The following is a 144,179-nucleotide window of genomic DNA, read 5'->3' as shown; positions in this document are numbered from 1 at the left end:
TTCCAGGGAACGATCAAAGCGTAGACTGTTTGAGAAATTAATCCTGTGGAGGAAAGTGAGCGTGGTGCCTGTTGTATTCAATCCCGATGCAATTTCTGTGTTTCATCAACACTCTGATAGTCCACAGATTACAGAATGCCTCCAGATGTGCATCGGAAACTACTACTGGTCTTAAAGGGAACGATCAAAGCGTAGACTGTTAGAGATATTACTCCCATGGAGGAAAGTGTGCATGGTGACTGTTGTATTCAATCCCGATGCAATTTCTGTGTTTCATCAACACTCTGATAGTCCACAGATAACAGATTGCCTCCAGAAGTGCATCGAAAAATACTACTGGTCTTCCTGGGAACGATCAAAACTTAGACTGTTTGAGACATTATTCTCATGGAGGAAAGTGTGCATGGTGACCGTTGTATTCAATCCCGATGCAATTTCTGTGTTTCATCAACACTTTGAAGGTCCACAGATTACAGAATGCCTCCAGATGTGCATCGGAAACTACTACTGGTCTTCCTGGGTACGATCAAAGCGTAGACTGTACCAGACATTGCTCCCATTGAGGAAAGTGCGGATTGTGACAGTTGTATTCACGCCCGATGCCATTTCTGTGTTTCATCAACACTTTGAAGGTCCGCAGATTACAGAATGCCTCCAGATGTGCATCGGAAACTCCTACTGGTCTTCCAGGGTACAATCAAAGCGTAGACTGTTTTAGTCATTACTCCCATGAAGGAATGTGCGGATGGTGACTGTTGTATTCAATCCCGATGCAATTCCTATGTTTCATCAACACTCTGATAGTCCACAATTTACAGATTGCCTCCAGATGTGCATCGGAAACTACTACTGGTATTCCTGGGAACGATTAGAGCGTAGACTGTATGAGACATTACTCAAATGGAGGTAAGTGAGCATGGTGACTGTTGTATTCAATCCCGATGCAATTTCTGTGTTTCATCAACACTCTGATAGCTCACAGGTTACAGAATGCCACCAGATGTGCATCGGAAACAACTACTGGTCTTCCAGGGAACGATTAAAGCGAGGACTGTTTCAGACATTACTCCCATGGCGGAAATTGCGGATGGTGACTGTTGTATTCAATCCCGATGCAATTTCTGTGTTTCATCAACACTCTGATAGTCCGCAGATTACAGAATGATACCAGATGTGCATCGGAAACTACTACTGGTCTTCCAGGGAACGATCAAAGCGTAGACTGCTTGAGACATTACTCCCATGGAGGGAAGTGCGCATGGTGACAGTTGTATTCAATCCCGATGCAATTTCTGTGTTTCATCAACACTCTGATAGTCCACAGATTACAGAATGATACCAGATGTGCATCGGAAACTACTACTGGTCTTCCTGGGAACGATCAAAGCTTAGACTGTTTGAGACATTATTCAGATGGAGGAATGTGTGCATGGTGACCGTTGTATTCAATCCCGATGCAATTTCTGTGTTTCATCAACACTTTGAAGGTCCACAGATTACAGAATGCCTCCAGATGTGCATGGGAAACTACTACTGGTCTTCCAGGGAACGATCAAAGGGTAGACTGTTTCAGTCGTTACTCCCATGGAGGAATGTGCGGATGGTGACTGTTGTATTCAATCCCGATGCAATTTCTGTGTTTCATCAACACTCTGATAGTCCACAGATTACAGATTGTCTCCAGATGTGCATCGGAAACTACTACTGGTCTTCCTGGGACCGATCAACGCGTAGACCGTTTGAGACATTCCTCCCATGGAGGAAAGTGCGGATAGTGACTGTTGTATTCAATCCCGATGCAATTTCTGTGTTTCATCAACACTCTGATAGTCCACAGATTACAGAATACCACCAGATGTACATCGGGAACTACTACTGGTCTTCCAGGGAATGATCAAAGCGTAGACTGTTTGACACAATACTCCCGTTTAGGAAAGTGCGCATGGTGACTATTGTATTCAATCCCGATGCAATTTCTGTGTTTAATCAACACTCTGACTGTCCACATATTACAGAATGCCACCAGATGTGCGTCGGAAACTACTGCTGGTCTTCCAGGAAACGATTAAAGCGAGGACTGTTTCAGACATTACTCCCATGGCGGAAAGTGTGGATGGTGACTGTTGTATTCAATCCCGATGCAATTTCTGTGTTTCATTAACACTTTGATAGTCCACAGATAACAGAATGCCACCAGATGTGCATCGGAAACTACTACTGGTCTTCCAGGGAACGATCAAAGCGTAGACTGTTTGAGAAATTAATCCTGTGGAGGAAAGTGAGCATGGTGCCTGTTGTATTCAATCCCGATGCAATTTCTGTGTTTCATCAACACTCTGATAGTCCACAGATTACAGAATGCCTCCAGATGTGCATCGGAAACTACTACTGGTCTTAAAGGGAACGATCAAAGCGTAGACTGTTAGAGACATTACTCCCATGGAGGAAAGTGTGCATGGTGACTGTTGTATTCAATCCCGATGCAATTTCTGTGTTTCATCAACACTCTGATAGTCCACAGATAACAGATTGCCTCCAGAAGTGCATCGAAAAATACTACTGGTCTTCCTGGGAACGATCAAACCTTAGACTGTTTGAGACATTATTCCCATGGAGGAAAGTGTACATGGTGACCGTTGTATTCAATCCCGATGCAATTTCTGTGTTTCATCAACACTTTGAAGGTCCACAGATTACAGAATGCCTCCAGATGTGCATCGGAAACTACTACTGGTCTTCCAGGGACCGATCAAAGCGTAGATTGTTTGAGACATTACTCCCATGGAGGAAAGTGTGCATGGTGACTGTTGTATTCAATCCCGATGCAATTTCTGTGTTTCATCAACACTTTGAAGGTCAACAGATTACAGAATGCCTCCAGATGTGCATCGGAAACTACTACTGGTCTTCCAGGGAACGATCAAAGCGTAGACTGTTTGTGACATTACTCCCGTGGTGGAAAGTGCGGATGGTGACTGTTGTATTCAATCCCAATGCAATTTCTGCGTTTCATCAACACTCCGATAGTCCACAGATTACAGATTGCCTCCAGATATGCATCGGAAACTACTACTGGTCTTCCTGGGAACGATCAAAGCATAGACTGTTTGAGACATTATTCCCATGTAGGAAACCGCGCATGGTGACTGTTGTATTCATTCCCGATGCAATGTCTGTGTTTCATCAACACTCTGATACTCCACAGATTACAGAATGCCTCCAGATGTGCATCGGAAACTACTACTGGTCTTCCTGGGTACGATCAAAGCGTAGACTGTACCAGACATTGCTCCCATTGAGGAAAGTGCGGATTGAGACAGTTGTATTCACTCCCGATGCAATTTCTGTGTTTCATCAACACTTTGAAGGTCCGCAGATTACAGAATGCCTCCAGATGTGCATCGGAAACTCCTACTGGTCTTCCAGGGTACAATCAAAGCGTAGACTGTTTTAGTCATTACTCCCATGAAGGAATGTGCGGATGGTGACTGTTGTATTCAATCCCGATGCAATTTCTATGTTTCATCAACACTCTGATAGTCCACAATTTACAGATTGCCTCCAGATGTGCATCGGAAACTACTACTGGTATTCCTGGGAACGATTAGAGCGTAGACTGTATGAGACATTACTCAAATGGAGGAATGTGCGCATGGTGACTGTTGTATTCAATCCCGATGCAATTTCTGTGTTTCATCAACACTCTGATAGCTCACAGGTTACAGAATGCCACCAGAAGTGCATCGGAAACAACTACTGGTCTTCCAGGGAACGATTAAAGCGAGGACTGTTTCAGACATTACTCCCATGGCGGAAATTGCGGATGGTGACTGTTGTATTCAATCCCGATGCAATTTCTGTGTTTCATCAACACTCTGATAGTCCGCAGATTACAGAATGATACCAGATGTGCATCGGAAACTACTACTGGTCTTCCAGGGAACGATCAAAGCGTAGACTGCTTGAGACATTACTCCCATGGAGGGAAGTGCGCATGGTGACAGTTGTATTCAATCCCGATGCAATTTCTGTGTTTCATCAACACTCTGATAGTCCACAGATTACAGAATGCCACCAGATGTGCATCCGAAACTACTACTGGTCTTTCAGGGAACGACCAAAGCGTAGACTCTTTGAAACATTACTCCTGTGGAGCAAAGAGCACATGGTGCCTGTTGTATTCAATCACGATGCAATTTCTGTGTTTCATCAACACTCTGATAGTCCACAGAATACAGAATGCCACCAGATGTGCATCGGAAACTAGTACTGGTCTTCCAGGGAAGGATCAAAGCGAAGACTGTTTGTGACATTACTCCCGTGGAGAAAAGTGCGCATGGTGACTGTTGTATTCAATCCCGATGCAATTTCTATGTTTCATCAACACTCTGATAGTCCAAAGATTATAGAATGCTACCAGATGTGCATCGGAAACTACTACTGGTCTTCCAGGGAACGATCAAAGCGTAGACTGTTTGTGACATTACTCCCGTGGAGGAAAGTGTGCATGGTGACTGTTGTATTCAATCCCGATGCAATTTCTGTGTTTCCTCAACACTTTAAAGGTCAACACATTACAGAATGCCTCCCGATGTGCATCTGAAACTACTACTGGTCTTCCAGGGAACGATCAAAGCGTAGACTGATTGAGACATTACTCCCGTGGTGGAATGTGCGGATGGTGACTGTTGTATTCAATCCCAATGCAATTTCTGTGTTTCATCAACACTCTGATAGTCCACAGATTACAGATTGCCTCCAGATATGCATCGGAAACTATTACTGGTCTTCCTGGGAACGGTCAAAGCATAGACTGTTTGAGACATTACTCCCATGTAGGAAAGTGCGCATGGTGACTGTTGTATTCAATCCCGATGCAATTTCTGTGTTTCATCAACACCCTGATGTTCCACAGATTACAGAATGCCTCCAGATGTGCATCGGAAACTACTACTGGTCATCCAGGGAACGATCAAAGCGTAGACTGTTTGAGACATTACTCCCGTGGAGGATAGTGTGCATGGTGACTGTTGTATTCAATCCCAATGCAATTTCTGTGTTTCATCAAAACTCAGATAGTCCACAGATTACAGAATGCCCCCAGATGTGCATCGCAAACTACTACTGGTCTTCCAGGGAACGATCAAAGCGTAGACTGTTTCAGACGTTACTCCATGGAGGAAATTGCGGATGGTGACTGTTGTATTCAATCCCGATGCAATTTCTGTGTTCATCAACTCTCTGATAGTCCACAGATTACAGAATGCCTCCAGATGTGCATCGGTAACTACTACTGGTCTTCCAGGGAACGATCAAAGCGTAGACTGTTAGAGACATTACTCCCTTGGAGGAAAGTGTGCATGGTGACTGTTGAATTCAATCCCGATGCAATTTCTGTTTCTCATCAACACTCTAATAGTCCACAGATTACAGATTGCCTCCAGAAGTGCATCTAGAACTACTACTGGTCTTCCAGGGAACGATCAAAGCGTAGACTGTTTGTGACATTACACCCGTGGTGGAAAGTGCGGATGGTGACTGTTGTATTCAATCCCAATGCAATTTCTGTGTTTCATCAACACTCTGATAGTCCACAGATTACAGATTGCCTCCAGATATGCATCGGAAACTACTACTGGTCTTCCTGGGAACGATTAAAGCATAGACTGTTTGAGACATTACTCCCATGTAGGAAACCGCGCATGGTGACTGTTGTATTCAATCCCGATGCAATTTCTGTGTTTCATCAACACTCTGATACTCCACAGATTACAGAATGCCTCCAGATGTGGATCGGAAACTACTACTAGTCATACTGGGTTCGATCAAAGCGTAGACTGTACCAGACATTGCTCCCATTGAGGAAAGTGCGGATTGTGACAGTTGTATTCACTCCTGATGAAATTTCTGTGTTTCATCAACACTTTGAAGGTCCGCAGATTATACAATGCCTCCAGATGTGCATCGGAAACTACTACTGGTCTTCCAGGGTTCAATCAAAGCGTAGACTGTTTCAGTCATTACTCCCATGAAGGAATGTGCGGATGGTGACTGTTGTATTCAATCCCGATGCAATTTCTATGTTTCATCAACACTCTGATAGTCCACAATTTACAGATTGCCTCCAGATGTGCATCGGAAACTACTACTTGTTTTCCTGGGAACGATTAGAGCGTAGACAGTATGAGACATTACTCAAATGGAGGAAAGTGCGGATGGTGACTGTTGTAATCAAACCCGATGGAATTTCTGTGTTTCATCAACACTTTGAAGGTCCACAGATTACAGAATGCCACCAGATGTGCATCGGAAACTACTACCTGTCTTCCAGTGAGCGATCAAAGTGTAGACTGCTTGAGACTTTACTCCCATGGAGGAAAGTGCGGATGGTGACTGTTGTATTCAATATCGATGTAATTTCTGTGTTTTATCATCACTCTGATAGTCCACAGATTACAGAATGCCACCAGATGTACATCGGGAACTACTACTGGTCTTCCAGGGAACGATCAAAGCGTAGAGTATTTGGGACATTACTCCCGTGGAGGAAAGTGCGCATGGTGACTGTTGTATTCAATCCCGATGCAATTTCTGTGTTTCATCAACACTCTGATAGCTCACAGGTTACAGAATGCCACCAGATGTGCATCGGAAACAACTACTGGTCTTCCAGGGAACGATTAAAGCGAGGACTGTTTCAGACATTACTCCCATGGCGGAAATTGCGGATGGTGACTGTTGTATTCAATCCTGATGCAATTTCTGTGTTTCATCAACACTCTGATAGTCCGCAGATTAAAGAATGATACCAGATGTGCATCGGAAACTACTACTGGTCTTCCAGGGAACGATCAAAGCGTAGACTGTTTGAGACATTACTCCCATGGAGGGAAGTGCGCATGGTGACTGTTGTATTCAATCCCGATGCCATTTCTGTGTTTCATCAACACTCTGATACTCCACAGATTACAGAATGCCTCCAGATGTGGATCGGAAACTACTACTGGTCATACTGGGTACGATCAAAGCGTAGACTTGACCAGACATTGCTCCCATTGAGGAAAGTGCGGATTGTGACAGTTGTATTCACTCCCGATGAAATTTCTGTGTTTCATCAACACTTTGAAGGTCCGCAGATTATAGAATGCCTCCAGATGTGCATCGGAAACTACTACTGGTCTTCCAGGGTGCAATCAAAGGGTAGACTGTTTCAGTCATTTCTCCCATGAAGGAATGTGCGGATGGTGACTGTTGTATTCAATCCCGATGCAATTTCTATGTTTCATCAACACTCTGATAGTCCACAATTTACAGATTGCCTCCAGATGTGCATCGGAAACTACTACTGGTATTCCTGGGAACGATTAGAGCGTAGACAGTATGAGACATTACTCAAATGGAGGAAAGTGCGCATGGTGACTGTTGTAATCAAACCCGATGGAATTTCTGTGTTTCATCAACTCTTTGAAGGTCCACAGATTACAGAATGCCTCCAGATGTGCATCGGAAACTACTACCTGTCTTCCAGTGAGCGATCAAAGTGTAGACTGCTTGAGACTTTACTCCCATGGAGGAAAGTGCGGATGGTGACTGTTGTATTTAATCTCGATGTAATTTCTGTGTTTTTTCATCACTCTGATAGTCCACAGATTACAGAATGCCACCAGATGTACATCGGGAACTACTACTGGTCTTCCAGGGAACGATCAAAGCGTAGAGTATTTGGGACATTACTCCCGTGGAGGAAAGTGCGCATGGTGACTGTTGTATTCAATCCCGATGCAATTTCTGTGTTTCCTCAACACTTTAAAGGTCAACACATTACAGAATGCCTCCCGATGTGCATCTGAAACTACTACTGGTCTTCCAGGGAACGATCAAAGTGTAGACTGATTGAGACATTACTCCCGTTGTGGAATATGCGGATAGTGACTGTTGTATTCAATCCCAATGCAATTTCTGTGTTTCATCAACTCTCTGATAGTCCGTAGATTACAGATTGCCTCCAGATATGCATCGGAAACTATTACTGGTCTTCCTGGGAACGGTCAAAGCATAGACTGTTTGAGACATTACTCCCATGTAGGAAAGTGCGCATGGTGACTGTTGTATTCAATCCCGATGCAATTTCTGTGTTTCATCAACACCCTGATGCTCCACAGATTACAGAATGCCTCCAGATGTGCATCGGAAACTACTACTGGTCATCCAGGGAACGATCAAAGCGTAGACTGTTTGAGACATTACTCCTGTGGAGTATAGTGTGCATGGTGACTGTTGTATTCAATCCCAATGCAATTTCTGTGTTTCATCAAAACTCAGATAGTCCACAGATTACAGAATGCCCCCAGATGTGCATCGCAAACTACTACTGGTCTTCCAGGGAACGATCAAATCGTAGACTGTTTGAGACATTACTCCCATGGAGGAAAGTGCGCATCTTGTCTGTTGTATTCAAACCCGATGCCATTTCTGTGTTTCATCAACAATCTGATAGTCCACAGATTACAGAATGCCCCCAGATGTGCATCGGAAACTACTACTGATCTTCCTGGGAACGATCAAAGCGTAGACTTTTTCAGACGTTACTCCATGGAGGAAATTGCGGATGGTGACTGTTGTATTCAATCCCGAAGCAATTTCTGTGTTTCATCAACACTCTGATAGTCCACAGAATACAGATTGTCTCCAGATGTGCATCGAAAACTACTACTGGTCTTCCCGGGAACGATCAAAGCGTAGACTGTACCAGACATTACTCCCATTGAGGAAAGTGCGGATTGTGACAGTTGTATTCACTCCCGATGCAATTTCTGTGTTTCATCAACACTTTGAAGGTTCCCAGGTTACAGATTGCCTCCAGATGTGCATCGGAAACTACTACTGGTCTTCCAGGGAACGATCAAAGCGAAGACTGTTTTAGACATTATTCCCATGGAGAAAAGTGCGGATTGTGACTGTTGTATTCAATCCCGATGCAATTTCAGTGTTTCATCAACACATGATAGTCCACAGATTACTGAATGCCACCATTTGTGCATCGGAAGCTACTACTGGTCTTCCAGGGAACGATCAAAGCGATGACAGTTTGAGACATTACTCCCATGGAGAAATGTAAGCATGGTGCCAGTTGTATTCAATCCCGAAGCAATCTCTGTTTTTTATCAACACCCGGATAGACCACAGATTACCGAATACCTCCAGATGTGCATCGGAAATTACTACTGGTCTTCCAGGGAACGATGAAAGCGTAGACTGTTTGAGACATTACTACTATGTTGGAAAGTGCGCATGGTGACTGTTGTATTCAATCCCGATGCAATTTCTGTGTTTCATCAACACTTTGAAGAACCACAGATTACAGAATGCCTCCAGATGTGAATCGATACTACTACTGGTCTTCCAGGGAACGATCAAAATGTAGACTGTTTGAGACATTACTCCCATGGAGGAAATTGCGCATGGTGACTGTTGTATTCAATCCCGATGCAATTTCAGTGTTTCAACAACATTCTGATAGTCCACAGATTACAGAATGCCACCGGATGTGCATCGGAAACTACTACTGGTCTTCCAGGGAACTATCAAAGCGTAGGCTGTTTGAGACATTACTCCCATGGAGGAAGGTGCACATGGTGACTGTTGTATTGAATCCCGATGCAATTGCTGTGTTTCATCAACACTCTGATAGTCCACAGATTACAGAATGCCTCCAGATGTGCATCGGAAACTACTACAGGTCTTAAAGGGAACGATCAAATCGTAGACTGTTAGACACATTACTCCCATGGAGGAAAGTGTGCATGGTGACTGTTGTATTCAACCCCGATGCAATTTCTGTGTTTAATCAACACTTTAAAGGTCAAAACATTACAGAATGCCTCCCGATGTGCATCTGAAACTACTACTATTCTTCCAGGGAACGATCAAAGTGTAGACTGTTTGAGACATTAATCCCGTGGTGGAATGTGCGAATGGTGACTGTTGTATTCAATCCCAATGCAATTTCTGTGTTTCATCAACACTCTGATAGTCCATAGATTACAGATTGCCTCCAGATATGCATCGGAAACTATTACTGGTCTTCCTGGGAACGGTCAAAGCATAGACTGTTTGAGACATTACTCCCATGTAGGAAAGTGCGCATGGTGACTGTTGTATTCAATCCCGATGCAATTTCTGTGTTTCATCAACACCCTGATGCTCCACAGATTACAGAATGCCTCCAGATGTGCATCGGAAACTACTACTGGTCATCCAGGGAACGATCAAAGCGTAGACTGTTTGAGACATTACTCCCGTGGAGGACAGTGTGCATGGTGACTGTTGTATTCAATCCCAATGCAATTTCTGTGTTTCATCAAATCTCAGATAGTCCACAGATTAAAGAATGCCCCCAGATGTGCATCGCAAACTACTACTGGTCTTCCAGGGAACGATCAAATCGTAGACTGTTTGAGACATTACTCCCATGGAGGAAAGTGCGCATCTTGTCTGTTGTATTCAAACCCGATGCCATTTCTGTGTTTCATCAACAATCTGATAGTCCACAGATTACAGAATGAGCCCAGATGTGCATCGAAAACTACTACTGGTCTCCCCAGGAACGATCAAAGCGTAGACTGTACCAGACATTACTCCCATTGAGGAAAGTGCGGATTGTGACAGTTGTATTCACTCCCGATGCAATTTCTGTGTTTCATCAACACTTTGAAGGTTCCCAGATTACAGAATGCCTCCAGATGTGCATCGGAAACTACTACTGGTCTTCCAGGGAACGATCAAAGCGAAGACTGTTTTAGACATTATTCCCATGGAGAAAAGTGCGGATTGTGACTGTTGTATTCAATCCCGATGCAATTTCTGTGTTTCATCAACACTTGATAGTCCACAGATTACAGAATGCCACCATATGTGCATCGGAAGCTACTACTGGTCTTCCAGGGAACGATCAAAGCGATGACAGTTTGAGACATTACTCACATGGAGAAATGTAAGCATGGTGTCAGTTGTATTCAATCCCGATGCAATTTCTGTTTTTTATCAACACCCGGATAGACCACAGATTACCGAATACCTCCAGATGTGCATCGGAAATTACTACTGGTCTTCCAGGGAACGATGAAAGCGTAGGCTGTTTGAGACATTACTACTATGTAGGAAAGTGCGCATGGTGACTGTTGTATTCAATCCCGATGCAATTTCTGTGTTTCAACAACACTCTCATAGTCCACAGATTACAGAATGCCTCCAGATGTGCATCGGAAACTACTACTGGTCTTCCAGGGAACGATAAAAGAGTACACTGTTTGATACATTACTCCCATGGAGGAAAGTGCCCATGGTGACTGTTGTATTTAATCCCGATGCAATTTCTGTGTTTCATCAACACTTTGAAGAACCACAGATTACAGAATGCCTCCTGATGTGAATCGATACTACTACTGGTCTTCCCGGGAACGATCAAAATGTAGACTGTTTGAGACATTACTCCCATGGAGGAAATTGCGCATGGTGACTGTTGTATTCAATCCCGATGCAATTTCAGTGTTTCAACAACATTCTGATAGTCCACAGATTACAGAATGCCACCGGATGTGCATCGGAAACTACTACTGGTCTTCCAGGGAACTATCAAATCGTAGACTGTTTGAGACAGTACTCCCATGGAGGAAGGTGCACATGGTGACTGTTGTATTGAATCCCGATTCAATTGCTGTGTTTCATCAACACTCTGATAGTCCACAGATTACAGAATGCCTCCAGATGTGCATCGGAAACTACTACAGGTCTTTAAGGGAACGATCAAATCGTAGACTGTTAGACAACTTACTCCCATGGAGGAAAGTGTGCATGGTGACTGTTGTATTCAATCCCGATGCAATTTCTCTGTTTCATCAACACTCTGATAGTCCACAGATAACAGATTGCCTCCAGAAGTGCATCGAAAACTACTACAGGTCTTCCTGGGAACGATCAAAGCTTAGACTGTTTGAGACATTATTCCCATGGAGGAAAGTGTGCATGGTGACTGTTGTATTCAATCCCGATGCAATTTCTGTGTTTCATCAACACTCTGATAGTCCACAGATTACAGAATGCCACCAGATATACATCGGTAACTACTACTGGTCTTTCAGGGAATGATCAAAGCGTAGACTGTTTGACACACTACTCCCATTTAGGAAAGTGCGCATGGTGACTATTGTATTCAATCCCGATGCAATTTCTGTGTTGCATCAACACTCTGACAGTCCACATATTACAGAATGAAACCAGATGTGCATCGGAAACTACTACTGGTCTTCCAGGGAACGATCAAAGCGTAAACTGTTTGAGACGTTACTCCCTTGGAGGAAAGTGCGCATGGTGAATGTTGTATTCAATCCCGAAGCAATTTCTCTGTTTCATCAACACTCTGATAGCCCACAGATTACAGAATGCCACCAGATGTGCATCGGAAACTACTACTGGTCTTCCAGGAAACGATTAAAGCGAGGACTGTTTCTGATATTACTCCCATGGCGGAAAGTGTGGATGGTGACTGTTGTATTCAATCCCGATGCAATTTCTGTGTTTCATCAACACTCTGATAGTCCAAAGATAACTGAATGCCCCCAGATGTGCATCGGAAACTACTACTAGTCTTCCAGGGAACGATCAAATCGTAGCCTGTTTGAGACATTACTCCCATGGAGGAAAGTGCGCATCGTGTCTGTTGTATTGAAACCCGATGCCATTTCTGTGTTTCATCAACAATCTGATAGTCCACACATTACAGAATGCCCCCAGATGTGCATCGGAAACTACTACTGGTCTTACAGGGAACGATCAAAGCATAGACTGTTTGAGAATTACTCCCATGGAGGAAAGTGCGCATGTTGACTGTTGTATTCAATCCCGATGCAATTTCTGTGTTTCATAAACACTTTGAAGGTCCACAGATTACAGAATGCCTCCAGATGTGCATCGGAAGCTACTACTGGTCTTCCAGGGAACGATCAAAGGGTAGACTGTTTCAGACGTTACTCCCATGGAGGAATGTGCGGATGGTAACTGTTGTATTGAATCCCGATGGAATTTCTGTGTTTCATCAACACTCTGATAGTCCACAGCTTACAGAATGCCTCCAGATGTGCATCGGAAACTACTACTTTTCTTCCAGGAACGATCAAAGCGTAGACTGTTTGAGACATTATTTCCATGGAGGAAAGTGCGCATGGTGACTGTTGTATTCAATCCCGAGGCAATTTCTGTGTTTCATCAACACTTTGAAGGTCCACAGATTACAGAATTCCTCAAGATGTTCACTGGAAACTACTATTGGTGTTCCAGGGAACAGTCAAAGCGTAGACTGAGATACAACTCCCATGGAGAAATGTACGCATGGTGCCTGTTGTATTCAATCCCGATGCAATTTCTGTCTTTTATCAACACCCGGATGGACCACAGATTACAGACTACCTAAAGATGTGCATCGAAATCTACTACTGGTCTTCCAGGGAACGATCAAAGCGTAGACTGTTTGAGACATTACTCCCATGGAGGGACGTGCGCATGGTGACTGTAGTATTCAATCCCGATGTAATATCTGTGTTTCATCAACACTCTGATAGTCCACAGATTTCAGAATGCCTCCAGATGTGATTCGGAAACTACTACTGGTCTAACAGGGAACGATCTTATCGATGACAGTGTGAGACATTACTCCCAGGGAGAAATGTACGCATGGTGCCTGTTGTATTCAATCCCGATGCAATTTCTGTCTTTTATCAACACCCGGAGAGACCACAGATTACAGAATACCTCCAGATGTGCATCGGAAACTACTACTGGTCTTCCAGGGAACGATCAAAGCCTACACTGTTTGAGACATTACTCCCATGGAGAAAAGTGCGCATGGTGACTGTTGTATTCACTCCCGATGCAATTTCTGTGTTTCGTCAAACTTTGAAGGTCACAGATTACAGAATGCATCCAGATGTGCATCGGAAACTACTACTGGTCTTCCAGGGTACAATCAAAGCGTAGACTGTTTCAGACATTACTCCCATGAAGGAATGTGCGGATGGTGACTGTTGTATTCAATCCCGATGCAATATCTCTGTTTCATCAACACTCTGATAGCCCACAGATTACAGAATGCCACCAGATGTGCATCGGAAACTACTACTGGTCTTCCAGGAAACGATTAAAGCGAGGACTGTTTCAGATATTACTCCCATGGCGGAAAGTGTGGATGGTGACTGTTGTATTCAATCCCGATGCAATTTCTGTGTTTCATCAACACTCTGATAGTCCACAGATAACAGATTGCCTCCAGAAGTGCATCGAAAACTACTACTGGTCTTCCTGGGAATGATCAAAGCGTAGACTGTACCAGACATTACTCCCATGGAGGAAATTGCGGATGGTGACTGTTGTATTCAATCCCGATGCAATTTCTGTGTTTCATCAACACTCCTATAGTCCACAGAACACAGATTGTCTCCAGATGTGCATCGGAAACTACTACTGGACTTCTTGGGTACGATCAAAGCGTAGACTGTACCAGACATTACTCCCATTGAGGAAACTGCGGATTGTGACAGTTGTATTCACTCCCGATGCAATTTCTGTGTTTCATCAACACTCTGAAGGTCCACAGATTACAGAATGCCTCCAGATGTGCATCGGAAGCTACTACTGGTCTTCCAGGGAACGATCAAAGCGTAGACTGTTTTAGACATTATTCCCATGGAGAAAAGTGCGGATTGTGACTGTTGTATTTAATCCCGATGCAATTTCTGTGTTTCATCAACTCTCTGATAGTCCACAGATTACAGAATGCCACCAGATGTGCAATGGAAACTACTACTGGTCTTCCAGGGAACGATAAAAGAGTAGACTGTTTGAGACATTACTCCCATGGAGGAAAGTGCACATGGTGACTGTTGTATTCAATCCCGATGCAATTTCTGTGTTTCATCAACACTTTGAAGAACCACAGATTACAGAATGCCTCCAGATGTGAATCTAAACTACTACTGGTCTTCCAGGGAACGATCAAAGCGTAGACTGTTTGAGACATTACTCCCATGAGGGTAAGTGTGCATGGTGACTGTTGCATTCAATCCCGATGCAATTTCAGTGTTTCAACAACATTCTGATAGTCCACAGATAACAGAATGCCTAAAGATGTGCATTGGAAACTACTGCTGGTCTTCCAGCGAACGATCAAAGCGTAGACTGTTTGAGACATTACTCCCATGGAGGAAGGCGCACATGGTGAATGTTGTATTGAATCCCGATGCAATTGCTGTTTTTCATCAACACTCTGATAGTCCACAGATTACAGAATGCCTATAGATGTGCATCGGAATCTACTACTGGTCATAAAGGGAACGATCAAAGCGTAGACTGTTAGACACATTACTCCCATGGAGGAAAGTGTGCATGGTGACTGTTGTATTCAATCCCGATGCTATTTCTGTGTTTCATCAACACTCTGATAGTCCACAGATAACAGATTGCCTCCAGAAGTGCATCGAAAACCACTACTTGTCTTCCTGGGAACGATCAAAGCGTAGACTGTTTGAGACATTAATCCTGTGGAGGAAAGTGAGCATGGTGCCTGTTGTATTCAATCCCGATGCAATTTCTGTGTTTCATCAACACTCTGATAGTCCACAGAATATAGAATGCCACCAGATGTGCATCGGAAACTACTACTGGTCTTCCAGGGAACGATCAAAGGGTAGACTGTTTCAGACGTTACTCCCATGGAGGAATGTGCGGATGGTAACTGTTGTATTGAATCCCGATGGAATTTCTGTGTTTCATCAACACTCTGATAGTCCACAGCTACAGAACGCCTCCAGACGTGCATCGGAAACTACTACTTTTCTTCCAGGAACGATCAAAGCGTAGACTGTTTGAGTCATTATTTCCATGGAGGAAAGTGCGCATGGTGACTGTTGTATTCAATCCCGAGGCAATTTCTGTGTTTCATCAACACTTTGAAGGTCCACAGATCACAGAATTCCTCAAGATGTTCACTTGAAACTACTATTGGTGTTCCAGGGAACGGTCAAAGCGTAGACTGAGATACAACTCCCATGGAGGACAGTGCGCATGGTTACTGTTGTATTCAATCCTGATGCAATTTCTGTGTTTCAACAACACTCTGATAGTCCACAGATTACAGAATGCCACCAGATGTGCATCGGAAACTACTATTGGTCTAACAGGGAACGATCTTAGCGATGACAGTTTGAGACATTACTCCCATGGAGAAATGTACGCATGGTGCCTGTTGTATTCAATCCCGATGCAATTTCTGTCTTTTATCAACACCCGGATAGACCACAGATTACAGAGTACCTAAAGATGTGCATCGAAAACTACTACTGGTCTTCCAGGGAACGATCAAAGCGTAGACTGTTTGAGACAATACTCCCATGGAGGGAAGAGCGCATGGTGACTGTTGTATTCAATCCCGATGCAATTTCTGTGTTCATCAACTCTCTGATAGTCCACAGATTACAGAATGCCTCCAGATGTGCATCGGTAACTACTACTGGTCTTCCAGTGAACGATCAAAGCGTAGACTGTTAGAGACATTACTCCCTTGGAGGAAAGTGTGCATGGTGACTGTTGAATTCAATCCCGATGCAATTTCAGTTTTTCATCAACACTCTGATAGTCCACAGATTATTGATTGCCTCCAGAAGTGCATCGGAAACTACTACTGGTCTTCCAGGGAACGATCAAAACTTAGACTGTTTGAAACATTATTCCCATGGAGGAAAGTGTGCATGGTGACTGTTGTATTGAGTCCCGATGAAATATCTGTGTTTCATCAACACTTTGAAGCTCCACAGATTACAGAATGCCTCCAGATGTGCATCGGAAACTACTACTGGTCTTCCAGGGAACGATCAAAGGGTAGACTGTTTCAGACGTTACTCCCATGGAGGAATGTGCAGATGGTGGCTGTTGTATTCAATCCCGATGCAATTTTTTGTGTTTCGTCAACACTCTGATAGTCCACGGCTTACAGAATGCCTCCAGATGTGCGTCGGAAACTTCTACTGTTCTTCCAGGGAACGATCAAAGCGTAGACTGTTTGAGACATTACTCCCATGGAGGAATGTGCGCATGTTGACTGTTGTATTCAATCCCGATGCAATTTCTGTGTTTATCAACTCTCTGATAGTCCACGGATTACAGAATGCCTCCACATGTGCATCGGAAACTACTAATGGTCTTCAGGGAACGATCAAAGCGATGACAGTTTGAGACATTACTCCCATGGAGAAATGTACGCTTGGTGCCTGTTGTATTCAATCCCGGTGCAATTTCTGTCTTTTATCAACACCCGAATAGACCACAGATTACAGATTACCTCAAGATGTGCATCGGAAACTACTACTGGTCTTCCAGAGAACGATCAAAGTGTAGACTGTTTGAGACATTACTCCCATGGAGGTAAGTGGTCATGGTGACTGTAGTATTCAATCCCGATGTAATTTCTGTGTTTCATCAACACTCTGATACTCCACAGATTTCAGAATGAGTCCAGATGTGATTCGGAAACTACTACTGGTCTAACAGGCAACGATCTTAGCGATGACAGTGTGAGACATTACTCCCAGGGAGAAATCTACGCATGGTGCCTGTTGTATTCAATCCCGATGCAATTTCTGTCTTTTATCAACACCCGGAGAGACCACAGATTACAGAATACCTCCAGATGTGCATCGGAAACTACTACTGGTCTTCCAGGGAACGATCAAAGCGTACACTGTTTGAGACATTACTCCCATGGAGAAAAGTGCGCTTGGTGACTGTTGTATTCAATCCCGATGCAATTTCTGTGTTCATCAACTCTCTGATAGTCCTAAGATTACAGAATGCCTCCAGATGTGCATCGGAAACTACTACTGGTATTCCTGGGACCGATCAAGTCGTAAACTGTTTCAGACATTACTCCCATGGAGGTATGTGCGCATGGTGACTGTTGTATTCACTCCCGATGCAATTTCTGTGTTTCGTCAAACTTTGAAGGTCACAGATTACAGAATGCCTCCAGATGTGCATCGGGAACTACTACTGGTCTTCCAGGGTACAATCAAAGCGTAGACTGTTTCAGACATTAGTCCCATGAAGGAATGTGCGGATGGTGACTGTTGTATTAAATCCCGATGCAATTTCTATGTTTCATCAACACTCTGATAGTCCACAATTTACAGATTGCCTCCAGATGTGCATCGGAAACTACTACTGGTATTCCTGGGAACGATTAGAGCGTAGACTGTATGAGACATTACTCAAATGGAGGAAAGTGCGCATGGTGACTGTTGTAATCAAACCCGATGCAATTTCTGTGTTTCATCAACACTTTGAAGGTCCACAGATTAAAGAATGCCTCCAGATGTGCATCGGAAATTACTACTTGTCTTCCAGGGAGCGATCAAAGTGAAGACTGCTTGAGACATTACTCCCATTTAGGAAAGTGCGGATGGTGACTGTTATATTCAATCTCGATGCAATTTCTGTGTTTTATCATCACTCTGATAGTCCACAGATTACAGAATGCCACCAGATGTACATCGGGAACTACTGCTGGTATTCCTGGGACCGATCAAGGCGTAGATTGTTTCAGACATTACTCCCATGGAGGAAAGTGGTCATGGTGACTGTTGTATTCAATCCGGATGTAATTTCTGAGTTCATCAACACTCTGATAGTCCACAGATTACAGAATGCCTCCAGATGTGCATCGGAAACTACTACTGGTCTAACAGGGAACGATCTTAGCGATGACAGTTTGAGACATTACTCCCATGGAGAAATGTACGCATGGTGCCTGTTGAATTCAATCCCGATGCAATTTCTGTCTTTTATCAACACCCGGATAGACCACAGATTACAGAGTACCTAAAGATGTGCATCGAAAACTAGTACCGGTCTTCCAGGGAACGATCAAAGCGTAGACTGTTTGAGACATTACTCCCATGGAGGGAAGTGCGCATGGTGACTGTTGTATTCAATCCCGATGCAATTTCTGTGTTCATCAACTCTCTGATAGTCCACAGATAACAGAATGCCTCCAGATGTGCATCGGTAACTACTACTGGTCTTCCAGGGAACGATCAAAGTGTAGACTGTTAGAGACATTACTCCCTTGGAGGAAAGTGTGCATGGTGACTGTTGAATTCAATCCCGATGCAATTTCAGTTTTTCATCAACACTCTGATAGTGCACAGATTACAGATTGCCTCCAGAAGTGCATCGAAAACTACTACTGGTCTTCCAGGGAACGATCAAAACTTAGACTGTTTGAAACATTATTCCCATGGAGGAAAGTGTGCATGGTGACTGTTGTATTCAATCCCTATGAAATATCTGTGTTTCATCAACACTTTGAAGGTCCACAGATTTCAGAATGACTCCAGATGTGCATCGGAAACTACTACTGGTCTTCCAGGGAACGATCAAAGGGTAGACTGTTTCACACGTTACTCCCATGGAGGAATGTGCGGATGGTGACTGTTGTATTCAATCCCGATGCAATTTTTTGTGTTTCGTCAACACTCTGATAGTCCACAGCTTACAGAATGCCTCCAGATGTGCATCGGAAACTACTACTGTTCTTCCAGGGAACGATCAAATCGTAGACTGTTTGAGACATTACTCCCATGGAGGAATGTGCGCATGTTGACTGTTGTATTCAATCCCGATGCAATTTCTGTGTTTATCAACTCTCTGATAGTCCACAGATTACAGAATGCCTCCACATGTGCACCGGAAACTACTAATGGTCTTCAGGGAACGATCAAAGCGATGACAGTTTGAGACATTACTCCCATGGTGAAATGTACGCTTGGTGCCTGTTGTATTCAATCCCGGTGCAATTTCTGTCTTTTATCAACACCCGGATAGACCACAGATTACAGAATACCTCAAGATGTGCATCGGAAACTACTACTGGTCTTCCAGAGAACGATCAAAGCGTAGACAGTTTTAGACATTACTCCCATGGAGGAAAGTGGTCATGGTGACTGTAGTATTCAATCCCGATGTAATTTCTGTGTTTCATCAACACTCTGATAGTCCACAGATTTCAGAATGCCTCCAGATGTGCATCGGAAACTACTACTGGTCTAACAGGGAACGATCTTAGCGATGACAGTTTGAGACATTACTCCCAGGGAGAAATGTACGCATGGTGCCTGTTGTATTCAATCCCGATGCAATTTCTGTCTTTTATCAACACCCGGAGAGACCACAGATTACAGAATACCTCCAGATGTGCATCGGAAACTACTACTGGTCTTCCAGGGAACGATCAAAGCGTAGACTGTTTCAGACATTACTCCCATGGCGGAAATTGCGGATGGTGACTGTTGTATTCAATGCCGATGCAATTTCTGTGTTTCATCCACACTCTGATGGTCAACAGATTACAGATTGTCCCCAGATGTGCATCGGAAACTACTACTGGTATTCCTGGGACCGATCAAGGCGTAGACTGTTTCAGACATTACTCCCATGGAGGAAAGTGCGCATGCTGACTGTTGTATTCCCTCCCGATGCAATTTCTGTGTTTCGTCAAACTTTGAAGGTCACAGATTACAGAATGCCTCCAGATGTGCATCGGAAACTACTACTGGTCTTCCAGGGTACAATCAAAGCGTAGACTGTTTCAGACATTACTCCCATTAAGGATTGTGCGGATGGTGACTGTTGTATTAAATCCCGATGCAATTTCTATGTTTCATCAACACTCTGATAGTCCACAATTTACAGATTGCCTCCAGATGTGCATCGGAAACTACTACTGGTATTCCTGGGAGCGATTAGAGCGTAGACTGTATGAGACATTACTTAAATGGAGGAAAGTGCGCATGGTGACTGTTGTAATCAAACCCGATGCAATTTCTGTGTTTCATCAACACTTTGAAGGTCCACAGATTAAAGAATGCCTCCAGATGTGCATCGGAAACTACTACTTGCCTTCCAGGGAGCGATCAAAGTGAAGACTGCTTGAGACATTACTCCCATGGAGGAAAGTGCGGATGGTGACTGTTGTATTCAATCTCGATGCAATTTCTGTGTTTTATCATCACTCTGATAGACCACAGATTGCAGAATGCCACCAGATGTACATCGGGAACTACTACTGGTCTTCCAGGGAACGATCAAAGCGTAGACTGTTTGAGACATTACTCCCGTGGAGGAAAGTGCGCATGGTGACTGTTGTATTCAATCCCGATGCAATTTCTGTGTTTCATCAACACTTTGAAGGTCCACAGATTACAGAATGCCTCCAGATGTGCATCGGAAACTACTACTGGTCTTCCAGGGAACGATCAAAGCGTAGACTGTTTGAGTCATTACTCCCGTGGTGGAAACTGCGGATGGTGACTGTTGTATTCAATCCCAATGCAATTTCTGTGTTTCATCAACACTCTGATAGTCCACAGATTACAGATTTCCTCCAGATATGCATCGAAAACTACTACTGGTCTTCCTATGAACGGTCAAAGCATAGACTGTTTGAGACATTACTCCCATGTAGGAAAGTGCGCATGGTGACTGTTGTATTCAATCCAGATGCAATTTCTGTGTTTCATCAACTCTCTGATAGTCCACATATTACAGAATGCCACCAGATGTGCATCGGAAACTACTACTGGTCTTCTAGGGAACGATCAAAGCGTAGACTGTTTGAGACATTACTCCCGTTGAGAAAAGTGCGCATGGTGACTGTTGTATTCAATCCCGATGCAATTTCTGTGTTTCATCAACACTCTGATAGCCCACAGATTACAGAATGCCACCAGATGTGCATCGGAAACTACTACTGGTCTTCCAGGAAACGATTAAAGCGAGGACTGTTTCAGACATTACTCCCATGGCGGAAATTGTGGATGGTGACTGTTGTATTCAATCCCGATGCAATTTCTGTGTTTCATCAACACTCAGATAGTCCACAGATAACAGAATGCCACCTGATGTGCATCGGAAACTACTACTGGTCTTCCAGGGATCGATCAAAGCATAGACTGTTTGAGACATTACTCCCGTGGAGCAAAGTGCGCATGGTGACTGTTGTATTCATTCCCGATGCAATTTCTGTGTTTCATCAACACTCTGATAGTCCACAGATTACAGAATGCCTCCAGATGTGCATCGGAAACTACTACTGGTCTTCCATGGAACGATCAAAGCGTAGACTGTTTCAGACGTTACTCCCATGGAGGAAATTGCGGATGGTGACTGTTGTATTCAATCCCGATGCAATTTCTGTGTTTCATCAACACTCTGATAGTCCACAGAATACAGATTGTCTCCAGATGTGCATCGGAAACTACTACTGGTCTTCTTGGGTACGACCAAAGCGTAGACTGTACCAGACATTACTCCAATTGAGGAAAGTGCGGATTGTGACAGTTGTATTCACTCCCGATGCAATTTCTGTGTTTCATCAACACTTTGAAGGTCCACAGATTACGGAATGCCTCCAGATGTGCATCGGAAACTACTACTGGTCTTCCAGGGAACGATCAAAGCGTAGACTGTTTTAGACATTATTCCCATGGAGAAAAGTGCGGATTGTGACTGTTGTATTTAATCCCGATGCAATTTCTGTGTTTCATCAACTCTCTGATAGTCCACAGATTACAGAATGCCTCCAGATGTGCATCGGAAACTACTACTGGTGTTAAAGCGAACTATCAAAGCGTAGACTGTTAGAGACATTACTCCCATGGAAGAAAGTGTGCATGGTGACTGTTGTATTCAATCCCGATGCAATTTCTGTGTTTCATCAACACTCTGATAGTCCACAGATAACAGATTGCCTCCAGAAGTGCATCGAAAACTACTCTTGGCCTTCCTGGGAACGATCAAAGCGTTGACTGTTTGAGACATTACTCCCATGGAGGAATGTGCGGATGGTGACTGTTGTATTCAATCCCGATGCAATTTCTGTGTTTCATCAACACTCTGATAGTCCACAGATTACAGATTGTCTCCAGATGTGCATCGGAATGTACTACTGGTCTTCCTGGGACCGATCAACGCGTAGACCGTTTGAGACATTCCTCCCATGGAGGAAAGTGCGGATGGTGACTGTTGTATTCAATCCCGATGCAATTTCTGTGTTTCATCAACACTCTGATAGTCCACAGAATACAGATTGTCTCCAGATGTGCATCGGAAACTACTACTGGTCTTCTTGGGTACGATCAAAGCGTAGACTGTACCAGACATTACTCCCATTGAGGAATGTGCGGATTGTGACAGTTGTATTCACTCCCGATGCAATTTCTGTGTTTCATCAACACTTTGAAGGTCCACAGATTACAGAATGCCTCCAGATGTGCATCGGAAACTACTACTGGTCTTCCAGGGAACGATCAAAGCGTAGACTGTTTTAGACATTATTCCCATGGAGAAAAGTGCGGATTGTGACTGTTGTATTTAATCCCGATGCAATTTCTGTGTTTCATCAACTCTCTGATTGTCCACAGATTACAGAATGCCACCAGATGTGCAATGGAAACTACTACTGGTCTTCCAGGGAACGATAAAAGTGTAGACTGTTTGAGACATTACTCCCATGGAGGAAAGTGCCCATGGTGACTATTGTATTCAATCCCGATGCAATTTCTGTGTTTCATCAACACTTTGAAGGTCCACAGATTACAGAATGCCTCCAGATGTGCATCGGAAACTACTACTGGTCTTCCAGGGAACGATCAAAGCGTAGACTGTTTTAGACATTATTCCCATGGAGAAAAGTGCGGATTGTGACTGTTGTATTTAATCCCGATGCAATTTCTGTGTTTCATCAACTCTCTGATAGTCCACAGATTACAGAATGCCACCAGATGTGCAATGGAAACTGCTACTGGTCTTCCAGGGAACGATAAAAGTGTAGACTGTTTGAGACATTACTCCCATGGAGGAAAGTGCCCATGGTGACTATTGTATTCAATCCCGATGCAATTTCTGTGTTTCATCAACACTTTGAAGAACCACAGATTACAGAATGCCTCCAGATGTGAATCGAAACTACTACTGGTCTTCCAGGGAACGATCAAAGCGTAGACTGTTTGAGACATTACTCCCATGGAGGAAAGTGCGCATGATGACTGTTGTATTAAATCCCGATGCAATTTCAGTGTTTCAACAACATTCTGATAGACCACAGTTAACAGAATGCCTAAAGATGTACATTGGAAACTACTGCTGGTCTTCCAGCGAACGATCAAAGCGTAGACTGTTTGAGACATTACTCCCATGGAGGAAGGCGCACATGGTGACTGTTGTATTGAATCCCTATGCAATTTCTGTGTTTCATCAACACTCTGATAGTCCACAGAATACAGATTGTCTCCAGATGTGCATCGGAAACTACTACTGGTCTTCTTGGCTACGATCAAAGCGTAGACTGTACCAGACATTACTCCCATTGAGGAAAGTGCGGATTGTGACAGTTGTATTCACTCCCGATGCAATTTCTGTGTTTCAGCAGGAACTGCTCATGAGTGTAGAACATCTGATGCTCTTGTTAATACTCGTACTTCTGTATTTATTGGTAGGATTGTTCGGTTATCTACATCTAGTAGTCGGAATCCATCATTTTCTAGGTCTTGTTCTGGTGTTATATAAGTGTCAAATTCTACGTCTATGAAGTCTGAATATTCATATCTTCAATATCATTGTCGTCCAATGGTTTTAATTGTAATTATTGCATCTACTGAATCATCAAGTAAATATAATAGTCATAATGATGGAAGGGCAATAAAAATTAATGTAATTGCTGGTAAAGCTGTTCAGATTGTTTCAATTAAATGTCCATGAAGTATATTATGGTTAGTATAGGCAATAAATAATATATAACTTAGGGCATAACCTACAATTACTGTAATTAATAATAACACGACCATAGTATGATCATGAAAGAATGATAATTGCTCCATTAATGGTGAAGCTCCATCTTAAAAAGATAAATTTGATCATGTTGCCATTAATAAATATTTTCTAATAAAAGGTCAAACCTTTATTTGTAGAGCTTAAATCTACTGCACTAATCTGCCATATTAGAATCTAGAGATTAATGGTAATTCTGAGTAACTATGTTCTGCAGGAGGGTTATTTTGTAGTCATTCTGTTGATCTTCTTATGTTAGCTCTAAATATAATTGCTCGGTTTGTAATCATTCTTTCTCATATAATTACAATGAATATAATGATTCCTACAATAGAAATTGTAGACCCAATTCTTGATACTACGTTTCATGATGTATATGCGTCTGGGTAGTCAGAGTATCGTCGAGGTATTCCTGCTAATCCTAGGAAGTGTTGAGGAAAGAATGTTAAATTTACTCCAATGAATATAATTGTAAATTGGATTTTTAATCATGTATTATTTATAGTTAATCCTGTAAATAGTGGATATCATTGAATGACACCTCCTATAATTGCAAATACTGCTCCTATAGATAATACATAATGAAAGTGGGCTACTACATAATATGTATCATGTAATACAATATCAAGTGATGAGTTTGCTAATACTAATCCTGTTAATCCACCAATTGTAAATAGGAAAATAAATCCTAGAGCTCATAATAATGGTGGATTGAACTTGAATTTAGTTCCATATAATGTAGCTAATCATCTAAATACCTTAATTCCTGTAGGTACAGCAATAATTATTGCTGCTGATGTAAAATATGCTCGTGTGTCAACATCCATTCCTACTGTAAATATATGATGTGCTCATACAATAAATCCTATTAGTCCAATTGATAGTATAGCATAAATTATACCTAATGTTCCAAATGATTCAATTTTTCCTCTTTCTTGACATACAATATGTGAAATAATTCCGAACCCCGGTAGAATTAAAATATAAACTTCTGGGTGTCCAAAGAATCAAAATAGATGTTGATATAGAATTGGGTCACCCCCTCCTGCAGGGTCAAAGAATGATGTATTTAAATTTCGATCTGTTAATAATATAGTAATAGCTCCTGCTAAAACTGGAAGTGAAAGAAGGAGAAGTAATGCTGTAATAGCTACAGATCATACAAATAAAGGTGTTTGATCTAAAGTTATACTTTCTGATCGTATATTAATTGCTGTTGTAATGAAATTCACTGCACCAAGAATAGATGATACACCTGCTAAGTGCAGTGAAAAAATAGCTAGATCTACAGATGCACCCCCGTGTGCAATAGCTCCTGCTAGAGGAGGGTAAACTGTTCATCCTGTACCAGCACCATTATCTACTATAGAAGATGTAAGAAGAAGGGTTAGTGAAGGTGGTAGTAATCAAAAACTTATATTATTTATTCGTGGAAATGCTATATCTGGTGCACCAATTATTAGTGGAACAAGTCAATTACCAAATCCACCAATTATAATAGGTATTACTATAAAGAAAATTATTACGAATGCGTGAGCTGTAATAATAACATTATAAATCTGGTCATCCCCAATTAGAGATCCGGGTTGGCCAAGTTCAGCACGAATAAGTATTCTTATTGATGTTCCTACTATTCCTGCTCATGCTCCAAATATGAAGTATAAAGTACCAATGTCCTTATGGTTTGTTGAGAATAATCATTTTTGTGGTAAGATGGCTGAATTTTAGGTGGTAGACTGTAAATCTACTTATGAGATGTTTTCTCTCTTATCATATTTAGGTCTTATATTCAATTATGATTCTAGACTGCAATTCTAGAGGTGTAAAATTTTACTAAGGCCTAAAAGATTATTCTTTTAATTATAACTTTGAAGGTTATTAGTTTGATTAACTTAAGTCCTTAGTATAATGAAATTAAGGTTGATGTTGAAATCAATCCTATTGTTGAAATTATTACTGTTATAGGAAGAATGATTCTTGATTTTTGGGACTTTATCTTTATAGATCACGAATTTTCTGTGTATGATATAATTAGAGCTGAGAATCTAATATGTATATAGTAGTAGAGTGTAATTGTAGTTAATACAACTATAATAGTTATAATAGTTGTTATATTGTTTTCTATTAATGATTGTATTACAATTCATTTTGGTAAGAATCCAAGGAATGGTGGTAGTCCACCTAAAGATAATAAAGATAAGAATATTATGAATTTAATTTCGGTTTTTATATTTCTGGCTGAATAAATTTGATTAAATAATAAAACTATAATTAATCTTAATAGTGAGTAAATAATGAAGTATAGTTCTCAGATGTTTTCTCTGACTGTTAATGATCTAATTATTCAACCTAGATGTCTGATTGATGAATATGCTAAAAGTTGTCGTAAGGATGTTTGATTTAAACCTCCTATTGCCCCAATAATAATTCTTAAGATAATAATTGTTCAAATAAAAGTTCTTAATTGAATACAATAAGATAAGACCATTATTGGGGCGATTTTTTGTCATGTTATTAATGTTAAACAATTATTTCATCTTGATGCTCCTATAACTTCTGGAAATCAGAAATGGAAAGGTGCAGCTCCAATCTTTAATAATAGTCTAGATCTAATTATTATTGATGGGATAAATTCTGTTTCCCATCCCATGGGATATGTTATTTGAATCAGCAAAATTGAAAATAATAATATTGTCGATGCTATTGCTTGGACAATAAAATATTTAATTGATGATTCATTTATTATTATATTTTTATTTCTTGTTAGGAGCGGAATAAATGAAAGTAAGTTGATCTCAAGTCCTATTCAAACCCCAAATCAGGAATTTGATGAAATGGACAGGATCGTTCCTATCATTAATGTTGATAGGAAGAGAAGTTTTGTAGAGTTGTTGGTCATTAAAAAGGAGAGGATTGATACCTCTATAAATGGGGTATGAACCCATTAGCTTGTTTAGCTTACCTTTTTACATTAAGGTGTATGATGCACGTTAGTTTTTGATACTAAAGGAGGTAGTTTAATTCTATCTTATGTAATTTTAATGAAGGTAATTTTATTTACTTTATTTACCCTATCAAGGTAACCCTTTAATCAGGCACTTCATTTATTTAATATATAAATCGAAAGTTTTTTTTGAAATTCTTTTATGTATTATTTTGTTTAATTAGGATTAATTTATCCTGCTCATTTTATTTTTATATATATATATATATATACATATATAATAAACAATTTATATTAATATATTACATTTAATTGAGTTTAAAGTATTATAAGTTCATCTTACCATTATCAATTGACTATTTTAATGCAATTATTTACCTAGGATTATAGCTACTTATGTTTTTAGCTTAAAATAGGTTATTATAATATAATATATATAATAATATGTAATTTAATTTTTAATATTATTATAATTGGATATAATAAATAAAATTATTAATTTAAATATAAAATATTATAATTAATATAAATAATTATATTAATTATAATAATATAATTATGTAAATTATCTCTAATTAGATTATTTAACTAATATATATGAAAGTTAACTTAATATAAAAAAAGAATTCATATTAATAACATATTATATTAAATTACATAATTGTATAAAATATATTTATTATATTATTTAATCTTTCTTTATTTATTAGTGAAAAGAAAGATTAAATAAGAAAGAATATAATACATTTATTGCTATACATGTTCCATATTAATCTTTAATTATATATAATAGAGAAGTTGTTGTGGTCATACATAGGGGCGTTTCTTTTTTTTTTGTTAATGTTTGTGGTTTTTTCTTTTTTTTTCTTTAAATATTTGAATCTTTTATTTTTTCCTGAATTAATAGATTTAAAATTTTCTTATTTTTTATTTTTAAAAGTTTTATTCTTGCTTGTTTATTCACTTTTTCTTTGTATTATATGTAAGTTTTGTTAGACTAAATGTTCTTTTTGCAGTAATTTGATTTAATTATCAAGTGATTTTGGATTTAGCAATTGATTTAGTATCGGCATAATTCGTGCCAGCAGCCGCGGTTATACGATTGATACAAGTGAATATTATTGGTTAAAACAGTTGTTTATATTATTAGGGTTGAAATATAAATTTGTAAGGTGAAATGTTAAAATTTATTTGTGGCCCTTTTTATGAATCTGTGAAATTTAAATAATAAACTAGGATTAGATACCCTATTATTTTAAATGTTAATTATATTTACCAGGGTACTATTAGTTAAGGTCTTTAAACCCAAAGAATTTGGCGGTATCTCATTCCATTCAGAGGAACCTACCCCATGATAGATAATACACGATTTACTCTACTTAATTTATTTGTTTGTATATCTCCGTTATCAGAGAATCTCTTTAGAGTTATAATTCTCAAGATTTATAATTATAAAATATTTCAGGTCAAGGTGCAGCTTATAGTTAAGAGGAGGTGGGTTACAATAGATTTTTGTTTATAACGGATTTGATAGTGAAATGCTGTTAATGAAGGTGGATTTGATAGTAATTTAATTTATTTAATTTAACTGACATTGGCTCTGAGATGTGTACACATCGCCCGTCGCTCTCATTATTGATTATTCTATTTTATTTTAAAGTAGCTTCAATTTAGATGAGATAAGTCGTAACATAGTAGATGTACTGGAAAGTGTATCTAGGAAGAGTTTCAAGATATAACTTATTAGTAAAGTGTTTCATTTACACTGAAAATTTTTCTGTGCAAATCAGGATATCTTGATTATTTATTTTATTATTTTTATTTTTTGTTTATTTAATTATTTAATATAAATAATTTTATTGTATTTTTGTCTTAGTATATTTTATAGAATTGATTTTTTAAATTATAGTTTATTGGTAATGTAAGTGTTTTATGAAATATTATTTTAAATTTTTTAAGTAGATTTTATTTATTGTACCTTTTGTATCAGGGTTTATCAAAATTTTAGTATTTATTTTACTTGTCTCTATTTGGGTTGATTTATAAATAATTTATAGTTAATGTATCATAATTATTATTAAATTATTTATAGAAATGAGATGTTAATCGTTTCCCAAGATATCTAGTTTCTTAAGAAAAAATTTAATTTTTTAAAGTTATTTGTTTTTATTTAATTTTTTAAGTAAAAATATTAACTTATTTATTCTTTAAGGGATAAGCTTTGAAGTTAATAACCTATAATTTATTTTATAGAAATATAATAGTAAGCTTTAAACCAGCTATCTTTAAGATTACGTTTTAGTTCATTATTTTTTATTTTGATTTTATAAATATTTTAGGTTTTTTATTAAGATTATTAATTTAATTTTAAAATTTTTGTAATAATGATAGAATTAGTATATTTATTTGTATGAAATTTTTACCTTGTGAACTTATTATAAGGAACTAGGCAAAATTGATTTCCGAGTGTTTATCAAAAACATGTCCTCTTGTTTATATTTTGAGGTCTGGCCTGCTCACTGAGCGTATTTTTAAAGAGCCGCGGTATTTTGACCGTGCAAAGGTAGCATAATCATTAGTCTCTTAATTAGTGGCTGGAATGAATGGCTTGACGAGAAATCAACTGTCTCTTAATAAATTTTTGAATTTAACTTTTGAGTCAAAAGGCTTAAATTCTTCTTTAGGACGAGAAGACCCTATAGAGCTTGACATTTTACTTTTATATAGTTTTTTGTTTCTATATTTTTCTATATTTAATGATGATGTTTTGTTGGGGTGACATGAAGAATAGATAAACTCTTCATTATTATATCATTTATTTATGTTTGTTATTTTGATCCATAATTTATGATCATAAGATTAAGTTACCTTAGGGATAACAGCGTAATTGTTTTTGAGAGCTCATATCGACAAAGCAGATTGCGACCTCGATGTTGGATTAAGAAAAATTTTGGGTGCAGGAGCCCAATGATTAGGTCTGTTCGACCTTTAAATTCTTACATGATCTGAGTTCAGACCGGCGTGAGCCAGGTCGGTTTCTATCCTAAGATTGTTAATCCATATTAGTACGAAAGGACCATATGGTTAAAATATTTTTTGTTATATTGATTAATATTAATTTATTTACTATTTTGACAGATTAATGTGTTGAATTTAGAATTCATTTATGTAGATTTTTTCTACAAATAGTATTGATACTTTATGATTTATTTATATTTATTTTGAATTTTCTTTTATTGGTTATTTGTGTTTTAATTAGTGTTGCCTTTTTAACTTTATTAGAGCGTAAGGTTTTAGGTTATATTCAGATTCGAAAGGGTCCAAATAAGGTAGGTTTTGTTGGAATTCCTCAGCCATTTAGAGATGCTATTAAGTTAATTTGTAAGGAGCAGCCAATTCCTATTATATCTAATTACCTACTTTATTATTTTTCCCCTGTTTTTAATTTAATGATTTCTTTAGCCGTTTGAGTAATTTTTCCTTATTTAACTTATATGTGTTCTTTTTCTTATGGATTTTTATTTTTTTTATGTTGTACTAGATTAGGTGTTTATACTGTTATAATTGCTGGTTGATCTTCTAATTCAAATTATTCATTATTAGGTTCTCTTCGTTCTGTTGCTCAAACAATTTCTTATGAAGTTAGTTTAGCTTTAATTTTATTGTCTTTAATTATTTTAATTGGTAGTTTTAATATGTTTGATTTTATAAACTATCAGCTTTATTGTTGATTTATTATTATTTCTTTTCCTTTAGCTTTAGCTTGTTTTGCTTCTTGCTTAGCTGAAACTAATCGTACTCCTTTTGATTTTGCTGAAGGGGAATCTGAGTTAGTTTCAGGATTTAATATTGAGTATGGTGCGGGTGGTTTTACTTTAATTTTTTTAGCTGAATATACTAGAATTGTCTTCATAAGAATGTTATTGGCTTTAATTTTTTTGGGCGGTGATTTTTATTCTTTTATATTTTTTATTAAGCTTGCTATTATATCTTTTGGTTTTATTTGGGTTCGTGGAACATTACCACGGTTCCGTTATGATAAATTAATGTACTTAGCTTGAAAAAGTTTTTTACCTTTATCTTTGAATTTTTTTATTTTCTTTGTTGGTTTAAAGATTTTATTTATCTCATTTGTTTAGTGAAATTTTTTGAGAAAAGTTAATAGAAGAGTTAAACTTCTAATTTTATGTTTTCAAAACATATGCTTTTCCTAAGCTAATTAACTTTATTCCTTAATTAATTTATCTCATGCGTTTGCGACATGGACATTAATTAAGAAATATGTGAAGTAAATAATTGTTAAGATATGACCTGTTATAATATAAGGTTCTTCAACAGGTCGTTTACCAATTCACGTTAGTAAGCATACAACAACTACTATAATTCAGAATAAAATTTGATTAATAGGGTAAAATTGAATGCCTCGGAATGGTGTTTTATTATAAAATGGTAAAATTATTAAGATTCTAATTGATAAAAATAATGCAATAACACCTCCTAACTTATTAGGGATAGATCGTAGAATTGCATATGCAAATAGGAAATATCATTCTGGTTGAATGTGAACTGGTGTTACTAATGTGTTGGCAGGTACAAAGTTATCTGGATCTCCTAATAGGTAAGGATTAATTAAACATAGTATAATTAATAATGATGTTATTATTACAAATGTAATAGAATCCTTAAAGGTAAAGTATGGATGGAATGGAATTTTTTCAATATCTCCATTTAGTCCACGGGGATTATTAGATCCTGTTTGGTGAAGAAAAAATAAATGAATTGCTGCTATAGCAGCAATAATAAATGGTAATACAAAATGGAATGTGAAGAATCGATTTAATGTTGCATTATCAACAGCGAATCCTCCTCATACTCATTGGACTAAATCTGTTCCTAAGTATGGGATTGCTGATAATAAATTAGTAATTACTGTTGTACCTCAAAAAGATATTTGGCCTCAGGGTAAGACATATCCTATAAATGCAGTTGCTATAACTAAAAATAAAATCACTGTACCAATTATTCAGGTATGTATATATATATAAGATCCATAGTAAATTCCCCGTCCTACATGTAAGTAAATACAAATAAAAAATATAGATGCTCCATTTGCGTGTAAGGTTCGGATAATTCAACCATTATTTACGTCTCGGCAGATGTGTACTACACTACTGAATGCTATTTCAATATGTGATGTATAATGTATAGCTAAAAATAGTCCAGTTACGATTTGAATTACCAAACATAACCCTAATAGGGATCCAAAATTTCATCAAAATGAAATATTTGTTGGGGCAGGTAAGTCAATTAAAGAGTTATTAATAATTTTAATTAAAGGATGTCTTAATCGTAAGGGTTTATTCATTAGTAATTATCTTATTTTACGAATAGGTCCCTGATTAATATTGGTGATTTTAACAACTGCTAGTAGTGCTAAAAATAAATAAATTATTATTATTATTGTAATAATGAATGTTGGTCTATTATATAATTTTTCTAAAGATATTGTTATTTCTTGATAATTGATTGAATTATCAATATTTATAGTTTCGGTGTTTTTGAAAAAGTCTATAAATATAGATATATCTAGAATAATTAATATTAATATGATAAATACTCACATTATTAATGTAATAATTATAGTGATTGATTTAGGCTGAAATATTTCGTTTGATGCAATTCTTGTGATGTAAATAAATAATACTAGTAGACCACCAAGAAATGTTAAAAATTAAATATATGATAATCAATATCTTTCTATTATTGTTCCTGTTATTAATCCAACTAGGAAGGTTTGAAGGATAATAAAAAGCATTATTGATATTGGGTGTCTTAATTTAATAAAATTAATATTTATTACATTTGATAATGATATAATTATTATTTTGATCATTTCAGGGGTTAGTTTATTTAAAATACCGGTTTTGGGGACCGATGATGGAAGCTTTTCCACCTCTGAAGTTTTAAAAGTGGGGGCTGGACTTATTTCCGGTTTACAAGACCGGCGTTTTTTTTAAACTATTAAAACTAATGTTTATATTCTCTATTTTTACTTCTTTATTGATTTATTTTGCTGGTGTTTATGTTTTTTCTTCTAAACGTAAACATTTATTAATGGTTCTTTTGAGATTAGAATATATTGTTCTTTCTTTATTTATGTTAGTTATTGTTTTTCTTATTGAGTTTGATTATGATTATTTTTTTCCTGTTATTTTTTTAGTTTTTTCTGTTTGTGAGGGTGCTTTAGGTCTTTCTATTTTAGTTTCAATAATTCGTTCTCATGGTAATGATTTTTTAATTCTTTTGGTTTATCTTTATGTTAAAGTATTTATTTATAACCATTTTTTTGATCCCTCTTTGTTTATTAAATAATTGTTGATGGTTGGTTCATTCTTTAATGTTTCTGTCGGGTTTTGTTTTTATAATTTGTGTTTATTCATATGCTGATTTGAATATAATTAGATATTATTTTGGTATTGATTATTTTTCTTTTAGTTTAATTTTACTTAGTTTTTGGATTTGTTCTTTAATAATCACTGCTAGAGGTTTAGTTTATTTAAGTTCATATCATTCTAATTTTTTTGTTTTTATGGTTTTGATTTTAATAATTATGCTTTATTGTTCATTTGCTAGATTAAGTCTTCTTTCTTTTTATATTTTTTTTGAGGCTAGATTAGTTCCTACTTTACTTTTAATTTTGGGTTGGGGTTATCAACCTGAGCGTTTGCAGGCTGGTGTTTATTTAATTTTTTGTACTTTGGTTGCTAGATTACCTTTATTATTAGTTTTATTATTAGTTTTATGATTTTTCTAATACTTTATATTTTCCTTTATTGGTTGATTTTGGTTCTTATTATTTTATGTTTTATGTATTTATAATTTTGGCTTTTTTAGTTAAGATACCTATGTTTTTGGTTCATTTATGACTTCCTAAGGCTCATGTAGAGGCCCCTATTTCAGGTAGAATAATTCTTGCTGGTGTTTTATTAAAGTTAGGTGGTTATGGTATTTTTCGTGTTATAAAGGTTATTTCTTATTTGGGTTTAAAGTTTAATTATTTTTGATTGTCTTTAGGTTTATCTGGGGGTGTTATTGTAAGATTTATTTGTTTTCGTCAGGTTGATTTAAAGTCTTTAATTGCATATTCTTCTGTTGCTCATATAAGAATGGTTATTGGTGGATTGATGACTATGAATTGATGAGGTTGTGTAGGTTCTCTTTCTCTAATGGTTGGTCATGGTTTATGTTCTTCTGGTTTATTTTGTTTATCTAATATTATTTATGAACGTTTAGGTAGACGAAGATTATTAATTAACAAGGGTATAATTAATTTGATGCCAAGAATGGCTTTATGATGATTTCTTTTAAGATCATCAAATATGGCTGCTCCTCCTTCTTTAAATTTGGTAGGTGAAATTAGATTATTAAATAGAATTATATCTTGATCTTGTTTTAGATTCTTTGCTTTGATTTTTTTATCTTTTTTTAGATCTGTTTATACTTTGTATATATATTCTTATTCTCAGCATGGGAATTATTATTCTGGTGTTTATACTTGTTCTCTTGGTTATTTTCGTGAATATCATCTTTTACTTTTACATTGATTGCCTTTAAATATTCTCTGTTTAAAGGGTGAATATTTCTTTGTTTAGTTTGCTTAAGTATTTTAATTAAAAATATTGTTTTGTGGAATCAATGATATGAAGTTTTTCATCTTAGGCCGTGAATTTATTTTCTATTTGTTCTTTGAGTTTTTTTTCTTTGTTTATTTCGAGAACTATAATTTTTATTTTAGGTATTTATTATTTAATAATTGATTATAGAGTTTTTGTTGAGTGAGAGCTTTTCAATTTAAATGGTTCTATAGTTGTTATAACTTTAATTTTGGATTGAATATCTCTTATTTTTATATCTTTTGTTAAATATATTTCTTCTTTGGTTATTTATTATAGAGAGGATTATATATCTGGTGAAAAGAATATAAATCGTTTTATTATTATTGTTTTAATATTTATTCTTTCTATAGGTTTTTTAATTATTAGTCCTAATTTAATTAGAATTTTATTAGGTTGAGATGGTTTAGGTTTAGTTTCTTATTGTTTAGTTATTTATTATCAAAATGTAAAATCTTATAGTGCTGGTATATTAACTGCACTTTCTAATCGTATTGGTGATGTTGCTATTTTAATTTCTATTGCATGAATGTTAAATTTTGGTGGTTGAAATTATATTTATTATTATGATTTTATTTCTAATTCTTTTGAAATAAAGCTCATTACTATATTAATTGTTTTAGCAGCTATAACTAAGAGAGCTCAGATTCCTTTCTCTTCATGACTTCCTGCTGCTATAGCAGCTCCTACTCCTGTTTCTGCTTTAGTTCATTCTTCTACTCTTGTTACTGCTGGTGTTTATTTATTAATTCGTTTTAGACCAATATTGGATACTTATAATTGTGGTTGATTTTTACTTTTAATTGGTTGTATAACTATATTTATGGCTGGATTGGGCGCTAATTTTGAGTTTGATTTAAAGAAGATTATTGCTCTTTCTACTTTAAGACAACTTGGTTTAATAATAAGAATTTTGGCTATAGGTTATCCAAAGCTTGCATTTTTTCATTTATTGGCTCATGCTTTATTTAAGGCATTATTATTTATATGTGCAGGTTCAATAATTCATAATTTGAAGGATTCTCAGGATATTCGTTTTATAGGATCAATTGTTAATTTCATACCTTTAACTTCAGTTTGTTTTAATGTTTCTAGTTTATCTTTGTGTGGAATACCTTTTTTAGCGGCATTTTATTCAAAGGATTTAATTCTTGAGATGGTTTGTTTAAGATGAATTAATTGTTTAATTTTTTTTCTTTATTTTTTTTCTACTGGTTTAACTGCTTCTTATTCTTTTCGTTTGTTTTATTATTCAATATCTGGTGATAATAATTTTTATTCTAGATTTTCTTTTGATGATAAGGGTTATTATATTTCATTTGGAATAATTGGTCTATTGTTTGTTGCTGTTTTTGGTGGTAGTCTTTTATCTTGATTAATTTTTCCTATTCCTCATGTGATTGCTTTACCTAATTATTTAAAGTTTTTAACTATTACAGAAGTTATTTTAGGTGCTTATTTAGGTTATCTTATTTCTAATTTTGATTTTTCTCATAATTTATTTTCTTTAAGTATACTTTCTTTTGTTAGATTTGCTGGTTCTATATGATTTATACCTTTTCTTTCAACTAAGTTTATTAGATATATTCCTTTAAAAATAGGTTATTATTCATCTAAGTCATTTGATTATGGTTGAGGTGAATTACTTGGTGGTCAAGGTTTATATAGATTATTTATTTATTTAATTGGTTATATTCAAGGTTGATATGATTCTAATTTCAAGATTTATCTTTTAACTTTTATTTTTTGAATATTTATTTTGGTAATATTGTTTTTCGTTTACTTAAATAGCTTATAATTAGAGCGTGACACTGAAGATGTTAAGGAAGTATTTTTACTTTTAAGTATTTATAAATATAGATATATTATTTTTACAGTGAAAATGTAATGTTTTATTTAAACTATATAAATTTTAGAAATGTTAACGGAGTTTAACCGCTAATATAAAAAGTTAGCAGCTTTCATATTGGCTTTACATTTCCTTAATTGGAACTATTATAGTTCAATTATATTATTAACAGTAATATGCCTCTTTTTGGCTTCAATTAATAAGAATAAGGGTAGTACATACCAATCTTCCAGGTCGAAACTGACTGCAATATTTCGCTTCTTATTCTATTTAAGGTTGATTGATAATATCAATACTTTTTGAATGCAACCCAAATGTTATATTTAACTACAACCCTTTATTCTGCTCATTGTAATGCTCCTTGGTTTCATTCATGGTATAGTCCTCCTAATAGAACTAGAATAAAAAATATTGTTGATACTGTTCAGATTATAATGTCTGAAGTTTTAAAAATAATTACAATTGGTAGAATTAGTGCAATTTCTACATCAAAAATTAAAAAGATTACTGCGATTAGGAAGAATCGTATTGAGAATGGTATTCGTGCTGATCTTTTTGGATCAAACCCACATTCAAATGGTGATCTTTTTTCTCGATAATTAATTAATTTTTTTGATAGTGTTGTTGCCAGGATTATAACAATTATTGGAATAATAAATCTAATGAAAACTCTTGTTGATAGAATTAGAATTGTTTTTCTTGATTTATATCAAGCTTTCTGATTGGAAGTCAAATGTACTATTTATACTAGAAAAACAATTATCTACCTCATCAATAAATAGAGATATATAAGAATAATCATACTACGTCTACGAAGTGTCAGTATCATGCTGCTGCTTCAAATCCAAAGTGATGTCTTGGTGAAAATTGATTTATTGAGTGTCGAAGTAGACATGTTGATAAAAAGATTGTTCCAATAATTACGTGTAAACCATGGAATCCTGTTGCAACGAAGAATGTTGATCCATAAACTGCATCTGCAATGGTAAAAGGTGCTTCTCAATATTCATATGCTTGAAGTATTGTAAAGTATAGTCCTAATAACACTGTGAAGAATAATCCTTGTAGTGCTTGAGTATGATTAGATTCCATTAAACTATGATGTGCTCATGTTACTGTTACTCCTGATGCTAAAAGAATAGCTGTATTAAGTAATGGAATTTGTATAGGGTTAAAGGGTTGAATTCCTATTGGAGGTCATAGTATTCCTAGTTCAATTGTTGGTGCTAATCTTCTTCTAAAGAATGCTCAAAAAAAAGAAACGAAAAATAATACCTCTGATGCAATAAATAAAATTATTCCTCATCGTAATCCAATTGATACAAATCCTGTATGTAATCCTTGATATGTTCCTTCTCGTACTACATCTCGTCATCATTGAATTATAGTTAGTAGGGTAATTCCAAATCCAATTATGAATAAGTTAATATTAAATAGGTGGAATCATTTTGCTAGTCCTGATACTAGGACTATTGCTCCAATTGCTCCTGTTAATGGTCAAGGTCTATAGCCTACTAAGTGGAATGGGTGGTTTGAGTGAGTTGTTAACATAGGTTTAATATACTTCTCTAGAATATAGAGTTCTTAGAATTGAGAAAACATAGGCTTGAATTATTGCTACTGCTGATTCTAGAATTAATAGAAGTATTTGTCCAATAATTAGTAATGAGATTAAGTTTATTGCTATAGATGGTCCTGTGTTTCCTAATAAGGTTAATAATAAGTGTCCTGCAATTATATTTGCTGCCAACCGTACTGGTAATGTACCTGGTCGAATAACATTACTAATTGTTTCAATTAGTACTATAAATGATATTAATGCAGGCGGTGTACCTTGTGGTACAAGGTGTGTAAATATATGATTAGTATGGTTAATTCATCCAAATAATATAAATCTTAGCCATATAGGTAGGGCAATTGCAAATGTTAATGCTAAACGTCTTGTTCTAGTAAAAATATAAGGGAATAATCCTATGAAATTGTTAAATAATATTATAATAAAAATTGAGATGAAAATGAATGTTGTTCCATTAAATGATTTTGGTCCAAGAAGTGTTTTAAATTCATTATGTAAGGTTAAATTTAGTTTATTTCAGATAATGTTAATTCGTGATGGTGTAAGTCAAAATAGTGATGGGATTAATAATAGTCCTAGAAATGTTCTAGTTCAATTTAATGATAAATTAAAGATGTTAGTTGATGGGTCAAATGTTGAGAATAGATTTGTTATCATTTTCAATTTAAGTTTTTTATTTCAATTGTTCCTTTTTCTGCTCTTTTAATAAGGTTAGGTTTAAATGAGAAGAAGTTTATTTGATTAAACAAGATTAATGTAGCTGAAAATATAATGAATAGTGAGAATCATATAAGAGGGGATATTTGAGGGATTTGGATATAATTTCCCCATCAGAAGTAGTCGTTAATTTACTATTATTTGGTTTAAGAGACCATTACTTACTTTCAGTCATCTGATGAATTTCAAGGTGTACTAATTTTTTTAGTTACTTTAGATTGACACTCTAATGTTATTTATTTTAACTAACTCCTTAAATTATCTTAGATAATCACTTAATAAATAAATTTACTGAAGTTCTTTCAATTACAATTGGTATAAATCTGTGGTTTGCTCCACAGATTTCTGAGCATTGTCCAAAGAATAATACAGGTCGATTTATTGTGAATGTTCCTTGATTTAACCGACCTGGCGTTGCATCAATTTTAACCCCTAATGCAGGAACTGCTCATGAGTGTAGAACATCTGATGCTCTTGTTAATACTCGTACTTCTGTATTTATTGGTAGGATTGTTGGGTTATCTACATCTAGTAGTCGGAATCCATCATTTTCTAGGTCTTGTTCTGGTGTTATATAAGTGTCAAATTCTACGTCTATGAAGTCTGAATATTCATATCTTCAATATCATTGTCGTCCAATGGTTTTAATTGTAATTATTGCATCTACTGAATCATCAAGTAAATATAATAGTCGTAATGATGGAAGGGCAATAAAAATTAATGTAATTGCTGGTAAAGCTGTTCAGATTGTTTCAATTAAATGTCCATGAAGTATATTACGGTTAGTATAGGCACATCATAGTTTAATGGAATCTAATCATACTCAAGCACTACAAGGATTATTCTTCACAGTGTTATTAGGACTATACTTTACAATACTTCAAGCATATGAATATTGAGAAGCACCTTTTACCATTGCAGATGCAGTTTATGGATCAACATTCTTTGTTGCAACAGGATTCCATGGTTTACACGTAATTATTGGAACAATCTTTTTATCAACATGTCTACTTCGACACTCAATAAATCAATTTTCACCAAGACATCACTTTGGATTTGAAGCAGCAGCATGATACTGACACTTCGTAGACGTAGTATGATTATTCTTATATATCTCTATTTATTGATGAGGTAGATAATTGTTTTTCTAGTATAAATAGTACATTTGACTTCCAATCAGAAAGCTTGATATAAATCAAGAAAAACAATTCTAATTCTATCAACAAGAGTTTTCATTAGATTTATTATTCCAATAATTGTTATAATCCTGGCAACAACACTATCAAAAAAATTAATTAATGATCGAGAAAAAAGATCACCATTTGAATGTGGGTTTGATCCAAAAAGATCAGCACGAATACCATTCTCAATACGATTCTTCCTAATCGCAGTAATCTTTTTAATTTTTGATGTAGAAATTGCACCAATTCTACCAATTGTAATTATTTTTAAAACTTCAGACATTATAATCTGAACAGTATCAACAATATTTTTTATTCTAGTTCTATTAGGAGGACTATACCATGAATGAAACCAAGGAGCATTACAATGAGCAGAATAAAGGGTTGTAGTTAAATATAACATTTGGGTTGCATTCAAAAAGTATTGATATTATCAATCAACCTTAAATAGAATAAGAAGCGAAATATTGCAGTCAGTTTCGACCTGGAAGATTGGTATGTACTACCCTTATTCTTATTAATTGAAGCCAAAAAGAGGCGTATTACTGTTAATAATATAATTGAACTATAATAGTTCCAATTAAGGAAATGTAAAGCCAATATGAAAGCTGCTAACTTTTTATATTAGCGGTTAAACTCCGTTAACATTTCTAAAATTTATATAGTTTAAATAAAACATTACATTTTCACTGTAAAAATAATATATCTATATTTATAAATACTTAAAAGTAAAAATACTTCCTTAACATCTTCAGTGTCACGCTCTAATTATAAGCTATTTAAGTAAACGAAAAACAATATTACCAAAATAAATATTCAAAAAACAAAAGTTAAAAGATAAATCTTGAAATTAGAATCATATCAACCTTGAATATAACCAATTAAATAAATAAATAATCTATATAAACCTTGACCACCAAGTAATTCACCTCAACCATAATCAAATGACTTAGATGAATAATAACCTATTTTTAAAGGAATATATCTAATAAACTTAGTTGAAAGAAAAGGTATAAATCATATAGAACCAGCAAATCTAACAAAAGAAAGTATACTTAAAGAAAATAAATTATGAGAAAAATCAGAATTAGAAATAAGATAACCTAAATAAGCACCTAAAATAACAACTGTAATAGTTAAAAACTTTAAATAATTAGGTAAAGCAATCACATGAGGAATAGGAAAAATTAATCAAGATAAAAGACTACCACCAAAAACAGCAACAAACAATAGACCAATTATTCCAAATGAAATATAATAACCCTTATCATCAAAAGAAAATCTAGAATAAAAATTATTATCACCAGATATTGAATAATAAAACAAACGAAAAGAATAAGAAGCAGTTAAACCAGTAGAAAAAAAAATAAAGAAAAAAAATTAAACAATTAATTCATCTTAAACAAACCATCTCAAGAATTAAATCCTTTGAATAAAATCCCGCTAAAAAAGGTATTCCACACAAAGACAAACTAGAAACATTAAAACAAACTGAAGTTAAAGGTATGAAATTAACAATTGATCCTATAAAACGAATATCCTGAGAATCCTTCAAATTATGAATTATTGAACCTGCACATATAAATAATAATGCCTTAAATAAAGCATGAGCCAATAAATGAAAAAATGCAAGCTTTGGATAACCTATAGCCAAAATTCTTATTATTAAACCAAGTTGTCTTAAAGTAGAAAGAGCAATAATCTTCTTTAAATCAAACTCAAAATTAGCGCCCAATCCAGCCATAAATATAGTTATACAACCAATGAAAAGTGAAAATCAACCACAATTATAAGTATCCAATATTGGTCTAAAACGAATTAATAAATAAACACCAGCAGTAACAAGAGTAGAAGAATGAACTAAAGCAGAAACAGGAGTAGGAGCTGCTATAGCAGCAGGAAGTCATGAAGAGAAAGGAATCTGAGCTCTCTTAGTTATAGCTGCTAAAACAATTAATATAGTAATGAGCTTTATTTCAAAAGAATTAGAAATAAAATCATAATAATAAATATAATTTCAACCACCAAAATTTAACATTCATGCAATAGAAATTAAAATAGCAACATCACCAATACGATTAGAAAGTGCAGTTAATATACCAGCACTATAAGATTTTACATTTTGATAATAAATAACTAAACAATAAGAAACTAAACCTAAACCATCTCAACCTAATAAAATTCTAATTAAATTAGGACTAATAATTAAAAAACCTATAGAAAGAATAAATATTAAAACAATAATAATAAAACGATTTATATTCTTTTCACCAGATATATAATCCTCTCTATAATAAATAACCAAAGAAGAAATATATTTAACAAAAGATATAAAAATAAGAGATATTCAATCCAAAATTAAAGTTATAACAACTATAGAACCATTTAAATTGAAAAGCTCTCACTCAACAAAAACTCTATAATCAATTATTAAATAATAAATACCTAAAATAAAAATTATAGTTCTCGAAATAAACAAAGAAAAAAAACTCAAAGAACAAATAGAAAATAAATTCACGGCCTAAGATGAAAAACTTCATATCATTGATTCCACAAAACAATATTTTTAATTAAAATACTTAAGCAAACTAAACAAAGAAATATTCACCCTTTAAACAGAGAATATTTAAAGGCAATCAATGTAAAAGTAAAAGATGATATTCACGAAAATAACCAAGAGAACAAGTATAAACACCAGAATAATAATTCCCATGCTGAGAATAAGAATATATATACAAAGTATAAACAGCTCTAAAAAAAGATAAAAAAATCAAAGCAAAGAATCTAAAAGAAGATCAAGATATAATTCTATTTAATAATCTAATTTCACCTACCAAATTTAAAGAAGGAGGAGCAGCCATATTTGATGATCTTAAAAGAAATCATCATAAAGCCATTCTTGGCATCAAATTAATTATACCCTTGTTAATTAATAATCTTCGTCTACCTAAACGTTCATAAATAATATTAGATAAACAAAATAAACCAGAAGAACATAAACCATGACCAACCATTAGAGAAAGAGAACCTACACAACCTCATCAATTCATAGTCATCAATCCACCAATAACCATTCTTATATGAGCAACAGAAGAATATGCAATTAAAGACATTAAATCAACCTGACGAAAACAAATAAATCTTACAATAACACCCCCAGATAAACCTAAAGACAATCAAAAATAATTAAACTTTAAACCCAAATAAGAAATAACCTTTATAACACGAAAAATACCATAACCACCTAACTTTAATAAAACACCAGCAAGAATTATTCTACCTGAAATAGGGGCCTCTACATGAGCCTTAGGAAGTCATAAATGAACCAAAAACATAGGTATCTTAACTAAAAAAGCCAAAATTATAAATACATAAAACATAAAATAATAAGAACCAAAATCAACCAATAAAGGAAAATATAAAGTATTAGAAAAATCATAAACCTTAAATAAAACTAATAATAAAGGTAATCTAGCAACCAAAGTATAAAAAATTAAATAAACACCAGCCTGCAAACGCTCAGGTTGATAACCCCAACCCAAAATTAAAAGTAAAGTAGGAACTAATCTAGCCTCAAAAAAAAATATAAAAAGAAAGAAGACTTAATCTAGCAAATGAACAATAAAGCATAATTATTAAAATCAAAACCATAAAAACAAAAAAATTAGAATGATATGAACTTAAATAAACTGAACCTCTAGCAGTGATTATTAAAGAACAAATCCAAAAACTAAGTAAAATTAAACTAAAAGAAAAATAATCAATACCAAAATAATATCTAATTATATTCAAATCAGCATATGAATAAACACAAATTATAAAAACAAAACCCGACAGAAACATTAAAGAATGAACCAACCATCAACAATTATTTAATAAACAAAGAGGGATCAAAAAAATAGTTATAAATAAATACTTTAACATAAAGATAAGCCAAAAGAATTAAAAAAATCATTACCATGAGAACGAATTATTGAAACTAAAATAGAAAGACCTAAAGCACCCTCACAAACAGAAAAAACTAAAAAAATAACAGGAAAAAAATAATCATAATCAAACTCAATAAGAAAAACAATAACTAACATAAATAAAGAAAGAACAATATATTCTAATCTCAAAAGAACCATTAATAAATGTTTACGTTTAGAAGAAAAAACATAAACACCAGCAAAATAAATCAATAAAGAAGTAAAAATAGAGAATATAAACATTAGTTTTAATAGTTTAAAAAAAACGCCGGTCTTGTAAACCGGAAATAAGTCCAGCCCCCACTTTTAAAACTTCAGAGGTGGAAAAGCTTCCATCATCGGTCCCCAAAACCGGTATTTTAAATAAACTAACCCCTGAAATGATCAAAATAATAATTACATCATTATCAAATGTAATAAATATTAATTTTATTAAATTAAGACACCCAATATCAATAATGCTTTTTATTATCCTTCAAACCTTCCTAGTTGGATTAATAACAGGAACAATAATAGAAAGAAATTGATTATCATATATTTTATTTTTAACATTTCTTGGTGGTATACTAGTATTATTTATTTACATTACAAGAATTGCATCAAACGAAATATTTCAGCCTAAATCAATCACTATAATTATTACATTAATAATGTGAGAATTTATCATATTAATATTAATTATTCTAGATATATCTATATTTATAGACTTTTCTCAAAAACACCGAAACTATAAATATTGATAATTCAATCAATTATCAAGAAATAACAATATCTTTAGAAAAATTATATAATAGACCAACATTCATTATTACAATAATAATAATAATTCATTTATTTTTAGCACTACTAGCAGTTGTTAAAATCACCAATATTAATCAGGGACCTATTCGTAAAATAAGATAATTACTAATGAATAAACCCTTACGATTAAGACATCCTTTAATTAAAATTATTAATAACTCTTTAATTGACTTACCTGCCCCAACAAATATTTCATTTTGATGAAATTTTGGATCCCTATTAGGGTTATGTTTGGTAATTCAAATCGTAACTGGACTATTTTTAGCTATACATTATACATCAAATATTGAAATAGCATTCAGTAGTGTAGTACACATCTGCCGAGACGTAAATAATGGTTGAATTATCCGAACCTTACACGCAAATGGAGCATCTATATTTTTTATTTGTATTTACTTACATGTAGGACAGGGAATTTACTATGGATCTTATATATATATACATACCTGAATAATTGGTACAGTGATTTTATTTTTAGTTATAGCAACTGCATTTATAGGATATGTCTTACCCTGAGGCCAAATATCTTTTTGAAGTGCAACAGTTATTACTAATTTATTATCAGCAATCCCATACTTAGGAACAGATTTAGTCCAATGAGTATGAGGAGGATTCGCTGTTGATAATGCAACATTAAATCGATTCTTCACATTCCATTTTGTATTACCATTTATTATTGCTGCTATAGCAGCAATTCATTTATTTTTTCTTCACCAAACAGGATCTAATAATCCTCTTGGACTAAATGGAGATATTGAAAAAATTCCATTCCATCCATACTTTACCTTTAAGGATTCTATTACATTTGTAATAATAACATCATTATTAATTATACTATGTTTAATTAATCCTTGCCTATTAGGAGATCCAGATAACTTTGTACCTGCCAACCCATTAGTAACACCAGTTCACATTCAACCAGAATGATATTTCCTATTTGCATATGCAATTCTACGATCTATCCCTAATAAGTTAGGAGGTGTTATTGCATTATTTTTATCAATTAGAATCTTAATAATTTTACCATTTTATAATAAAACACCATTCCGAGGCATTCAATTTTACCCTATTAATCAAATTTTATTCTGAATTATAGTAGTTGTTGTATGCTTACTAACGTGAATTGGTAAACGACCTGTTGAAGAACCTTATATTATAACAGGTCAAATCTTAACAATTATTTACTTCACATATTTCTTAATTAATGTCCATGTCACAAACGCATGAGATAAATTAATTAAGGAATAAAGTTAATTAGCTTAGGAAAAGCATATGTTTTGAAAACATAAAATTAGAAGTTTAACTCTTCTATTAACTTTTCTCAAAAAATTTCACTAAACAAATGAGATAAATAAAATCTTTAAACCAACAAAGAAAATAAAAAAATTCAAAGATAAAGGTAAAAAACTTTTTCAAGCTAAGTACATTAATTTATCATAACGGAACCGTGGTAATGTTCCACGAACCCAAATAAAACCAAAAGATATAATAGCAAGCTTAATAAAAAATATAAAAGAATAAAAATCACCGCCCAAAAAAATTAAAGCCAATAACATTCTTATGAAGACAATTCTAGTATATTCAGCTAAAAAAATTAAAGTAAAACCACCCGCACCATACTCAATATTAAATCCTGAAACTAACTCAGATTCCCCTTCAGCAAAATCAAAAGGAGTACGATTAGTTTCAGCTAAGCAAGAAGCAAAACAAGCTAAAGCTAAAGGAAAAGAAATAATAATAAATCAACAATAAAGCTGATAGTTTATAAAATCAAACATATTAAAACTACCAATTAAAATAATTAAAGACAATAAAATTAAAGCTAAACTAACTTCATAAGAAATTGTTTGAGCAACAGAACGAAGAGAACCTAATAATGAATAATTTGAATTAGAAGATCAACCAGCAATTATAACAGTATAAACACCTAATCTAGTACAACATAAAAAAAATAAAAATCCATAAGAAAAAGAACACATATAAGTTAAATAAGGAAAAATTACTCAAACGGCTAAAGAAATCATTAAATTAAAAACAGGGGAAAAATAATAAAGTACGTAATTAGATATAATAGGAATTGGCTGCTCCTTACAAATTAACTTAATAGCATCTCTAAATGGCTGAGGAATTCCAACAAAACCTAGCTTATTTGGACCCTTTCGAATCTGAATATAACCTAAAACCTTACGCTCTAATAAAGTTAAAAAGGCAACACTAATTAAAACACAAATAACCATTAAAAGAAAATTCAAAATAAATATAAATAAATCATAAAGTATCAATACTATTTGTAGAAAAAATCTACATAAATGAATTCTAAATTCAACACATTAATCTGTCAAAATAGTAAATAAATTAATATTAATCAATATAACAAAAAATATTTTAACCATATGGTCCTTTCGTACTAATATGGATTAACAATCTTAGGATAGAAACCGACCTGGCTCACGCCGGTCTGAACTCAGATCATGTAAGAATTTAAAGGTCGAACAGACCTAATCATTGGGCTCCTGCACCCAAAATTTTTCTTAATCCAACATCGAGGTCGCAATCTGCTTTGTCGATATGAGCTCTCAAAAACAATTACGCTGTTATCCCTAAGGTAACTTAATCTTATGATCATAAATTATGGATCAAAATAACAAACATAAATAAATGATATAATAATGAAGAGTTTATCTATTCATCATATCACCCCAACAAAACATCATCATTAAATATAGAAAGACAAACAAAAAACTATATAAAAGTAAAATGTCAAGCTCTATAGGGTCTTCTCGTCCTAAAGAAGAATTTAAGCCTTTTGACTCAAAAGTTAAATTCAAAAATTTATTAAGAGACAGTTGATTTCTCGTCAAGCCATTCATTCCAGCCACTAATTAAGAGACTAATGATTATGCTACCTTTGCACGGTCAAAATACCGCGGCTCTTTAAAAATACGCTCAGTGAGCAGGCCAGACCTCAAAATATAAACAAGAGGACATGTTTTTGATAAACAGGCGGAAATCAATTTTGCCTAGTTCCTTATAATAAGTTCACAAGGTAAAAATTTCATACAAATAAATATACTAATTCTATCATTATTACAAAAATTTTAAAATTAAATTAATAATCTTAATAAAAAACCTAAAATATTTATAAAATCAAAATAAAAAATAATGAACTAAAACGTAATCTTAAAGATAGCTGGTTTAAAGCTTACTATTATATTTCTATAAAATAAATTATAGGTTATTAACTACAAAGCTTATCCCTTAAAGAATAAATAAGTTAATATTTTTACTTAAAAAATTAAATAAAAACAAATAACTTTAAAAAATTAAATTTTTTCTTAAGAAACTAGATATCTTGGGAAACGATTAACATCTCATTTCTATAAATAATTTAATAATAATTATGATACATTAACTATAAATTATTTATAAATCAACCCAAATCGAGACAAGTAAAATATATACTAAAATTTTGATAAACCCTGATACAAAAGGTACAATAAATAAAATCTACTTAAAAAAATTTAAAATAATATTTCATAAAACACTTACATTACCAATAAACTATAATTTAAAAAATCAATTCTATAAAATATACTAAGACAAAAATACAATAAAATTATTTATATTAAATAATTAAATAAACAAAAAATAAAAATAATAAAATAAATAATCAAGATATCCTGATTTGCACAGAAAAATTTTCAGTGTAAATGAAACACTTTACTAATAAGTTATATCTTGAAACTCTTCCTAGATACACTTTCCAGTACATCTACTATGTTACGACTTATCTCATCTAAATTGAAGCTACTTTAAAATAAAATAGAATAATCAATAATGAGAGCGACGGGCGATGTGTACACATCTCAGAGCCAATATCAGTTAAATTAAATAAATTAAATTACTATCAAATCCACCTTCATTAACAGTATTTCACTATCAAATCCGTTATAAACAAAAATCTATTGTAACCCACCTCCTCTTAACTATAAGCTGCACCTTGACCTGAAATATTTTATAATTATAAATCTTGAGAATTATAACTCTAAAAAGATTCTCTGATAACGGAGATATACAAACAAATAAATTAAGTAGAGTAAATCGTGTATTATCTATCATGGGGTAGGTTCCTCTGAATGGAATGAGATACCGCCAAATTCTTTGGGTTTAAAGACCTTAACTAATAGTACCCTGGTAAATATAATTAACATTTAAAATAATAGGGTATCTAATCCTAGTTTATTATTTAAATTTCACAGATTCATAAAAAGGGCCACAAATAAATTTTAACATTTCACCTTACAAATTTATATTTCAACCCTAATAATATAAACAACTGTTTTAACCAATAATATTCACTTGTATCAATCGTATAACCGCGGCTGCTGGCACGAATTATGCCGATACTAAATCAATTGCTAAATCCAAAATCACTTGATAATTAAATCAAATTACTGCAAAAAGAACATTTAGTCTAACAAATCTTAAATATAATACAAAGAAAAAGTGAATAAACAAGCAAGAATAAAACTTTTAACAATAAAAAATAAGAAAATTTTAAATCTATTAATTCAGGAAAAAATAAAAGATTCAAATATTTAAAGAAAAAAAAAGAAAAAAACCACAAACATTAGCAAAAAAAAAAGAAACGCCCCTATGTATGACCACAACAACTTCTCTATTATATATAATTAAAGATTAATATGGAACATGTATAGCAATAAATGTATTATATTCTTTCTTATTTAATCTTTCTTTTCACTAATAAATAAAGAAAGATTAAATAATATAATAAATATATTTTATACAATTATGTAATTTAATATAATATGTTATTAATATGAATTCTTTTTTTATATTAAGTTAACTTTCATATATATTAGTTAAATAATCTAATTATAGATAATTTACATAATTATATTATTATAATTAATATAATTATTTATATTAATTATAATATTTTATATTTAAATTAATAATTTTATTTATTATATCCAATTATAATAATATTAAATATTAAATTACATATTATTATATATATTATATTATAATAACCTATTTTAAGCTAAAAACATAAGTAGCTATAATCCTAGGTAAATAATTGCATTAAAATAATCAATTGATAATGGTAAGATGAACTTATAATACTTTAATTTCAATTAAATGTAATATATTAATATAAATTATTCATTATATATATATATATAAAAAAAATAAAATGAGCAGGATAAATTAATCCAAATTAAACAAAATAATACATAAAAGAATTTCAAAAAAAAACTTTCGATTTATATATTAAATAAATGAAGTGCCTGATTAAAGGGTTACCTTGATAGGGTAAATAAAGTAAATAAAATTACCTTCATTAAAATTACATAAGATAGAATTAAACTACCTCCTTTAGTATCAAAAACTAACGTCATCATACACCTTAATGTAAAAAGGTAAGCTAAACAAGCTAATGGGTTCATACCCCATTTATAGAGGTATCAATCCTCTCCTTTTTAATGACCAACAACTCTACAAAACTTCTCTTCCTATCAACATTAATGATAGGAACGATCCTGTCCATTTCATCAAATTCCTGATTTGGGGTTTGAATAGGACTTGAGATCAACTTACTTTCATTTATTCCGCTCCTAACAAGAAATAAAAATATAATAATAAATGAATCATCAATTAAATATTTTATTGTCCAAGCAATAGCATCGACAATATTATTATTTTCAATTTTGCTGATTCAAATAAAATATCCCATGGGATGGGAAACAGAATTTATCCCATCAATAATAATTAGATCTAGACTATTATTAAAGATTGGAGCTGCACCTTTCCATTTCTGATTTCCAGAAGTTATAGGAGCATCAAGATGAAATAATTGTTTAACATTAATAACATGACAAAAAATCGCCTCAATAATGGTCTTATCTTATTGTATTCAATTAAGAACTTTTATTTGAACAATTATTATCTTAAGAATTATTATTGGGGCAATAGGAGGTTTAAATCAAACATCCTTACGACAACTTTTAGCATATTCATCAATCAGACATCTAGGTTGAATAATTAGATCATTAACAGTCAGAGAAAACATCTGAGAACTATACTTCATTATTTACTCACTATTAAGATTAATTATAGTTTTATTATTTAATCAAATTTATTCAGCCAGAAATATAAAAACCGAAATTAAATTCATAATATTCTTATCTTTATTATCTTTAGGTGGACTACCACCATTCCTTGGATTCTTACCAAAATGAATTGTAATACAATCATTAATAGAAAACAATATAACAACTATTATAACTATTATAGTTGTATTAACTACAATTACACTCTACTACTATATACGTATTAGATTCTCAGCTCTAATTATATCATACACAGAAAATTCGTGATCTATAAAGATAAAGTCCCAAGAATCAAGAATCATTCTTCCTATAACAGTAATAATTTCAACAATAGGATTGATTTCAACATCAACCTTAATTTCATTATACTAAGGACTTAAGTTAATCAAACTAATAACCTTCAAAGTTATAATTAAAAGAATAATCTTTTAGGCCTTAGTAAAATTTTACACCTCTAGAATTGCAGTCTAGAATCATAATTGAATATAAGACCTAAATATGATAAGAGAGAAAACATCTCATAAGTAGATTTACAGTCTACCACCTAAAATTCAGCCATCTTACCACAAAAATGATTATTCTCAACAAACCATAAGGACATTGGTACTTTATACTTCATATTTGGAGCATGAGCAGGAATAGTAGGAACATCAATAAGAATACTTATTCGTGCTGAACTTGGCCAACCCGGATCTCTAATTGGGGATGACCAGATTTATAATGTTATTATTACAGCTCACGCATTCGTAATAATTTTCTTTATAGTAATACCTATTATAATTGGTGGATTTGGTAATTGACTTGTTCCACTAATAATTGGTGCACCAGATATAGCATTTCCACGAATAAATAATATAAGTTTTTGATTACTACCACCTTCACTAACCCTTCTTCTTACATCTTCTATAGTAGATAATGGTGCTGGTACAGGATGAACAGTTTACCCTCCTCTAGCAGGAGCTATTGCACACGGGGGTGCATCTGTAGATCTAGCTATTTTTTCACTGCACTTAGCAGGTGTATCATCTATTCTTGGTGCAGTGAATTTCATTACAACAGCAATTAATATACGATCAGAAAGTATAACTTTAGATCAAACACCTTTATTTGTATGATCTGTAGCTATTACAGCATTACTTCTCCTTCTTTCACTTCCAGTTTTAGCAGGAGCTATTACTATATTATTAACAGATCGAAATTTAAATACATCATTCTTTGACCCTGCAGGAGGGGGTGACCCAATTCTATATCAACATCTATTTTGATTCTTTGGACACCCAGAAGTTTATATTTTAATTCTACCGGGGTTCGGAATTATTTCACATATTGTATGTCAAGAAAGAGGAAAAATTGAATCATTTGGAACATTAGGTATAATTTATGCTATACTATCAATTGGACTAATAGGATTTATTGTATGAGCACATCATATATTTACAGTAGGAATGGATGTTGACACACGAGCATATTTTACATCAGCAACAATAATTATTGCTGTACCTACAGGAATTAAGGTATTTAGATGATTAGCTACATTATATGGAACTAAATTCAAGTTCAATCCACCATTATTATGAGCTCTAGGATTTATTTTCCTATTTACAATTGGTGGATTAACAGGATTAGTATTAGCAAATTCATCACTTGATATTGTATTACATGATACATATTATGTAGTAGCCCACTTTCATTATGTATTATCTATAGGAGCAGTATTTGCAATTATAGGAGGTGTCATTCAATGATATCCACTATTTACAGGATTAACTATAAATAATACATGATTAAAAATCCAATTTACAATTATATTCATTGGAGTAAATTTAACATTCTTTCCTCAACACTTCCTAGGATTAGCAGGAATACCTCGACGATACTCTGACTACCCAGACGCATATACATCATGAAACGTAGTATCAAGAATTGGGTCTACAATTTCTATTGTAGGAATCATTATATTCATTGTAATTATATGAGAAAGAATGATTACAAACCGAGCAATTATATTTAGAGCTAACATAAGAAGATCAACAGAATGACTACAAAATAACCCTCCTGCAGAACATAGTTACTCAGAATTACCATTAATCTCTAGATTCTAATATGGCAGATTAGTGCAGTAGATTTAAGCTCTACAAATAAAGGTTTGACATTTTATTAGAAAATATTTATTAATGGCAACATGATCAAATTTATCTCTTCAAGATGGAGCTTCACCATTAATGGAGCAATTATCATTCTTTCATGATCATACTATGGTCATATTATTATTAATTACAGTAATTGTAGGTTATGCCCTAAGTTATATATTATTTATTGCCTATACTAACCGTAATATACTTCATGGACATTTAATTGAAACAATCTGAACAGCTTTACCAGCAATTACATTAATTTTTATTGCCCTTCCATCATTACGACTATTATATTTACTTGATGATTCAGTAGATGCAATAATTACAATTAAAACCATTGGACGACAATGATATTGAAGATATGAATATTCAGACTTCATAGGCGTAGAATTTGACACTTATATAACACCAGAACAAGACCTAGAAAATGATGGATTCCGACTACTAGATGTAGATAACCGAACAATCCTACCAATAAATACAGAAGTACGAGTATTAACAAGAGCATCAGATGTTCTACACTCATGAGCAGTTCCTGCATTAGGGGTTAAAACTGATGCAACGCCAGGTCGGTTAAATCAAGGAACATTCACAATAAATCGACCTGGATTATTCTTTGGACAATGCTCAGAAATCTGTGGAGCAAACCACAGATTTATACCAATTGTAATTGAAAGAACTTCAGTAAATTTATTTATTAAGTGATTATCTAAGATAATTTAAGGAGTTAGTTAAAATAAATAACATTAGAGTGTCAATCTAAAGTAACTAAAAAAAATTAGTACACCTTGAAATTCATCAGATGACTGAAAGTAAGTAATGGTCTCTTAAACCAAATAATAGTAAATTAACGACTACTTCTGATGGGGAAATTATATCCAAATCCCTCAAATATCCCCTCTTATATGATTCTCACTATTCATTATATTTTCAGCTACATTAATCTTGTTTAATCAAATAAACTTCTTCTCATTTAAACCTAACCTTATTAAAAGAGCAGAAAAAGGAACAATTGAAATAAAAAACTTAAATTGAAAATGATAACAAATCTATTCTCAACATTTGACCGATCAACTAACATCTTTAATTTATCATTAAATTGAACTAGAACATTTCTAGGACTATTATTAATCCCATCACTATTTTGACTTACACCATCACGAATTAACATTATCTGAAATAAACTAAATTTAACCTTACATAATGAATTTAAAACACTTCTTGGACCAAAATCATTTAATGGAACAACATTCATTTTCATCTCAATTTTTATTATAATATTATTTAACAATTTCATAGGATTATTCCCTTATATTTTTACTAGAACAAGACATATAGAATTAACATTTGCAATTGCCCTACCTATATGGCTAAGATTTATATTATTTGGATGAATTAACCATACTAATCATATATTTACACACCTTGTACCACAAGGTACACCGCCTGCATTAATATCATTTATAGTACTAATTGAAACAATTAGTATGTTATTCGACCAGGTACATTAGCAGTACGGTTGGCAGCAAATATAATTGCAGGACACTTATTATTAACCTTATTAGGAAACACAGGACCATCTATAGCAATAAACTTAATCTTATTACTAATTATTGGACAAATACTTATATTAATTCTAGAATCAGCAGTAGCAATAATTCAAGCCTATGTTTTCTCAATTCTAAGAACTCTATATTCTAGAGAAGTATATTAAACCTATGTTAACAACTCACTCAAACCACCCATTCCACTTAGTAGACTATAGACCTTGACCATTAACAGGAGCAATTGGAGCAATAGTCCTAGTATCAGGACTAGCAAAATGATTCCACCTATTTAATATTAACTTATTCATAATTGGATTTGGAATTACCCTACTAACTATAATTCAATGATGACGAGATGTAGTACGAGAAGGAACATATCAAGGATTACATACAGGATTTGTATCAATTGGATTACGATGAGGAATAATTTTATTTATTGCATCAGAGGTATTATTTTTCGTTTCTTTTTTTTGAGCATTCTTTAGAAGAAGATTAGCACCAACAATTGAACTAGGAATACTATGACCTCCAATAGGAATTCAACCCTTTAACCCTATACAAATTCCATTACTTAATACAGCTATTCTTTTAGCATCAGGAGTAACAGTAACATGAGCACATCATAGTTTAATGGAATCTAATCATACTCAAGCACTACAAGGATTATTCTTCACAGTGTTATTAGGACTATACTTTACAATACTTCAAGCATATGAATATTGAGAAGCACCTTTTACCATTGCAGATGCAGTTTATGGATCAACATTCTTTGTTGCAACAGGATTCCATGGTTTACACGTAATTATTGGAACAATCTTTTTATCAACATGTCTACTTCGACACTCAATAAATCAATTTTCACCAAGACATCACTTTGGATTTGAAGCAGCAGCATGATACTGACACTTCGTAGACGTAGTATGATTATTCTTATATATCTCTATTTATTGATGAGGTAGATAATTGTTTTTCTAGTATAAATAGTACATTTGACTTCCAATCAGAAAGCTTGATATAAATCAAGAAAAACAATTCTAATTCTATCAACAAGAGTTTTCATTAGATTTATTATTCCAATAATTGTTATAATCCTGGCAACAACACTATCAAAAAAATTAATTAATGATCGAGGAAAAAGATCACCATTTGAATGTGGGTTTGATCCAAAAAGATCAGCACGAATACCATTCTCAATACGATTCTTCCTAATCGCAGTAATCTTTTTAATTTTTGATGTAGAAATTGCACTAATTCTACCAATTGTAATTATTTTTAAAACTTCAGACATTATAATCTGAACAGTATCAACAATATTTTTTATTCTAGTTCTATTAGGAGGACTATACCATGAATGAAACCAAGGAGCATTACAATGAGCAGAATAAAGGGTTGTAGTTAAATATAACATTTGGGTTGCATTCAAAAAGTATTGATATTATCAATCAACCTTAAATAGAATAAGAAGCGAAATATTGCAGTCAGTTTCGACCTGGAAGATTGGTATGTACTACCCTTATTCTTATTAATTGAAGCCAAAAAGAGGCGTATTACTGTTAATAATATAATTGAACTATAATAGTTCCAATTAAGGAAATGTAAAGCCAATATGAAAGCTGCTAACTTTTTATATTAGCGGTTAAACTCCGTTAACATTTCTAAAATTTATATAGTTTAAATAAAACATTACATTTTCACTGTAAAAATAATATATCTATATTTATAAATACTTAAAAGTAAAAATACTTCCTTAACATCTTCAGTGTCACGCTCTAATTATAAGCTATTTAAGTAAACGAAAAACAATATTACCAAAATAAATATTCAAAAAATAAAAGTTAAAAGATAAATCTTGAAATTAGAATCATATCAACCTTGAATATAACCAATTAAATAAATAAATAATCTATATAAACCTTGACCACCAAGTAATTCACCTCAACCATAATCAAATGACTTAGATGAATAATAACCTATTTTTAAAGGAATATATCTAATAAACTTAGTTGAAAGAAAAGGTATAAATCATATAGAACCAGCAAATCTAACAAAAGAAAGTATACTTAAAGAAAATAAATTATGAGAAAAATCAAAATTAGAAATAAGATAACCTAAATAAGCACCTAAAATAACAACTGTAATAGTTAAAAACTTTAAATAATTAGGTAAAGCAATCACATGAGGAATAGGAAAAATTAATCAAGATAAAAGACTACCACCAAAAACAGCAACAAACAATAGACCAATTATTCCAAATGAAATATAATAACCCTTATCATCAAAAGAAAATCTAGAATAAAAATTATTATCACCAGATATTGAATAATAAAACAAACGAAAAGAATAATAAGCAGTTAAACCAGTAGAAAAAAAATAAAGAAAAAATATTAAACAATTAATTCATCTTAAACAAACCATCTCAAGAATTAAATCCTTTGAATAAAATCCCGCTAAAAAAGGTATTCCACACAAAGACAAACTAGAAACATTAAAACAAACTGAAGTTAAAGGTATGAAATTAACAATTGATCCTATAAAACGAATATCCTGAGAATCCTTCAAATTATGAATTATTGAACCTGCACATATAAATAATAATGCCTTAAATAAAGCATGAGCCAATAAATGAAAAAATGCAAGCTTTGGATAACCTATAGCCAAAATTCTTATTATTAAACCAAGTTGTCTTAAAGTAGAAAGAGCAATAATCTTCTTTAAATCAAACTCAAAATTAGCGCCCAATCCAGCCATAAATATAGTTATACAACCAATTAAAAGTAAAAATCAACCACAATTATAAGTATCCAATATTGGTCTAAAACGAATTAATAAATAAACACCAGCAGTAACAATAGTAGAAGAATGAACTAAAGCAGAAACAGGAGTAGGAGCTGCTATAGCAGCAGGAAGTCATGAAGAGAAAGGAATCTGAGCTCTCTTAGTTATAGCTGCTAAAACAATTAATATAGTAATGAGCTTTATTTCAAAAGAATTAGAAATAAAATCATAATAATAAATATAATTTCAACCACCAAAATTTAACATTCATGCAATAGAAATTAAAATAGCAACATCACCAATACGATTAGAAAGTGCAGTTAATATACCAGCACTATAAGATTTTACATTTTGATAATAAATAACCAAACAATAAGAAACTAAACCTAAACCATCTCAACCTAATAAAATTCTAATTAAATTAGGACTAATAATTAAAAAACCTATAGAAAGAATAAATATTAAAACAATAATAATAAAACTATTTATATTCTTTTCACCAGATATATAATCATCTCTATAATAAATAACCAAAGAAGAAATATATATAACAAAAGATATAAAAATAAGAGATATTTAATCCAAAATTAAAGTTCTAACAACTATAGAACCATTTAAATTGAAAAGCTCTCACTTAACAAAAACTCTATAATCAATTATTAAATAATAAATACCTAAAATAAAAATTATAGTTCTCGAAATAAACAAAGAAAAAAAACTCAAAAGAACAAATAGAAAATAAATTCACGGCCTAAGATGAAAAACTTCATATCATTGATTCCACAAAACAATATTTTTAATTAAAATACTTAAGCAAACTAAACAAAGAAATATTCACCCTTTAAACAGAGAATATTTAAAGGCAATCAATGTAAAAGTAAAAGATGATATTCACGAAAATAACCTAGAGAACAAGTATAAACACCAGAATAATAATTCCCATGCTGAGAATAAGAATATATATACAAAGTATAAACAGCTCTAAAAAAAGATAAAAAAATCAAAGCAAAGAATCTAAAAGAAGATCAAGATATAATTCTATTTAATAATCTAATTTCACCTACCAAATTTAAAGAAGGAGGAGCAGCCATATTTGATGATCTTAAAAGAAATCATCATAAAGCCATTCTTGGCATCAAATTAATTATACCCTTGTTAATTATTAATCTTCGTCTACCTAAACGATCATAAATAATATTAGATAAACAAAATAAACCAGAAGAACATAAACCATGACCAACCATTAGAGAAAGAGAACCTACACAACCTCATCAATTCATAGTCATCAATCCACCAATAACCATTCTTATATGAGCAACAGAAGAATATGCAATTAAAGACTTTAAATCAACCTGACGAAAACAAATAAATCTTACAATAACACCCCCAGATAAACCTAAAGACAATCAAAAATAATTAAACTTTAAACCCAAATAAGAAATAACCTTTATAACACGAAAAATACCATAACCACCTAACTTTAATAAAACACCAGCAAGAATTATTCTACCTGAAATAGGGGCCTCTACATGAGCCTTAGGAAGTCATAAATGAACCAAAAACATAGGTATCTTAACTAAAAAAGCCAAAATTATAAATACATAAAACATAAAATAGTAAGAACCAAAATCAACCAATAAAGGAAAATATAAAGTATTAGAAAAATCATAAACCTTAAATAAAACTAATAATAAAGGTAATCTAGCAACCAAAGTATAAAAAATTAAATAAACACCAGCCTGCAAACGCTCAGGTTGATAACCCCAACCCAAAATTAAAAGTAAAGTAGGAAGTAATCTAGCCTCAAAAAAAAATAAAAAAAGAATGAAGACTTAATCTTGCAAATGAACGATAAAGCATAATTATTAAAATCAAAACCATAAAAACAAAAAAATTAGAATGATATGAACTTAAATAAACTAAACCTCTAGCAGTGATTATTAAAGAACAAATCCAAAAACTAAGTAAAATTAAACTAAAAGAAAAATAATCAATACCAAAATAATATCTAATTATATTCAAATCAGCATATGAATAAACACAAATTATAAAAACAAAACCCGACAGAAACATTAAAGAATGAACCAACCATCAACAATTATTTAATAAACAAAGAGGGATCAAAAAAATAGTTATAAATAAATACTTTAACATAAAGATAAACCAAAAGAATTAAAAAAATCATTACCATGAGAACGAATTGTTGAAACTAAAATAGAAAGACCTAAAGCACCCTCACAAACAGAAAAAACTAAAAAAATAACAGGAAAAAAATAATCATAATCAAACTCAATAAGAAAAACAATAACTAACATAAATAAAGAAAGAACAATATATTCTAATCTCAAAAGAACCATTAATAAATGTTTACGTTTAGAAGAAAAAACATAAACACCAGCAAAATAAATCAATAAAGAAGTAAAAATAGAGAATATAAACATTAGTTTTAATAGTTTAAAAAAAACGCCGGTCTTGTAAACCGGAAATAAGTCCAGCCCCCACTTTTAAAACTTCAGAGGTGGAAAAGCTTCCATCATAGGTCCCCAAAACCGGTTTTTTAAATAAACTAACCCCTGAAATGATCAAAATAATAATTATATCATTATCAAATGTAATAAATATTAATTTTATTAAATTAAGACACCCAATATCAATAATGCTTTTTATTATCCTTCAAACCTTCCTAGTTGGATTAATAACAGGAACAATAATAGAAAGATATTGATTATCATATATTTAATTTTTAACATTTCTTGGTGGTCTACTAGTATTATTTATTTACATCACAAGAATTGCATCAAACGAAATATTTCAGCCTAAATCAATCACTATAATTATTACATTAATAATGTGAGTATTTATCATATTAATATTAATTATTCTAGATATATCTATATTTATAGACTTTTTCAAAAACACCGAAACTATAAATATTGATAATTCAATCAATTATCAAGAAATAACAATATCTTTAGAAAAATTATATAATAGACCAACATTCATTATTACAATAATAATAATAATTTATTTATTTTTAGCACTACTAGCAGTTGTTAAAATCACCAATATTAATCAGGGACCTATTCGTAAAATAAGATAATTACTAATGAATAAACCCTTACGATTAAGACATCCTTTAATTAAAATTATTAATAACTCTTTAATTGACTTACCTGCCCCAACAAATATTTCATTTTGATGAAATTTTGGATCCCTATTAGGGTTATGTTTGGTAATTCAAATCGTAACTGGACTATTTTTAGCTATACATTATACATCAAATATTGAAATAGCATTCAGTAGTGTAGTACACATCTGCCCAGACGTAAATAATGGTTGAATTATTCGAACCTTACACGCAAATGGAGCATCTATATTTTTTATTTGTATTTACTTACATGTAGGACGGGGAATTTACTATGGATCTTATATATATATACATACCTGAATAATTGGTACAGTGATTTTATTTTTAGTTATAGCAACTGCATTTATAGGATATGTCTTACCCTGAGGCCAAATATCTTTTTGAGGTACAACAGTAATTACTAATTTATTATCAGCAATCCCATACTTAGGAACAGATTTAGTCCAATGAGTATGAGGAGGATTCGCTGTTGATAATGCAACATTAAATCGATTCTTCACATTCCATTTTGTATTACCATTTATTATTGCTGCTATAGCAGCAATTCATTTATTTTTTCTTCACCAAACAGGATCTAATAATCCTCTTGGACTAAATGGAGATATTGAAAAAATTCCATTCCATCCATACTTTACCTTTAAGGATTCTATTACATTTGTAATAATAACATCATTATTAATTATACTATGTTTAATTAATCCTTACCTATTAGGAGATCCAGATAACTTTGTACCTGCCAACCCATTAGTAACACCAGTTCACATTCAACCAGAATGATATTTCCTATTTGCATATGCAATTCTACGATCTATCCCTAATAAGTTAGGAGGTGTTATTGCATTATTTTTATCAATTAGAATCTTAATAATTTTACCATTTTATAATAAAACACCATTCCGAGGCATTCAATTTTACCCTATTAATCAAATTTTATTCTGAGCTTTTGCAGGCTGGTGTTTATTTAATTTTTTATACTTTGGTTGCTAGATTACCTTTATTATTAGTTTTATTTAAGGTTTATGATTTTTCTAATACTTTATATTTTCCTTTATTGGTTGATTTTGGTTCTTATTATTTTATGTTTTATGTATTTATAATTTTGGCTTTTTTAGTTAAGATACCTATGTTTTTGGTTCATTTATGACTTCCTAAGGCTCATGTAGAGGCCCCTATTTCAGGTAGAATAATTCTTGCTGGTGTTTTATTAAAGTTAGGTGGTTATGGTATTTTTCGTGTTATAAAGGTTATTTCTTATTTGGGTTTAAAGTTTAATTATTTTTGATTGTCTTTAGGTTTATCTGGGGGTGTTATTGTAAGATTTATTTGTTTTCGTCAGGTTGATTTAAAGTCTTTAATTGCATATTCTTCTGTTGCTCATATAAGAATGGTTATTGGTGGATTGATGACTATGAATTGATGAGGTTGTGTAGGTTCTCTTTCTCTAATGGTTGGTCATGGTTTATGTTCTTCTGGTTTATTTTGTTTATCTAATATTATTTATGAACGTTTGGGTAGACGAAGATTATTAATAAACAAGGGTATAATTAATTTGATGCCAAGAATGGCTTTATGATGATTTCTTTTAAGATCATCAAATATGGCTGCTCCTCCTTCTTTAAATTTGGTAGGTGAAATTAGATTATTAAATAGAATTATATCTTGATCTTCTTTTAGATTCTTTGCTTTGATTTTTTTATCTTTTTTTAGAGCTGTTTATACTTTGTACATATATTCTTATTCTCAGCATGGGAATTATTATTCTGGTGTTTATACTTGTTCTCTTGGTTATTTTCGTGAATATCATCTTTTACTATTACATTGATTGCATTTAAATATTCTCTGTTTAAAGGGTGAATATTTCTTTGTTTAGTTTGCTTAAGTATTTTAATTAAAAATATTGTTTTGTGGAATCAATGATATGAAGTTTTTCATCTTAGGCCGTGAATTTATTTTCTATTTGTTCTTTGAGTTTTTTTTCTTTGTTTATTTCGAGAACTATAATTTTTATTTTAGGTATTTATTATTTAATAATTGATTATAGAGTTTTTGTTGAGTGAGAGCTTTTCAATTTAAATGGTTCTATAGTTGTTATAACTTTAATTTTGGATTGAATACCTCTTATTTTTATATCTTTTGTTATATATATTTCTTCTTTGGTTATTTATTATAGAGAGGATTATATATTTGGTGAAAAGAATATAAATCGTTTTATTATTATTGTTTTAATATTTATTCTTTCTATAGGTTTTTTTAATTATTAGTCCTAATTTAATTAGAATTTTATTAGGTTGAGATGGTTTAGGTTTAGTTTCTTATTGTTTAGTTATTTATTATCAAAATGTAAAATCTTATAGTGCTGGTATATTAACTGCACTTTCTAATCGTATTGGTGATGTTGCTATTTTAATTTCTATTGCATGAATTTTAAATTTTGGTGGTTGAAATTATATTTATTATTATGATTTTATTTCTAATTCTTTTGAAATAAAGCTCATTACTATATTAATTGTTTTAGCAGCTATAACTAAGAGAGCTCAGATTCCTTTCTCTTCATGACTTCCTGCTGCTATAGCAGCTCCTACTCCTGTTTCTGCTTTAGTTCATTCTTCTACTCTTGTTACTGCTGGTGTTTATTTATTAATTCGTTTTAGACCAATATTGGGTACTTATAATTGTGGTTGATTTTTACTTTTAATTGGTTGTATAACTATATTTATGGCTGGATTGGGCGCTAATTTTGAGTTTGATTTAAAGAAGATTATTGCTCTTTCTACTTTAAGACAACTTGGTTTAATAATAAGAATTTTGGCTATAGGTTATCCAAAGCTTGCATTTTTTCATTTATTGGCTCATGCTTTATTTAAGGCATTATTATTTATATGTGCAGGTTCAATAATTCATAATTTGAAGGATTCTCAGGATATTCGTTTTATAGGATCAATTGTTAATTTCATACCTTTAACTTCAGTTTGTTTTAATGTTTCTAGTTTATCTTTGTGTGGAATACCTTTTTTAGCGGGATTTTATTCAAAGGATTTAATTCTTGAGATGGTTTGTTTAAGATGAATTAATTGTTAAATTTTTTTTCTTTATTTTTTTTCTACTGGTTTAACTGCTTCTTATTCTTTTCGTTTGTTTTATTATTCAATATCTGGTGATAATAATTTTTATTCTAGATTTTCTTTTGATGATAAGGGTTATTATATTTCATTTGGAATAATTGGTCTATTGTTTGTTGCTGTTTTTGGTGGTAGTCTTTTATCTTGATTAATTTTTCCTATTCCTCATGTGATTGCTTTACCTTATTATTTAAAGTTTTTAACTATTACAGTTGTTATTTTAGGTGCTTATTTAGGTTATCTTATTTCTAATTTTGATTTTTCTCATAATTTATTTTCTTTAAGTATACTTTCTTTTGTTAGATTTGCTGGTTCTATATGATTTATACCTTTTCTTTCAACTAAGTTTATTAGATATATTCCTTAAAAAATAGGTTATTATTCATCTAAGTCATTTGATTATGGTTGAGGTGAATTACTTGGTGGTCAAGGTTTATATAGATTATTTATTTATTTAATTGGTTATATTCAAGGTTGATATGATTCTAATTTCAAGATTTATCTTTTAACTTTTATTTTTTGAATATTTATTTTGGTAATATTGTTTTTCGTTTACTTAAATAGCTTATAATTAGAGCGTGACACTGAAGATGTTAAGGAAGTATTTTTACTTTTAAGTATTTATAAATATAGATATATTATTTTTACAGTGAAAATGTAATGTTTTATTTAAACTATATAAATTTTAGAAATGTTAACGGAGTTTAACCGCTAATATAAAAAGTTAGCAGCTTTCATATTGGCTTTACATTTCCTTAATTGGAACTATTATAGTTCAATTATATTATTAACAGTAATACGCCTCTTTTTGGCTTCAATTAAAAAGAATAAGGGTAGTACATACCAATCTTCCAGGTCGAAACTGACTGCAATATTTCGCTTCTTATTCTATTTAAGGTTGATTGATAATATCAATACTTTTTGAATGCAACCCAAATGTTATATTTAACTACAACCCTTTATTCTGCTCATTGTAATGCTCCTTGGTTTCATTCATGGTATAGTCCTCCTAATAGAACTAGAATAAAAAATATTGTTGATACTGTTCAGATTATAATGTCTGAAGTTTTAAAAATAATTACAATTGGTAGAATTAGTGCAATTTCTACATCAAAAATTAAAAAGATTACTGCGATTAGGAAGAATCGTATTGAGAATGGTATTCGTGCTGATCTTTTTGGATCAAACCCACATTCAAATGGTGATCTTTTTCCTCGATCATTAATTAATTTTTTTGATAGTGTTGTTGCCAGGATTATAACAATTATTGGAATAATAAATCTAATGAAAACTCTTGTTGATAGAATTAGAATTGTTTTTCTTGATTTATATCAAGCTTTCTGATTGGAAGTCAAATGTACTATTTATACTAGAAAAACAATTATCTACCTCATCAATAAATAGAGATATATAAGAATAATCATACTACGTCTACGAAGTGTCAGTATCATGCTGCTGCTTCAAATCCAAAGTGATGTCTTGGTGAAAATTGATTTATTGAGTGTCGAAGTAGACATGTTGATAAAAAGATTGTTCCAATAATTACGTGTAAACCATGGAATCCTGTTGCAACAAAGAATGTTGATCCATAAACTGCATCTGCAATGGTAAAAGGTGCTTCTCAATATTCATATGCTTGAAGTATTGTAAAGTATAGTCCTAATAACACTGTGAAGAATAATCCTTGTACTGCTTGAGTATGATTAGATTCCATTAAACTATGATGTGCTCATGTTACTGTTACTCCTGATGCTAAAAGAATAGCTGTATTAAGTAATGGAATTTGTATAGGGTTAAAGGGTTGAATTCCTATTGGAGGTCATAGTATTCCTAGTTCAATTGTTGGTGCTAATCTTCTTCTAAAGAATGCTCAAAAAAAAGAAACGAAAAATAATACCTCTGATGCAATAAATAAAATTATTCCTCATCGTAATCCAATTGATACAAATCCTGTATGTAATCCTTGATATGTTCCTTCTCGTACTACATCTCGTCATCATTGAATTATAGTTAGTAGGGTAATTCCAAATCCAATTATGAATAAGTTAATATTAAATAGGTGGAATCATTTTGCTAGTCCTGATACTAGGACTATTGCTCCAATTGCTCCTGTTAATGGTCAAGGTCTATAGTCTACTAAGTGGAATGGGTGGTTTGAGTGAGTTGTTAACATAGGTTTAATATACTTCTCTAGAATATAGAGTTCTTAGAATTGAGAAAACATAGGCTTGAATTATTGCTACTGCTGTTTCTAGAATTAATAGAAGTATTTGTCCAATAATTAGTAATGAGATTAAGTTTATTGCTATAGATGGTCCTGTGTTTCCTAATAAGGTTAATAATAAGTGTCCTGCAATTATATTTGCTGCCAACCGTACTGCTAATGTACCTGGTCGAATAACATTACTAATTGTTTCAATTAGTACTATAAATGATATTAATGCAGGCGGTGTACCTTGTGGTACAAGGTGTGTAAATATATGATTAATATGGTTAATTCATCCAAATAATATAAATCTTAGCCATATAGGTAGGGCAATTGCAAATGTTAATGCTAAATGTCTTGTTCTAGTAAAAATATAAGGGAATAATCCTATGAAATTGTTAAATAAAATTATAATAAAAATTGAGATGAAAATGAATGTTGTTCCATTAAATGATTTTGGTCCAAGAAGTGTTTTAAATTCATTATGTAAGGTTAAATTTAGTTTATTTCAGATAATGTTAATTCGTGATGGTGTAAGGCAAAATAGTGACGGGATTAATAATAGTCCTAGAAATGTTCTAGTTCAATTTAATGATAAATTAAAGATGTTAGTTGATGGGTCAAATGTTGAGAATAGATTTGTTATCATTTTCAATTTAAGTACTTTCAGTCATCTGATGAATTTCAAGGTGTACTAATTTTTTTTAGTTACTTTAGATTGACACTCTAATGTTATTTATTTTAACTAACTCCTTAAATTATCTTAGATAATCACTTAATAAATAAATTTACTGAAGTTCTTTCAATTACAATTGGTATAAATCTGTGGTTTGCTCCACAGATTTCTGAGCATTGTCCAAAGAATAATCCAGGTCGATTTATTGTGAATGTTCCTTGATTTAACCGACCTGGCGTTGCATCAATTTTAACCCCTAATGCAGGAACTGCTCATGAGTGTAGAACATCTGATGCTCTTGTTAATACTCGTACTTATGTATTTATTGGTAGGATTGTTCGGTTATCTACATCTAGTAGTCGGAATCCATCATTTTCTAGGTCTTGTTCTGGTGTTATATAAGTGTCAAATTCTACGTCTATGAAGTCTGAATATTCATATCTTCAATATCATTGTCGTCCAATGGTTTTAATTGTAATTATTGCATCTACTGAATCATCAAGTAAATATAATAGTCGTAATGATGGAAGGGCAATAAAAATTAATGTAATTGCTGGTAAAGCTATTCACATTGTTTCAATTAAATGTCCATGAAGTATATTACGGTTAGTATAGGCAATAAATAATATATAACTTAGGGCATAACCTACAATTACTGTAATTAATAATAATACGACCATAGTATGATCATGAAAGAATGATAATTGCTCCATTAATGGTGAAGCTCCATCTTGAAGAGATAAATTTGATCATGTTGCCATTAATAAATATTTTCTAATAAAATGTCAAACCTTTATTTGTAGAGCTTAAATCTACTGCACTAATCTGCCATATTAGAATCTAGAGATTAATGGTAATTCTGAGTAACTATGTTCTGCAGGAGGGTTATTTTGTAGTCATTCTGTTGATCTTCTTATGTTAGCTCTAAATATAATTGCTCGGTTTGTAATCATTCTTTCTCATATAATTACAATGAATATAATGATTCCTACAATAGAAATTGTAGACCCAATTCTTGATACTACGTTTCATGATGTATATGCGTCTGGGTAGTCAGAGTATCGTCGAGGTATTCCTGCTAATCCTAGGAAGTGTTGAGGAAAGAATGTTAAATTTACTCCAATGAATATAATTGTAAATTGGATTTTTAATCATGTATTATTTATAGTTAATCCTGTAAATAGTGGATATCATTGAATGACACCTCCTATAATTGCAAATACTGCTCCTATAGATAATACATAATGAAAGTGGGCTACTACATAATATGTATCATGTAATACAATATCAAGTGATGAATTTGCTAATACTAATCCTGTTAATCCACCAATTGTAAATAGGAAAATAAATCCTAGAGCTCATAATAATGGTGGATTGAACTTGAATTTAGTTCCATATAATGTAGCTAATCATCTAAATACCTTAATTCCTGTAGGTACAGCAATAATTATTGTTGCTGATGTAAAATATGCTCGTGTGTCAACATCCATTCCTACTGTAAATATATGATGTGCTCATACAATAAATCCTATTAGTCCAATTGATAGTATAGCATAAATTATACCTAATGTTCCAAATGATTCAATTTTTCCTCTTTCTTGACATACAATATGTGAAATAATTCCGAACCCCGGTAGAATTAAAATATAAACTTCTGGGTGTCCAAAGGATCAAAATAGATGTTGATATAGAATTGGGTCACCCCCTCCTGCAGGGTCAAAGAATGATGTATTTAAATTTCGATCTGTTAATAATATAGTAATAGCTCCTGCTAAAACTGGAAGTGAAAGAAGGAGAAGTAATGCTGTAATAGCTACAGATCATACAAATAAAGGTGTTTGATCTAAAGTTATACTTTCTGATCGTATATTAATTGCTGTTGTAATGAAATTCACTGCACCAAGAATAGATGATACACCTGCTAAGTGCAGTGAAAAAATAGCTAGATCTACAGATGCACCCCCGTGTGCAATAGCTCCTGCTAGAGGAGGGTAAACTGTTCATCCTGTACCAGCACCATTATCTACTATAGAAGATGTAAGAAGAAGGGTTAGTGAAGGTGGTAGTAATCAAAAACTTATATTATTTATTCGTGGAAATGCTATATCTGGTGCACCAATTATTAGTGGAACAAGTCAATTACCAAATCCACCAATTATAATAGGTATTACTATAAAGAAAATTATTACGAATGCGTGAGCTGTAATAATAACATTATAAATCTGGTCATCCCCAATTAGAGATCCGGGTTGGCCAAGTTCAGCACGAATAAGTATTCTTATTGATGTTCCTACTATTCCTGCTCATGCTCCAAATATGAAGTATAAAGTACCAATGTCCTTATGGTTTGTTGAGAATGATCATTTTTGCGGTAAGATGGCTGAATTTTAGGTGGTAGACTGTAAATCTACTTATGAGATGTTTTCTCTCTTATCATATTTAGGTCTTATATTCAATTATGATTCTGGACTGCAATTCTAGAGGTGTAAAATTTTACTAAGGCCTAAAAGATTATTCTTTTAATTATAACTTTGAAGGTTATTAGTTTGATTAACTTAAGTCCTTAGTATAATGAAATTAAGGTTGATGTTGAAATCAATCCTATTGTTGAAATTATTACTGTTATAGGAAGAATGATTCTTGATTTTTGGGACTTTATCTTTATAGATCACGAATTTTCTGTGTATGATATAATTAGAGCTGAGAATCTAATATGTATATAGTAGTAGAGTGTAATTGTAGTTAATACAACTATAATAGTTATAATAGTTGTTATATTGTTTTCTATTAATGATTGTATTACAATTCATTTTGGTAAGAATCCAAGGAATGGTGGTAGTCCACCTAAAGATAATAAAGATAAGAATATTATGAATTTAATTTCGGTTTTTATATTTCTGGCTGAATAAATTTGATTTATGAAAAATAAATTTATTTGCTTAAATAATAAAACTATAATTAATCTTAATAGTGAGTAAATAATGAAGTATAGTTCTCAGATGTTTTCTCTGACTGTTAATGATCTAATTATTCAACCTAGATGTCTGATTGATGAATATGCTAAAAGTTGTCGTAAGGATGTTTGATTTAAACCTCCTATTGCCCCAATAATAATTCTTAAGATAATAATTGTTCAAATAAAAGTTCTTAATTGAATACAATAAGATAAGACCATTATTGAGGCGATTTTTTGTCATGTTATTAATGTTAAACAATTATTTCATCTTGATGCTCCTATAACTTCTGGAAATCAGAAATGGAAAGGTGCAGCTCCAATCTTTAATAATAGTCTAGATCTAATTATTATTGATGGGATAAATTCTGTTTCCCATCCCATGGGATATTTTAATTGAATCAGCAAAATTGAAAATAATAATATTGTCGATGCTATTGCTTGGACAATAAAATATTTAATTGATGATTCATTTATTATTATATTTTTATTTCTTGTTAGGAGCGGAATAAATGAAAGTAAGTTGATCTCAAGTCCTATTCAAACCCCAAATCAGGAATTTGATGAAATGGACAAGATCGTTCCTATCATTAATGTTGATAGGAAGAGAAGTTTTGTAGAGTTGTTGGTCATTAAAAAGGAGAGGATTGATACCTCTATAAATGGGGTATGAACCCATTAGCTTGTTTAGCTTACCTTTTTACATTAAGGTGTATGATGCACGTTAGTTTTTGATACTAAAGGAGGTAGTTTAATTCTATCTTATGTAATTTTAATGAAGGTAATTTTATTTACTTTATTTACCCTATCAAAGTAACCCTTTAATCAGGCACTTCATTTATTTAATATATAAATCGAAAGTTTTTTTTTGAAATTCTTTTATGTATTATTTTGTTTAATTAGGATTAATTTATCCTGCTCATTTTATTTTTTTATATATATATATATATAATAAATAATTTATATTAATATATTACATTTAATTGAAATTAAAGTATTATAAGTTCATCTTACCATTATCAATTGATTATTTTAATGCAATTATTTACCTAGGATTATAGCTACTTATGTTTTTAGCTTAAAATAGGTTATTATAATATAATATACATAGGGGCGTTTCTTTTTTTTTGTTAATGTTTGTGGTTTTTTTCTTTTTTTTTCTTTAAATATTTGAATCTTTTATTTTTTCCTGAAGTAATAGATTTAAAATTTTCTTATATTTTATTTTTAAAAGTTTTATTCTTGCTTGTTTATTCACTTTTTCTTTGTATTATATGTAAGTTTTGTTAGACTAAATGTTCTTTTTGCAGTAATTTGATTTAATTATCAAGTGATTTTGGATTTAGCAATTGATTTAGTATCGGCATAATTCGTGCCAGCAGCTGCGGTTATACGATTGATACAAGTGAATATTATTGGTTAAAACAGTTGTTTATATTATTAGGGTTGAAATATAAATTTGTAAGGTGAAATGTTAAAATTTATTTGTGGCCCTTTTTATGAATCTGTGAAATTTAAATAATAAACTAGGATTAGATACCCTATTATTTTAAATGTTAATTATATTTACCAGGGTACTATTAGTTAAGGTCTTTAAACCCAAAGGATTTGGCGGTATCTCATTCCATTCAGAGGAACCTACCCCATGATAGATAATACACGATTTACTCTACTTAATTTATTTGTTTGTATATCTCCGTTATCAGAGAATCTTTTTAGAGTTATAATTCTCAAGATTTATAATTATAAAATATTTCAGGTCAAGGTGCAGCTTATAGTTAAGAGGAGGTGGGTTACAATAGATTTTTGTTTATAACGGATTTGATAGTGAAATACTGTTAATGAAGGTGGATTTGATAGTAATTTAATTTATTTAATTTAACTGATATTGGCTCTGAGATGTGTACACATCGCCTGTCGCTCTCATTATTGATTATTCTATTTTATTTTAAAGTAGCTTCAATTTAGATGAGATAAGTCGTAACATAGTAGATGTACTGGAAAGTGTATCTAGGAAGAGTTTCAAGATATAACTTATTAGTAAAGTGTTTCATTTACACTGAAAATTTTTCTGTGCAAATCAGGATATCTTGATTATTTATTTTATTATATTTATTTTTTGTTTATTTAATTATTTAATATAAGTAATTTTATTGTATTTTTGTCTTAGTATATTTTATAGAATTGATTTTTTAAATTATAGTTTATTGGTAATGTAAGTGTTTTATGAAATATTATTTTAAATTTTTTTAAGTAGATTTTATTTATTGTACCTTTTGTATCAGGGTTTATCAAAATTTTAGTATTTATTTTACTTGTCTCGATTTGGGTTGATTTATAAATAATTTATAGTTAATGTATCATAATTATTATTAAATTATTTATAGAAATGAGATGTTAATCGTTTCCCAAGATATCTAGTTTCTTAAGAAAAAATTTAATTTTTTAAAGTTATTTGTTTTTATTTAATTTTTTAAGTAAAAATATTAACTTATTTATTCTTTAAGGGATAAGCTTTGAAGTTAATAACCTATAATTTATTTTATAGAAATATAATAGTAAGCTTTAAACCAGCTATCTTTAAGATTACGTTTTAGTTCATTATTTTTTATTTTGATTTTATAAATATTTTAGGTTTTTTATTAAGATTATTAATTTAATTTTAAAATTTTTGTAATAATGATAGAATTAGTATATTTATTTGTATGAAATTTTTACCTTGTGAACTTATTATAAGGAACTAGGCAAAATTGATTTCCGCCTGTTTATCAAAAACATGTCCTCTTGTTTATATTTTGAGGTCTGGCCTGCTCACTGAGCGTATTTTTAAAGAGCCGCGGTATTTTGACCGTGCAAAGGTAGCATAATCATTAGTCTCTTAATTAGTGGCTGGAATGAATGGCTTGACGAGAAATCAACTGTCTCTTAATAAATTTTTGAATTTAACTTTTGAGTCAAAAGGCTTAAATTCTTCTTTAGGACGAGAAGACCCTATAGAGCTTGACATTTTACTTTTATATAGTTTTTTGTTTGTCTTTCTATATTTAATGATGATGTTTTGTTGGGGTGACATGAAGAATAGATAAACTCTTCATTATTATATCATTTATTTATGTTTGTTATTTTGATCCATAATTTATGATCATAAGATTAAGTTACCTTAGGGATAACAGCGTAATTGTTTTTGAGAGCTCATATCGACAAAGCAGATTGCGACCTCGATGTTGGATTAAGAAAAATTTTGGGTGCAGGAGCCCAATGATTAGGTCTGTTCGACCTTTAAATTCTTACATGATCTGAGTTCAGACCGGCGTGAGCCAGGTCGGTTTCTATCCTAAGATTGTTAATCCATATTAGTACGAAAGGACCATATGGTTAAAATATTTTTTGTTATATTGATTAATATTAATTTATTTACTATTTTGACAGATTAATGTGTTGAATTTAGAATTCATTTATGTAGATTTTTTCTACAAATAGTATTGATACTTTATGATTTATTTATATTTATTTTGAATTTTCTTTTATTGGTTATTTGTGTTTTAATTAGTGTTGCCTTTTTAACTTTATTAGAGCGTAAGGTTTTAGGTTATATTCAGATTCGAAAGGGTCCAAATAAGGTAGGTTTTGTTGGAATTCCTCAGCCATTTAGAGATGCTATTAAGTTAATTTGTAAGGAGCAGCCAATTCCTATTATATCTAATTACCTACTTTATTATTTTTCCCCTGTTTTTAATTTAATGATTTCTTTAGCCGTTTGAGTAATTTTTCCTTATTTAACTTATATGTGTTCTTTTTCTTATGGATTTTTATTTTTTTTATGTTGTACTAGATTAGGTGTTTATACTGTTATAATTGCTGGTTGATCTTCTAATTCAAATTATTCATTATTAGGTTCTCTTCGTTCTGTTGCTCAAACAATTTCTTATGAAGTTAGTTTAGCTTTAATTTTATTGTCTTTAATTATTTTAATTGGTAGTTTTAATATGTTTGATTTTATAAACTATCAGCTTTATTGTTGATTTATTATTATTTCTTTTCCTTTAGCTTTAGCTTGTTTTGCTTCTTGCTTAGCTGAAACTAATCGTACTCCTTTTGATTTTGCTGAAGGGGAATCTGAGTTAGTTTCAGGATTTAATATTGAGTATGGTGCGGGTGGTTTACTTTAATTTTTTTAGCTGAATATACTAGAATTGTCTTCATAAGAATGTTATTGGCTTTAATTTTTTTGGGCGGTGATTTTTATTCTTTTATATTTTTTATTAAGCTTGCTATTATATCTTTTGGTTTTATTTGGGTTCGTGGAACATTACCACGGTTCCGTTATGATAAATTAATGTACTTAGCTTGAAAAAGTTTTTTACCTTTATCTTTGAATTTTTTTATTTTCTTTGTTGGTTTAAAGATTTTATTTATCTCATTTGTTTAGTGAAATTTTTTGAGAAAAGTTAATAGAAGAGTTAAACTTCTAATTTTATGTTTTCAAAACATATGCTTTTCCTAAGCTAATTAACTTTATTCCTTAATTAATTTATCTCATGCGTTTGCGACATGGACATTAATTAAGAAATATGTGAAGTAAATAATTGTTAAGATTTGACCTGTTATAATATAAGGTTCTTCAACAGGTCGTTTACCAATTCACGTTAGTAAGCATACAACAACTACTATAATTCAGAATAAAATTTGATTAATAGGGTAAAATTGAATGCCTCGGAATGGTGTTTTATTATAAAATGGTAAAATTATTAAGATTCTAATTGATAAAAATAATGCAATAACACCTCCTAACTTATTAGGGATAGATCGTAGAATTGCATATGCAAATAGGAAATATCATTCTGGTTGAATGTGAACTGGTGTTACTAATGGGTTGGCAGGTACAAAGTTATCTGGATCCCCTAATAGGTAAGGATTAATTAAACATAGTATAATTAATAATGATGTTATTATTACAAATGTAATAGAATCCTTAAAGGTAAAGTATGGATGGAATGGAATTTTTTCAATATCTCCATTTAGTCCAAGAGGATTATTAGATCCTGTTTGGTGAAGAAAAAATAAATGAATTGCTGCTATAGCAGCAATAATAAATGGTAATACAAAATGGAATGTGAAGAATCGATTTAATGTTGCATTATCAACAGCGAATCTTCCTCATACTCATTGGACTAAATCTGTTCCTAAGTATGGGATTGCTGATAATAAATTAGTAATTACTGTTGTACCTCAAAAAGATATTTGGCCTCAGGGTAAGACATATCCTATAAATGCAGTTGCTATAACTAAAAATAAAATCACTGTACCAATTATTCAGGTATGTATATATATATAAGATCCATAGTAAATTCCCGTGCTACATGTAAGTAAATACAAATAAAAAATATAGATGCTCCATTTGCGTGTAAGGTTCGGATAATTCAACCATTATTTACGTCTCGGCAGATGTGTACTACACTACTGAATGCTATTTCAATATTTGATGTATAATGTATAGCTAAAAATAGTCCAGTTACGATTTGAATTACCAAACATAACCCTAATAGGGATCCAAAATTTCATCAAAATGAAATATTTGTTGGGGCAGGTAAGTCAATTAAAGAGTTATTAATAATTTTAATTAAAGGATGTCTTAATCGTAAGGGTTTATTCATTAGTAATTATCTTATTTTACGAATAGGTCCCTGATTAATATTGGTGATTTTAACAACTGCTAGTAGTGCTAAAAATAAATAAATTATTATTATTATTGTAATAATGAATGTTGGTCTATTATATAATTTTTCTAAAGATGTTGTTATTTCTTGATAATTGATTGAATTATCAATATTTATAGTTTCGGTGTTTTTGAAAAAGTCTATAAATATAGATATATCTAGAATAATTAATATTAATATGATAAATACTCACATTATTAATGTAATAATTATAGTGATTGATTTAGGCTGAAATATTTCGTTTGATGCAATTCTTGTAATGTAAATGAATAATACTAGTATACCACCAAGAAATGTTAAAAATAAAATATATGATAATCAATATCTTTCTATTATTGTTCCTGTTATTAATCCAACTAGGAAGGTTTGAAGGATAATAAAAAGCATTATTGATATTGGGTGTCTTAATTTAATAAAATTAATATTTATTACATTTGGTAATGATATAATTATTATTTTGATCATTTCAGGGGTTAGTTTATTTAAAATACCGGTTTTGGGGACCGATGATGGAAGCTTTTCCACCTCTGAAGTTTTAAAAGTGGGGGCTGGACTTATTTCCGGTTTACAAGACCGGCGTTTTTTTTAAACTATTAAAACTAATGTTTATATTCTCTATTTTTACTTCTTTATTGATTTATTTTGCTGGTGTTTATGTTTTTTCTTCTAAACGTAAACATTTATTAATGGTTCTTTTGAGATTAGAATATATTGTTAAGTTCATATCATTCTAATTTTTTTGTTTTTATGGTTTTGATTTTAATAATTATGCTTTATTGACATTTGCTAGATTAAGTCTTCTTTCTTTTTATATTTTTTTTGAGGCTAGATTAGTTCCTACTTTACTTTTAATTTTGGGTTGGGGTTATCAACCTGAGCGTTTGCAGGCTGGTGTTTATTTAATTTTTTATACTTTGGTTGCTAGATTACCTTTATTATTAGTTTTATTTAAGGTTTATGATTTTTCTAATACTTTATATTTTCCTTTATTGGTTGATTTTGGTTCTTATTATTTTATGTTTTATGTATTTATAATTTTGGCTTTTTTAGTTAAGATACCTATGTTTTTGGTTCATTTATGACTTCCTAAGGCTCATGTAGAGGCCCCTATTTCAGGTAGAATAATTCTTGCTGGTGTTTTATTAAAGTTAGGTGGTTATGGTATTTTTCGTGTTATAAAGGTTATTTCTTATTTGCGTTTAAAGTTTAATTATTTTTGATTGTCTTTAGGTTTATCTGCGGGTGTTATTGTAAGATTTATTTGTTTTCGTCAGGTTGATTTAAAGTCTTTAATTGCATATTCTTCTGTTGCTCATATAAGAATGGTTATTGGTGGATTGATGACTATGAATTGATGAGGTTGTGTAGGTTCTCTTTCTCTAATGGTTGGTCATGGTTTATGTTCTTCTGGTTTATTTTGTTTATCTAATATTATTTATGAACGTTTAGGTAGACGAAGATTATTAATTAACAAGGGTATAATTAATATGATGCCAAGAATGGCTTTATGATGATTTCTTTTAAGATCATCAAATATGGCTGCTCCTCCTTCTTTAAATTTGGTAGGTGAAATTAGATTATTAAATAGAATTATATCTTGATCTTCTTTTAGATTCTTTGCTTTGATTTTTTTATCTTTTTTTAGAGCTGTTTATACTTTGTATATATATTCTTATTCTCAGCATGGGAATTATTATTCTGGTGTTTATACTTGTTCTCTTGGTTATTTTCGTGAATATCATCTTTTACTTTTACATTGATTGCCTTTAAATATTCACTGTTTAAAGGGTGAATATTTCTTTGTTTAGTTTGCTTAAGTATTTTAATTAAAAATATTGTTTTGTGGAATCAATGATATGAAGTTTTTCATCTTAGGCCGTGAACTTATTTTCTATTTGTTCTTTGAGTTTTTTTTCTTTGTTTATTTCGAGAACTATAATTTTTATTTTAGGTATTTATTATTTAATAATTGATTATAGAGTTTTTGTTGAGTGAGAGCTTTTCAATTTAAATGGTTCTATAGTTGTTATAACTTTAATTTTGGATTGAATATCTCTTATTTTTATATATTTCTTCTTTGGTTATTTATTATAGAGAGGATTATACATCTGGTGAAAAGAATATAAATCGTTTTATTATTATTGTTTTAATATTTATTCTTTCTATAGGTTTTTTAATTGTTAGTCCTAATTTAATTAGAATTTTATTAGGTACAGATGGTTTAGGTTTAGTTTCTTATTGTTTAGTTATTTATTATCAAAATGTAAAATCTTATAGTGCTGGTATATTAACTGCACTTTCTAATCGTATTGGTGATGTTGCTATTTTAATTTCTATTGCATGAATGTTAAATTTTGGTGGTTGAAATTATATTTATTATTATGATTTTATTTCTAATTCTTTTGAAATAAAGCTCATTACTATATTAATTGTTTTAGCAGCTACAATAAGAGAGCTCAGATTCCTTTCTCTTCATGACTTCCTGCTGCTATAGCAGCTCCTACTCCTGTTTCTGCTTTAGTTCATTCTTCTACTCTTGTTACTGCTGGTGTTTATTTATTAATTCGTTTTAGACCAATATTGGGTACTTATAATTGTGGTTGATTTTTACTTTTAATTGGTTGTATAACTATATTTATGGCTGGATTGGGCGCTAATTTTGAGTTTGATTTAAAGAAGATTATTGCTCTTTCTACTTTAAGACAACTTGGTTTAATAATAAGAATTTTGGCTATAGGTTATCCAAAGCTTGCATTTTTTCATTTATTGGCTCATGCTTTATTTAAGGCATTATTATTTATATGTGCAGGTTCAATAATTCATAATTTGAAGGATTCTCAGGATATTCGTTTTATAGGATCAATTGTTAATTTCATACCTTTAATTTCAGTTTGTTTTAATGTTTCTAGTTTATCTTTGTGTGGAATACCTTTTTTAGCGGGATTTTATTCAAAGGATTTAATTCTTGAGATGGTTTGTTTAAGATGAATTAATTGTTAAATTTTTTTTCTTTATTTTTTTCTACTGGTTTAACTGCTTCTTATTCTTTTCGTTTGTTTTATTATTCAATATCTGGTGATAATAATTTTTATTCTAGATTTTCTTTTGATGATAAGGGTTATTATATTTCATTTGGAATAATTGGTCTATTGTTTGTTGCTGTTTTTGGTGGTAGTCTTTTATCTTGATTAATTTTTCCTATTCCTCATGTGATTGCTTTACCTTATTATTTAAAGTTTTTAACTATTACAGTTGTTATTTTAGGTGCTTATTTAGGTTATCTTATTTCTAATTTTGATTTTTCTCATAATTTATTTTCTTTAAGTATACTTTCTTTTGTTAGATTTGCTGGTTCTATATGATTTATACCTTTTCTTTCAACTAAGTTTATTAGATATATTCCTTAAAAAATAGGTTATTATTCATCTAAGTCATTTGATTATGGTTGAGGTGAATTACTTGGTGGTCAAGGTTTATATAGATTATTTATTTATTTAATTGGTTATATTCAAGGTTGATATGATTCTAATTTCAAGATTTATCTTTTAACTTTTATTTTTTGAATATTTATTTTGGTAATATTGTTTTTCGTTTACTTAAATAGCTTATAATTAGAGCGTGACACTGAAGATGTTAAGGAAGTATTTTTACTTTTAAGTATTTATAAATATAGATATATTATTTTTACAGTGAAAATGTAATGTTTTATTTAAACTATATAAATTTTAGAAATGTTAACGGAGTTTAACCGCTAATATAAAAAGTTAGCAGCTTTCATATTGGCTTTACATTTCCTTAATTGGAACTATTATAGTTCAATTATATTATTAACAGTAATACGCCTCTTTTTGGCTTCAATTAAAAAGAATAAGGGTAGTACATACCAATCTTCCAGGTCGAAACTGACTGCAATATTTCGCTTCTTATTCTATTTAAGGTTGATTGATAATATCAATACTTTTTGAATGCAACCCAAATGTTATATTTAACTACAACCCTTTATTCTGCTCATTGTAATGCTCCTTGGTTTCATTCATGGTATAGTCCTCCTAATAGAACTAGAATAAAAAATATTGTTGATACTGTTCAGATTATAATGTCTGAAGTTTTAAAAATAATTACAATTGGTAGAATTAGTGCAATTTCTACATCAAAAATTAAAAAGATTACTGCGATTAGGAAGAATCGTATTGAGAATGGTATTCGTGCTGATCTTTTTGGATCAAACCCACATTACAATGGTGATCTTTTTTCTCGATCATTAATTAATTTTTTTGATAGTGTTGTTGCCAGGATTATAACAATTATTGGAATAATAAATCTAATGAAAACTCTTGTTGATAGAATTAGAATTGTTTTTCTTGATTTATATCAAGCTTTCTGATTGGAAGTCAAATGTACTATTTATACTAGAAAAACAATTATCTACCTCATCAATAAATAGAGATATATAAGAATAATCATACTACGTCTACGAAGTGTCAGTATCATGCTGCTGCTTCAAATCCAAAGTGACGTCTTGGTGAAAATTGATTTATTGAGTGTCGAAGTAGACATGTTGATAAAAAGATTGTTCCAATAATTACGTGTAAACCATGGAATCCTGTTGCAACAAAGAATGTTGATCCATAAACTGCATCTGCAATGGTAAAAGGTGCTTCTCAATATTCATATGCTTGAAGTATTGTAAAGTATAGTCCTAATAACACTGTGAAGAATAATCCTTGTAGTGCTTGAGTATGATTAGATTCCATTAAACTATGATGTGCTCATGTTACTGTTACTCCTGATGCTAAAAGAATAGCTGTATTAAGTAATGGAATTTGTATAGGGTTAAAGGGTTGAATTCCTATTGGAGGTCATAGTATTCCTAGTTCAATTGTTGGTGCTAATCTTCTTCTAAAGAATGCTCAAAAAAAAGAAACGAAAAATAATACCTCTGATGCAATAAATAAAATTATTCCTCATCGTAATCCAATTGATACAAATCCTGTATGTAATCCTTGATATGTTCCTTCTTGTACTATATCTCGTCATCATTGAATTATAGTTAGTAGGGTAATTCCAAATCCAATTATGAATAAGTTAATATTAAATAGGTGGAATCATTTTGCTAGTCCTGATACTAGGACTATTGCTCCAATTGCTCCTGTTAATGGTCAAGGTCTATAGTCTACTAAGTGGAATGGGTGGTTTGAGTGAGTTGTTAACATAGGTTTAATATACTTCTCTAGAATATAGAGTTCTTAGAATTGAGAAAACATAGGCTTGAATTATTGCTACTGCTGATTCTAGAATTAATAGAAGTATTTGTCCAATAATTAGTAATGAGATTAAGTTTATTGCTATAGATGGTCCTGTGTTTCCTAATAAGGTTAATAATAAGTGTCCTGCAATTATATTTGCTGCCAACCGTACTGCTAATGTACCTGGTCGAATAACATACTAATTGTTTCAATTAGTACTATAAATGATATTAATGCAGGCAGTGTACCTTGTGGTACAAGGTGTGTAAATATATGATTAGTATGGTTAATTCATCCAAATAATATAAATCTTAGCCATATAGGTAGGGCAATTGCAAATGTTAATTCTAAATGTCTTGTTCTAGTAAAAATATAAGGGAATAATCCTATGAAATTGTTAAATAATATTATAATAAAAATTGAGATGAAAATGAATGTTGTTCCATTAAATGATTTTGGTCCAAGAAGTGTTTTAAATTCATTATGTAAGGTTAAATTTAGTTTATTTCAGATAATGTTAATTCGTGATGGTGTAAGTCAAAATAGTGATGGGATTAATAATAGTCCTAGAAATGTTCTAGTTCAATTTAATGATAAATTAAAGATGTTAGTTGATCGGTCAAATGTTGAGAATAGATTTGTTATCATTTTCAATTTAAGTTTTTTATTTCAATTGTTCCTTTTTCTGCTCTTTTAATAAGGTTAGGTTTAAATGAGAAGAAGTTTATTTGATTAAACAAGATTAATGTAGCTGAAAATATAATGAATAGTGAGAATCATATAAGAGGGGATATTTGAGGGATTTGGATATAATTTCCCCATCAGAAGTAGTCGTTAATTTACTATTATTTGGTTTAAGAGACCATTACTTACTTTCAGTCATCTGATGAATTTCAAGGTGTACTAATTTTTTTTAGTTATTTTAGATTGACACACTAATGTTATTTATTTTAACTAACTCCTTAAATTATCTTAGATAATCACTTAATAAATAAATTTACTGAAGTTCTTTCAATTACAATTGGTATAAATCTGTGGTTTGCTCCACAGATTTCTGAGCATTGTCCAAAGAATAATCCAGGTCGATTTATTGTGAATGTTCCTTGATTTAACCGACCTGGCGTTGCATCAGTTTTAACCCCTAATGCAGGAACTGCTCATGAGTGTAGAACATCTGATGCTCTTGTTAATACTCGTACTTCTGTATTTATTGGTAGGATTGTTCGGTTATCTACATCTAGTAGTCGGAATCCATCATTTTCTAGGTCTTGTTCTGGTGTTATATAAGTGTCAAATTCTACGTCTATGAAGTCTGAATATTCATATCTTCAATATCATTGTCGTCCAATGGTTTTAATTGTAATTATTGCATCTACTGAATCATCAAGTAAATATAATAGTCGTAATGATGGAAGGGCAATAAAAATTAATGTAATTGCTGGTAAAGCTGTTCAGATTGTTTCAATTAAATGTCCATGAAGTATATTACGGTTAGTATAGGCAATAAATAATATATAACTTAGGGCATAACCTACAATTACTGTAATTAATAATAATATGACCATAGTATGATCATGAAAGAATGATAATTGCTCCATTAATGGTGAAGCTCCATCTTGAAGAGATAAATTTGATCATGTTGCCATTAATAAATATTTTCTAATAAAAGGTCAAACCTTTATTTGTAGAGCTTAAATCTACTGCACTAATCTGCCATATTAGAATCTAGAGATTAATGGTAATTCTGAGTAACTATGTTCTGCAGGAGGGTTATTTTGTAGTCATTCTGTTGATCTTCTTATGTTAGCTCTAAATATAATTGCTCGGTTTGTAATCATTCTTTCTCATATAATTACAATGAATATAATGATTCCTACAATAGAAATTGTAGACCCAATTCTTGATACTACGTTTCATGATGTATATGCGTCTGGGTAGTCAGAGTATCGTCGAGGTATTCCTGCTAATCCTAGGAAGTGTTGAGGAAAGAATGTTAAATTTACTCCAATGAATATAATTGTAAATTGGATTTTTAATCATGTATTATTTATAGTTAATCCTGTAAATAGTGGATATCATTGAATGACACCTCCTATAATTGCAAATACTGCTCCTATAGATAATACATAATGAAAGTGGGCTACTACATAATATGTATCATGTAATACAATATCAAGTGATGAATTTGCTAATACTAATCGTGTTAATGCACCAATTGTAAATAGGAAAATAAATCCTAGAGCTCATAATAATGGTGGATTGAACTTGAATTTAGTTCCATATAATGTAGCTAATCATCTAAATACCTTAATTCCTGTAGGTACAGCAATAATTATTGTTGCTGATGTAAAATATGCTCGTGTGTCAACATCCATTCCTACTGTAAATATATGATGTGCTCATACAATAAATCCTATTAGTCCAATTGATAGTATAGCATAAATTATACCTAATGTTCCAAATGATTCAATTTTTCCTCTTTCTTGACATACAATATGTGAAATAATTCCGAACCCCGGTAGAATTAAAATATAAACTTCTGGGTGTCCAAAGAATCAAAATAGATGTTGATATAGAATTGGGTCACCCCCTCCTGCAGGGTCAAAGAATGATGTATTTAAATTTCGATCTGTTAATAATATAGTAATAGCTCCTGCTAAAACTGGAAGTGAAAGAAGGAGAAGTAATGCTGTAATAGCTACAGATCATACAAATAAAGGTGTTTGATCTAAAGTTATACTTTCTGATCGTATATTAATTGCTGTTGTGATGAAATTCACTGCACCAAGAATAGATGATACACCTGCTAAGTGCAGTGAAAAAATAGCTAGATCTACAGATGCACCCCCGTGTGCAATAGCTCCTGCTAGAGGAGGGTAAACTGTTCATCCTGTACCAGCACCATTATCTACTATAGAAGATGTAAGAAGAAGGGTTAGTGAAGGTGGTAGTAATCAAAAACTTATATTATTTATTCGTGGAAATGCTATATCTGGTGCACCAATTATTAGTGGAACAAGTCAATTACCAAATCCACCAATTATAATAGGTATTACTATAGAGAAAATTATTACGAATGCGTGAGCTGTAATAATAACATTATAAATCTGGTCATCCCCAATTAGAGATCCGGGTTGGCCAAGTTCAGCACGAATAAGTATTCTTATTGATGTTCCTACTATTCCTGCTCATGCTCCAAATATGAAGTATAAAGTACCAATGTCCTTATGGTTTGTTGAGAATGATCATTTTTGCGGTAAGATGGCTGAATTTTAGGTGGTAGACTGTAAATCTACTTATGAGATGTTTTCTCTCTTATCATATTTAGGTCTTATATTCAATTATGATTCTAGACTGCAATTCTAGAGGTGTAAAATTTTACTAAGGCCTAAAAGATTATTCTTTTAATTATAACTTTGAAGGTTATTAGTTTGATTAACTTAAGTCCTTAGTATAATGAAATTAAGGTTGATGTTGAAATCAATCCTATTGTTGAAATTATTACTGTTATAGGAAGAATGATTCTTGATTTTTGGGACTTTATCTTTATAGATCACGAATTTTCTGTGTATGATATAATTAGAGCTGAGAATCTAATATGTATATAGTAGTAGAGTGTAATTGTAGTTAATACAACTATAATAGTTATAATAGTTGTTATATTGTTTTCTATTAATGATTGTATTACAATTCATTTTGGTAAGAATCCAAGGAATGGTGGTAGTCCACCTAAAGATAATAAAGATAAGAATATTATGAATTTAATTTCGGTTTTTATATTTCTGGCTGAATAAATTTGATTTATGAAAAATAAATTTATTTGCTTAAATAATAAAACTATAATTAATCTTAATAGTGAGTAAATAATGAAGTATAGTTCTCAGATGTTTTCTCTGACTGTTAATGATCTAATTATTCAACCTAGATGTCTGATTGATGAATATGCTAAAAGTTGTCGTAAGGATGTTTGATTTAAACCTCCTATTGCCCCAATAATAATTCTTAAGATAATAATTGTTCAAATAAAAGTTCTTAATTGAATACAATAAGATAAGACCATTATTGGGGCGATTTTTTGTCATGTTATTAATGTTAAACAATTATTTCATCTTGATGCTCCTATAACTACTGGAAATCAGAAATGGGAAGGTGCAGCTCCAATCTTTAATAATAGTCTACATCTAATTATTATTGATGGGATAAATTCTGTTTCCCATCCCATGGGATATTTTATTTGAATCAGCAAAATTGAAAATAATAATATTGTCGATGCTATTGCTTGGACAATAAAATATTTAATTGATGATTCATTTATTATTATATTTTTATTTCTTGTTAGGAGCGGAATAAATGAAAGTAAGTTGATCTCAAGTCCTATTCAAACCCCAAATCAGGAATTTGATGAAATGGACAGGATCGTTCCTATCATTAATGTTGATAGGAAGAGAAGTTTTGTAGAGTTGTTGGTCATTAAAAAGGAGAGGATTGATACCTCTATAAATGGTGTATGAACACATTAGCTTGTTTAGCTTACCTTTTTACATTAAGGTGTATGATGCACGTTAGTTTTTGATACTAAAGGAGGTAGTTTAATTCTATCTTATGTAATTTTAATGAAGGTAATTTTATTTACTTTATTTACCCTATCAAGGTAACCCTTTAATCAGGCACTTCATTTATTTAATATATAAATCGAAAGTTTTTTTTTTAATTCTTTTATGTATTATTTTGTTTAATTAGGATTAATTTATCCTGCTCATTTTATTTTTTATATATATATATATAATAAATAATTTATATTAATATATTACATTTAATTGAAATTAAAGTATTATAAGTTCATCTTACCATTATCAATTGATTATTTTAATGCAATTATTTACCTAGGATTATAGCTACTTACGTTTTTAGCTTAAAATAGGTTATTATAATATAATATATATAATAATATGTAATTTAATATTTAATATTATTATAATTGGATATAATAAATAAAATTATTAATTTAAATATAAAATATTATAATTAATATAAATAATTATATTAATTATAATAATATAATTATGTAAATTATCTATAATTAGATTATTTAACTAATATATATGAAAGTTAACTTAATATAAAAAAAAGAATTCATATTAATAACATATTATATTAAATTACATAATTATATAAAATATATTTATTATATTATTTAATCTTTCTTTATTTATTAGTGAAAGGAAAGATTAAATAAGAAAGAATATAATACATTTATTGCTATACATGTTCCATATTAATCTTTAATTATATATAATAGAGAAGTTGTTGTGGTCATACATAGGGGCGTTTCTTTTTTTTTTGTTAATGTTTGTGGTTTTTTTCTTTTTTTTCTTTAAATATTTGAATCTTTTATTTTTTCCTGAATTAATAGATTTAAAATTTTCTTATTTTTTATTTTTAAAAGTTTTATTCTTGCTTGTTTATTCACTTTTTCTTTGTATTATATGTAAGTTTTGTTAGACTAAATGTTCTTTTTGCAGTAATTTGATTTAATTATCAAGTGATTTTGGATTTAGCAATTGATTTAGAATCGGCATAATTCGTGCCAGTAGCTGCGGTAATACGATTGATACAAGTGAATATTATTGGTTAAAACAGTTGTTTATATTATTAGGGTTGAAATATAAATTTGTAAGGTGAAATGTTATTAGTAAAGTGTTTCATTTACACTGAAAATTTTTCTGTGCAAATCAGGATATCTTGATTATTTATTTTATTATATTTATTTTTTGTTTATTTAATTATTTAATATAAATAATTTTATTGTATTTTTGTCTTAGTATATTTTATAGAATTGATTTTTTAAATTATAGTTTATTGGTAATGTAAGTGTTTTATGAAATATTATTTTAAATTTTTTTAAGTAGATTTTATTTATTGTACCTTTTGTATCAGGGTTTATCAAAATTTTAGTATTTATTTTACTTGTCTCGATTTGGGTTGATTTATAAATAATTTATAGTTAATGTATCATAATTATTATTAAATTATTTATAGAAATGAGATGTTAATCGTTTCCCAAGATATCTAGTTTCTTAAGAAAAAATTTAATTTTTTAAAGTTATTTGTTTTTATTTAATTTTTTAAGTAAAAATATTAACTTATTTATTCTTTAAGGGATAAGCTTTGAAGTTAATAACCTATAATTTATTTTATAGAAATATAATAGTAAGCTTTAAACCAGCTATCTTTAAGATTACGTTTTAGTTCATTATTTTTTATTTTGATTTTATAAATATTTTAGGTTTTTTATTAAGATTATTAATTTAATTTTAAAATTTTTGTAATAATGATAGAATTAGTATATTTATTTGTATGAAATTTTTACCTTGTGAACTTATTATAAGGAACTAGGCAAAATTGATTTCCGCCTGTTTATCAAAAACATGTCCTCTTGTTTATATTTTGAGGTCTGGCCTGCTCACTGAGCGTATTTTTAAAGAGCCGCGGTATTTTGACCGTGCAAAGGTAGCATAATCATTAGTCTCTTAATTAGTGGCTGGAATGAATGGCTTGACGAGAAATCAACTGTCTCTTAATAAATTTTTGAATTTAACTTTTGAGTCAAAAGGCTTAAATTCTTCTTTAGGACGAGAAGACCCTATAGAGCTTGACATTTTACTTTTATATAGTTTTTTGTTTGTCTTTCTATATTTAATGATGATGTTTTGTTGGGGTGACATGAAGAATAGATAAACTCTTCATTATTATATCATTTATTTATGTTTGTTATTTTGATCCATAATTTATGATCATAAGATTAAGTTACCTTAGGGATAACAGCGTAATTGTTTTTGAGAGCTCATATCGACAAAGCAGATTGCGACCTCGATGTTGGATTAAGAATAATTTTGGGTGCAGGAGCCCAATGATTAGGTCTGTTCGACCTTTAAATTCTTACATGATCTGAGTTCAGACCGGCGTGAGCCAGGTCGGTTAATATCCTAAGATTGTTAATCCATATTAGTACGAAAGGACCATATGGTTAAAATATTTTTTGTTATATTGATTAATATTAATTTATTTACTATTTTGACAGATTAATGTGTTGAATTTAGAATTCATTTATGTAGACTTTTTCTACAAATAGTATTGATACTTTATGATTTATTTATATTTATTTTGAATTTTCTTTTATTGGTTATTTGTGTTTTAATTAGTGTTGCCTTTTTAACTTTATTAGAGCGTAAGGTTTTAGGTTATATTCAGATTCGAAAGGGTCCAAATAAGGTAGGTTTTGTTGGAATTCCTCAGCCATTTAGAGATGCTATTAAGTTAATTTGTAAGGAGCAGCCAATTCCTATTATATCTAATTACCTACTTTATTATTTTTCCCCTGTTTTTAATTTAATGATTTCTTTAGCCGTTTGAGTAATTTTTCCTTATTTAACTTATATGTGTTCTTTTTCTTATGGATTTTTATTTTTTTTATGTTGTACTAGATTAGGTGTTTATACTGTTATAATTGCTGGTTGATCTTCTAATTCAAATTATTCATTATTAGGTTCTCTTCGTTCTGTTGCTCAAACAATTTCTTATGAAGTTAGTTTAGCTTTAATTTTATTGTCTTTAATTATTTTAATTGGTAGTTTTAATATGTTTGATTTTATAAACTATAAGCTTTATTGTTGATTTATTATTATTTCTTTTCCTTTAGCTTTAGCTTGTTTTGCTTCTTGCTTAGCTGAAACTAATCGTACTCCTTTTGATTTTGCTGAAGGGGAATCTGAGTTAGTTTCAGGATTTAATATTGAGTATGGTGCGGGTGGTTTTACTTTAATTTTTTTAGCTGAATATACTAGAATTGTCTTCATAAGAATGTTATTGGCTTTAATTTTTTTGGGCGGTGATTTTTATTCTTTTATATTTTTTATTAAGCTTGCTATTATATCTTTTGGTTTTATTTGGGTTCGTGGAACATTACCACGGTTCCGTTATGATAAATTAATGTACTTAGCTTGAAAAAGTTTTTTACCTTTATCTTTGAATTTTTTTATTTTCTTTGTTGGTTTAAAGATTTTATTTATCTCATTTGTTTAGTGAAATTTTTTTAGAAAAGTTAATAGAAGAGTTAAACTTCTAATTTTATGTTTTCAAAACATATGCTTTTCCTAAGCTAATTAACTTTATTCCTTAATTAATTTATCTCATGCGTTTGCGACATGGACATTAATTAAGAAATATGTGAAGTAAATAATTGTTAAGATTTGACCTGTTATAATATAAGGTTCTTCAACAGGTCGTTTACCAATTCACGTTAGTTAGCATACAACAACTACTATAATTCAGAATAAAATTTGATTAATAGGGTAAAATTGAATGCCTCGGAATGGTGTTTTATTATAAAATGGTAAAATTATTAAGATTCTAATTGATAAAAATAATGCAATAACACCTCCTAACTTATTAGGGATAGATCGTAGAATTGCATATGCAAATAGGAAATATCATTCTGGTTGAATGTGAACTGGTGTTACTAATGGGTTGGCAGGTACAAAGTTATCTGGATCTCCTAATAGGTAAGGATTAATTAAACATAGTATAATTAATAATGATGTAATTATTACAAATGTAATAGAATCCTTAAAGGTAAAGTATGGATGGAATGGAATTTTTTCAATATCTCCATTTAGTCCAAGAGGATTATTAGATCCTGTTTGGTGAAGAAAAAATAAATGAATTGCTGCTATAGCAGCAATAATAAATGGTAATACAAAATGGAATGTGAAGAATCGATTTAATGTTGCATTATCAACAGCGAATCCTCCTCATACTCATTGGACTAAATCTGTTCCTAAGTATGGGATTGCTGATAATAAATTAGTAATTACTGTTGCACCTCAAAAAGATATTTGGCCTCAGGGTAAGACATATACCTATAAATGCAGTTGCTATAACTAAAAATAAAATCACTGTACCAATTATTCAGGTATGTATATATATATAAGATCCATAGTAAATTCCCCGTCCTACATGTAAGTAAATACAAATAAAAAATATAGATGCTCCATTTGCGTGTAAGGTTCGGATAATTCAACCATTATTTACGTCTCGGCAGATGTGTACTACACTACTGAATGCTATTTCAATATTTGATGTATAATGTATAGCTAAAAATAGTCCAGTTACGATTTGAATCACCAAACATAACCCTAATAGGGATCCAAAATTTCATCAAAATGAAATATTTGTTGGGGCAGGTAAGTCAATTAAAGAGTTATTAATAATTTTAATTAAAGGATGTCTTAATCGTAAGGGTTTATTCATTAGTAATTATCTTATTTTACGAATAGGTCCCTGATTAATATTGGTGATTTTAACAACTGCTAGTAGTGCTAAAAATAAATAAATTATTATTATTATTGTAATAATGAATGTTGGTCTATTATATAATTTTTCTAAAGATATTGTTATTTCTTGATAATTGATTGAATTATCAATATTTATAGTTTCGGTGTTTTTGAAAAAGTCTATAAATATAGATATATCTAGAATAATTAATATTAATATGATAAATACTCACATTATTAATGTAATAATTATAGTGATTGATTTAGGCTGAAATATTTCGTTTGATGCAATTCTTGTAATGTAAATAAATAATACTAGTATACCACCAAGAAATGTTAAAAATAAAATATATGATAATCAATATCTTTCTATTATTGTTCCTGTTATTAATCCAACTAGGAAGGTTTGAAGGATAATAAAAAGCATTATTGATATTGGTTGTCTTAACTTAATAAAATTAATATTTATTACATTTGATAATGATATAATTATTATTTTGATCATTTCAGGGGTTAGTTTATTTAAAAAACCGGTTTTGGGGACCGATGATGGAAGCTTTTCCACCTCTGAAGTTTTAAAAGTGGGGGCTGGACTTATTTCCGGTTTACAAGACCGGCGTTTTTTTCAAACTATTAAAACTAATGTTTATATTCTCTATTTTTACTTCTTTATTGATTTATTTTGCTGGTGTTTATGTTTTTTCTTCTAAACGTAAACATTTATTAATGGTTCTTTTGAGATTAGAATATATTGTTCTTTCTTTATTTATGTTAGTTATTGTTTTTCTTATTGAGTTTGATTATGATTATTTTTTTCCTGTTATTTTTTTAGTTTTTTCTGTTTGTGAGGGTGCTTTAGGTCTTTCTATTTTAGTTTCAATAATTCGTTCTCATGGTAATGATTTTTTTAATTCTTTTGGTTTATCTTTATGTTAAAGTATTTATTTATAACTATTTTTTTGATCCCTCTTTGTTTATTAAATAATTGTTGATGGTTGGTTCATTCTTTAATGTTTCTGTCGGGTTTTGTTTTTATAATTTGTGTTTATTCATATGCTGATTTGAATATAATTAGATATTATTTTGGTATTGATTATTTTTCTTTTAGTTTAATTTTACTTAGTTTTTGGATTTGTTCTTTAATAATCACTGCTAGAGGTTCAGTTTATTTAAGTTCATATCATTCTAATTTTTTTGTTTTTATGGTTTTGATTTTAATAATTATGCTTTATTGTTCATTTGCTAGATTAAGTCTTCTTTCTTTTTATATTTTTTTTGAGGCTAGATTAGTTCCTGCTTTACTTTTAATTTTGGGTTGGGGTTATCAACCTGAGCGTTTGCAGGCTGGTGTTTATTTAATTTTTTATACTTTGGTTGCTAGATTACCTTTATTATTAGTTTTATTTAAGGTTTATGATTTTTCTAATACTTTATATTTTCCTTTATTGGTTGATTTTGGTTCTTATTATTTTATGTTTTATGTATTTATAATTTTGGCTTTTTTAGTTAAGATACCTATGTTTTTGGTTCAATTATGACTTCCTAAGGCTCATGTAGAGGCCCCTATTTCAGGTAGAATAATTCTTGCTGGTGTTTTATTAAAGTTAGGTGGTTATGGTATTTTTCGTGTTATAAAGGTTATTTCTTATTTGGGTTTAAAGTTTAATTATTTTTGATTGTCTTTAGGTTTATCTGGGGGTGTTATTGTAAGATTTATTTGTTTTCGTCAGGTTGATTTAAAGTCTTTAATTGCATATTCTTCTGTTGCTCATATAAGAATGGTTATTGGTGGATTGATGACTATGAATTGATGAGGTTGTGTAGGTTCTCTTTCTCTAATGGTTGGTCATGGTTTATGTTCTTCTGGTTTATTTTGTTTATCTAATATTATTTATGAACGTTTAGGTAGACGAAGATTATTAATTAACAAGGGTATAATTAATTTGATGCCAAGAATGGCTTTATGATGATTTTTTTTAAGATCATCAAATATGGCTGCTCCTCCTTCTTTAAATTTGGTAGGTGAAATTAGATTATTAAATAGAATTATATCTTGATCTTCTTTTAGATTCTTTGCTTTGATTTTTTTATCTTTTTTTAGAGCTGTTTATACTTTGTATATATATTCTTATTCTCAGCATGGGAATTATTATTCTGGTGTTTATACTTGTTCTCTTGGTTATTTTCGTGAATATCATCTTTTACTTTTACATTGATTGCCTTTAAATATTCTCTGTTTAAAGGGTGAATATTTCTTTGTTTAGTTTGCTTAAGTATTTTAATTAAAAATATTGTTTTGTGGAATCAATGATATGAAGTTTTTCATCTTAGGTCGTGAATTTATTTTCTATTTGTTCTTTGAGTTTTTTTCTTTGTTTATTTCGAGAACTATAATTTTTATTTTAGGTATTTATTATTTAATAATTGATTATAGAGTTTTTGTTGAGTGAGAGCTTTTCAATTTAAATGGTTCTATAGTTGTTATAACTTTAATTTTGGATTGAATATCTCTTATTTTTATATCTTTTGTTATATATATTTCTTCTTTGGTTATTTATTATAGAGAGGATTATATATCTGGTGAAAAGAATATTAATCGTTTTATTATTATTGTTTTAATATTTATTCTTCCTATAGGTTTTTTAATTATTAGTCCTACTTTAATTAGAATTTTATTAGGTTGAGATGGTTTAGGTTTAGTTTCTTATTGTTTAGTTATTTATTATCAAAATGTAAAATCTTATAGCGCTGGTATATTAACTGCACTTTCTAATCGTATTGGTGATGTTGCTATTTTAATTTCTATTGCATGAATGTTAAATTTTGGTGGTTGAAATTATATTTATTATTATGATTTTATTTCTAATTCTTTTGAAATAAAGCTCATTACTATATTAATTGTTTTAGCAGCTATAACTAAGAGAGCTCAGATTCCTTTCTCTTCATGACTTCCTGCTGCTATAGCAGCTCCTACTCCTGTTTCTGCTTTAGTTCATTCTTCTACTATTGTTACTGCTGGTGTTTATTTATTAATTCGTTTTAGACCAATATTGGATACTTATAATTGTGGTTGATTTTTACTTTTAATTGGTTGTATAACTATATTTATGGCTGGATTGGGCGCTAATTTTGAGTTTGATTTAAAGAAGATTATTGCTCTTTCTACTTTAAGACAACTTGGTTTAATAATAAGAATTTTGGCTATAGGTTATCCAAAGCTTGCATTTTTTCATTTATTGGCTCATGCTTTATTTAAGGCATTATTATTTATATGTGCAGGTTCAATAATTCATAATTTGAAGGATTCTCAGGATATTCGTTTTATAGGATCAATTGTTAATTTCATACCTTTAACTTCAGTTTGTTTTAATGTTTCTAGTTTATCGTTGTGTGGAATACCTTTTTTAGCGGGATTTTATTCAAAGGATTTAATTCTTGAGATGGTTTGTTTAAGATGAATTAATTGTTAAATTTTTTTTCTTTATTTTTTTTCTACTGGTTTAACTGCTTCTTATTCTTTTCGTTTGTTTTATTATTCAATATCTGGTGATAATAATTTTTATTCTAGATTTTCTTTTGATGATAAGGGTTATTATATTTCATTTGGAATAATTGGTCTATTGTTTGTTGCTGTTTTTGGTGGTAGTCTTTTATCTTGATTAATTTTTCCTATTCCTCATGTGATTGCTTTACCTTATTATTTAAAGTTTTTAACTATTACAGTTGTTATTTTAGGTGCTTATTTAGGTTATCTTATTTCTAATTTTGATTTTTCTCATAATTTATTTTCTTTAAGTATACTTTCTTTTGTTAGATTTGCTGGTTCTATATGATTTATACCTTTTCTTTCAACTAAGTTTATTAGATATATTCCTTTAAAAATAGGTTATTATTCATCTAAGTCATTTGATTATGGTTGAGGTGAATTACTTGGTGGTCAAGGTTTATATAGATTATTTATTTATTTAATTGGTTATATTCAAGGTTGATATGATTCTAATTTCAAGATTTATCTTTTAACTTTTATTTTTTGAATATTTATTTTGGTAATATTGTTTTTCGTTTACTTAAATAGCTTATAATTAGAGCGTGACACTGAAGATGTTAAGGAAGTATTTTTACTTTTAAGTATTTATAAATATAGATATATTACTTTTACAGTGAAAATGTAATGTTTTATTTAAACTATATAAATTTTAGAAATGTTAACGGAGTTTAACCGCTAATATAAAAAGTTAGCAGCTTTCATATTGGCTTTACATTTCTTTAATTGGAACTATTATAGTTCAATTATATTATTAACAGTAATACGCCTCTTTTTGGCTTCAATTAATAAGAATAAGGGTAGTACATACCAATCTTCCAGGTCGAAACTGACTGCAATATTTCGCTTCTTATTCTATTTAAGGTTGATTGATAATATCAATACTTTTTGAATGCAACCCAAATGTTATATTTAACTACAACCCTTTATTCTGCTCATTGTAATGCTCCTTGGTTTCATTCATGGTATAGTCCTCCTAATAGAACTAGAATAAAAAATATTGTTGATACTGTTCAGATTATAATGTCTGAAGTTTTAAAAATAATTACAATTGGTAGAATTAGTGCAATTTCTACATCAAAAATTAAAAAGATTACTGCGATTAGGAAGAATCGTATTGAGAATGGTATTCGTGCTGATCTTTTTGGATCAAACCCACATTCAAATGGTGATCTTTTTTCTCGATCATTAATTAATTTTTTTGATAGTGTTGTTGCCAGGATTATAACAATTATTGGAATAATAAATCTAATGAAAACTCTTGTTGATAGAATTAGAATTGTTTTTCTTGATTTATATCAAGCTTTCTGATTGGAAGTCAAATGTACTATTTATACTAGAAAAACAATTATCTACCTCATCAATAAATAGAGATATATAAGAATAATCATACTACGTCTACGAAGTGTCAGTATCATGCTGCTGCTTCAAATCCAAAGTGATGTCTTGGTGAAAATTGATTTATTGAGTGTCGAAGTAGACATGTTGATAAAAAGATTGTTCCAATAATTACGTGTAAACCATGGAATCCTGTTGCAACAAAGAATGTTGATCCATAAACTGCATCTGCAATGGTAAAAGGTGCTTCTCAATATTCATATGCTTGAAGTATTGTAAAGTATAGTCCTAATAACACTGTGATGCAATAAATAAAATTATTCCTCATCGTAATCCAATTGATACAAATCCTGTATGTAATCCTTGATATGTTCCTTCTCGTACTACATCTCGTCATCATTGAATTATAGTTAGTAGGGTAATTCCAAATCCAATTATGAATAAGTTAATATTAAATAGGTGGAATCATTTTGCTAGTCCTGATACTAGGACTATTGCTCCAATTGCTCCTGTTAATGGTCAAGGTCTATAGTCTACTAAGTGGAATGGGTGGTTTGAGTGAGTTGTTAACATAGGTTTAATATACTTCTCTAGAATATAGAGTTCTTAGAATTGAGAAAACATAGGCTTGAATTATTGCTACTGCTGATTCTAGAATTAATAGAAGTATTTGTCCAATAATTAGTAATGAGATTAAGTTTATTGCTATAGATGGTCCTGTGTTTCCTAATAAGGTTAATAATAAGTGTCCTGCAATTATATTTGCTGCCAACCGTACTGCTAATGTACCTGGTCGAATAACATTACTAATTGTTTCAATTAGTACTATATATGATATTAATGCAGGCGGTGTACCTTGTGGTACAAGGTGTGTAAATATATGATTAGTATGGTTAATTCATCCAAATAATATAAATCTTAGCCATATAGGTAGGGCAATTGCAAATGTTAATGCTAAATGTCTTGTTCTAGTAAAAATATAAGGGAATAATCCTATGAAATTGTTAAATAATATTATAATAAAAACTGAGATGAAAATGAATGTTGTTCCATTAAATGATTTTGGTCCAAGAAGTGTTTTAAATTCATTATGTAAGGTTAAATTTAGTTTATTTCAGATAATGTTAATTCGTGATGGTGTAAGTCAAAATAGTGATGGGATTAATAATAGTCCTAGAAATGTTCTAGTTCAATTTAATGATAAATTAAAGATGTTAGTTGATGGGTCAAATGGTGAGAATAGATTTGTTATCATTTTCAATTTAAGTTTTTTTATTTCAATTGTTCCTTTTTCTGCTCTTTTAATAAGGTTAGGTTTAAATGAGAAGAAGTTTATTTGATTAAACAAGATTAATGTAGCTGAAAATATAATGAATAGTGAGAATCATATAAGAGGGGATATTTGAGGGATTTGGATATAATTTCCCCATCAGAAGTAGTCGTTAATTTACTATTATTTGGTTTAAGAGATCATTACTTACTTTCAGTCATCTGATGAATTTCAAGGTGTACTAATTTTTCTTAGTTACTTTAGATTGACCCTCTAATGTTATTTATTTTAACTAACTCCTTAAATTATCTTAGATAATCACTTAATAAATAAATTTACTGAAGTTCTTTCAATTACAATTGGTATAAATCTGTGGTTTGCTCCACAGATTTCTGAGCATTGTCCAAAGAATAATCCAGGTCGATTTATTGTGAATGTTCCTTGATTTAACCGACCTGGCGTTGCATCAATTTTAACCCCTAATGCAGGAACTGCTCATGAGTGTAGAACATCTGATGCTCTTGTTAATACTCGTACTTCTGTATTTATTGGTAGGATTGTTCGGTTATCTACATCTAGTAGTCGGAATCCATCATTTTCTAGGTCTTGTTCTGGTGTTATATAAGTGTCAAATTCTACGTCTATGAAGTCTGAATATTCATATCTTCAATATCATTGTCGTCCAATGGTTTTAATTGTAATTATTGCATCTACTGAATCATCAAGTAAATATAATAGTCATAATGATGGAAGGGCAATAAAAATTAATGTAATTGCTGGTAAAGCTGTTCAGATTGTTTCATTTAAATGTCCATGAAGTATATTATGGTTAGTATAGGCAATAAATAATATATAACTTAGGGCATAACCTACAATTACTGTAATTAATAATAATACAACCATAGTATGATCATGAAAGAATGATAATTGCTCCATTAATGGTGAAGCTCCATCTTGAAGAGATAAATTTGATCATGTTGCCATTAATAAATATTTTCTAATAAAAGGTCAAACCTTTATTTGTAGAGCTTAAATCTACTGCACTAATCTGCCATATTAGAATCTAGAGATTAATGGTTATTCTGAGTAACTATGTTCTGCAGGAGGGTTATTTTGTAGTCATTCTGTTGATCTTCTTATGTTAGCTCTAAATATAATTGCTCGGTTTGTAATCATTCTTTCTCATATAATTACAATGAATATAATGATTCCTACAATAGAAATTGTAGACCCAATTCTTGATACTACGTTTCATGATGTATATGCGTCTGGGTAGTCAGAGTATCGTTGAGGTATTCCTGCTAATCCTAGGAAGTGTTGAGGAAAGAATGTTAAATTTACTCCAATGAATATAATTGTAAATTGGATTTTTAATCATGTATTATTTATAGTTAATCCTGTAAATAGTGGATATCATTGAATGACACCTCCTATAATTGCAAATACTGCTCCTATAGATAATACATAATGAAAGTGGGCTACTACATAATATGTATCATGTAATACAATATCAAGTGATGAATTTGCTAATACTAATCCTGTTAATCCACCAATTGTAAATAGGAAAATAAATCCTAGAGCTCATAATAATGGTGGATTGAACTTGAATTTAGTTCCATATAATGTAGCTAATCATCTAAATACCTTAATTCCTGTAGGTACAGCAATAATTATTGTTGCTGATGTAAAATATGCTCGTGTGTCAACATCCATTCCTACTGTAAATATATGATGTGCTCATACAATAAATCCTATTAGTCCAATTGATAGTATAGCATAAATTATACCTAATGTTCCAAATGATTCAATTTTTCCTCTTTCTTGACATACAATATGTGAAATAATTCCGAACCCCAGTAGAATTAAAATATAAACTTCTGGGTGTCCAAAGAATCAAAATAGATGTTGATATAGAATTGGGTCACCCCCTCCTGCAGGGTCAAAGAATGATGTATTTAAATTTCGATCTGTTAATAATATAGTAATAGCTCCTGCTAAAACTGGAAGTGAAAGAAGGAGAAGTAATGCTGTAATAGCTACAGATCATACAAATAAAGGTGTTTGATCTAAAGTTATACTTTCTGATCGTATATTAATTGCTGTTGTAATGAAATTCACTGCACCAAGAATAGATGATACACCTGCTAAGTGCAGTGAAAAAATAGCTAGATCTACAGATGCACCCCCGTGTGCAATAGCTCCTGCTAGAGGAGGGTAAACTGTTCATCCTGTACCAGCACCATTATCTACTATAGAAGATGTAAGAAGAAGGGTTAGTGAAGGTGGTAGTAATCAAAAACTTATATTATTTATTCGTGGAAATGCTATATCTGGTGCACCAATTATTAGTGGAACAAGTCAATTACCAAATCCACCAATTATAATAGGTATTACTATAAAGAAAATTATTACGAATGCGTGAGCTGTAATAATAACATTATAAATCTGGTCATCCCCAATTAGAGATCCGGGTTGGCCAAGTTCAGCACGAATAAGTATTCTTATTGATGTTCCTACTATTCCTGCTCATGCTCCAAATATGAAGTATAAAGTACCAATGTCCTTATGGTTTGTTGAGAATAATCATTTTTGCGGTAAGATGGCTGAATTTTAGGTGGTAGACTGTAAATCTACTTATGAGATGTTTTCTCTCTTATCATATTTAGGTCTTATATTCAATTATGATTCTAGACTGCAATTCTAGAGGTGTAAAATTTTACTAAGGCCTAAAAGATTATTCTTTTAATTATAACTTTGAAGGTTATTAGTTTGATTAACTTAAGTCCTTAGTATAATGAAATTAAGGTTGATGTTGAAATCAATCCTATTGTTGAAATTATTACTGTTATAGGAAGAATGATTCTTGATTTTTGGGACTTTATCTTTATAGATCACGAATTTTCTGTGTATGATATAATTAGAGCTGAGAATCTAATACGTATATAGTAGTAGAGTGTAATTGTAGTTAATATAACTATAATAGTTATAATAGTTGTTATATTGTTTTCTATTAATGATTGTATTACAATTCATTTTGGTAAGAATCCAAGGAATGGTGGTAGTCCACCCAAAGATAATAAAGATAAGAATATTATGAATTTAATTTCGGTTTTTATATTTCTGGCTGAATAAATTTGATTTATGAAAAATAAATTTATTTGCTTAAATAATAAAACTATACTTAATCTTAATAGTGAGTAAATAATGAAGTATAGTTCTCAGATGTTTTCTCTGACTGTTAATGATCTAATTATTCAACCTAGATGTCTGATTGATGAATATGCTAAAAGTTGTCGTAAGGATGTTTGATTTAAACCTCCTATTGCCCCAATAATAATTCTTAAGATAATAATTGTTCAAATAAAAGTTCTTAATTGAATACAATAAGATAAGACCATTATTGGGGCGATTTTTTGTCATGTTATTAATGTTAAACAATTATTTCATCTTGATGCTCCTATAACTTCTGGAAATCAGAAATGGGAAGGTGCAGCTCCAATCTTTAATAATAGTCTAGATCTAATTATTATTGATGGGATAAATTCTGTTTCCCATCCCATGGGATATTTTATTTGAATCAGCAAAATTGAAAATAATAATATTGTCGATGCTATTGCTTGGACAATAAAATATTTAATTGATGATTCATTTATTATTATATTTTTATTTCTTGTTAGGAGCGGAATAAATGAAAGTAAGTTGATCTCAAGTCCTATTCAAACCCCAAATCAGGAATTTGATGAAATGGACAGGATCGTTCCTATCATTAATGTTGATAGGAAGAGAAGTTTTGTAGAGTTGTTGGTCATTAAAAAGGAGAGGATTGATACCTCTATAAATGGGGTATGAACCCATTAGCTTGTTTAGCTTACCTTTTCACATTAAGGTGTATGATGCACGTTAGTTTTTGATACTAAAGGAGGTAGTTTAATTCCATCTTATGTAATTTTAATGAAGGTAATTTTATTTACTTTATTTACCCTATCAAGGTAACCCTTTAATCAGGCACTTCATTTATTTAATATATAAATCGAAAGTTTTTTTTTGAAATTCTTTTATGTATTATTTTGTTTAATTAGGATTAATTTATCCTGCTCATTTTATTTTATATATATATATATATAATAAATAATTTATATTAATATATAACATTTAATTGAAATTAAAGTATTATAAGTTAATCTTACCATTATCAATTGATTATTTTAATGCAATTATTTACCTAGGATTATAGCTACTTATGTTTTTAGCTTAAAATAGGTTATTATAATATAATATATATAATAATATGTAATTTAATATTTAATATTATTATAATTGGATATAATAAATAAAATTATTAATTTAAATATAAAATATTATAATTAATATAATTATTTATAACCAATAGGAATTCAACCCTTTAACCCTATACAAATTCCATTACTTAATACAGCTATTCTTTTAGCATCAGGAGTAACAGTAACATGAGCACATCATAGTTTAATGGAATCTAATCATACTCAAGCACTACAAGGATTATTCTTCACAGTGTTATTAGGACTATACTTTACAATACTTCAAGCATATGAATATTGAGAAGCACCTTTTACCATTGCAGATGCAGTTTATGGATCAACATTCTTTGTTGCAACAGGATTCCATGGTTTACACGTAATTATTGGAACAATCTTTTTATCAACATGTCTACTTCGACACTCAATAAATCAATTTTCACCAAGACATCACTTTGGATTTGAAGCAGCAGCATGATACTGACACTTCGTAGATGTAGTATGATTATTCTTATATATCTCTATTTATTGATGAGGTAGATAATTGTTTCTCTAGTATAAATAGTACATTTGACTTCCAATCAGAAAGCTTGATATAAATCAAGAAAAACAATTCTAATTCTATCAACAAGTGTTTTCATTAGATTTATTATTCCAATAATTGTTATAATCCTGGCAACAACACTATCAAAAAAATTAATTAATGATCGAGAAAAAAGATCACCATTTGAATGTGGGTTTGATCCAAAAAGATCAGCACGAATACCATTCTCAATACGATTCTTCCTAATCGCAGTAATCTTTTTAATTTTTGATGTAGAAATTGCACTAATTCTACCAATTGTAATTATTTTTAAAACTTCAGACATTATAATCTGAACAGTATCAACAATATTTTTTATTCTAGTTCTATTAGGAGGACTATACCATGAATGAAACCAAGGAGCATTACAATGAGCAGAATAAAGGGTTGTAGTTAAATATAACATTTGGGTTGCATTCAAAAAGTATTGATATTATCAATCAACCTTAAATAGAATAAGAAGCGAAATATTGCAGTCAGTTTCGACCTGGAAGATTGGTATGTACTACCCTTATTCTTATTAATTGAAGCCAAAAAGAGGCGTATTACTGTTAATAATATAATTGAACTATAATAGTTCCAATTAAGGAAATGTAAAGCCAATATGAAAGCTGCTAACTTTTTATATTAGCGGTTAAACTCCGTTAACATTTCTAAAATTTATATAGTTTAAATAAAACATTACATTTTCACTGTAAAAATAATATATCTATATTTATAAATACTTAAAAGTAAAAATACTTCCTTAACATCATCAGTGTCACGCTCTAATTATAAGCTATTTAAGTAAACGAAAAACAATATTACCAAAATAAATATTCAAAAAATAAAAGTTAAAAGATAAATCTTGAAATTAGAATCATATCACCCTTGAATATAACCAATTAAATAAATAAATAATCTATATAAACCTTGACCACCAAGTAATTCACCTCAACCATAATCAAATGACTTAGATGAATAATAACCTATTTTTAAAGGAATATATCTAATAAACTTAGTTGAAAGAAAAGGTATAAATCATATAGAACCAGCAAATCTAACAAAAGAAAGTATACTTAAAGAAAATAAATTATGAGAAAAATCAAAATTAGAAATAAGATAACCTAAATAAGCACCTAAAATAACAACTGTAATAGTTAAAAACTTTAAATAATAAGGTAAAGCAATCACATGAGGAATAGGAAAAATTAATCAAGATAAAAGACTACCACCAAAAACAGCAACAAACAATAGACCAATTATTCCAAATGAAATATAATAACCCTTATCATCAAAAGAAAATCTAGAATAAAAATTATTATCACCAGATATTGAATAATAAAACAAACGAAAAGAATAAGAAGCAGTTAAACCAGTAGAAAAAAAATAAAGAAAAAAAATTTAACAATTAATTCATCTTAAACAAACCATCTCAAGAATTAAATCCTTTGAATAAAATCCCGCTAAAAAAGGTATTCCACACAAAGATAAACTAGAAACATTAAAACAAACTGAAGTTAAAGGTATGAAATTAACAATTGATCCTATAAAACGAATATCCTGAGAATCCTTCAAATTATGAATTATTGAACCTGCACATATAAATAATAATGCCTTAAATAAAGCATGAGCCAATAAATGAAAAAATGCAAGCTTTGGATAACCTATAGCCAAAATTCTTATTATTAAACCAAGTTGTCTTAAAGTAGAAAGAGCAATAATCTTCTTTAAATCAAACTCAAAATTAGCGCCCAATCCAGCCATAAATATAGTTATACAACCAATTAAAAGTAAAAATCAACCACAATTATAAGTATCCAATATTGGTCTAAAACGAATTAATAAATAAACACCAGCAGTAACAAGAGTAGAAGAATGAACTAAAGCAGAAACAGGAGTAGGAGCTGCTATAGCAGCAGGAAGTCATGAAGAGAAAGGAATCTGAGCTCTCTTAGTTATAGCTGCTAAAACAATTAATATAGTAATGAGCTTTATTTCAAAAGAATTAGAAATAAAATCATAATAATAAATATAATTTCAACCACCAAAATTTAACATTCATGCAATAGAAATTAAAATAGCAACATCACCAATACGATTAGAAAGTGCAGTTAATATACCAGCACTATAAGATTTTACATTTTGATAATAAATAACTAAACAATAAGAAACTAAACCTAAACCATCTCAACCTAATAAAATTCTAATTAAATTAGGACTAATAATTAAAAAACCTATAGAAAGAATAAATATTAAAACAATAATAATAAAACGATTTATATTCTTTTCACCAGATATATAATCCTCTCTATAATAAATAACCAAAGAAGAAATATATATAACAAAAGATATAAAAATAAGAGATATTCAATCCAAAATTAAAGTTATAACAACTATAGAACCATTTAAATTGAAAAGCTCTCACCCAACAAAAACTCTATAATCAATTATTAAATAATAAATACCTAAAATAAAAATTATAGTTCTCGAAATAAACAAAGAAAAAAAACTCAAAGAACAAATAGAAAATAAATTCACGGCCTAAGATGAAAAACTTCATATCATTGATTCCACAAAACAATATTTTTAATTAAAATACTTAAGCAAACTAAACAAAGAAATATTCACCCTTTAAACAGAGAATATTTAAAGGCAATCAATGTAAAAGTAAAAGATGATATTCACGAAAATAACCAAGAGAACAAGTATAAACACCAGAATAATAATTCCCATGCTGAGAATAAGAATATATATACAAAGTATAAACAGCTCTAAAAAAAGATAAAAAAATCAAAGCAAAGAATCTAAAAGAAGATCAAGATATAATTCTATTTAATAATCTAATTTCACCTACCAAATTTAAAGAAGGAGGAGCAGCCATATTTGATGATCTTAAAAGAAATCATCATAAAGCCATTCTTGGCATCAAATTAATTATACCCTTGTTAATTAATAATCTTCGTCTACCTAAACGTTCATAAATAATATTAGATAAACAAAATAAACCAGAAGAACATAAACCATGACCAACCATTAGAGAAAGAGAACCTACACAACCTCATCAATTCATAGTCATCAATCCACCAATAACCATTCTTATATGAGCAACAGAAGAATATGCAATTAAAGACTTTAAATCAACCTGACGAAAACAAATAAATCTTACAATAACACCCCCAGATAAACCTAAAGACAATCAAAAATAATTAAACTTTAAACCCAAATAAGAAATAACCTTTATAACACGAAAAATACCATAACCACCTAACTTTAATAAAACACCAGCAAGAATTATTCTACCTGAAATAGGGGCCTCTACATGAGCCTTAGGAAGTCATAAATGAACCAAAAACATAGGTATCTTAACTAAAAAAAGCCAAAATTATAAATACATAAAACATAAAATAATAAGAACCAAAATCAACCAATAAAGGAAAATATAAAGTATTAGAAAAATCATAAACCTTAAATAAAACTAATAATAAAGGTAATCTAGCAACCAAAGTATAAAAAATTAAATAAACACCAGCCTGCAAACGCTCAGGTTGATAACCCCAACCCAAAATTAAAAGTAAAGTAGGAACTAATCTAGCCTCAAAAAAAAATATAAAAAGAAAGAAGACTTAAACTAGCAAATGAACAATAAAGCATAATTATTAAAATCAAAACCATAAAAACAAAAAAAATTAGAATGATATGAACTTAAATAAACTGAACCTCTAGCAGTGATTATTAAAGAACAAATCCAAAAACTAAGTAAAATTAAACTAAAAGAAAAATAATCAATACCAAAATAATATCTAATTATATTCAAATCAGCATATGAATAAACACAAATTATAAAAACAAAACCCGACAGAAACATTAAAGAATGAACCAACCATCAACAATTATTTAATAAACAAAGAGGGATCAAAAAAATAGTTATGAATAAATACTTTAACATAAAGATAAACCAAAAGAATTAAAAAAATCATTACCATGAGAACGAATTATTGAAACTAAAATAGAAAGACCTAAAGCACCCTCACAAACAGAAAAAACTAAAAAAATAACAGGAAAAAAATAATCATAATCAAACTCAATAAGAAAAACAATAACTAACATAAATAAAGAAAGAACAATATATTCTAATCTCAAAAGAACCATTAATAAATGTTTACGTTTAGAAGAAAAAACATAAACACCAGCAAAATAAATCAATAAAGAAGTAAAAATAGAGAATATAAACATTAGTTTTAATAGTTTAAAAAAAACGCCGGTCTTGTAAACCGGAAATAAGTCCAGCCCCCACATTTAAAACTTGAGAGGTGGAAAAGCTTCCATCATCAGTCCCCAAAACCAGTATTTTAAATAAACTAACCCCTGAAATGATCAAAATAATAATTATATCATTATCAAATGTAATAAATATTAATTTTATTAATTTAAGACACCCAATATCAATAATGCTTTTTATTATCCTTCAAACCTTCCTAGTTGGATTAATAACAGGAACAATAATAGAAAGATATTGATTACCATATATTTTATTTTTAACATTTCTTGGTGGTATACTAGTATTATTTATTTACATTACAAGAATTGCATCAAACGAAATATTTCAGCCTAAATCAATCACTATAATTATTACATTAATAATGTGAGTATTTATCATATTAATATTAATTATTCTAGATATATCTATATTTATAGACTTTTTCAAAAACACCGAAACTATAAATATTGATAATTCAATCAATTATCAAGAAATAACAATATCTTTAGAAAAATTATATAATAGACCAACATTCATTATTACAATAATAATAATAATTTATTTATTTTTAGCACTACTAGCAGTTGTTAAAATCACCAATATTAATCAGGGACCTATTCGTAAAATAAGATAATTACTAATGAATAAACCCTTACGATTAAGACATCCTTTAATTAAAATTATTAATAACTCTTTAATTGACTTACCTGCCCCAACAAATATTTCTTTTTGATGAAATTTTGGATCCCTATTAGGGTTATGTTTGGTAATTCAAATCGTAACTGGACTATTTTTAGCTATACATTATACATCAAATATTGAAATAGCATTCAGTAGTGTAGTACACATCTGCCGAGACGTAAATAATGGTTGAATTATCCGAACCTTACACGCAAATGGAGCATCTATATTTTTTATTTGTATTTACTTACATGTAGGACGGGGAATTTACTATGGATCTTATATATATATACATTCCTGTATAATTGGTACAGTGATTTTATTTTTAGTTATAGCAACTGCATTTATAGGATATGTCTTACCCTGAGGCCAAATATCTTTTTGAGGTACAACAGTAATTACTAATTTATTATCAGCAATCCCATACTTAGGAACAGATTTAGTCCAATGAGTATGAGGAGGATTCGCTGTTGATAATGCAACATTAAATCGATTCTTCACATTCCATTTTGTATTACCATTTATTATTGCTGCTATAGCAGCAATTCATTTATTTTTTCTTCACCAAACAGGATCTAATAATCCTCTTGGACTAAATGGAGATATTGAAAAAATTCCATTCCATCCATACTTTACCTTTAAGGATTCTATTACATTTGTAATAATAACATCATTATTAATTATACTATGTTTAATTAATCCTTACCTATTAGGAGATCCAGATAATTTTGTACCTGCCAACCCATTAGTAACACCAGTTCACATTCAACCAGAATGATATTTCCTATTTGCATATGCAATTCTACGATCTATCCCTAATAAGTTAGGAGGTGTTATTGCATTATTTTTATCAATTAGAATCTTAATAATTTTACCATTTTATAATAAAACACCATTCCGAGGCATTCAATTTTACCCTATTAATCAAATTTTATTCTGAATTATAGTAGTTGTTGTATGCTTACTAACGTGAATTGGTAAACGACCTGTTGAAGAACCTTATATTATAACAGGTCAAATCTTAACAATTATTTACTTCACATATTTCTTAATTAATGTCCATGTCGCAAACGCATGAGATAAATTAATTAAGGAATAAAGTTAATTAGCTTAGGAAAAGCATATGTTTTGAAAACATAAAATTAGAAATTTAACTCTTCTATTAACTTTTCTCAAAAAATTTCACTAAACAAATGAGATAAATAAAATCTTTAAACCAACAAAGAAAATAAAAAAATTCAAAGATAAAGGTAAAAAACTTTTTCAAGCTAAGTACATTAATTTATCATAACGGAACCGTGGTAATGTTCCACGAACCCAAATAAAACCAAAAGATATAATAGCAAGCTTAATAAAAAATATAAAAGAATAAAAATCACCGCCCAAAAAAATTAAAGCCAATAACATTCTTATGAAGACAATTCTAGTATATTCAGCTAAAAAAATTAAAGTAAAACCACCCGCACCATACCCAATATTAAATCCTGAAACTAACTCAGATTCCCCTTCAGCAAAATCAAAAGGAGTACGATTAGTTTCAGCTAAGCAAGAAGCAAAACAAGCTAAAGCTAAAGGAAAAGAAATAATAATAAATCAACAATAAAGCTGATAGTTTATAAAATCAAACAAATTAAAACTACCAATTAAAATAATTAAAGACAATAAAATTAAAGCTAAACTAACTTCATAAGAAATTGTTTGAGCAACAGAACGAAGAGAACCTAATAATGAATAATTTGAATTAGAAGATCAACCAGCAATTATAACAGTATAAACACCTAATCTAGTACAACATAAAAAAAATAAAAATCCATAAGAAAAAGAACACATATAAGTTAAATAAGGAAAAATTACTCAAACGGCTAAAGAAATCATTAAATTAAAAACAGGGGAAAAATAATAAAGTAGGTAATTAGATATAATAGGAATTGGCTGCTCCTTACAAATTAACTTAATAGCATCTCTAAATGGCTGAGGAATTCCAACAAAACCTACCTTATTTGGACCCTTTCGAATCTGAATATAACCTAAAACCTTACGCTCTAATAAAGTTAAAAAGGCAACACTAATTAAAACACAAATAACCAATAAAAGAAAATTCAAAATAAATATAAATAAATCATAAAGTATCAATACTATTTGTAGAAAAAATCTACATAAATGAATTCTAAATTCAACACATTAATCTGTCAAAATAGTAAATAAATTAATATTAATCAATATAACAAAAAATATTTTAACCATATGGTCCTTTCGTACTAATATGGATTAACAATCTTAGGATAGAAACCGACCTGGCTCACGCCGGTCTGAACTCAGATCATGTAAGAATTTAAAGGTCGAACAGACCTAATCATTGGGCTCCTGCACCCAAAATTTTTCTTAATCCAACATCGAGGTCGCAATCTGCTTTGTCGATATGAGCTCTCAAAAACAATTACGCTGTTATCCCTAAGGTAACTTAATCTTATGATCATAAATTATGGATCAAAATAACAAACATAAATAAATGATATAATAATGAAGAGTTTATCTATTCTTCATGTCACCCCAACAAAACATCATCATTAAATATAGAAAGACAAACAAAAAACTATATAAAAGTAAAATGTCAAGCTCTATAGGGTCTTCTCGTCCTAAAGAAGAATTTAAGCCTTTTGACTCAAAAGTTAAATTCAAAAATTTATTAAGAGACAGTTGATTTCTCGTCAAGCCATTCATTCCAGCCACTAATTAAGAGACTAATGATTATGCTACCTTTGCACGGTCAAAATACCGCGGCTCTTTAAAAATACGCTCAGTGAGCAGGCCAGACCTCAAAATATAAACAAGAGGACATGTTTTTGATAAACAGGCGGAAATCAATTTTGCCTAGTTCCTTATAATAAGTTCACAAGGTAAAAATTTCATACAAATAAATATACTAATTCTATCATTATTACAATAATTTTAAAATTAAATTAATAATCTTAATAAAAAACCTAAAATATTTATAAAATCAAAATAAAAAATAATGAACTAAAACGTAATCTTAAAGATAGCTGGTTTAAAGCTTACTATTATATTTTTATAAAATAAATTGTAGGTTATTAACTTCAAAGCTTATCCCTTAAAGAATAAATAAGTTAATATTTTTACTTAAAAAATTAAATAAAAACAAATAACTTTAAAAAATTAAATTTTTTCTTAAGAAACTAGATATCTTGGGAAACGATTAACATCTCATTTCTATAAATAATTTAATAATAATTATGATACATTAACTATAAATTATTTATAAATCAACCCAAATCGAGGCAAGTAAAATAAATACTAAAATTTTGATAAACCCTGATACAAAAGGTACAATAAATAAAATCTACTTAAAAAAATTTAAAATAATATTTCATAAAACACTTACATTACCAATAAACTATAATTTAAAAAATCAATTCTATAAAATATACTAAGACAAAAATACAATAAAATTATTTATATTAAATAATTAAATAAACAAAAAATAAATATAATAAAATAAATAATCAAGATATCCTGATTTGCACAGAAAAATTTTCAGTGTAAATGAAACACTTTACTAATAAGTTATATCTTCAAACTCTTCTTAGATACACTTTCCAGTACATCTACTATGTTACGACTTATCTCATCTAAATTGAAGCTACTTTAAAATAAAATAGAATAATCAATAATGAGAGCGACGGGCGATGTGTACACATCTCAGAGCCAATATCAGTTAAATTAAATAAATTAAATTACTATCAAATCCACCTTCATTAACAGTATTTCACTATCAAATTCGTTATAAACAAAAATCTATTGTAACCCACCTCCTCTTAACTATAAGCTGCACCTTGACCTGAAATATTTTATAATTATAAATCTTGAGAATTATAACTCTAAAAAGATTCTCTGATAACGGAGATATACAAACTAATAAATTAAGTAGAGTAAATCGTGTATTATCAATCATGGGGTAGGTTCCTCTGAATGGAATGAGATACCGCCAAATTCTTTGGGTTTAAAGACCTTAACTAATAGTACCCTGGTAAATATAATTAACATTTAAAATAATAGGGTATGTAATCCTAGTTTATTATTTAAATTTCACAGATTCATAAAAAGGGCCACAAATAAATTTTAACATTTCACCTTACAAATTTATATTTCAACCCTAATAATATAAACAACTGTTTTAACCAATAATATTCACTTGTATCAATCGTATAACCGCGGCTGCTGGCACGAATTATGCCGATACTAAATCAATTGCTAAATCCAAAATCACTTGATAATTAAATCAAATTACTGCAAAAAGAACATTTAGTCTAACAAAACTTACATATAATACAAAGAAAAAGTGAATAAACAAGCAAGAATAAAACTTTTAAAAATAAAAAATAAGAATATTTTAAATCTATTAATTCAGGAAAAAATAAAAGATTCAAATATTTAAAGAAAAAAAAAGAAAAAAACCACAAACATTAACAAAAAAAAAGAAACGCCCCTATGTATGACCACAACAACTTCTCTATTATATATAATTAAAGATTAATATGGAACATGTATAGCAATAAAAGTATTATATTCTTTCTTATTTAATCTTTCTTTTCACTAATAAATAAAGAAAGATTAAATAATATAATAAATATATTTTATACAATTATGTAATTTAATATAATATGTTATTAATATGAATTCTTTTTTTATATGAAGTTAACTTTCATATATATTAGTTAAATAATCTAATTATAGATAATTTACATAATTATATTATTATAATTAATATAATTATTTATATTAATTATAATATTTTATATTTAAATTAATAATTTTATTTATTGTATCCAATTATAATAATATTAAATATTAAATTACATATTATTATATATATTATATTATAATAACCTATTTTAAGCTAAAAACATAAGTAGCTATAATCCTAGGTAAATAATTACATTAAAATAATCAATTGATAATGGTAAGATGAACTTATAATACTTTAATTTCAATTAAATGTAATATATTAATATAAATTATTTATTATATATATATATATATATAAAAAATAAAATGAGCAGGATAAATTAATCCTAATTAAACAAAATAATACATAAAAGAATTTCAAAAAAAAACTTTCGATTTATATATTAAATAAATGAAGTGCCTGATTAAAGGGTTACCTTGATAGGGTAAATAAAGTAAATAAAATTACCTTCATTAAAATTACATAAGATAGAATTAAACTACCTCCTTTAGTATCAAAAACTAACGTGCATCATACACCTTAATGTAAAAAGGTAAGCTAAACAAGCTAATGGGTTCATACCCCATTTATAGAGGTATCAATCCTCTCCTTTTTAATGACCAACAACTCTACAAAACTTCTCTTCCTATCAACATTAATGATAGGAACGATCCTGTCCATTTCATCAAATTCCTGATTTGGGGTTTGAATAGGACTTGAGATCAACTTACTTTCATTTATTCCGCTCCTAACAAGAAATAAAAATATAATAATAAATGAATCATCAATTAAATATTTTATTGTCCAAGCAATAGCATCGACAATATTATTATTTTCAATTTTGCTGATTCAAATAAAATATCCCATGGGATGGGAAACAGAATTTATCCCATCAATAATAATTAGATCTAGACTATTATTAAAGATTGGAGCTGCACCTTTCCATTTCTGATTTCCAGAAGTTATAGGAGCATCAAGATGAAATAATTGTTTAACATTAATAACATGACAAAAAATCGCCCCAATAATGGTCTTATCTTATTGTATTCAATTAAGAACTTTTATTTGAACAATTATTATCTTAAGAATTATTATTGGGGTAATAGGAGGTTTAAATCAAACATCCTTACGACAACTTTTAGCATATTCATCAATCAGACATCTAGGTTGAATAATTAGATCATTAACAGTCAGAGAAAACATCTGAGAACTATACTTCATTATTTACTCACTATTAAGATTAATTGTAGTTTTATTATTTAAGCAAATAGATTTATTTTTCATAAATCAAATTTATTCAGCCAGAAATATAAAAACCGAAATTAAATTCATAATATTCTTATCTTTATTATCTTTAGGTGGACTACCACCATTCCTTGGATTCTTACCAAAATGAATTGTAATACAATCATTAATAGAAAACAATATAACAACTATTATAACTATTATAGTTGTATTAACTACAATTACACTCTACTACTATATACGTATTAGATTCTCAGCTCTAATTATATCATACACAGAAAATTCGTGATCTATAAAGATAAAGTCCCAAAAATCAAGAATCATTCTTCCTATAACAGTAATAATTTCAACAATAGGATTGATTTCAACATCAACCTTAATTTCATTATACTAAGGACTTAAGTTAATCAAACTAATAACCTTCAAAGTTATAATTAAAAGAATAATCTTTTAGGCCTTAGTAAAATTTTACACCTCTAGAATTGCAGTCTAGAATCATAATTGAATATAAGACCTAAATATGATAAGAGAGAAAACATCTCATAAGTAGATTTACAGTCTACCACCTAAAATTCAGCCATCTTACCGCAAAAATGATTGTTTTCAACAAACCATAAGGACATTGGTACTTTATACTTCATATTTGGAGCATGAGCAGGAATAGTAGGAACATCAATAAGAATACTTATTCGTGCTGAACTTGGCCAACCCGGATCTCTAATTGGGGATGACCAGATTTATAATGTTATTATTACAGCTCATGCATTCGTAATAATTTTCTTTATAGTAATACCTATTATAATTGGTGGATTTGGTAATTGACTTGTTCCACTAATAATTGGTGCACCAGATATAGCATTTCCACAAATAAATAATATAAGTTTTTGATTACTACCACCTTCTCTAATCCTTCTTCTTACATCTTCTATAGTAGATAATGGTGCTGGTACAGGATGAACAGTTTACCCTCCTCTAGCAGGAGCTATTGCACACGGGGGTGCATCTGTAGATCTAGCTATTTTTTCACTGCACTTAGCAGGTGTATCATCTATTCTTGGTGCAGTGAATTTCATTACAACAGCAATTAATATACGATCAGAAAGTATAACTTTAGATCAAACACCTTTATTTGTATGATCTGTAGCTATTACAGCATTACTTCTCCTTCTTTCACTTCCAGTTTTAGCAGGAGCTATTACTATATTATTAACAGATCGAAATTTAAATACATCATTCTTTGACCCTGCAGGAGGGGGTGACCCAATTCTATATCAACATCTATTTTGATTCTTTGGACACCCAGAAGTTTATATTTTAATTCTACCGATGTTCGGAATTATTTCACATATTGTATGTCAAGAAAGAGGAAAAATTGAATCATTTGGAACATTAGGTATAATTTATGCTATACTATCAATTGGACTAATAGGATTTATTGTATGAGCACATCATATATTTACAGTAGGAATGGATGTTGACACACAAGCATATTTTACATCAGCAACAATAATTATTGCTGTACCTACAGGAATTAAGGTATTTAGATGATTAGCTACATTATATGGAACTAAATTCAAGTTCAATCCACCATTATTATGAGCTCTAGGATTTATTTTCCTATTTACAATTGGTGGATTAACAGGATTAGTATTAGCAAATTCATCACTTGATATTGTATTACATGATACATATTATGTAGTAGCCCACTTTCATTATGTATTATCTATAGGAGCAGTATTTGCAATTATAGGAGGTGTCATTCAATGATATCCACTATTTACAGGATTAACTATAAATAATACATGATTAAAAATCCAATTTACAATTATATTCATTGGAGTAAATTTAACATTCTTTCCTCAACACTTCCTAGGATTAGCAGGAATACCTCGACGATACTCTGACTACCCAGACGCATATACATCATGAAACGTAGTATCAAGAATTGGGTCTACAATTTCTATTGTAGGAATCATTATATTCATTGTAATTATATGAGAAAGAATGATTACAAACCGAGCAATTATATTTAGAGCTAACATAAGAAGATCAACAGAATGACTACAAAATAACCCTCCTGCAGAACATAGTTACTCAGAATAACCATTAATCTCTAGATTCTAATATGGCAGATTAGTGCAGTAGATTTAAGCTCTACAAATAAAGGTTTGACCTTTTATTAGAAAATATTTATTAATGGCAACATGATCAAATTTATCTCTTCAAGATGGAGCTTCACCATTAATGGAGCAATTATCATTCTTTCATGATCATACTATGGTTGTATTATTATTAATTACAGTAATTGTAGGTTATGCCCTAAGTTATATATTATTTATTGCCTATACTAACCGTAATATACTTCATGGACATTTAATTGAAACAATCTGAACAGCTTTACCAGCAATTACATTAATTTTTATTGCCCTTCCATCATTACGACTATTATATTTACTTGATGATTCAGTAGATGCAATAATTACAATTAAAACCATTGGACGACAATGATATTGAAGATATGAATATTCAGACTTCATAGACGTAGAATTTGACACTTATATAACACCAGAACAAGACCTAGAAAATGATGGATTCCGACTACTAGATGTAGATATCCGAACAATCCTACCAATAAATACAGAAGTACGAGTATTAACAAGAGCATCAGATGTTCTACACTCATGAGCAGTTCCTGCATTAGGGGTTAAAATTGATGCAACGCCAGGTCGGTTAAATCAAGGAACATTCACAATAAATCGACCTGGATTATTCTTTGGACAATGCTCAGAAATCTGTGGAGCAAACCACAGATTTATACCAATTGTAATTGAAAGAACTTCAGTAAATTTATTTATTAAGTGATTATCTAAGATAATTTAAGGAGTTAGTTAAAATAAATAACATTAGAGTGTCAATCTAAAGTAACTAAAAAAAATTAGTACACCTTGAAATTCATCAGATGACTGAAAGTAAGTAATGGTCTCTTAAACCAAATAATAGTAAATTAACGACTACTTCTGATGGGGAAATTATATCCAAATCCCTCAAATATCCCCTCTTATATGATTCTCACTATTCATTATATTTTCAGCTACATTAATCTTGTTTAATCAAATAAACTTCTTCTCATTTAAACCTAACCTTATTAAAAGAGCAGAAAAAGGAACAATTGAAATAAAAAACTTAAATTGAAAATGATAACAAATCTATTCTCAACATTTGACCCATCAACTAACATCTTTAATTTATCATTAAATTGAACTAGAACATTTCTAGGACTATTATTAATCCCATCACTATTTTGACTTACACCATCACGAATTAACATTATCTGAAATAAACTAAATTTAACCTTACATAATGAATTTAAAACACTTCTTGGACCAAAATCATTTAATGGAACAACATTCATTTTCATCTCAATTTTTATTATAATACTATTTAACAATGTCATAGGATTATTCCCTTATATTTTTACTAGAACAAGACATTTAGCATTAACATTTGCAATTGCCCTACCTATATGGCTAAGATTTATATTATTTGGATGAATTAACCATACTAATCATATATTTACACACCTTGTACCACAAGGTACACCGCCTGCATTAATATCATTTATAGTACTAATTGAAACAATTAGTAATGTTATTCGACCAGGTACATTAGCAGTACGGTTGGCAGCAAATATAATTGCAGGACACTTATTATTAACCTTATTAGGAAACACAGGACCATCTATAGCAATAAACTTAATCTCATTACTAATTATTGGACAAATACTTCTATTAATTCTAGAATCAGATTTTTTCTACAAATAGTATTGATACTTTATGATTTATTTATATTTATTTTGAATTTTCTTTTATTGGTTATTTGTGTTTTAATTAGTGTTGCCTTTTTAACTTTATTAGAGCGTAAGGTTTCAGGTTATATTCAGATTCGAAAGGGTCCAAATAAGGTAGGTTTTGTTGGAATTCCTCAGCCATTTAGAGATGCTATTAAGTTAATTTGTAAGGAGCAGCCAATTCCTATTATATCTAATTACCTACTTTATTATTTTTCCCCTGTTTTTAATTTAATGATTTCTTTAGCCGTTTGAGTAATTTTTCCTTATTTAACTTATATGTGTTCTTTTTCTTATGGATTTTTATTTTTTTTATGTTGTACTAGATTAGGTGTTTATACTGTTATAATTGCTGGTTGATCTTCTAATTCAAATTATTCATTATTAGGTTCTCTTCGTTCTGTTGCTCAAACAATTTCTTATGAAGTTAGTTTAGCTTTAATTTTATTGTCTTTAATTATTTTAATTGGTAGTTTTAATATGTTTGATTTTATAAACTATCAGCTTTATTGTTGATTTATTATTATTTCTTTTCCTTTAGCTTTAGCTTGTTTTGCTTCTTGCTTAGCTGAAACTAATCGTATTCCTTTTGATTTTGCTGAAGGGGAATCTGAGTTAGTTTCAGGATTTAATATTGAGTATGGTGCGGGTGGTTTTACTTTAATTTTTTTAGCTGAATATACTAGAATTGTCTTCATAAGAATATTATTGGCTTTAATTTTTTTGGGCGGTGATTTTTATTCTTTTATATTTTTTATTAAGCTTCCTATTATATCTTTTGGTTTTATTTGGGTTCGTGGAACATTACCACGGTTTCGTTATGATAAATTAATGTACTTAGCTTGAAAAAGTTTTTTACCTTTATCTTTGAATTTTTTTATTTTCTTTGTTGGTTTAAAGATTTTATTTATCTCATTTGTTTAGTGAAATTTTTTGAGAAAAGTTAATAGAAGAGTTAAGCTTCTAATTTTATGTTTTCAAAACATATGCTTTTCCTAAGCTAATTAACTTTATTCCTTAATTAATTTATCTCATGCGTTTGTGACATGGACATTAATTAAGAAAAATGTGAAGTAAATAATTGTTAAGATTTGACCTGTTATAATATAAGGTTCTTCAACAGGTCGTTTACCAATTCACGTTAGTAAGCATACAACAACTACTATAATTCAGAATAAAATTTGATTAATAGGGTAAAATTGAATGCCTCGGAATGGTGTTTTATTATAAAATGGTAAAATTATTAAGATTCTAATTGATAAAAATAATGCAATAACACCTCCTAACTTATTAGGGATAGATCGTAGAATTGCATATGCAAATAGGAAATATCATTCTGGTTGAATGTGAACTGGTGTTGCTAATGGGTTGGCAGGTACAAAGTTATCTGGATCTCCTAATAGGTAAGGATTAATTAAACATAGTATAATTAATAATGATGTTATTATTACAAATGTAATAGAATCCTTAAAGGTAAAGTATGGATGGAATGGAATTTTTTCAATATCTCCATTTAGTCCAAGAGGATTATTAGATCCTGTTTGGTGAAGAAAAAATAAATGAATTGCTGCTATAGCAGCAATAATAAATGGTAATACAAAATGGAATGTGAAGAATCGATTTAATGTTGCATTATCAACAGCGAATCCTCCTCATACTCATTGGACTAAATCTGTTCCTAAGTATGGGATTGCTGATAATAAATTAGTAATTACTGTTGCACCTCAAAAAGATATTTGGCCTCAGGGTAAGACATATCCTATAAATGCAGTTGCTATAACTAAAAATAAAATCACTGTACGAATTATTCAGGTATGTATATATATATAAGATCCATAGTAAATTCCCCGTCCTACATGTAAGTAAATACAAATAAAAAAATAGATGCTCCATTTGCGTGTAAGGTTCGGATAATTCAACCATTATTTACGTCTCGGCAGATGTGTACTACACTACTGAATGCTATTTCAATATTTGATGTATAATGTATAGCTAAAAATAGTCCAGTTACGATTTGAATTACCAAACATAACCCTAATAGGGATCCAAAATTTCATCAAAATGAAATATTTGTTGGGGCAGGTAAGTCAATTAAAGAGTTATTAATAATTTTAATTAAAGGATGTCTTAATCGTATGGGTTTATTCATTAGTAATTATCTTATTTTACGAATAGGTCCCTGATTAATATTGGTGATTTTAACAACTGCTAGTAGTGCTAAAAATAAATAAATTATTATTATTATTGTAATAATGAATGTTGTTCTATTATATAATTTTTCTAAAGATATTGTTATTTCTTGATAATTGATTGAATTATCAATATTTATAGTTTCGGTGTTTTTGAAAAAGTCTATAAATATAGATATATCTAGAATAATTAATATTAATATGATAAATACTCACATTATTAATGTAATAATTATAGTGATTGATTTAGGCTGAAATATTTCGTTTGATGCAATTCTTGTAATGTAAATAAATAATACTAGTATACCACCAAGAAATGTTAAAAATAAAATATATGATAATCAATATCTTTCTATTATTGTTCCTGTTATTAATCCAACTAGGAAGGTTTGAAGGATAATAAAAAGCATTATTGATATTGGGTGTCTTAATTTAATAAAATTAATATTTATTACATTTGATAATGATATAATTATTATTTTGATCATTTCAGGGGTTAGTTTATTTAAAATACCGGTTTTGGGGACCGATGATGGAAGCTTTTCCACCTCTGAAGTTTTAAAAGTGGGGGCTGGACTTATTTCCGGTTTACAAGACCGGCGTTTTTTTAAACTATTAAAACTAATGTTTATATTCTCTATTTTTACTTCTTTATTGATTTATTTTGCTGGTGTTTATGTTTTTTCTTCTAAACGTAAACATTTATTAATGGTTCTTTTGAGATTAGAATATATTGTTCTTTCTTTATTTATGTTAGTTATTGTTTTTCTTATTGTGTTTGATTATGATTATTTTTTTCCTGTTATTTTTTTAGTTTTTTCTGTTTGTGAGGGTGCTTTAGGTCTTTCTATTTTAGTTTCAATAATTCGTTCTCATGGTAATGATTTTTTTAATTCTTTTGGTTTATCTTTATGTTAAAGTATTTATTTATAACTATTTTTTTGATCCCTCTTTGTTTATTAAATAATTGTTGATGGTTGGTTCATTCTTTAATGTTTCTGTCGGGTTTTGTTTTTATAATTTGTGTTTATTCATATGCTGATTTGAATATAATTAGATATTGTTTTGGTATTGATTATTTTTCTTTTAGTTTAATTTTACTTAGTTTTTGGATTTGTTCTTTAATAATCACTGCTAGAGGTTCAGTTTATTTAAGTTCATATCATTCTAATTTTTTTGTTTTTATGGTTTTGATTTTAATAATTATGCTTTATTGTTCATTTGCTAGATTAAGTCTTCTTTCTTTTTATATTTTTTTGAGGCTAGATTAGTTCCTACTTTACTTTTAATTTTGGGTTGGGGTGATCAACCTGAGCGTTTGCAGGCTGGTGTTTATTTAATTTTTTATACTTTGGTTGCTAGATTACCTTTATTATTAGTTTTATTTAAGGTTTATGATTTTTCTAATACTTTATATTTTCCTTTATTGGTTGATTTTGGTTCTTATTATTTTATGTTTTATGTATTTATAATTTTGGCTTTTTTAGTTAAGATACCTATGTTTTTGGTTCATTTATGACTTCCTAAGGCTCATGTAGAGGCCCCTATTTCAGGTAGAATAATTCTTGCTGGTGTTTTATTAAAGTTAGGTGGTTATGGTATTTTTCGTGTTATAAAGGTTATTTCTTATTTGGGTTTAAAGTTTAATTATTTTTGATTGTCTTTAGGTTTATCTGTGGGTGTTATTGTAAGATTTATTTGTTTTCGTCAGGTTGATTTAAAGTCTTTAATTGCATATTCTTCTGTTGCTCATATAAGAATGGTTATTGGTGGATTGATGACTATGAATTGATGAGGTTGTGTAGGTTCTCTTTCTCTAATGGTTGGTCATGGTTTATGTTCTTCTGGTTTATTTTGTTTATCTAATATTATGTATTATCTATAGGAACAGTATTTGCAATTATAGGAGGTGTCATTCAATGATATCCACTATTTACAGGATTAACTATAAATAATACATGATTAAAAATCCAATTTACAATTATATTCATTGGAGTAAATTTAACATTCTTTCCTCAACACTTCCTAGGATTAGCAGGAATACCTCGACGATACTCTGACTACCCAGACGCATATACATCATGAAACGTAGTATCAAGAATTGGGTCTACAATTTCTATTGTAGGAATCATTATATTCATTGTAATTATATGAGAAAGAATGATTACAAACCGAGCAATTATACTTAGAGCTAACATAAGAAGATCAACAGAATGACTACAAAATAACCCTCCTGCAGAACATAGTTACTCAGAATTACCATTAATCTCTAGATTCTAATATGGCAGATTAGTGCAGTAGATTTAAGCTCTACAAATAAAGGTTTGACCTTTTATTAGAAAATATTTATTAATGGCAACATGATCAAATTTATCTCTTCAAGATGGAGCTTCACCATTAATGGAGCAATTATCATTCTTTCATGATCATACTATGGTCGTATTATTATTAATTACAGTAATTGTAGGTTATGCCCTAAGTTATATATTATTTATTGCCTATACTAACCGTAATATACTTCATGGACATTTAATTGAAACAATCTGAACAGCTTTACCAGCAATTACATTAATTTTTATTGCCCTTCCATCATACGACTATTATATTTACTTGATGATTCAGTAGATGCAATAATTACAATTAAAACCATTGGACGACAATGATATTGAAGATATGAATATTCAGACTTCATAGACGTAGAATTTGACACTTATATAACACCAGAACAAGACCTAGAAAATGATGGATTCCGACTACTAGATGTAGATAACCGAACAATCCTACCAATAAATACAGAAGTACGAGTATTAACAAGAGCATCAGATGTTGTACACTCATGAGCAGTTCCTGCATTAGGGGTTAAAATTGATGCAACGCCAGGTCGGTTAAATCAAGGAACATTCACAATAAATCGACCTGGATTATTCTTTGGACAATGCTCAGAAATCTGTGGAGCAAACCACAGATTTATACCAATTGTAATTGAAAGAACTTCAGTAAATTTATTTATTAAGTGATTATCTAAGATAATTTAAGGAGTTAGTTAAAATAAATAACATTAGAGTGTCAATCTAAAGTAACTAAAAAAAATTAGTACACCTCGAAATTCATCAGATGACTGAAAGTAAGTAATGGTCTCTTAAACCAAATAATAGTAAAATAACGACTACTTCTGATGGGGAAATTATATCCAAATCCCTCAAATATCCCCTCTTATATGATTCTCACTATTCATTATATTTTCAGCTACATTAATCTTGTTTAATCAAATAAACTTCTTCTCATTTAAACCTAACCTTATTAAAAGAGCAGAAAAAGGAACAATTGAAATAAAAAACTTAAATTGAAAATGATAACAAATCTATTCTCAACATTTGACCCATCAACTAACATCTTTAATTTATCATTAAATTGAACTAGAACATTTCTAGGACTATTATTAATCCCATCACTATTTTGACTTACACCATCACGAATTAACATTATCTGAAATAAACTAAATTTAAACTTACATAATGAATTTAAAACACTTCTTGGACCAAAATCATTTAATCGAACAACATTCATTTTCATCTCAATTTTTATTATAATATTATTTAACAATTTCATAGGATTATTCCCTTATATTTTTACTAGAACAAGACATTTAGCATTAACATTTGCAATTGCCCTACCTATATGGCTAAGATTTATATTATTTGGATGAATTAACCATACTAATCATATATTTACACACCTTGTACCACAAGGTACACCGCCTGCATTAATATCATTTATAGTACTAATTGAAACAATTAGTAATGTTATTCGACCAGGTACATTAGCAGTACGGTTGGCAGCAAATATAATTGCAGGACACTTATTATTAACCTTATTAGGAAACACAGGACCATCTATAGCAATAAACTTAATCTCATTACTAATTATTGGACAAATACTTCTATTAATTCTAGAATCAGCAGTAGCAATAATTCAAGCCTATGTTTTCTCAATTCTAAGAACTCTATATTCTAGAGAAGTATATTAAACCTATGTTAACAACTCACTCAAACCACCCATTCCACTTAGTAGACTATAGACCTTGACCATTAACAGGAGCAATTGGAGCAATAGTCCTAGTATCAGGACTAGCAAAATGATTCCACCTATTTAATATTAACTTATTCATAATTGGATTTGGAATTACGCTACTAACTATAATTCAATGATGACGAGATGTAGTACGAGAAGGAACATATCAAGGATTACATACAGGATTTGTATCAATTGGATTACGATGAGGAATAATTTTATTTATTGCATCAGAGGTATTATTTTTCGTTTCTTTTTTTTGAGCATTCTTTAGAAGAAGATTAGCACCAACAATTGAACTAGGAATACTATGACCTCCAATAGGAATTCAACCCTTTAACCCTATACAAATTCCATTACTTAATACAGCTATTCTTTTAGCATCAGGAGTAACAGTAACATGAGCACATCATAGTTTAATGGAATCTAATCATACTCAAGCACTACAAGGATTATTCTTCACAGTGTTATTAGGACTATACTTTACAATACTTCAAGCATATGAATATTGAGAAGCACCTTTTACCATTGCAGATGCAGTTTATGGATCAACATTCTTTGTTGCAACAGGATTCCATGGTTTACACGTAATTATTGGAACAATCTTTTTATCAACATGTCTACTTCGACACTCAATAAATCAATTTTCACCAAGACATGATACTGACACTTCGTAGATGTAGTATGATTATTCTTATATATCTCTATTTATTGATGAGGTAGATAATTGTTTTTCTAGTATAAATAGTACATTTGACTTCCAATCAGAAAGCTTGATATAAATCAAGAAAAACAATTCTAATTCTATCAACAAGAGTTTTCATTAGATTTATTATTCCAATAATTGTTATAATCCTGGCAACAACACTATCAAAAAAATTAATTAATGATCGAGAAAAAAGATCACCATTTGAATGTGGGTTTGATCCAAAAAGATCAGCACGAATACCATTCTCAATACGATTCTTCCTAATCGCAGTAATCTTTTTAATTTTTGATGTAGAAATTGCACTAATTCTACCAATTGTAATTATTTTTAAAACTTCAGACATTATAATCTGAACAGTATCAACAATATTTTTTATTCTAGTTCTATTAGGAGGACTATACCATGAATGAAACCAAGGAGCATTACAATGAGCAGAATAAAGGGTTGTAGTTAAATATAACATTTGGGTTGCATTCAAAAAGTATTGATATTATCAATCAACCTTAAATAGAATAAGAAGCGAAATATTGCAGTCAGTTTCGACCTGGAAGATTGGTATGTACTACCCTTATTCTTATTAATTGAAGCCAAAAAGAGGCGTATTACTGTTAATAATATAATTGAACTATAATAGTTCCAATTAAGGAAATGTAAAGCCAATATGAAAGCTGCTAACTTTTTATATTAGCGGTTAAACTCCGTTAACATTTCTAAAATTTATATAGTTTAAATAAAACATTACATTTTCACTGTAAAAATAATATATCTATATTTATAAATACTTAAAAGTAAAAATACTTCCTTAACATCTTCAGTGTCACGCTCTAATTATAAGCTATTTAAGTAAACGAAAAACAATATTACCAAAATAAATATTCAAAAAATAAAAGTTAAAAGATAAATCTTGAAATTAGAATCATATCAACCTTGAATATAACCAATTAAATAAATAAATAATCTATATAAACCTTGACCACCAAGTAATTCACCTCAACCATAATCAAATGACTTAGATGAATAATAACCTATTTTTAAAGGAATATATCTAATAAACTTAGTTGAAAGAAAAGGTATAAATCATATAGAACCAGCAAATCTAACAAAAGAAAGTATACTTAAAGAAAATAAATTATGAGAAAAATCAAAATTAGAAATAAGATAACCTAAATAAGCACCTAAAATAACAACTGTAATAGTTAAAAACTTTAAATAATAAGGTAAAGCAATCACATGAGGAATAGGAAAAATTAATCAAGATAAAAGACTACCACCAAAAACAGCAACAAACAATAGACCAATTATTCCAAATGAAATATAATAACCCTTATCATCAAAAGAAAATCTAGAATAAAAATTATTATCACCAGATATTGAATAATAAAACAAACGAAAAGAATAAGAAGCAGTTAAACCAGTAGAAAAAAAATAAAGAAAAAATTAAACAATTAATTCATCTTAAACAAACCATCTCAGGAATTAAATCCTTTGAATAAAATCCCGCTAAAAAAGGTATTCCACACAAAGATAAACTAGAAACATTAAAACAAACTGAAGTTAAAGGTATGAAATTAACAATTGATCCTATAAAACGAATATCCTGAGAATCCTTCAAATTATGAATTATTGAACCTGCACATATAAATAATAATGCCTTAAATAAAGCATGAGCCAATAAATGAAAAAATGCAAGCTTTGGATAACCTATAGCCAAAATTCTTATTATTAAACCAAGTTGTCTTAAAGTAGAAAGAGCAATAATCTTCTTTAAATCAAACTCAAAATTAGCGCCCAATCCAGCCATAAATATAGTTATACAACCAATTAAAAGTAAAAATCAACCACAATTATAAGTATCCAATATTGGTCTAAAACGAATTAATAAATAAACACCAGCAGTAACAAGAGTAGAAGAATGAACTAAAGCAGAAACAGGAGTAGGAGCTGCTATAGCAGCAGGAAGTCATGAAGAGAAAGGAATCTGAGCTCTCTTAGTTATAGCTGCTAAAACAATTAATATAGTAATGAGCTTTATTTCAAAAGAATTAGAAATAAAATCATAATAATAAATATAATTTCAACCACCAAAATTTAACATTCATGCAATAGAAATTAAAATAGCAACATCACCAATACGATTAGAAAGTGCAGTTAATATACCAGCACTATAAGATTTTACATTTTCATAATAAATAACTAAACAATAAGAAACTAAACCTAAACCATCTCAACCTAATAAAATTCTAATTAAATTAGGACTAATAATTAAAAAACCTATAGAAAGAATAAATATTAAAACAATAATAATAAAACGATTTATATTCTTTTCACCAGATATATAATCCTCTCTATAATAAATAACCAAAGAAGAAATATATATAACAAAAGATATAAAAATAAGAGATATTCAATCCAAAATTAAAGTTATAACAACTATAGAACCATTTAAATTGAAAAGCTCTCACTCAACAAAAACTCTATAATCAATTATTAAATAATAAATACCTAAAATAAAAATTATAGTTCTCGACATAAACAAAGAAAAAAAACTCAAAGAACAAATAGAAAATAAATTCACGGCCTAAGATGAAAAACTTCATATCATTGATTCCACAAAACAATATTTTTAATTAAAATACTTAAGCAAACTAAACAAAGAAATATTCACCCTTTAAACAGAGAATATTTAAAAGCAATCAATGTAAAAGTAAAAGATGATATTCACGAAAATAACCAAGAGAACAAGTATAAACACCAGAATAATAATTCCCATGCTGAGAATAAGAATATATATACAAAGTATAAACAGCTCTAAAAAAAGATAAAAAATCAAAGCAAAGAATCTAAAAGAAGATCAAGATATAATTGTATTTAATAATCTAATTTCACCTACCAAATTTAAAGAAGGAGGAGCAGCCATATTTGATGATCTTAAAAGAAATCATCATAAAGCCATTCTTGGCATCAAATTAATTATACCCTTGTTAATTAATAATCTTCGTCTACCTAAACGTTCATAAATAATATTAGATAAACAAAATAAACCAGAAGAACATAAACCATGACCAACCATTAGAGAAAGAGAACCTACACAACCCCATCAATTCATAGTCATCAATCCACCAATAACCATTCTTATATGAGCAACAGAAGAATATGCAATTAAAGACTTTAAATTAACCTGACGAAAACAAATAAATCTTACAATAACACCCCCAGATAAACCTAAAGACAATCAAAAATAATTAAACATAAAATAAAAAGAACCAAAATCAACCAATAAAGGAAAATATAAAGAATTAGAAAAATCATAAACCTTAAATAAAACTAATAATAAAGGTAATCTAGCAACCAAAGTATAAAAAATTAAATAAACACCAGCCTGCAAACGCTCAGGTTGATAACCCCAACCCAAAATTAAAAGTAAAGTAGGAACTAATCTAGCCTAAAAAAAAATATAAAAAGAAAGAAGACTTAATCTAGCAAATGAACAATACCCAACAGAAACATTAAAGAATGAACCAACCATCAACAATTATTTAATAAACAAAGAGGGATCAAAAAAATAGTTATAAATAAATACTTTAACATAAAGATAAACCAAAAGAATTAAAAAAATCATTACCATGAGAACGAATTATTGAAACTAAAATAGAAAGACCTAAAGCACCCTCACAAACAGAAAAAACCAAAAAAATAACAGGAAAAAAATAATCATAATCAAACTCAATAAGAAAAACAATAACTAACATAAATAAAGAAAGAACAATATATTCTAATCTCAAAAGAACCATTAATAAATGTTTACGTTTAGAAGAAAAAACATAAACACCAGCAAAATAAATCAATAAAGAAGTAAAAATAGAGAATATAAACATTAGTTTTAATAGTTTAAAAAAAACGCCGGTCTTGTAAACCGGAAATAAGTCCAGCCCCCACTTTTAAAACTTCAGAGGTGGAAAAGCTTCCATCATCGGTCTCCAAAACCGGTATTTTAAATAAACTAACCCCTGAAATGATCAAAATAATAATTATATCATTATCAAATGTAATAAATATTAATTTTATTAAATTAAGACACCCAATATCAATAATGCTTTTTATTATCCTTCAAACCTTCCTAGTTGGATTAATAACAGGAACAATAATAGAAAGATATTGATTATCATATATTTTATTTTTAACATTTCTTGGTGGTATACTAGTATTATTTATTTACATTACAAGAATTGCATCAAACGAAATATTTCAGCCTAAATCAATCACTATAATTATTACATTAATAATGTGAGTATTTATCATATTAATATTAATTATTCTAGATATATCTATATTTATAGACTTTTTCAAAAACACCGAAACTATAAATATTGATAATTCAATCAATTATCAAGAAATAACAATATCTTTAGAAAAATTATATAATAGACCAACATTCATTATTACAATAATAATAATAATTTATTTATTTTTAGCACTACTAGCAGTTGTTAAAATCACCAATATTAATCAGGGACCTATTCGTAAAATAAGATAATTACTAATGAATAAACCCATACGATTAAGACATCCTTTAATTAAAATTATTAATAACTCTTTAATTGACTTACCTACCCCAACAAATATTTCATTTTGATGAAATTTTGGATCCCTATTAGGGTTATGTTTGGTAATTCAAATCGTAACTGGACTATTTTTAGCTATACATTATACATCAAATATTGAAATAGCATTCAGTAGTGTAGTACACATCTGCCGAGACGTAAATAATGGTTGAATTATCCGAACCTTACACGCAAATGGAGCATCTATATTTTTTATTTGTATTTACTTACATGTAGGACGGGGAATTTACTATGGATCTTATATATATATATACATACCTGAATAATTGGTACAGTGATTTTATTTTTAGTTATAGCAACTGCATTTATAGGATATGTCTTACCCTGAGGCCAAATATCTTTTTGAGGTGCAACAGTAATTACTAATTTATTATCAGCAATCCCATACTTAGGAACAGATTTAGTCCAATGAGTATGAGGAGGATTCGCTGTTGATAATGCAACATTAAATCGATTCTTCACATTCCATTTTGTATTACCATTTATTATTGCTGCTATAGCAGCAATTCATTTATTTTTTCTTCACCAAACAGGATCTAATAATCCTCTTGGACTAAATGGAGATATTGAAAAAATTCCATTCCATCCATACTTTACCTTTAAGGATTCTATTACATTTGTAATAATAACATCATTATTAATTGTACTATGTTTAATTAATCCTTACCTATTAGAAGATCCAGATAACTTTGTACCTGCCAACCCATTAGTAACACCAGTTCACATTCATCCAGAATGATATTTCCTATTTGCATATGCAATTCTACGATCTATCCCTAATAAGTTAGGAGGTGTTATTGCATTATTTTTATCAATTAGAATCTTAATAATTTTACCATTTTATAATAAAACACCATTCCGAGGCATTCAATTTTACCCTATTAATCAAATTTTATTCTGAATTATAGTAGTTGTTGTATGCTTACTAACATGAATTGGTAAACGACCTGTTGAAGAACCTTATATTATAATAGGTCAAATCTTAACAATTATTTACTTCACATATTTCTTAATTAATGTCCATGTCACAAACGCATGAGATAAATTAATTAAGGAATAAAGTTAATTAGCTTAGGAAAAGCATATGTTTTGAAAACATAAAATTAGAAGTTTAACTCTTCTATTAACTTTTCTCAAAAGATTTCACTAAACAAATGAGATAAATAAAATCTTTAAACCAACAAAGAAAATTAAAAAATTCAAAGATAAAGGTAAAAAACTTTTTCAAGCTAAGTACATTAATTTATCATAACGGAACCGTGGTAATGTTCCACGAACCCAAATAAAACCAAAAGATGTAATAGCAAGCTTAATTAAAAATATAAAAGAATAAAAATCACCGCCCAAAAAAATTAAAGCCAATAACATTCTTATGAAGACAATTCTAGTATATTCAGCTAAAAAAATTAAAGTAAAACCACCCGCACCATACTCAATATTAAATCCTGAAACTAACTCAGATTCCCCTTCAGCAAAATCAAAAGGAGTACGATTAGTTTCAGCTAAGCAAGAAGCAAAACAAGCTAAAGCTAAAGGAAAAGAAATAATAATAAATCAACAATAAAGCTGATAGTTTATAAAATCAAACATATTAAAACTACCAATTAAAATAATTAAAGACAATAAAATTAAAGCTAAACTAACTTCATAAGAAATTGTTTGAGCAACAGAACGAAGAGAACCTAATAATGAATAATTTGAATTAGAAGATTAACCAGCAATTATAACAGTATAAACACCTAATCTAGTACAACATAAAAAAAATAAAAATCCATAAGAAAAAGAACACATATAAGTTAAATAAGGAAAAATTACTCAAACGGCTAAAGAAATCATTAAATTAAAAACAGGGGAAAAATAATAAAGTAGGTAATTAGATATAATAGGAATTGGCTGCTCCTTACAAATTAACTTAATAGCATCTCTAAATGGCTGAGGAATTCCAACAAAACCTACCTTATTTGGACCCTTTCGAATCTGAATATAACCTAAAACCTTACGCTCTAATAAAGTTAAAAAGGCAACACTAATTAAAACACAAATAACCAATAAAAGAAAATTCAAAATAAATATAAATAAATCATAAAGTATCAATACTATTTGTAGAAAAAATCTACATAAATGAATTCTAAATTCAACACATTAATCTGTCAAAATAGTAAATAAATTAATGTTTATCAATATAACAAAAAATATTTTAACCATATGGTCCTTTCGTACTAATATGGATTAACAATCTTAGGATAGAAACCGACCTGGCTCACGCCGGTCTGAACTCAGATCATGTAAGAATTTAAAGGTCGAACAGACCTAATCATTGGGCTCCTGCACCCAAAATTTTTCTTAATCCAACATCGAGGTCGCAATCTGCTTTGTCGATATGAGCTCTCAAAAACAATTACGCTGTTATCCCTAAGGTAACTTAATCTTATGATCATAAATTATGGATCAAAATAACAAACATAAATAAATGATATAATAATGAAGAGTTTATCTATTCTTCATGTCACCCCAACAAAAAATCATCATTAAATATAGAAAGACAAACAAAAAACTATATAAAAGTAAAATGTCAAGCTCTATAGGGTCTTCTCGTCCTAAAGAAGAATTTAAGCCTTTTGACTCAAAAGTTAAATTCAAAAATTTATTAAGAGACAGTTGATTTCTCGTCAAGCCATTCATTCCAGCCACTAATTAAGAGACTAATGATTATGCTACCTTTGCACGGTCAAAATACCGCGGCTCTTTAAAAATACGCTCAGTGAGCAGGCCAGACCTCAAAATATAAACAAGAGGACATGTTTTTGATAAACAGGCGGAAATCAATTTTGCCTAGTTCCTTATAATAAGTTCACAAGGTAAAAATTTCATACAAATAAATATACTAATTCTATCATTATTACAAAAATTTTAAAATTAAATTAATAATCTTAATAAAAAACCTAAAATATTTATAAAATCAAAATAAAAAATAATGAACTAAAACGTAATCTTAAAGATAGCTGGTTTAAAGCTTACTATTATATTTCTATAAAATAAATTATAGGTTATTAACTTCAAAGCTTATCCCTTAAAGAATAAATAAGTTAATATTTTTACTTAAAAAATTAAATAAAAACAAATAACTTTAAAAAATTAAATTTTTTCTTAAGAAACTAGATATCTTGGGAAACGATTAACATCTCATTTCTATAAATAATTTAATAATAATTATGATACATTAACTATAAATTATTTATAAATCAACCCAAATCGAGACAAGTAAAATAAATACTAAAATTTTGATAAACCCTGATACAAAAGGTACAATAAATAAAATCTACTTAAAAAAATTTAAAATAATATTTCATAAAACACTTACATTACCAATAAACTATAATTTAAAAAATCAATTCTATAAAATATACTAAGACAAAAATACAATAAAATTATTTATATTAAATAATTAAATAAACAAAAAATAAATATAATAAAATAAATAATCAAGATATCCTGATTTGCACAGAAAAATTTTCAGTGTAAATGAAACACTTTACTAATAAGTTATATCTTGAAACTCTTCCTAGATACACTTTCCAGGACATCTACTATGTTACGACTTATCTCATCTAAATTGAAGCTACTTTAAAATAAAATAGAATAATCAATAATGAGAGCGACGGGCGATGTGTACACATCTCAGAGCCAATATCAGTTAAATTAAATAAATTAAATTACTATCAAATCCACCTTCATTAACAGTATTTCACTATCAAATCCGTTATAAACAAAAATCTATTGTAACCCACCTCCTCTTAACTATAAGCTGCACCTTGACCTGAAATATTTTATAATTATAAATCTTGAGAATTATAACTCTAAAAAGATTCTCTGATAACGGAGATATACAAACAAATAAATTAAGTAGAGTAAATCGTGTATTATCAATCATGGGGTAGGTTCCTCTGAATGGAATGAGATACCGCCAAATTATTTGGGTTTAAAGACCTTAACTAATAGTACCCTGGTAAATATAATTAACATTTAAAATAATAGGGTATGTAATCCTAGTTTATTATTTAAATTTCACAGATTCATAAAAAGGGCCACAAATAAATTTTAACATTTCACCTTACAAATTTATATTTCAACCCTAATAATATAAACAACTGTTTTAACCAATAATATTCACTTGTATCAATCGTATAACCGCGGCTGCTGGCACGAATTATGCCGATACTAAATCAATTGCTAAATCCAAAATCACTTGATAATTAAATCAAATTACTGCAAAAAGAACATTTAGTCTAACAAAACTTACATATAATACAAAGAAAAAGTGAATAAACAAGCAAGAATAAAACTTTTAAAAATAAAAAATAAGAAAATTTTAAATCTATTAATTCAGGAAAAAATAAAAGATTCAAATATTTAAAGAAAAAAAAAGAAAAAACCACAAACATTAACAAAAAAAAAAAGAAACGCCGCTATGTATGACCACAATATTTTCTCTATTATATATAATTAAAGATTAATATGGAACATGTATAGCAATAAATGTATTATATTCTTTCTTATTTAATCTTTCTTTTCACTAATAGATAAAGAAAGATTAAATAATATAATAAATATATTTTATACAATTATGTAATTTAATATAATATGTTATTAATATGAATTCTTTTTTTTATATTAAGTTAACTTTCATATATATTAGTTAAATAATCTAATTATAGATAATTTACATAATTATATTATTATAATTAATATAATTATTTATATTAATTATAATATTTTATATTTAAATTAATAATTTTATTAATTATATCCAATTATAATAATATTAAATATTAAATTACATATTATTATATTTATTATATTATAATAACCTATTTTAAGCTAAAAACCTAAGTAGCTATAATCCTAGGTAAATAATTGCATTAAAATAATCAATTGATAATGGTAAGATGAACTTATAATACTTTAATTTCAATTAAATGTAATATATTAATATAAATTATTTTTTATATATATATATATATATATAAAAAAATAAATGAGCAGGATAAATTAATCCTAATTAAACAAAATAATACATAAAAGTATTTCAAAAAAAAACTTTCGATTTATATATTAAATAAATGATGTGCCTGATTAAAGGGATACCTTGATAGGGTAAATAAAGTAAATAAAATTACCTTAATCTTTAATTATATATAATAGAGAAGTTGTTGTGGTCATACATAGGGGCGTTTCTTTTTTTTTGTTAATGTATGTGGTTTTTTCTTTTTTTTTCTTTACATATTTGAATCTTTTATTTTTTCCTGAATTAATAGATTTAAAATTTTCTTATTTTTTATTTTTAAAAGTTTTATTCTTGCTTGTTTATTCACTTTTTCTTTGTATTATATGTAAGTTTTGTTAGACTAAATGTTCTTTTTGCAGTAATTTGATTTAATTATCAAGTGATTTTGGATTTAGCAATTGATTTAGTATCGGCATAATTCGTGCCAGCAGCCGCGGTTATACGATTGATACAAGTGAATATTATTGGTTAAAACAGTTGTTTATATTATTAGGGTTGAAATATAAATTTGTAACGTGAAATGTTAAAATTTATTTGTGGCCCTTTTTATGAATCTGTGAAATTTAAATAATAAACTAGGATTAGATACCCTATTATTTTAAATGTTAATTATATTTACCAGGGTACTATTAGTTAAGGTCTTTAAACCCAAAGAATTTGGTGGTATCTCATTCCATTCAGAGGAACCTACCCCATGATTGATAATACACGATTTACTCTACTTAATTTATTTGTTTGTATATCTCCGTTATCAGAGAATCTTTTTAGAGTTATAATTCTCAAGATTTATAATTATAAAATATTTCAGGTCAAGGTGCAGCTTATAGTTAAGAGGAGGTGGGTTACAATAGATTTTTGTTTATAACGGATTTGATAGTGAAATACTGTTAATGAAGGTGGATTTGATAGTAATTTAATTTATGTAATTTAACTGATATTGGCTCTGAGATGTGTACACATCGCCCGTCGCTCTCATTATTGTTTATTCTATTTTATTTTAAAGTAGCTTCAATTTAGATGAGATAAGTCGTAACATAGTAGATGTACTGGAAAGTGTATCTAGGAAGAGTTTCAAGATATAACTTATTAGTAAAGTGTTTCATTTACACTGAAAATTTTTCTGTGCAAATCAGGATATCTTGATTATTTATTTTATTATATTTATTTTTTGTTTATTTAATTATTTAATATAAATAATTTTATTGTATTTTTGTCTTAGTATATTTTATAGAATTGATTTTTTAAATTATAGTTTATTGGTAATGTAATTGTTTTATGAAATATTATTTTAAATTTTTTTAAGTAGATTTTATTTATTGTACCTTTTGTATCAGGGTTTATCAAAATTTTAGTATTTATTTTACTTGTCTCGATTTGGGTTGATTTATAAATAATTTATAGTTAATGTATCATAATTATTATTAAATTATTTATAGAATTGAGATGTTAATCGTTTCCCAAGATATCTAGTTTCTTAAGAAAAAATTTAATTTTTTAAAGTTATTTGTTTTTATTTAATTTTTTAAGTAAAAATATTAACTTATTTATTCTTTAAGGGATAAGCTTTGAAGTTAATAACCTATAATTTATTTTATAGAAATATAATAGTAAGCTTTAAACCAGCTATATTTAAGATTACGTTTTAGTTCATTATTTTTTATTTTGATTTTATAAATATTTTAGGTTTTTTATTAAGATTATTAATTTAATTTTAAAATTTTTGTAATAATGATAGAATTAGTATATTTATTTGTATGAAATTTTTACCTTGTGAACTTATTATAAGGAACTAGGCAAAATTGATTTCCGCCTGTTTATCAAAAACATGTCCTCTTGTTTATATTTTGAGGTCTGGCCTGCTCACTGAGCGTATTTTTAAAGAGCCGCGGTATTTTGACCGTGCAAAGGTAGCATAATCATTAGTCTCTTAATTAGTGGCTGGAATGAATGGCTTGACGAGAAATCAATTGTCTCATAATAAATTTTTGAATTTAACTTTTGAGTCAAAAGGCTTAAATTCTTCTTTAGGACGAGAAGACGCTATAGAGCTTGACATTTTACTTTTATATAGTTTTTTGTTTGTCTTTCTATATTTAATGATGATGTTTTGTTGGGGTGACATGAAGAATAGATAAACTCTTCATTATTATATCATTTATTTATGTTTGTTATTTTGATCCATAATTTATGATCATAAGATTAAGTTACCTTAGGGATAACAGCGTAATTGTTTTTGAGAGCTCATATCGACAAAGCAGATTGCGACCTCGATGTTGGATTAAGAAAAATTTTGGGTGCAGGAGCCCAATGATTAGGTCTGTTCGACCTTTAAATTCTTACATGATCTGAGTTCAGACCGGCGTGAGCCAGGTCGGTTTCTATCCTAAGATTGTTAATCCATATTAGTACGAAAGGACCATATGGTTAAAATATTTTTTGTTATATTGATTAATATTAATTTATTTACTATTTTGACAGATTAATGTGTTGAATTTAGAATTCATTTATGTAGATTTTTTCTACAAATAGTATTGATACTTTATGATTTATTTATATTTATTTTGAATTTTCTTTTATTGGTTATTTGTGTTTTAATTAGTGTTGCCTTTTTAACTTTATTAGAGCGTAAGGTTTTAGGTTATATTCAGATTCGAAAGGGTCCAAATAAGGTAGGTTTTGTTGGAATTCCTCAGCCATTTAGAGATGCTATTAAGTTAATTTGTAAGGAGCAGCCAATTCCTATTATATCTAATTACGTACTTTATTATTTTTCCCCTGTTTTTAATTTAATGATTTCTTTAGCCGTTTGAGTAATTTTTCCTTATTTAACTTATATGTGTTCTTTTTCTTATGGATTATTATTTTTTTTATGTTGTACTAGATTAGGTGTTTATACTGTTATAATTGCTGGTTGATCTTCTAATTCAAATTATTCATTATTAGGTTCTCTTCGTTCTGTTGCTCAAACAATTTCTTATGAAGTTAGTTTAGCTTTAATTTTATTGTCTTTAATTATTTTAATTGGTAGTTTTAATATGTTTGATTTTATAAACTATCAGCTTTATTGTTGATTTATTATTATTTCTTTTCCTTTTGCTTTAGCTTGTATTGCTTCTTGCTTAGCTGAAACTAATCGTACTCCTTTTGATTTTGCTGAAGGGGAATCTGAGTTAGTTTCAGGATTTAATATTGAGTATGGTGCGGGTGGTTTTACTTTAATTTTTTTAGCTGAATATACTAGAATTGTCTTCATAAGAATGTTATTGGCTTTAATTTTTTTGGGCGGTGATTTTTATTCTTTTATATTTTTTATTAAGCTTGCTATTATATCTTTTGGTTTTATTTGGGTTCGTGGAACATTACCACGGTTCCGTTATGATAAATTAATGTACTTAGCTTGAAAAAGTTTTTTACCTTTATCTTTGAATTTTTTTATTTTCTTTGTTGGTTTAAAGATTTTATTTATCTCATTTGTTTAGTGAAATTTTTTGAGAAAAGTTAATAGAAGAGTTAAACTTCTAATTTTATGTTTTCAAAACATATGCTTTTCCTAAGCTAATTAACTTTATTCCTTAATTAATTTATCTCATGCGTTTGCGACATGGACATTAATTAAGAAATATGTGAAGTAAATAATTGTTAAGATTTGACCTGTTATAATATAAGGTTCTTCAACAGGTCGTTTACCAATTCACGTTAGTAAGCATACAACAACTACTATAATTCAGAATAAAATTTGATTAATAGGGTAAAATTGAATGCCTCGGAATGGTGTTTTATTATAAAATGGTAAAATTATTAAGATTCTAATTGATAAAAATAATGCAATAACACCTCCTAACTTATTAGGGATAGATCGTAGAATTGCATATGCAAATAGGAAATATCATTCTGGTTGAATGTGAACTGGTGTTACTAATGGGTTGGCAGGTACAAAGTTATCTGGATCTCCTAATAGGTAAGGATTAATTAAACATAGTATAATTAATAATGATGTTATTATTACAAATGTAATAGAATCCTTAAAGGTAAAGTATGGATGGAATGGAATTTTTTCAATATCTCCATTTAGTCCAAGAGGATTATTAGATCCTGTTTGGTGAAGACAAAATAAATGAATTTTTGCTATAGCAGCAATAATAAATGGTAATACAAAATGGAATGTGAAGAATCGATTTAATGTTGCATTATCAACAGCGAATCCTCCTCATACTCATTGGACTAAATCTGTTCCTAAGTATGGGATTGCTGATAATAAATTAGTAATAACTGTTGCACTTCAAAAAGATATTTGGCCTCAGGGTAAGACATATCCTATAAATGCAGTTGCTATAACTAAAAATAAAATCACTGTACCAATTATTCAGGTATGTACATATATATATATAAGATCCATAGTAAATTCCCCATCCTACATGTAAGTAAATACAAATAAAAAATAAAGATGCTCCATTTGCGTGTAAGGTTCGGATAATTCAACCATTATTTACGTCTCGGCAGATGTGTACTACACTACTGAATGCTATTTCAATATTTGATGTATAATGTATAGCTAAAAATAGTCCAGTTACGATTTGAATTACCAATCATAACCCTAATAGGGATCCAAAATTTCATCAAAATGAAATATTTGTTGGGGCAGGTAAGTCAATTAAAGAGTTATTAATAATTTTAATTAAAGGATGTCTTAATCGTAAGGGTTTATTCATTAGTAATTATCTTATTTTACGAATAGGTCCCTGATTAATATTGGTGATTTTAACAACTGCTAGTAGTGCTAAAAATAAATAAATTATTATTATTATTGTAATAATGAATGTTGGTCTATTATATAATTTTTCTAAAGATATTGTTATTTCTTGATAATTGATTGAATTATCAATATTTATAGTTTCGGTGTTTTTGAAAAAGTCTATAAATATAGATATATCTAGAATAATTAATATTAATATGATAAATACTCACATTATTAATGTAATAATTATAGTGATTGATTTAGGCTGAAATATTTCGTTTGATGCAATTCTTGTAATGTAAATAAATAATACTAGTATACCACCAAGAAATGTTAAAAATAAAATATATGATAATCAATATCTTTCTATTATTGTTCCTGTTATTAATCCAACTAGGAAGGTTTGAAGGATAATAAAAAGCATTATTGATATTGGGTGTCTTAATTTAATAAAATTAATATTTATTACATTTGATAATGATATAATTATTATTTTGATCATTTCAGGGGTTAGTTTATTTAAAATACCGGTTTTGGGGACCGATGATGGAAGCTTTTGCACCTCTGAAGTTTTAAAAGTGGGGGCTGGACTTATTTCCGGTTTACAAGACCGGCGTTTTTTTTAAACTATTAAAACTAATGTTTATATTCTCTATTTTTACTTCTTTATTGATTTATTTTGCTGGTGTTTATGTTTTTTCTTCTAAACGTAAACATTTATTAATGGTTCTTTTGAGATTAGAATATATTGTTCTTTCTTTATTTATGTTAGTTATTGTTTTTCTTATTGAGTTTGATTATGATTATTTTTTTCCTGTTATTTTTTTAGTTTTTTCTGTTTGTGAGGGTGCTTTAGGTCTTTCTATTTTAGTTTCAATAATTCGTTCTCATGGTAATGATTTTTTTAATTCTTTTGGTTTATCTTTATGTTAAAGTATTTATTTATAACTATTTTTTTGATCCCTCTTTGATTATTAAATAATTGTTGATGGTTGGTTCATTCTTTAATGTTTCTGTCGGGTTTTGTTTTTATAATTTGTGTTTATTCTTATGCTGATTTGAATATAATTAGATATTATTTTGGTATTGATTATTTTTCTTTTAGTTTAATTTTACTTAGTTTTTGGATTTGTTCTTTAATAATCACTGCTAGAGGTTCAGTTTATTTAAGTTCATATCATTCTAATTTTTTTGTTTTTATGGTTTTGATTTTAATAATTATGCTTTATTGTTCATTTGCTAGATTAAGTCTTCTTTCTTTTTATATTTTTTTTTGTGGCTAGATTAGTTCCTACTTTACTTTTAATTTTGGGTTGGGGTTATCAACCTGAGCGTTTGCAGGCTGGTGTTTATTTAATTTTTTATACTTTGGTTGCTAGATTACCTTTATTATTAGTTTTATTTAAGGTTTATGATTTTTCTAATACTTTATATTTTCCTTTATTGGTTGATTTTGGTTCTTATTATTTTATGTTTTATGTATTTATAATTTTGGCTTTTTTAGTTAAGATACCTATGTTTTTGGTTCATTTATGACTTCCTAAGGCTCATGTAGAGGCCCCTATTTCAGGTAGAATAATTCTTGCTGGTGTTTTATTAAAGTTAGGTGGTTATGGTATTTTTCGTGTTATAAAGGTTATTTCTTATTTGGGTTTAAAGTTTAATTATTTTTGATTGTCTTTAGGTTTATCTGGGGGTGTTATTGTAAGATTTATTTGTTTTCGTCAGGTTGATTTAAAGTCTTTAATTGCATATTCTTCTGTTGCTCATATAAGAATGGTTATTGGTGGATTGATGACTATGAATTGATGAGGTTGTGTAGGTTCTCTTTCTCTAATGGTTGGTCATGGTTTATGTTCTTCTGGTTTATTTTGTTTATCTAATATTATTTATGAACGTTTAGGTAGACGAAGATTATTAATTAACAAGGGTATAATTAATTTGATGCCAAGAATGGCTTTATGATGATTTCTTTTAAGATCATCAAATATGGCTGCTCCTCCTTCTTTAAATTTGGTAGGTGAAATTAGATTATTAAATAGAATTATATCTTGATCTTCTTTTAGATTCTTTGCTTTGATTTTTTTATCTTTTTTTAGAGCTGTTTATACTTTGTATATATATTCTTATTCTCAGCATGGGAATTATTATTCTGGTGTTTATACTTGTTCTCTTGGTTATTTTCGTGAATATCATCTTTTACTTTTACATTGATTGCCTTTAAATATTCTCTGTTTAAAGGGTGAATATTTCTTTGTTTAGTTTGCTTAAGTATTTTAATTAAAAATATTGTTTTGTGGAATCAATGATATGAAGTTTTTCATCTTAGGCCGTGAATTTATTTTCTATTTGTTCTTTGAGTTTTTTTTCTTTGTTTATTTCGAGAACTATAATTTTTATTTTAGGTATTTGTATTTATTATTTAATAATTGATTATAGAGTTTTTGTTGAGTGAGAGCTTTTCAATTTAAATGGTTCTATAGTTGTTATAACTTTAATTTTGGATTGAATATCTCTTATTTTTATATCTTTTGTTATATATATTTCTTCTTTGGTTATTTATTATAGAGAGGATTATATATCTGGTGAAAAGAATATAAATCGTTTTATTATTATTGTTTTAATATTTATTCTTTCTATAGGTTTTTTAATTATTAGTCCTAATTTAATTAGAATTTTATTAGGTTGAGATGGTTTAGGTTTAGTTTCTTATTGTTTAGTTATTTATTATCAAAATGTAAAATCTTATAGTGCTGGTATATTAACTGCACTTTCTAATCGTATTGGTGATGTTGCTATTTTAATTTCTATTGCATGAATGTTAAATTTTGGTGGTTGAAATTATATTTATTATTATGATTTTATTTCTAATTCTTTTGAAATAAAGCTCATTACTATATTAATTGTTTTAGCAGCTATAACTAAGAGAGCTCAGATTCCTTTCTCTTCATGACTTCCTGCTGCTATAGCAGCTCCTACTCCTGTTTCTGCTTTAGTTCATTCTTCTACTCTTGTTACTGCTGGTGTTTATTTATTAATTCGTTTTAGACCAATATTGGATACTTATAATTGTGGTTGATTTTTACTTTTAATTGGTTGTATAACTATATTTATGGCTGGATTGGGCGCTAATTTTGAGTTTGATTTAAAGAAGATTATTGCTCTTTCTACTTTAAGACAACTTGGTTTAATAATAAGAATTTTGGCTATAGGTTATCCAAAGCTTGCATTTTTTCATTTATTGGCTCATGCTTTATTTAAGGCATTATTATTTATATGTGCAGGTTCAATAATTCATAATTTGAAGGATTCTCAGGATATTCGTTTTATAGGATCAATTGTTAATTTCATACCTTTAACTTCAGTTTGTTTTAATGTTTCTAGTTTATCTTTGTGTGGAATACCTTTTTTAGCGGGATTTTATTCAAAGGATTTAATTCTTGAGATGGTTTGTTTAAGATGAATTAATTGTTTAATTTTTTTTCTTTATTTTTTTTCTACTGGTTTAACTGCTTCTTATTCTTTTCGTTTGTTTTATTATTCAATATCTGGTGATAATAATTTTTATTCTAGATTTTCTTTTGATGATAAGGGTTATTATATTTCATTTGGAATAATTGGTCTATTGTTTGTTGCTGTTTTTGGTGGTAGTCTTTTATCTTGATTAATTTTTCCTATTCCTCATGTGATTGCTTTACCTTATTATTTAAAGTTTTTACCTATTACAGTTGTTATTTTAGGTGCTTATTTAGGTTATCTTATTTCTAATTTTGATTTTTCTCATAATTTATTTTCTTTAAGTATACTTTCTTTTGTTAGATTTGCTGGTTCTATATGATTTATACCTTTTCTTTCAACTAAGTTTATTAGATATATTCCTTTAAAAATAGGTTATTATTCATCTAAGTCATTTGATTATGGTTGAGGTGAATTACTTGGTGGTCAAGGTTTATATAGATTATTTATTTATTTAATTGGTTATATTCAAGGTTGATATGATTCTAATTTCAAGATTTATCTTTTAACTTTTATTTTTTGAATATTTATTTTGGTAATATTGTTTTTCGTTTACTTAAATAGCTTATAATTAGAGCGTGACACTGAAGATGTTAAGGAAGTATTTTTACTTTTAAGTATTTATAAATATATATATATTATTTTTACAGTGAAAATGTAATGTTTTATTTAAACTATATAAATTTTAGAAATGTTAACGGAGTTTAACCGCTAATATAAAAAGTTAGCAGCTTTCATATTGGCTTTACATTTCCTTAATTGGAACTATTATAGTTCAATTATATTATTAACAGTAATACGCCTCTTTTTGGCTTCAATTAATAAGAATAAGGGTAGTACATACCAATCTTCCAGGTCGAAACTGACTGCAATATTTCGCTTCTTATTCTATTTAAGGTTGATTGATAATATCAATACTTTTTGAATGCAACCCAAATGTTATATTTAACTACAACCCTTTATTCTGCTCATTGTAATGCTCCTTGGTTTCATTCATGGTATAGTCCTCCTAATAGAACTAGAATAAAAAATATTGTTGATACTGTTCAGATTATAATGTCTGAAGTTTTAAAAATAATTACAATTGGTAGAATTAGTGCAATTTCTACATCAAAAATTAAAAAGATTACTGCGATTAGGAAGAATCGTATTGAGAATGGTATTCGTGCTGATCTTTTTGGATCAAACCCACATTCAAATGGTGATCTTTTTTCTCGATCATTAATTATTTTTTTTGATAGTGTTGTTGCCAGGATTATAACAATTATTGGAATAATAAATCTAATGAAAACTCTTGTTGATAGAATTAGAATTGTTTTTCTTGATTTATATCAAGCTTTCTGATTGGAAGTCAAATGTACTATTTATACTAGAAAAACAATAATCTACCTCATCAATAAATAGAGATATATAAGAATAATCATACTACGTCTACGAAGTGTCAGTATCATGCTGCTGCTTCAAATCCAAAGTGATGTCTTGGTGAAAATTGATTTATTGAGTGTCGAAGTAGACATGTTGATAAAAAGATTGTTCCAATAATTACGTGTAAACCATGGAATCCTGTTGCAACAAAGAATGTTGATCCATAAACTGCATCTGCAATGGTAAAAGGTGCTTCTCAATATTCATATGCTTGAAGTATTGTAAAGTATAGTCCTAATAACACTGTGAAGAATAATCCTTGTAGTGCTTGAGTATGATTAGATTCCATTAAACTATGATGTGCTCATGTTACTGTTACTCCTGATGCTAAAAGAATAGCTGTATTAAGTAATGGAATTTGTATAGGGTTAAAGGGTTGAATTCCTATTGGAGGTCATAGTATTCCTAGTTCAATTGTTGGTGCTAATCTTCTTCTAAAGAATGCTCAAAAAAAAGAAACGAAAAATAATACGTCTGATGCAATAAATAAAATTATTCCTCATCGTAATCCAATTGATACAAATCCTGTATGTAATCCTTGATATGTTCCTTCTCGTACTACATCTCGTCATCATTGAATTATAGTTAGTAGCGTAATTCCAAATCCAATTATGAATAAGTTAATATTAAATAGGTGGAATCATTTTGCTAGTCCTGATACTAGGACTATTGCTCCAATTGCTCCTGTTAATGGTCAAGGTCTATAGTCTACTAAGTGGAATGGGTGGTTTGAGTGAGTTGTTAACATAGGTTTAATATACTTCTCTAGAATATAGAGTTCTTAGAATTGAGAAAACATAGGCTTGAATTATTGCTACTGCTGATTCTAGAATTAATAGAAGTATTTGTCCAATAATTAGTAATGAGATTAAGTTTATTGCTATAGATGGTCCTGTGTTTCCTAATAAGGTTAATAATAAGTGTCCTGCAATTATATTTGCTGCCAACCGTACTGCTAATGTACCTGGTCGAATAACATTACTAATTGTTTCAATTAGTACTATAAATGATATTAATGCAGGCGGTGTACCTTGTGGTACAAGGTGTGTAAATATATGATTAGTATGGTTAATTCATCCAAATAATATAAATCTTAGCCATATAGGTAGGGCAATTGCAAATGTTAATGCTAAATGTCTTGTTCTAGTAAAAATATAAGGGAATAATCCTATGACATTGTTAAATAGTATTATAATAAAAATTGAGATGAAAATGAATGTTGTTCCATTAAATGATTTTGGTCCAAGAAGTGTTTTAAATTCATTATGTAAGGTTAAATTTAGTTTATTTCAGATAATGTTAATTCGTGATGGTGTAAGTCAAAATAGTGATGGGATTAATAATAGTCCTAGAAATGTTCTAGTTCAATTTAATGATAAATTAAAGATGTTAGTTGATGGGTCAAATGTTGAGAATAGATTTGTTATCATTTTCAATTTAAGTTTTTTATTTCAATT

General features: G+C 29.6%; 2 long non-coding RNA genes across 2 annotated transcripts; one reads left to right on the top strand and one right to left on the bottom strand.

Annotated features, from left to right (window-relative positions):
- Positions 1 to 48,036: 48,036 nt before the first annotated feature.
- On the top strand, positions 48,037 to 110,006 carry LOC126278627 (uncharacterized). The gene is made up of 2 exons (XR_007550735.1): positions 48,037 to 48,870; positions 109,640 to 110,006. It is a non-coding gene; the product is annotated as an uncharacterized LOC126278627 (long non-coding RNA).
- LOC126278639 (uncharacterized) lies at positions 82,255 to 97,742 on the bottom strand. The gene is made up of 2 exons (XR_007550747.1): positions 97,646 to 97,742; positions 82,255 to 82,823 (listed from the first exon to the last, which is right to left on the bottom strand). It is a non-coding gene; the product is annotated as an uncharacterized LOC126278639 (long non-coding RNA).
- Positions 110,007 to 144,179: the final 34,173 nt, after the last annotated feature.

The sequence above is a fragment of the Schistocerca gregaria genome, chromosome 6, assembly GCF_023897955.1.
Source record: "Schistocerca gregaria isolate iqSchGreg1 chromosome 6, iqSchGreg1.2, whole genome shotgun sequence".
Lineage (NCBI taxonomy): Eukaryota > Metazoa > Arthropoda > Insecta > Orthoptera > Acrididae > Schistocerca > Schistocerca gregaria.
Note: the sequence above shows the minus strand (reverse complement) of the source record. Positions and strands in the feature narration are given on the sequence as shown.